The sequence below is a fragment of the Vipera berus genome (assembly GCF_964194415.1).
Source record: "Vipera berus genome assembly, chromosome: 3".
Classification (NCBI taxonomy): Eukaryota; Metazoa; Chordata; class Lepidosauria; order Squamata; family Viperidae; genus Vipera; species Vipera berus.
This window is the reverse complement of record NC_138204.1, coordinates 111383118-111527296: the sequence shown is the minus strand read 5'-3', so window position 1 is coordinate 111527296 and position 144179 is coordinate 111383118. Positions and strand designations below refer to the sequence as shown.

General features: G+C 41.0%; 4 protein-coding genes across 5 annotated transcripts in view; 2 read left to right on the top strand and 2 right to left on the bottom strand.

Moving 5' to 3' along the window:
* The window catches only part of TOR3A (torsin family 3 member A), a 17128-nt gene extending 6447 nt beyond the window's left edge, over positions 1-10681 (bottom strand). Inside the window, exons 1-5 of the mRNA XM_081322674.1 lie at positions 10297-10681; positions 8218-8319; positions 6940-7205; positions 4077-4252; positions 998-1122 (exon numbers count right to left, since the gene is read on the bottom strand). Coding sequence (XP_081178800.1) covers positions 998-1122; positions 4077-4252; positions 6940-7205; positions 8218-8319; positions 10297-10585 — 958 coding nt within the window. The 5' untranslated portion in view covers positions 10586-10681. The remainder of the gene's footprint in view (positions 1-997; positions 1123-4076; positions 4253-6939; positions 7206-8217; positions 8320-10296) is intronic.
* Positions 10682-24234: 13553 nt separating this feature from the next.
* On the top strand, positions 24235-54713 carry SOAT1 (sterol O-acyltransferase 1). 2 transcript variants are annotated; one of them, XM_081322765.1, is made up of 16 exons: positions 24235-24554; positions 29027-29167; positions 37779-37837; positions 39472-39599; positions 39691-39750; positions 40682-40789; positions 41380-41662; positions 44233-44311; positions 45065-45146; positions 46634-46679; positions 47209-47338; positions 48608-48705; positions 49933-50031; positions 50721-50856; positions 51398-51543; positions 53455-54713. In XM_081322765.1, exons 2-16 carry the CDS (start codon positions 29047-29049, stop codon positions 53509-53511), a joined length of 1632 nt encoding a protein of 543 aa, XP_081178891.1. In that variant the 5' UTR covers positions 24235-24554; positions 29027-29046; the 3' UTR covers positions 53512-54713. The 2 variants fall into 2 exon arrangements, with proteins under 2 accessions (XP_081178891.1, XP_081178890.1); XM_081322764.1 differs by having other exon boundaries at positions 39469-39599.
* A 10574-nt stretch (positions 54714-65287) lies between these two features.
* AXDND1 (axonemal dynein light chain domain containing 1) lies at positions 65288-108775 on the top strand (the record flags this gene model as incomplete). The annotated part of the gene is made up of 25 exons (XM_081325530.1): positions 65288-65306; positions 65716-65894; positions 66867-66967; positions 67634-67742; positions 68386-68471; positions 69859-69915; positions 70012-70120; positions 71676-71797; positions 72153-72293; positions 72377-72481; positions 73281-73401; positions 84382-84483; positions 85601-85767; positions 87874-87952; positions 88564-88798; positions 89670-89886; positions 92525-92618; positions 93533-93741; positions 94423-94519; positions 96331-96441; positions 97417-97572; positions 98984-99121; positions 99522-99613; positions 106868-107016; positions 108634-108775. 25 exons carry the CDS (start codon positions 65288-65290, stop codon positions 108720-108722), a joined length of 3084 nt encoding a protein of 1027 aa, XP_081181656.1. The 3' UTR covers positions 108723-108775.
* A 332-nt stretch (positions 108776-109107) lies between these two features.
* Positions 109108-141882, bottom strand: NPHS2 (NPHS2 stomatin family member, podocin; the record flags this gene model as incomplete). The annotated part of the gene is made up of 10 exons (XM_081325529.1): positions 109108-109173; positions 118804-119538; positions 122049-122231; positions 123091-123169; positions 128066-128121; positions 133497-133700; positions 135264-135346; positions 137489-137561; positions 138309-138412; positions 141600-141882. The coding sequence occupies 10 exons, from the start codon at positions 141880-141882 to the stop codon at positions 109108-109110; spliced, it is 1866 nt and encodes a 621-aa protein (XP_081181655.1).
* Between the last annotated feature and the right edge of the window lie 2297 nt (positions 141883-144179).

Sequence of the window (144179 nt, the reverse complement as noted above, 5' to 3'; positions counted from 1 at the left end):
GAAAACTTTCTAGCAGCTTTACCAATGGAGCCATTGCAGCAGAATTTAGGGATAAGTCTTACTCCGCCTCTTTCTATTTAACGCCTCTTATCTTGTAGAGCAGGGGTCTTCAAACTTGGCCCTTTTATGACTTGTGGACTTCAACTCCCAGAATTCCTCAGCCAACATGCCTGGCTGAGGAATTCTGGGAGTTGAAGTCCACAAGTCATAAAAGGACCAAGTTTGAAGACCCCTGTTGTAGAGCAAAACACACAAAGAAATGGAAATGGAATATCTAGGAAAGTCCTGTTTCCTGGGATATTTTGGGACTTCATCCCATTCCTATAGCTAGTTGAGAGTGTTAATCTTCTTCTCTCATCTCAGTTTGGAAGACCTGGCTAGCTAGAGACTAAAAACTGTTCCACTGGTCATCTGTACCTGTTGATAAAAACCCACTTTCTCCTTCTTTGAGTCAGCTAAGCTAAGGCATGAAAAAGGGGCCTATTCATTTACCAAGCTACAAGGAAGGTATCACCAGATTCAACAGACACTACGTGTTTGTAGATGGTTAGTTTTAATGTTACTGCATTTCATTTCCCTCTAAACTCAAGATTTAGGTCTCTTTCCCACTAATATCTCTGTTTACATTTGCCAGAGTAGATGAATAAGATACCTAGTTCAAAAAAAGCTTATGTCACAAAACATATTAAGATGCTGTAATATCTTCTTTTAGACTAACATGCCTTCGTATCTTTTGTGAGTGCCTATTAATCTGCAGGTGAGAAGGGAAATTTCCTACATCTGAGGAAAAATAAAACCTATTGGCTTGCCACAGTAAGTTTAACAGATCCCTCCAATTAGAATGGTGAAAATTAACATTTTTTAAAGCACTGATATTATTTGTGAATGTAACTTCACATTTGCCTTCAATTAATATCTTGCAAAAGACAAAAAGTGCATTACTACTGAAGTTAGAACTGCGGTGGTGGTAAAGCCTTAGGGACAAGCAGCAACTCACCTGGGCCATCCAGCAGGTCTCTCCGCAGGAATTGTTCTAAATGTTCCATGGTGATCTCCTCTCTAGCTTGACCAGCTTGCCAGGAATCCAGGGCCACCTTATTGATGATGTTGCCACCAGTGTTGCTGAATAAAAAAAAAAATTACAGGTAGTCCTCAAATTACAACCATTTGTTTAGTGATCATTCAAAGTTAGAACACTGAAAAATGCAGTGATTCACTTAATTGAAGCAAGAAAGGTTGTAAAATGGAGCAATATTCACTTAACTGTCTTGTTTAGCAATGAAAATATTTGGCTCAATTGTGGTCATAAGCCAAGGACTATCTGTATCTCACTGATCAACAGAATTTAGCAGTTGCAGCAAAATATAACCTTAATACATAAGCTGTCTTGTCCAGTATTCACAATAGTATCACAGGGCAACATTGTTAGTCATTGTACAAGAAAGTCCCAAGGGTGAAAGTTTCTCATTTCTACTGATAAACTAAAATCAGCTTGAATTCACTTGTATTTCCCAGAAGGGCTTGTGGCGGAATGTTAAGGATAGGCAATCTTTCTGCAATCCTATGTACATTTTAACCTCCTGTTTTCTGGAGTGAGATAAAGACGTGGAGCATGAGGACCCAGGTACCACTGTTATTTGCTTTTCGAACTCAATTATTGTTATCAGCAAGCCAGCTTTTAATAAAGGTAGGTGAGATTTTAATTAATGGTCAAAGCTTCTTTTTGGATGTGAGGCAAAGGTAAATATATCCTTTTGCTTAATAAAACTACTGTTGACTACCTGATCACAATCATGCAGTTTTTTTCGCTGTAATATGGAAACGGTTTGACAGTGCTTTCTCCTGGGCATTTTTTTGATTTCTCAATCTGACCTACAGTCCTGATAGTTTCCAAAGCATGTTCTTAACCATGGCTGACTCTGCTTAGCCCCAATAAATTCAGCCACCTACAAATTAGATTTAAATCAATATATTCAAATCTAATTGGAAAGGAGCAATTTTGAGCATAGTACAACTTTTTTCCTGAATTTCATTCTTAGTGCCCGGACCGCATGAATATTTTATACTAAATGTTATTTATTGTAACAGGGGGAGTTGATTAGAGACAGCGGTATTCTTAAGAACACGAGTCTTCCCTCTCTAAAGGGAATCCTTAAATATCAGCAACATTATAGACAGTAGAGTCAGAGAACAAAATGAACCTCTCCTGTATGTTTCTGTACTTGCACTATACAGAATTTGTAAAAGGACAGAAGCAAATCTTACTGCTTTTGCAAAGTTCAGCTTTTAAGCTAGAGCAGGGGTGTCAAACTCAATTTCACTAAGGGCTGCATCAGCATTGTGGTTGCCCTCGGTGTGTGTGTGTGTGTGTGTGTGTGTGTGTGTGTGTGTGGCTAGGGTGGGTGTGGCCTACTGGGTGGGCATAGCTCTGGTGGGTGTGACCTACTGGGTGGGCATGGCCAGCTTTACATCGCTCGCATCAAGGGTGCCTGTGTGGGCCTGGGCAGAAGTAGGGCAGATCCAAGGGTCTCTGGAACAGAGGGGTGGGACCAGGGCAAGTGCCAAGGCATGGTCCACTGGAGGAGCCTCATTGTCCCTCTCAGGCCATGCGGGAGGATTGGACAGTGGCACGGGCTGCCCGGAGCTCTGGGCAGCAGAGGTCAAACACCCAGCCTGGCCCTCAAGTTCCTGCGGCACCAAGCCCAGCCCCACTTCAAGGGGGCACCCAGCTGCACTTACCTCAAGGCTGCTGCTGCTGTGCTTGCTCTCCTTAGCCAGGATGCTCATGATGGGTACGAGTGCAAAGTCAGAGGGAGGCCCACTCCCTCTCCATGTGAGGAGACCCGGTTTTGTATCCAAAGCATCCTTACCAATAGGATGGGAGACCCCCTAGGATAGGCCAGGAGGAGGGGGCAAGGGGATGGTGAAATGGCAGCAGGGCAGGACTTCCCTCAGACCCTCCCTCCCTTCCTAAGAACAGAGTGGTGGGAAAATAATTGAGATGAGGGAGGGGAAAAAACAGGCAAGAAACGCAGCTGGGGAGGTGTCACCATTGGTGAGGAATGAAGAAATGCACCATCGCCTGGAAGTGGCCAGAAAATGGCCCTCGCCTACTTCACATATCCGGCTTGGTGGGCTCTGGAAGAGGGGACATCACGAGGAGCATGAGAGTCAACGTTACCTGTGTAAAGCCACCCAGCCCCCACCTACCTGGTTTCAGCAGGCAGCAGGGTGTTCTCACAGCACCAAGAGGTTGACCTGGGCGGTGCGAATTTGAAGAGAAGCGCAACGTCTCCCAGCCTGCCCAATTTCGGCAGGCAGCACCACACACTCCTCACAGTGGTGTTGTGCTTCTTGTCAGATTTGCACCACCTGGCTCAGCTCTTTGTGCTGTGAGGAGAGCGCCCCGCTGCCTGCTGAAACTGGATAGGCTGGGGGCTGGGCGGCATTGCACAGGTAACATCAACTCTCATGCTGCTCACTTGCATCCCCTCCCCCAGAGCCCACCAAGCCGAATATGTGAAATAGGTGAGGGCCATTTGTTGGCCACTTCCAGCAATGGTGCATTTCTTCATTCCTCACAAAGGGTGACACCTCCCCAGTGCACGTCTAGGAGGCGGGGCCAACATGGCAGGGAGCAGTCCCTCACTGTTTCCAGACAGCCTTGTGGAGCTAAGATTGAATGCGTTTCAGCATAGATGGCCACCACAAAATTGGGGCTGTTCCCTCACTGTTTCCAGGATCACTTTGTGGGCAACATGAAGCCACTTCGTGGGTCGGATCTGCCCTGTGGGCCTTGTGTTTGATATGTCTGAGCTAGACCAAATGAAAGTACAGCTCAGGATCTGTTGATGGAAGTGGCAAGAAAGTTTTTTTAGGAAGAGCTTTTGAATAAACTTGTGGAAGTCTTCATATGTTTCTAGATTTTTCTACCTCATTTTTTTTTACCCTGGATGACTGTCAGTATTAAAAGCAAAGGTCTTTTAATACTCTGAAAAGTCCCCAGAATATATGACTTAGGATTTGTTTCTTACACTCAAAACAAATTTGTTTCTTACACTCAAAACAAAATTTACCTTAGGAAAAAGAAGATGGACCGCCGGTAATGAACCTTGTCAGTGTTCCCACTGTGACCCACATATGGTTTGAGGGCCTTGAGGAGATCAGGGTGAAGCTTCTCTGCTTCATCAAAGATGAACAAGGATTGTTCACAGAGTTGGGCTGTCTCAGTGATTTGTTTTGTTAGCTGGACCTGAGTGAACAGACACGAATAACGATGAAATTAAATAAAAATGCAGCCTTGGCTAAAGGAGGTGGGTAATTTTTTTAAAAAAAGAGATTAAAATGAATTTGAGGGGCTGCCACAAAGAAGAGGGGGTCACGTTATTCACCAAAGCACCAGAGGGCAGGACAAGAAACAATGGTTGGAAACTGATCAAAAAGAGAAGCAATCTGGAATTAAGGAGAAACTTCCTGACAGTGAGGACAATTAACCAGTGGAACAGCTTGCTTTCAGAAATTGTGGGTGCTCCATCACTGGAGATTTTTTTTAAAAGGCTAGTCACTTGTCTGAGATGGTATAGGTTCTCCTGCTTGAGCAGGGGGCTTGACTAAAAGTTCTCCAAGATTCTATTCTATTCTATTCTATTCTATTCTATTCTATTCTATTCTATTCTATTCTATTCTATTCTATTCTATTCTATTCTATTCTATTCTATTCTATTCTATTCTCTATTCTCTATTCTATCCTATTCCTATTCCATTCTATTCTGTAACAAGATCAGAAATAGAGAAAAGGGTAACTGCATAGCTTTTGGTTGAGACATGATTGGTCTGTACTTAATCATTTCCAAGCAGTTTAACAATATACTACCAGCAGGTGAAATTGAAGATTGGCTAACGTCTGGCAAAATCTACCTGATAATGAAAGATCCAACAAAAGGGGCAACACCTGGCAACCACAAGCCAGTTACCGGCTTACTAACAACTTTCAAATTGTCATTGAAGATTGTCAGTCATTTAGGTATAGTTGTTGGGAAGCTGAGTCATGGCAACTGGACATTTTTTTTAGTTTGAAATGCTTAGCTACTTGGATAAGCATTGGAAGAATATTTGAGGAGAGTGAAGAAGATGCCAAGCAGAGTTCCCAACATTTTCAGCTTTATGGACTGGCGAGGGGTGGGTAGGAGAGGGGATGGTTCCAAGCAAGCGGTAGGCACATGCATAGTTCCATTTGCGCCCACCACTTGCACAAATGGAGCACACGTGCACACGCACATGTGCTCACTGATCACCTCCGCAGCCCAAGGTTCCAAACAGCTCAAGGCCTAGAGGTGAGCCACGGCCGAGGGTTGGGGACCCCTACCATAAAGTCATAATCATTCACAATCATTCATGGTATGCCATAAAGGCGTATGAAATATTGGAGAAACTAAACTGGCCCTCAAGAAAGACAACTGAACAGAGAAGAAACATGGAAAGGCAAAGGATTACAAAACCAATAAAAAACTAGCAGGCTAAGCAGATAACAGCAAGACTTGGGAGGAATATTATTAATATTATTAAACACCATCTGTCTATCCCAGATCCTTGGTCAGAAGTTGAGAAGTAGACAAAAATGCCAACTCCAATCTAAAGATCTGGCCGACTGCTGACTGCCAATCATGAAATATTAAATTTTTATGCCACCTAACTGGTTGTTCTATTAATAGGGGCCAATGATTCAGATTGCTCTACCAAACTTTTAAACTTTGACCTCTTCTTTGACCATCCTTTAGATCAATGACATTGTCCTACTATTTTGTATTCTGGGCCAAAGTAAATATCTCATGTGCTTTGATCTAGTCTTGTCAAGCTACACTATTTTGTTTGGATCTCTAAGGACAAGCCACTGCCAATATGCCCTTTCCTAGAGAGGGAGAACTCAGCAGGATTAACTCAAGCAGATCTTTCGACATAGGAAGATTCGTATGAACATAGCCAACTTTCAAGTTAATTAGCCAATCCTGGGCTTTTTAAAACCAATGGGAATGACAATCAAGGCAACTTGTACGGATATGTGGTGTAACATGTTCAAATTTCACTGATGTTGTGTTCCCTAAACATCGAGGAATTCGGAAGTTCCTTATTTTGTACATTTCTACTTGGACCGAGATGCCCTACGCACAGTCACTCATGCGCTCGTGACCTCCCGTTTAGACTACTGCAACGCTCTCTACATGGGGCTGCCCTTGAGGACCACTTGGAGGCTTCAACTGGTGCAGAATGCGGCCGCGCGAGTTGTGATGGGGGTTTCCCGATACTCCCATGTAACACCTCTACTCCGAGAGCTGCATTGGCTTCCGGTTGCCCTCCGGGTGAGATTCAAGGTGCTGGTGATGACCTATAAAGCCCTGAATGGCTTGGGTCCGGGATATTTGAGGGAACACCTGCTGCCAGCATCAAGTTCCCTTCGTCCAGTGCGCTCACACAGGGAGGGTCTTCTCAGGGTGCTGCCGGTAAAAGATTGCCGGCGGATAACACCCAGGGGGAGGGCCTTCTCTGTGGGTGCGCCTGCCCTCTGGAACCAGCTGCCCGTGGAGCTCAGGACTGCCCCTGACCTTCGTTCATTCCGCCGGGACCTGAAGACTTGGCTCTTTGAGCTCTCCGGCCCAGGCTGAAAATTTTTAACTGGGGTTTTTATTTTCAGGGATAATTTAATCTTTTTAATTGTTTTTTTAACTTTTGTGTTTTGTATTGGTTTGATTTTACACACCCTGTAAACCGCCCTGAGTCCTTCGGGAAAGGGTGGTATATAAATCTAATACAATTAAATTAAATTAAATAAAAGAATTGATTCACAGACCTTCTGCATACTTGACTCCTAAGTAACAGCCCCTTCCTAAAACTGCACTATACTTAACACCTTCCTCTCCCCCCCATATACAAATATCCTCTCACCTTGTAAAGGTCCAGGTAATTGAGATGAGGGAAATGAAGTACTGCGATGAAAATTTTAACACAATCACTTTTTAGGCCATCTCGATAAAGATGTTCTGCTATTAAACGAGCTACAAAGTTCTTGCCAGTTCCAGACCAGCCATGAAAAGAAAGAGTTAACACTTTCTCTGGCTGTGGTGTTTCCAGGAAACCCCGAACAGCTTTCAGGACAATTTCTTTTGCCAAATGTTGGCCATGGAGCCGTTGGCTCAGAACCAGTTCCAAGCCTGTGGGAAAGAAAAAGAGGATGAATCTCTTGCATATCACTTGGAAACTGTAGAATTATCAAGCATAAGGATTGTATAAAAGCACAGCAAAACCACAAGTTGTAGCATTGACTCCAAAATCCACTTGTCAAAACACTTGACTGTTCTTTCTTTATGGAAATTAGTAGTTCTTGTGGCTGTGCAAGAACATACGCTTAATGTGGGAGAGGAATCTCTAATGATCCTTCAGAAAATAAAGATTTCTGATAGTAAGTATTCTCTATGTAAATTCTTCTCTTATCTCTGATCCTTTGCTTCAGCAAGTAACTTGGAAAACATAACACAACCTGCAGAATTAATCCAGACAGAAAACAATCAATAATTTTTTTTTGAAAGTGATCAGAATATGCAAACCCAGTTTCTATTAAAGGTGACAATTGTGGTTTGAGCAAAATGGCTATTTCCTCATCTCCCAGAGCACAAAACCCACCAAAGACTGGAGAAGCAACTGTATGGAGCACTTGTGGGTGATCTCCTCTCCTCTCCTTGTCTGGAGAGGAATTATGAAGAGCCAATCTACTTGCTTTTAGTGGAGTCATCTTCAGTTCACCATTTCTTCCCAATTAATTTGATCAAATATGTATTCAATCTCAGTGTTTTAATCATTAATTTATAACTGAAAGAATTGGTCTCTACGTATGTCAAATCAAAAAGGAACTGCAACTTTAGTTTGTTGGAACTACAAGGGAAAGAATTTGTTTTTATAGCCTTGTCATCCTCCAGAAAGATATAGTATTGTACTAGAGAGATGCAGTTGGGAAAAGAGTATTGTGTGCTACAACTTATTTTTTAATAAAACAAAATCCACAGTGCCTAAGGCAGAGATGATCGGCCTTTGAGCCAAATAAAGCTGTGTAGCATTCCCAGATCACACTCCTAAATTTCAGAAGCATAAATGCTGATCTTCAGTAATGCAGTATTTTTAATATGGAGGAGGGGAGGAATTAAAATAAGAAGAAAGCCAAGTCTTTACCTGTGATATTGTTGACCACTCTGCAGTCTCCTGTTGGGCAGCACCTGCCAAAGCCACAGTACCAGGTAGAGACTAATTCAGTTACCATGGGTATCTTCCAATCTAAAATGTAAGAGAACCAGATCGGGAAAAGAAAAATTTGAATTGCTCCTAGGCAATTCGCTTGGAAAATCTTCTACTTTTTCCCTATCCTCAGTCTGTTTTCCAAATCTTGCTATTAGCTATTATATTTTCATTGCATCTGATGAACAACTATTCACTTGCCCAAAGTAACCAACACTACATGGCAACTCTTTCTCTTTTCATTTCTGCTGCAAGCGCAATAGCAGCTTTGTCTACTATACTTCTCCTACAAGTGTAATTCCACTTTTGAGGGGTTACTATTATTTTTAACACTGAACTAAACCAGCCAGCCTGGGATAGCCAACTGAAAGGACACAGGGATTTCAGCACACAGATACAAAGCTATAAGAAACCCAACAAGAAAACCAAGCCTGTTTGTTCCCTATGATCCTTTTCTGCTCTTTCACCCACAATGAAGAAATTGTAGAAGTAGACCACACATGGGCAGAGAACATCTCTGTGTTCTAGAAAAAATATTTCTCAACCTTGGCACCTTTATGAGACAATTTCAACTCCCAGAATTCCCAGCAAGGCCGGCATCTAGAAGTCCAGGCCTGTTAAAGTTGCCAAGCTGAACAACACTGTTCTAGAGAAGGAAGGAAGCGGTTAAGTCTTGGATGGATAAATTTTGCTAAAAATAAGAGGCCGCACATGGAAAGTTTCCACTACTGTAATTCAGATGAAATTGGAATTGGATTAGTGTTTCTCCCCTGGTGTCCTATTCATTGTCATGTCTTTGTTTGAGAGCTGTTTTCTATAGGGTTAGCTCACTATTAGGAGAATAAAGAATCCAATCCATTTTTCAGTAGGCTTTTGAGGATTTTTTTCATGGCCCATGGTGTCTGTTCTACCTGGTCATCATAGGATTTTACTTTTGTCATTCTGCTGCACATATAAAGTTGGTTTTGCTTTACAGAGAGCAATACTATTATTGAAAGTCAAGTCTTCATCATGGTTCATCCAAGCTGGGAATAAACATGGCAACTGCTTTGGGAAGGAGGTTGTAGTTTATTGAAGAGGAGAACCAGACAGGAAGATGGTCTGGCAGAAAAAAAGGGAGTGGGTTTTTATACGCCCTGGGGCCTTTTGTTTGGAGCTGCTTCCTGTTCCCGTTTGAGGCTATTTCCTGTGTCATGTATTCTGAGCGGAGTCTGGGTTTGCCCTTTCTGGTATTCTGATGGTGATGGGTTAATCCTATTATGTCCAAAGGTTATGTCCTGCTTCCCTGGGGCTGGGGTATGTAGATTTTAGGTGTCTTTGTCTTCTTAATCTCCAAGCTGGGGACCTCAACCTTCCTGGATTTACATCTGCATTTCTACAGAACTGCTTGGGGGAGGGAGACCTGGAGCTATCAAGAAAAACTGGGCATGCTTTCCTGCCTCTTCAAGATCCTTTGAGGAAATATATTTTTCTGCCCTTCTTAATATTTCCTTCTCTGGGGAGCTGACTTCCCACACTGTAAAGGGGCAATGGACTTGCTACTTGATTGTAAAGTTTGACATTTTACTTCTACAATTGTCTCAGAGCAATATGAAAGGTATTCCAAAATACCTAGATAAATCAGAATAAAATCATTTATTAAACCTATAAATTATACGATGTTAGTAAAACCTTGTGGGCTTTCACGGAGCATTTTTACTTTATCCTTTAATCAATTTATTTGGGCATCTCTTATAGGGAGGAAGATATATCCGACTGAATCCCCAAGCTTTAAAATAACAGTGCAAAACGGAATTAATTCTACGCCCTCTTGAGCTGTAACACCACGTTCCGAATATACTCAGAAATGGGGTTGAAGTCAGCATTAAAGAGCAGCACACTTCCTTCCTTCCGCGTCCTCTCTTCCATAGAGACCACTGGAAGAATTCTGGGAGCTAAAGGCTGCAAGTGTGAAATCGGCAGCCATTCGCGAGTGAGAAATAAAGGAAGCGCCAGGGAGGAAAAAAAAATCCCTACCGTGCTGTTCCAGGATGCCTCTGCTGCCTTCCTCTTCTTCCTCGCGCTGCGTCCTCCCTTCCTCCTCTTCCTCGCAGCCTTCCTGCCACAACTGGCAGGCCAGCAAGTGCCAGTACCGGCGGGAAACGTCCCGCACGGCCCCGAGCTGCCTCTGCAAATGCTCGTACTGCCGGGGGCTCAGGAGATCCGCGCTTCCAGCCTCTTCCCTGCGGTCCTTACTCGCCTGCGCCTGTTCGCCCACCGAGTGCAACGCTAGGCAGATATACAGCAGCGCAGTCCGGCACCCCATAGCCGTCTGTGGAAGGAGGAAGTTAGAGCTACGGCACCGGACTGTCTATAAGCCGAGACCAAGCCCAGTTCTGCAATGACTTGGGAGCTGATCTCATTTCCCTTTAGCTAGCTAGCGGGACTGTTTCCCCTCGAGGCTGAAGGCGCGATAAAAGCCTTCCGCAACCTGATTTGGAGAGAGATGTCCCCTGGCTTTTGGAACCCAGCTCGTGTAGTTTGGCGTTGCTTCCTTCAGAATAAATTGATTGAGAAAGAATAAATGAGAGTGGGCGGGGCCTTCTTGCCCGGGCTTGTTTGTTTCGTCTAGGGCAGGGGTAGACAACCTCGGCTCTTTTATGACTCATGGACTTCAACTCCCAGAATTCCTGAGCCGACTCAGGAATTCTGGGAGTTGAAGTCCATGAGTCATAAAAGAGCCGAGGTTGCCTACCCCTGGTCTAGGGGGTGTATGAAAGCCCTAATAAGCAGGCATATACATAGAATGAAGGCTACTGCTCAGCTTGTAAGCCGCCCTGAGTCTTCGGAGAAGGGCGGGATATAATTGGGATTAAAATAAAATAAAATAAAATAAAATAAAATAATAAAATAAAATAAAATAAAATAAAATAAAATAAAATAAAATAAAATAATAAAATAAAATAAAATAAAATAAAATAAAATAAAGATAGATAGATAGATAGATAGATAGATAGATAGATAGATAGATAGATAGATAGATAGATAGATAGATAGATAGATAGTCAGAAGGGGCTTTCTGACCTGCCCTATCCTGGAAAGGGGGAGAAAGGCGACCGGGCTAACTGCTAATAGCCCTGTCTGGTGTTTTCCGTGACTAAGAAGGTAGACTATGCTGGGATCATCCTCTCTTATCCAGTGGCGTAGCGTGGGTTGTCAGCACCCGGGGCGGGGCAAGGCAACCGGAAGCGGAAATAGAGGGGCGGGCGGGCGGTGACGTCATGGCACTGCTGAAAAGATGCGCCCCGCAGCGGCGTAGACTTTCCAAGAAGAGTCGCGTGCATGCGGGATGCTTCCGGGTCCCTCTCGAGGGCGGCTGGGCAGGGCTCCGACCTGCAAGAGCCGCTGCATTCAAGCTCGCACGTGAGCCCCGCTAAATAAAGCCACGCATGCGCACGAAGCTAGGCCGGCCGGCCAGCGGGTCCGTCTTCGCTCGGCCAAACCTGCCAGGGCGCCTGCGGGGCGCTTGCGGTTGGCCTGAGCCTGGGCGGAGAGTTGGCCGCTTCTATTTATTTTATTCAGTTTATGTGGCCGCCCATCTCACCTGCCGGACTCATTTCGCTTTGCAAGAAAGAGCAGCTCGAGAGCAGAGCCAAGCCAACTCTGTGCAGCCCTTGGGGCTCCCTGAGCAGCTCAGTGCGAGCGCACCCCCCCAGATGTTGCGCCTGGTGCGGCCGGCCCCCCCTGCACCCCCCACGCTACGCCACTGCTCTTATCACTTCCAAGAAGTTTTAATTTCTCATTTGGGGTGATCGCAACAAAACAACTGCCCCCCCCGTGCACTTTCTCCACTGAAGTGAAAGGAGCGGGGCGGCTTAATGAGACCTCCCGTTTCTTGCGCTGCTGAGGGGACTATTTGGGTTCACGAGGTTCCGTTCCGGCAACAACACTGCGACGTGCGCCTAGCCAGGGATCCGGTTGTCCCGCTCGCTTTCCTTACTTGCACCCTGATGGGCAGTACTCTATTCGGGCACACACGTTTAGTTGTCGTGGGATTGCATTTACTGGTGTTTTTGTTTACTTTTAAATTTCATAGGGTGGGGGAGGAATGGAATGAAGGCGGGATAATATAGGAAGCTTTCCTGTTCCTAAGAAGTGGAAAGAGTAAGAAAATGACCTGTTTGGGCAGGAAGGCTTCCCCCCCCCCTTTTCTCTTTCTGCTCTTGCTACATGCTAGGGCAGGGGTAGGCAACCTCGGCTCTTTGATGACTCATGGACTTCAACTCCCAGAATTCCTGAGTCAGCTATGCTGACTCAGGAATTCTGGGAGTTGAAGTCCATGAGTCATCAAAGAGCCGAGGTTGCCTACCCCTGTGCTAGGGAACTGAAAGGGATTCTTTTGTTTAAATTGGTGGTGTTTAAAGTGACTTGTGTTTCTGCAGATCTTGAGGGTCCAAATCCAAACAGATTAGGGGAGGTTAAGGAAGTGGGCTGCCCCAACTGAACCACAAAAGTCTGATCCACCAGACATAGAAATTCTAATGCTTTGCTACAGTTTGATAATTGTCTGCATTTAGCAGCCCGGGTCTAATAGCCTGTCTCGGAAGACCCTCAAGATCTGCAGCTTGTCAGATGCAGTCACGTGGTTTATGCATTTTGCCTGTACCCTTCCCTTTAGGAAGCAACGTTTGGAATTTTTGGTCGAGTTTTAAAGAACTATATGTCCTTATGTGTGACAGAAGAATAAAATAATAATTTAGTGTTCTCTGCAAGCAGTGATGAAGGGTATATATTTAGAAAACTGCCACAAGAGCGCACATTGACATTTTCTTTGCTAACATGATGGCCCCCAAATTATTGGATTGTAATTCTCAGAATTTCAAGTTATTTGCCAAAGAAAAAGATAAGGTGAAAACTAGGACACTTTGCAAAATACTAAATTCCACAGAGAAGTCATAATGGTGATATCTGTGGTTCGGTGACAGCCATGATCCAGCAATAGTAGTCAATAGAGAACTTTATGTCACTTCTAACTTTGAAATAACATGCAAGATGCTTACACAACCTAGCTGTGTGTATACAATTATAAACATACAGATATGTAATATGAAACATCTAAATAAATTCTAATCAACTTTCTGGACCTCAAAACCTCAAGACATACTGAAGATGAATACCCATCGCTATCAGGCAATAAAAGCAGGAAATTAAGATAGTTATTTTAACCTTCTTTATTTAATTGCTATGAATGGAAAGATTTCCTGGAGGGTATGAATGTGTCTTTCTGTTTGCAATAACAGAAGCAAGTCACAACCCCTGCTCAGGATATGAGGGATTGCAATCTCCTGTAATAAAATGTTCCCTTTATTCTCTAAAGGTTGGTACTCCTTTATGGCACGTGCAACAAATTGATTATTCTAATTAGTTTAACTTTAACTTGAAGAATCACAGGTTGTTCAGGTCTGCACCCTAAGCAGGAATGACTCAGGTATGCTAATATTGCCCTAGTTGACTATAATTGCTATCTGCAGTAAGAATTCTACAGGTCATCTACATGATGTGCAATATATATTTCTTTCACATTTCACTTTTCTTAGCTACTTAAGGAGTTACATTTACTTTATCCCATAAGTACATACTGTAAGGTAAAGGTAAAGGTAAAGGTTCCCCCGCACATGCGTGCTAGTCGTTTCCGACTCTAGGGGCCGGTGCTCATCTCCGTTTCAAAGCCGAAGAGCCAGCGTTTGTCCGAGGACGTCTCCGTGGTCATGTGGCCGGCATGACTAGACGCCAAAGGCGCACGGAACGCTGTTACCTTCCCACCGTAGTGGTCCCTATTTTTCTACTTGCATTTTTACGTGCTTTCGAACTGCTAGGTTGGCAGAAGCTGGGACGAGTAACAGGCGCTCACTGTTACGCGGCACTCGGGATTCGACCCGCCAAACTGCCGACCTTCTGATCGACAAGCTCAGCGTCCTAACCCACTGAGCCACCGCGTCCCTTAGTACATACTGTACAAAAACACTAAACAGAGGCTTCCGGTTTGCACACGGGGCACTTTCGGACGTTCAGGGAGAGCTCCCTCCCTGCCGTCCGATCCTTCTTCATTGGAGGACCCTGAAAAGGGTCGAAAGTCGCCCTGGAGGGGCGACCACCGCAAGGAGGCTCTCCTGTGATCGTGGAAGGGCGGCAGCCCTCCGCTTGAATCTGGAGCAGCTCCTTTTGGCCCGAAGAAGAAGAGACTGGCCATCAATATGGCTGATCACTAAGCCGTTCCCTGCGAAAAGCCAAAAGCACCATCTCGCACAATGAAGCAGTCTGGAGGACCTGGATGAGACCTTTCCTTTCTTATCCCCCTAACTGCTTGCCTGTGGGACTTTTCTGAAAAATTTCTCCTTTTTTGAAAAAACAGCTTTTGAATACTTGGGGGAATAACATTCTAAGTCTTTAAGTGTTGAAGAAAAAAAACACATCCGATTAAGCAAAGAAACTACCGTATTTTCCGGCGTATAAGACAATTTTTTAACCCATGAAAATCTTCTCAAAAGTTGGGGGGTCGTCTTAAACGCCCAGTCGTCTTATACGCCAGAAAATAGTACATAAATCAATCGAGTGCCCCCATTCTTGCAAAGCAACTTCAAGCCTCCTTAGTCCAGTCCCCCCTCCAACGTGACTCTCCCTTCCCACCCCCAAGATCCTCTAAGCCCCTTCCCCTCCCCCTTGCAAACACCAGACCCCGGGAGTTCTTGCATTTATTCCAAAGGGTGGGTGGAAGGAAAAGCCCCTTTCGGCTCCGGCGTGGCTGCAAGTCGGCGAGCCCGGGAAGGCACGCCCTCCCCTCTCACTGTGGAGGAAGCAGGGCAGGCTGGCGTCGGGCGGGAGCCGGCAGGGCAGTCCTGTGCACGCACACGCTCCCCGGCTGCTAAGGAGTGCTCAGGGAGCCGTGGCAGGCACCTCACGCCCTTCCCTCTCGAGGCGGCACCGGCAGAGCCGTCCGGCGTCGGGCGGGAGCCGGCAGGGCAGTCCTGTGCATGCGTGCACTCCCCGGCTGCTAAGGAGTCCTCGGGGAGCCGTGGCAGGCACCTCACGCTCTTCCCTCTTAAGGCGGCACTGGCAGAGCCGTCCGGCATTGGGCAGGAACCGGCAAGGCTTTGCACCATCTGTATCAGATGGGTCTGAATCGGGCTTGTGTCAGACACTTGGCAACTGGCATGTAAGTATTTTCCGGCGTATAAGACGAAAAATCTTGAAAATCTTCTCAAAAGTCGGGGGTCGTCTTATACGCCCAGTCGTCTTATACGCCGGAAAATACGGTAAGCAATCTCATTCCTACTTATTAAAAAGCTCCTATTTTTGTGGGGATCTACTACCCTATTTTCTGTTTAAGATGTAAACTAAGGAAAAAGAATGGACTAATTATACAAAAGCTTTATATTAATTTGGAAAAAAAAGAATTTTACAACTTATTCTTTATGCTACTGATCACATCCTGTGGCTAAACGTGGAATTGCAAGTAAACCTTTTGCTTATTCTGAGAGCTGACTGAATAACAGAGCTGTCCTTGATACTATCTTCAAAGACAAGTGTGGGAAGACCTGGCACTGAAAGCAACTTTTAGGAGCATTGGAAATGGAAAATTACTGACTCTTATTAAAATAGCCTCCATGGAAGACTTAGCTGTGAACACTAACAAAATGGATGACTATATCCCACCACTTAACTACAAATTGATATTGGACACAATCTTGGCTATAACTGAGCAAATTAAAGCCAAATTGCATAATAAACCTGACAATTCAAAGCCACCAGACCAAACTTTGACCTTAAATGATGAACTGACAACCCAAAAACAAATAGAAGAACTGGAAATTAACACTAAAATAGGAGACTTCAAAGAGCAACAAACGCAGCCTACAGAAAACTTTGAAGTCCAAACTCCAACTTCAACTACAAAATTTAACAATTAAAAAAACAACACCCGAAGAAAGCAACATTAAGAGCGAAGATATCAAAGGCCTTCAAATACAGTATGTTGAGGATTCAGCTAATCAAACGATAACATTAGTTACTACTTTCTACCTAACCCAGATGGAAATGGAACAAGAAAAAGATCAGACTGAATTAATGACAATCATATTACATCAAACATCAAAAACTGAGCTATTAAAGCAATATTTCAATGATTATAAAGGGGACACCAGCTTGGCAAAACTGACATTTGAATGGTCTCCGTAGATTCGAATAAGAGGTAGAGGAAGAAAGGGAGACACATTTGAGAATTTAAAGGCATTAAGATGGAAGCCTGATTGGCACAAAAGGAAGGCGAGAGCTAGATTTAAAGATTTAGACTTGTCTCTTTTTTGGGATTTGTAAGGACAGAACTTAAAAAATCTATTTTGATGGACTAAGGGGAATCTTAAAAAAAATATAAACTGATTTCATATTTAGCTTTTAGCTTTTTAAAGGAAAAAAAATTAAGCTTTTAGAATAAAACTTTGAGTTATACTATAGAATTTAGAATCTTATAAGATAGTATTTTAATAAGTGTTGAATGGTTAAGACAAAAAATCTTTTCTAACAATTGGAGATTTGTTAAGAGGAAAACTAGACTTTACTGCTAAATCATAAGAATGATTTGTAATAAGCTTTGTAGACAAGAGAATTATTCTTTACTGAAATAGGGAATTATAGGTTACCCAAAAAGTAAGCTCTTTTCTGCATATTATAGGCTACTTTAGAGTATTTTATTGCAATTAGGTAAAACTTAAAAACAGGATTTTGATATGCATTAGTCTAATTATATGGAAAACTTTGTTAATTGATTAGGTCATAACTAGAAATGTACTAACTTGATCACTTTGACTATGTGAAAACTAAGGGAATCAGAGAGGGAATCTTTATTGATGCAACTTGAACTATTTACAAACAACTTGTTATTTGTTACTTTTGACTACCCAACCACCATATTGCTTTACAAATGCATGTATATGTAAATATTGAAAAACCAATAAAACTTGAATAATAATAATAATAATAATAATAAAACTAAACAGGAAAAAAACCCAATGACATATTCAAGTACATTTGCTACTGTTAAAACTGCCCATTTCTCTCTTCTTGATATGATTGGGTTGATTTGCTTCAAGGTAATTACTTCCATAAATCTAAGTGATTTACTTGGCCAATAGTTTCTAAATAAGGCAAAATTAACAGTCATTATGTCTGGATATTGTTATTATGTTTATTATATATGTTAATAAATTATTTTAGATACAGATCCAGCAGATGCCTCTTTATTTACAGCTAAAACAGATACATTTTTTCCATGCATAAGGTAAAAGTTTTCGTTTACATGGGTATACCTAAAATGTATGTCTTCCTTTACATAAAGTGAGCTACATTATGTGCTAATTTGTTTCAAATGGTAAGAGTCATTTTTTATATATAAAATGGCTACTGCCAGTACAATAATTTAACATAGAACAAAACATTCCAACATTTTCCTTCCTTCCCACATTATTGCTATGATGAATTTGGTCACACCTATGTCTCCCTGTGTTGCATTTTCTTAAATACCAGGAAGAAAGTGGACACTACTGCCCGTCCTACATTAGCCCAAACTATCGTATTGTTTGGGAATTCTGAAGCACATCTGAGGTATGGAAGGTTATTCCTGTTTTTCAGTGCCCTTCCTTAGCAAAACAGGTATAACACATCTGAACTACTATGAAAGCTATATAAGCCATGGTCTTTGCAATACAAAATCATATTAATAATTTTTGTTCACATGAAATTAACAACTTGAAAGAAAAGCATGAATGCCTGCCTTTCATTTGCTAGATGGATATTATTTATTATTTTATGTATTAATTTTTTATCCCATCTTTACAAGCAATTCAAGGTAGCAAACGTATATATAATCCTTCCTCTTCTTTTTCTCCACAACAACCACACAGTGAGGTGGGTTGGGCAAGAAAGAGTAACCGGGAGTGACTCAAAAGTCATCAAGCTGCCTTTCATGCCTAAGGCAGGATTAGAACTCAAAATTGCCTGGTTTCTAGGCCAGCACTTTAATTTTAAGCTACTGTTCATCTATAGATATAATATCTGGTAATAACAATACTTGCAATCTCATGCATTCTTATCTAGAAATGATCCAAATAACATCTATCATTTTTAAATAAAAAGACTCCATTAATTTTCAAATTTCTAAAAAATGACATCAGGTGGCACTGTTTCACCAGAAAATAAATCTTTCCTTGCCTAACAGGCTCTAATCTGTGTAGCCTCTTGGCAAACCGTTAGAAAAGTAGCAACTCTTAAGAACATTATTCCTGAACAGAGACTTTATTTACTAACACAGCTAATCAATAGACCTACCTTTCCTGAAGATTTATTTCCCAATTATACATTTAGGCTAAAAATCACTTGTGGCACGTCACTCGTTTTTTTATCTGAGTCAGTAGAAAAATTATACTGTGTAGCTTTGCTGGCATCAAATATCTGCCACCCCTTGCATGTCCGTGCCTGATTTAAGAACATTTGCCAATGACTACAGGTTCCTCCCAAGCTCTGTGTGACAACCTCTTCCTTAATTTAACTGGCTTGCTGTTTTCAAAATTCTAAGAGGAATGACTGAGTCTATGAAGAACAAACATGCTAAAACGTTCTTTGCACCCCAATGGAATGTTGGAGAGAAATTACAATATGTAAAGTTGATCGGGACTCCTTAGTTTACTTGTATGTCAGCAGGATAACTTTGAAAAAACTGAGTAGAAGAGCAGCAGATTTGCTGTTTTGGAGAGAAGGTGGCAAAAAAAATGAGTTTGGGGTGGTTCTGATGTAATTGCAGCAAGTTTAGGATAATGAGTTTGTAACTGCTATAATGAAGGGCAGAAGTCACTTCTTTGACAATATTTTCCTTTTTTCCTTTAATTACATTGTTTTCTGCAGTTGATTTTTTTTCCTTTTTTTCTTTTTTTTGTAATATATTTTACTGATTTTTAAAAAAACATAAATCACTTAATAATTGGTGAACATTGTGTTGTCTGGTTTACATTTGTAAAACAATCATTAATAGTTGATTTCTATAATCCATAATCCACATAATGGTTTTAGTTGATTTACTCTTTTCCCAAAATATCCTCTTTTGCAAACATTGAGTTAATACAATTCTTATTGTTTTTATAGATAATTAAATATATAATTTTTCCCAATATTCCTAAAAATAATAATCACATCAATATAATATTTCTTTTCTATCCAATCATTCTGGTTACCTTATCATAGATCCTGTTACAGTCCTTATTTTAGTTTGTTTCTCCCACAAAATTCTAGGTATTATTACTGGTTAAGATTTTTTCAAAAATTAATTACATTTAAAAATTTAACTCTATTTTTCCATATGAACCATCTCACACTTTTACATTTCTTAAGGAATAGATAAAACAATAAAGAAAGAAAGAAAGGAGAGCAAAAGTAAAGAAACATAAAAAATAACATACTACTTAATATATATATATTCCTCCAAAGCTAATATGTATTTATTTCCTAAATTTTATTCTTTTTAACCATAATTAAAAATATGCTTAATCTTTAAACATTCCATTTAATACATCTAGTCATCTAATCCTTTAACTCTTATTCAAAATATTTTTATCCATTATAATTTTCTTAAATTCAATCACTTTTAAGTATCTAAAACATTTCCTTTATCTAAGTCATTTCAACTTTTTTATATTACTCATATCAAGAAAGAGAACAAAAAAGGGGGAAAAGCATACTATATTATTTAAGGAATTCATCCCTCTTAGAATAACATACTGTATATATTCCAAAACATTTCTATTTCTTTAACCATATTCAAACAAATATTTCTTTTAAAGTATTCTCTCTAGTAAGTCCCATCATCTGTTTTCTTGGTTTCCACTTTAGTCTTTTTCCTTTGCCCAGTATCTTTCTTAATCAATGTATTTTGCTGAATCAAAAAGTTTTTCCCATAAGTTCAAAAATGTTGCTGTAGATATAAAAAGTAAATCAGGTGAGGTGTCTTTGTACAGGGCTTCTGCCTTTCCACGTTTGTTGAAAATCTTTTTCTTTTTCTTTCTCTCTGCTTCTCTTATCATTTCCTTTCTGTCTGATGTTCCTGACATGTATACAGTCCATTTTATCCAATCTGTTTTCTTGTCCTCAGATTTATTTTGTAGTCTTAAGAGATAAGTTATTTTTTCCAATTCTTGTGAATTTTTTCCTCTAGAATTAAATCATGTTTCCTTGTTAAGTTCCATCTTTAAGTCTCTATTCTCAATTCTATATCCATTTATCTGTTTTATCTGCTCCTTCTCAGTTGCTGTTTTCTGGATATTTTTTTGTTGTAGAGTTAACTTGGAAATAGATTGATTTATATTTTCAAAGTTATTTTGGATTTCTCTGTGGTTTAAGGTCATTGTCGTTTGAATTAGTTACAGTATACTATATATCTCCTCCTGTGAAGTATTTATGTTTTCTTGATATGTTCTTTCTACATATCTCTGATCCATGATGGCCAAGAATTTGAGTTTTTCTCTTCCTTTCTTTTCTCTGCAAATAGCTTTAAAGTCCCAAGTAAACAGATATTTGTAATCCAAATAGTTCAAAAAAGATTTTTTCCCTGAAATTTATAATTGTCTTTTTTTGTCACAGTTGTTCTTTGTTGTTAAAACTTTCAAGGTCAGAAACACTAGCTTTTGCCAGGTTTTGCCAAGTCTTATATTAAAGTCAGGGACGCGGTGGCTCAGTGGGTTAGGACGCTGAGCTTGTCGATCAGAAGGTCGGCAGTTTGGTGGGTCGAATCCTGAGTGCCGCGTAGCAGAGTGAGCACCTGTTACTCGTCCCAGCTTCTGCCAACCTAGCAGTTCGAAAGCACGTAAAAATGCAAGTAGAAAAATAAGGACCACTACGGTGGGAAGGTAACAGCGTTCCGTGCGCCTTTGGAGTCTAGTCATGCCGGCCACATGACCACGGAGATGTCCTCGGACAAGCGCTGGCTCTTCGGCTTTGAAACGGAGATGAGCACCGGCCCCTAGAGTTGGAAACGACTAGCACGTCGTTTACCTTATACCTTTACCTTATATTAAAGTCATAGCTGTCATAGTCTTCATCCACCACTAGTGTCAGCAACTATTTGTTTTTCAATTTCCAAAATGAACAATTATCTTTAAAATGAGAGTCTTAACCATTCAAACCATTTTAGAGTTATCCAGATTTAAGTTTTAAATTTCAGGTTTTATATTTATTTCACTTCTATATATTTTGATCCTCCATAAAAAGATTAATTCGCAGCTTCCGTTAGTATAAGGGTGAGGCGGAAATCCCCTTCCTTCCCTTTCAGAGGTATTTTGCTTCTTGGGGATCTTTTCCAGGAAATTAAATGTAGAATAGAAAAGAGAAGATCGAATTTCTCACCCATTTTTAAGCATGCTGTTCACAGTTGTGCTGTTTAGTGCTTTTGGACTTCGGTTGCTAGTAGCTTGGACTGGTCAATGCAATATGGCCAGCCTTTCTCCTGTCGGGTTAGGGCTTTTCAACCTTTTCACCCATTGTACCACTTTTAGAATATGGCAACATCCGAGTACCACCAGTCACCTAGCAAGGTGTCAAAAACTTGATGACCAAAAAAAAGGAAAAAAGTGATGAAGTACAGGTAGTCCTCGACTTACAACAGTTCGCTTAGTGACTGTTTGAAGTTACAACGGCACTGAAAAAAGTGCCCAAGCCACAGCCGAGCAAGACACCTGCCTGCCTGCCCGGTGGCGCTCTTCCTCCTGTCCGGAGGAACAGAAGCGTGGAGCTTGGCGCTGATCCTGGCGCTTCCGCTGAGCCCTGACAACCCTGCAGCTCCTGCCATCTCTCGCTCAGGGTTGTGCGGTGCTGCCACCGGTTCAACACATTCCCTTCCCCCGCTACCACTTTTCTAGGATGGTCGCGTACCACCTACCAGGTGCCAATGTACCACAGGTGGTACCCGTACCACTGGTTGAAAAGCCCTGCTTTCCCCAAGTTGAACAGAACGGCCGCTGCTGTTCCAGAATTGCTGGAGCACCCTTCTTTCTTCGTTGCCTCTCCGGGGTGACCTAAACCCATTTAGGGTCCTCAGGCAGGGTGAAATTAGCCATGGGGATGTGGAGAATCGCTACCGGTCTTCTAGCTCAATAAAAAATTCTTAATAAAAGATACACAGAGAAAGGGAGACTAAAAATGGAGTGGATGTGGCTGGAGACTGCAGAAAGAAAAAATTCTCTAATGCAGGGGTGTCAAACTGCCGGCCCGTGGACCAGACGGATTATCGGGAAGCCACGCCCACCCCATTGCCGGCAATGGCAAAAAAGCTCTGATACGTTGCTCGACATCATGTGACATCGCGAGTTTGACATGTCTGCTCTAATGCATTCTTAGCATAAAGGAGAGGTAGCTCAGCAAATGCTGGAAAAATTAGAATGCTCCATTCTAAGCCCCTCCACCTTCCTTCAAGGTCATGTGACCCACAACAGACCTAAAATTAAGGTGCTTACTTATGTATTAGATTATTATGCCATATTTATTTTCAGTGCTTTTTTTGTAAAAAAAAAAAAGGTGCCGGAACTCACACATGTCATACAACCCGCCTTGCCTCCCCTACAAGGTTCCATCCAAAAAAGGTGCCGGAACTCCGTTCTGGGCGTTCTGTGACAAAAAAAGCCCTGTTTATTTTTTATAAATAACTCAAGGCAGCAAAATGTATCTAATAATTTTTTTCTCATGTTTGCTCCACAACCAAACTCTCTGAAGTAGGTTGGACCAAGAGAGTGACTGGTTCAAGGAAGCCCAGCTGGTTTTCAAGGCAAGACTAGAACTCACCATCTCCTGGTTCCTAATGTTGAAAGCAATTTCAGAATCTATTTTGTTACGAGTAATTAATTACAGTTTAAATTATTTGACTTGAAGCACACGTTTGTGTAAATCTTGATGAAAACAGCCCATTTTTCTTGTCAAGATTTACATTCTTGGATTCCTTAGGTGAAAAACATTGACATGAAAGATTACTCAAGGACATTGCAATACAGAATTTTCCAGAGACTGATGTTGCTGATAAGATTGCATTTGTTTGAACCAGATTTCTCAACCTAAAATGTAATAGTCATCAGAATCTGATTAGATGACATATAAACTAATACACCCCAATTATACATTTAAAATAAGCTACCACCATATAAAAGCATTTGACTGTCTTAGCTCTCTTCACCATTCCAATGTCCTCCAGTTATATTAAACTACATTACCCCATCCAGCTCAGATGCTAAGAGTTGTAATCCAGCTACTGTTATGGCTGATAGGAATTGTCATCTTGAGCTATTTTAGCCCAACATTTTGAACAAATTAGGCTGACATTGAATGACATGTGGACCCAATAAACCTGGCCAGAGTTAAGTCAACTCCACAGGCCGTGTTCACATAGTCATATTGAAATGACTAATCATGTTTTAGCCTTTAGAGGCTGAAAGAATTTGATCAGTGTTCACTTGTGTTTCAATATTTCGTGCAATTCAGACAACCGTTAAGTATCTAGGTTTGCCTTTCCTGGTCTTGTTAGAGAAGCAGGGTTGAACTTCAGCGATGGAAAGCCCTTGGGGAATTCCTGAATTTTAAACTATCTGGAAAGGCTGATTGCGCCTTTGACGTCAGACCTCAAGCTGACTCTGGGCATCTTATTTTGACATCTCTGAATAAGTCAGCAAGTCCTGGGAGCAAAACTCCGCGGGTGAGAAAGAGAAGGATGATATAATGCGCGGATGGCTTAAGCCACGTAAATCTGATGCAAACCACAAGTTGTGAGTCACCATACCAATTCATTAAGTTTCACTCGGGATACATTTGGATGGGAGCTCCGGGGCAGGGTCGCGATTGCCTCCGGGCCTGTGCTCGGAAAGAGCTTCCTTTTCCGCCACAGCATTCCCCCACAAGAGGAGGGGGGGTTTCCGACGGCAACGAAGACGCCCAGCCGCTTCCTTCGAAGGTAGTTTAGCTTGCCCGCCTCCTCGTGCTTAGGAACACCCGGACCCGGATTCAGGAGCTTCGCGCAGCCGGCCGCTTTCTGCAGCCCACAACCAATGGGCAGCGGCGACACGCGTCCTTTTCTTGAGTGGGTTTCCCCGCCCCCTCCGTGACGAAGGCAACGGAGAAGAAAATCGCGCGACGGCCGGCTGGGTCCTCCGTCGTGGTGAAAGCCGCAAAGCTGGAGGCGAAGCGGAGTCGAAAGAGGCAGGTGGCGGGTTCACAAGGTAAGAAATGGGAGAGGCGAGACTGAGGTTGCTGAACTTCCCCCTTCTTAGCCCGCGAAGGCATTGAAGAGCAAGGGGGCGAAGGGGACGGGAAGCGAGGGGGAGCTTGGGCCGCTTCCTCCCCTTGTGCTCGAGGGCTGAGACCAGTGGCATCAAACCCCGGGGAGCTTTGCAACTTTCCCCTGGCTTATTTCGGCTCCACAAGGGATTCCACTTGTTCATTTCAACGGGATTGAATCTCGGAGGAAGGCGGAGGGGCAGGATGATAGCCTCAGGAGCCCTGAGTTTTTCAGATTGCCTTGGTCCTCTAATGCAGCGTTTCCCAACCTTAGGAACTTGAAGATGCGTGGACTTCAACTCCCAGAATTCCCCAGCCAGCATAGCTGGCTGGGGAATTCTGGGAGTTGAAGTCCACGCATCTTCAAGTTCCTAAGGTTGGGAAACGCTGCTCTAATGTTCTCTTCCCCCATGTCCGATTTGTGCACATGGTTGGTGGAGGGCGGTGCAATCTTGACTCCCTCCATCAAGGATCCTGATTAGAAGGAGCTGGACTAATGGGGTCGTGGATGAAAAGAGAACAAGATGAAAGAGAAGGATCTTGTGGCTTCTCCCTTTTATTTCAGTGCATATATTTCAGCTGCCTGCAATTAGTGCAGGTTCGCATCCCACCAGGCTCAAGGTTGACTCAGCCTTCCATCCTTCCGAGGTAGGTAAAATGAGGACCCAGATTGTTGGGGGCAATTAAGCTGACTTTGTAATAATGCCGCTTGGGGGGGGTGTGAAAGCCCTAATAAGCAGGCATATACATAGAATGAAGGCTACTGCTAAGCTTGTAAGCCTCCCTGAGTCTTCGGAGAAGGGCGGGATATAAATGGAATTAAAATAAAAATAAAAAATAAAAATATATTTCAGGGATATATTCAGCCTTCCTAACAAGTGCGGGGGAGGGGAGAACGCTCTCTGTCTCTGCTGCATAGCCAGTCTGATAATCATCCTTAGACAGCCCACCTCTCTCTGCCAGCTGGGGATGATGGAACTGGCCCATCATATCTCCATGGCATTAAATTGAAGAAGGATGAAATTTGCATCTACCAAGCAAGATCTATCTGGGTAGAGAGAAATCACTTGGCAATTCCGATTTTTTCTAGCTAGATTAGGAAGAAAATTGGCAAATCACTTCTGTAATTTAAAAGCTAACTAAATGACTGTCAGGTTATCCTACCTCATAGGATTGTTTGGGGCAGGGCGGGGGGGGGGAACAGGATTCAGGAGCATTGTCTATATTGCCTTGAGCTCCTTATGATATTTAAAAGGCTCATACATTTATTATGGCATAAATGCTGAAATAGAATCTATTTCTACAAATTGGTAGGAGATAAATGAATAGAGCGAGATAAATGAATCATATGTTAGTATAAAACATAGTTTGTGACTATTAAAGTGAGGCTCTGGTTCAGTTGCCCACTATATAGTCTGATTTCACAGCTAGTTGATTTTCTTTTTCATCCTTTTTAATGGGTCTGTGGAAGTGGATTTGAGTGGAAGAAAGTTTATACCATATTAAATCTGCTTTTAAAAGTACCATTTTATACTTTGTATGGGGGCTATGCTCCCGGAAACCAATAGAAGACAGGATTTACTGTTGCACCTCAAAAATAATTCAGCTACCATGGACTAAAAAGAGTGGGACAAAGAGAAGTGTGAGTTGGGGAGTATAGAAAATCTTAGTTGAGACAGCCTGTCTGTAAATGGGATGACTGGGGGAAATTGGGTGAAATGGCGCCCCTGAAAAGAACTGGACCTAGTCAAAATGCTTTCCCGTTTCTTGGATTCATTTCTAGTGGAAATGTTATGAGATTTGCTTTTGCTGAAGAGACTATTTTCTTAAGCAATTCCAATTTAGTTATGATTTCTTACTACTGTCCCTCCTTTTTCCCCCTGTTATTAAAGAAATGGCCCTGCTGAACACTACTGATTTTTAACACTTCCATTTTAGGAGTTTGAAAACTGACTAATGATCTCTGGTAGACTAAACTTAAATTCAACATTCTCATTTCCTTTTGCATTCTGATCATGTGATCCTGTGCCTCCTAATGCACTTTGCCACACTTTCTTCTCTGTTGTTTGTCAAACATAGAGACTTCCTGAATTTGTGGTGAATGCAGTAGCTTTCTTCTCCTCTTTTTAGTTGCACAATATTTTATCTTTCATCTTCATCTTCATCCAGTGCTCTCAGCCCGTTGCCTTTCAAATGGATTGGGGAGTTTAGTTCTCACTTTGCTTGATCAGGCTAAGAGGTTTGCAGAAATATGAGGTTACTAAATCTGAAGGGGGTGCTGCAGCTAATGATTGGTTGATCACAGCACATCACCTGTATGCAAACAGAAGATGTTTCAGCTTGCATAAATATCATAAAAAAACTGAATAACGAATTAGTTTTGAAAATAAATTTTGGTATATTTTCATGTTTAAAAATTATTTGCTTTGAATAAAAGCTGAAATTGAGCAATGCATATTTAAAGTGTGACATGTGAGTTAAGAAACATTTGGAGTATACTTAATATAATATAGGTAATATACTTAGATGCAAACAGATTATTATTTTAAACCAAATGCATGTGTACAAGTATTATAGCTAAGTGCAAGGATTAGAATGCAGTACTGCAGGCTACTTCTGCTGACTCCTGGCTGCCAGCAGTTTGGGAGTTCGAGTCTCACCATCTCAAAGTTGACTCAGACTTCCATTCTTCTGAGGTTGGTAAAATGAGGACCCAGATTATTCGGGGCAATATGCTGTAAACTGCTTAGAGAGGGCTGTAAAGCACTGTGAAGCAGTATATCAGTCTAAGTGCTACTACTAAGACTGGAACAGTGTCCTTGAGCTTAATTTATAACTAATATCAATTCTTATTTTCAGTGATAAAAATAGTGATATCAAGTGACTTACCTAGTGAAGTATTATGGATACTCTGAAAATATTGAAAAATACTGTATATATTCAATTTATTAAAGGTAAAGGTTCCCCCACACATGCGTGCTAGTTGATTCCGACTCTAGGGGCCGGTGCTCATCTCCGTTTTAAAGCCAAAGAGCCAGCGCTTGTCCAAAGACGTCTCCATGGTCATGTGGCCAGCATGACTAGACACCAAAGGCGCATGGAACGCTGTTACCTTCCCACCGTAATGGTCCCTATTTTTCTACTTGCATTTTTACGTGCTTTCGAACTGCTAGGTTGGCAGAAGCTGGGACGAGTAACAGGTGCTCACTCTGTTACGTGACACTCGGGATTCGACCCGCCAAACTTCCGACCTTCTGATCGACAAGCTCAGCGTCCTAACCCACTGAGCCACCGCATCCCTATTCAATATATTAAATGGCCTTTAATATATTAGTCTCAATTCCTGGCAAATAGATGGGGAAGAAATGTAGGTAGTGACAGATTTTATTTTCCTGGGCTCCAAGATCACCGCAGACGGGGACTGCAGCCAAGAAATTAAAAGACGCTTGCTCCTGGGGCAGAAAGCCATGGCAAACCTAGACAGCACACTAAAAAGCAGAGATATCACCCTGCCAACAAAAGTGTGTATAGTCAAGGCTATGTGGTTATTGTTTTATATATCCATAAAACAAGGACAGAGGAGGATAAAATCTACGATTTCTTAAGCATAAGAACAGAAAGTGATAAACTACTGTATCTTTGCTTAATATTATTCTTCGGGACCCATAGAACAAGAATATTGGCAGAAATAAAAATCCTGTAATTTTTATTCCAAATAATGAATACAAAAATAGTAATTTTGAAGGAGAGCATATTAATATTTTGAGTCAACGCCAAGCCATAGCTCTTTGTCTAACCACACTTCTTCCGTCTCAGACAATGTTTCTAGAATCCATGAAGACTAGGAACTTATTCTAAAGAAGTAATGGAGACATTTGAGCTTCCCTGAACTTTCCTTTGTTAAGGAATATCAGGAGCTGCATGTATTTTATGCATCTGCATTTAGTTTTAGCAGAAGTTCCAGAAGTGAAGTTTGTTAAATAAGTAAATAAGCTTCTAGTGCAGGGGTGTCAAACTGCCGGCCCGTGAGCCAGTTGCATTATGTGGAGGCCACGCCCACCCCAGCTCGGGTAATGCAAAAAAAGTCATGATACGTTGTGACACTTCACGTGACTTAGTGAGTTTGACACCCATATTCTAGTGGTGCTAAGAATCTAGCTCTCTCTGTGTGTATGTCCCAAGATTTGAATTTCTTTTTCCCATCCATCTATTGTAAGAAATCATTTGCTGTTCCTTTCTTACTCTGATTCGTCAGTGGCACCTGGCCTGCCTTAAGTGGTTCCAGACTCCTCATTTTGCATCTCACTAGTTTCATCTCTCAGTGCCTTGAAATATAATAATAAAAGTAATTGCTCAGTCACAGAAAGGTGATACATTTTATATTAGCTAATTGTCCCTTTCCCCCCTCTCTCAGTGTCTTAGTTTTTTGTAACCATGGTGGGAGAAGACAATATATCTCTAAGAAATCGCCGAGCTACATACAGCACTGCAGAAGAGAAAGATGACTTACCAAGCAGGCTGGAAGAGGACTGGACATTCTCTAAATCAAGTAATGGTAAGATTTCCTGATTAACTGCATGATATACAGCTTCTTCTTCCTTGTTTAATGGTGTATTTCTATGAGTTATTAAATTTTCAGGTATTTGTAAGATGAAGAGGCATTTCTTTTCTGTTTTTAAGTTTTACACATATGTCATCAGCTGTTGGCTCAATTCTACCCCTTGTCAAACCTGGGCTTATATCCGATGGCTACACTTTCCAGTTATTTTGGATCTCACTCTCTCTTAGCTTTGACCAGCAGGACTAATGGCAAGGGATTGTGGCAGCTGTACTTTGAAATGTCTGGCAGGTGACTGCCGACTGATACTAATTCCCAACTGATATTAAAACTTTAATTTTTGTGTTGAAGAAATTATACTTGAAAGCTGGTTTGGCTTTCTCACAGCATTTGACTTTATACGATCCTAAATGCTTTTAACTAGGTTGATGACCATTATTTTGGTTTGCCAATTGTTATTTACTTATAGGATTTATATGCCGCCCAACTCAAACATGAGGCTGAACAGCCTACAAAAAAAGAACAAACAGTGCAAAACAAATATAATCCACTGCTTACATTCTGAAAAACTATTCGTAGATTCATTTTGTTCAAGCATGAAAAGTATGTGCAGCGCAGTTCTTGCCTTACATGGGAAGTAGTCCAGTGGGCTTTGGGTGAGGCCAGGAGGGGGAGAAAACCTCTTTGCCATCCAGACCCCTGCAGCCTCTGAACATTGGACAGAACCTTAACACGGTCACTTAGATGGCCAGGGGCAGAGATGTACAATTGATGACACTGCATCTGTGTCAGTGAATGGCTTTCCCCAGCAGTTTCCTGTGGATATTAAAGAGGAGAAGGAAGAGCTCTGTGGCACCCAGTAATGCAAGGACCTAGGAGTAAACCTCTCCTCCCCCCGAACCCTGACTGTAACCGCCCATAGAGAAAGGACAAGAACCATCACAAATAGTGCCCTCCGCTCCCATCCCCCAAAGGGGTCAAGGAGGACCAGGTTGGATACACTGGTTCAATCCCAGGTTTGCCTGCTAGAGGTCATCCATAAGTGCAATGATCTTTTAGGAAAGCTGTTCAGACTACATCTTTCCCCAGGCCATGTAAGTAGGAGTCCTCTTGTGATTGTTTTCTTAATGCTTGGTCACCATATTGTATTTAGTATTTATTGTATTACAGATAGTCCTTGACTTACAATCCCAAAGGAGCCCAAAATTTCTGTTAATAGACATTTAAGTGAGTTTTCCCCATTTTACGACCTTTCTTACCACAGTTGTTAAGTGAATCATTGTAGTTGATAAGTTAGTAATCTGGTTGTTAAATGAATCTGATTTCCCCATCGACTTTGCTTGTCAGAAGGTCAGAAAAGGTGATCACATGACCTTGGGACACAGCAACCGTCATAAATATAAACCAGTTGCCAAGCATTTGAATGTTGATCACATAACTATGGGAATGCTACAAAGTTTGTAACTGAAAAACAGCCGTAAGTTACTTTTTTCAGTGCCATTGTAACTTTGAACGATCACTAAATGAATTATTGTAAATTGAGGACTACACATATTTATTGCTGTGTTTTTTTGCCCTTTTTTAATGCGTACACCACCTATAGTACACCACCTATAGTCACAATACCTGAATTAGGCGGCCTTATACATCTTATAAATAAATAAAACATCCAATGCTATCTCAGTACTGTACTGTATTTCTGACTGAAAGAGGTACCAGATAATCTGCTTTCCGGAGCATCTTGGAGTTATAGGTCAACTAATTTCTCAAAAGGGAAGGTTGGAGACTGGATGCATTGCTGGGATCCAGCAATGGTTTCTTGAGAAACCATTTTCTCAATACCTCTTTTGCAACCAGTGGAATCACCTACACTTTCAAGCAAGAATTAACCACTGCATGAATCCATCCACACAACCTCTCCCAGTAATACAGGCCAGGTGATTGGCATGAGAAAAAAATATTTACACATTCTTAACTACTCCTATTTGATGAGCCAAAATCAGTGGAGGCTCTTTGTATTTTTAGCAAAAGGGGATCTGTTTTTTATTGTTGTGATTATTTTTCAAAAAGTGCTTTTCTTTTTAACTGAGGAAAAACAAACACACTCCAGCTCAATTGTATTCAGTCTGGATGGATAAGATTTGGGCTAATTTATCGCTCAGAATCACATGCAAAGTCATGCTTGGATATTTCCCAGAAATTTTTTTCCTTGAACTGTTTTTACCTTCTAAACAACCTTGGATCATAATCAAATGAGTAATTTGCCTTGAGGAAAGCATGTGAGAGGTCTTGCTTCTGTAGCCCTGGACTTATAAGATAGAGATCAGTCATTCTGTAACTGAGGCTACCTTTGCTCATTTTTAAAAATTGTATACATCAATGCCATGTTAATTAATATCTCTGAGTAAGGGGAAAAGGAGTGCAAAGTTGGTTTTTCTTTCCAAGTTTCTCTCTTTTTTTCTTTGATTCTGCATTCATTCATTTGCCATGAATGAATGCAGAATCTATGCAATTTTATCCTCTGTTTCAGGCAGCAGTCTCCCAAAGAAGTTTACACCAACCATATAATTAAATATGAATGTAATTATATAGCATTCAGTTAATTACAGCCAGAAATGGGTGGAAGTACACCAAAAGACGATGTGTGTTGACTGCTTAACTTAGTCATAAATGAGAGCTCCCATTCTCTTTCCAAAAACCTTTTGAGTATTGGCCAGTGTACAATTTACAGGAAAGACCTTTTTTGAGTGTGACAATAACTTACCAGAGCGCAAGTGGCTTTTGCACTAGGCACATAATAAGGAGTACAAAATAATATCTGCTTTGTTTATCACATCAGAATAAAGCACATCTTGTCACTCCAGAGAGTAAGCTCAAGGAGGATCATGAATTTCTATTGACCAGTAGCCCTGCAATTGTAGGCTTCATTAGCTGCTGGCCTATGTAGTCTGTTTTGTAAATACATTTTGTGCCTCTGAAAATGTGTTTGTTTGGAACATTGTAATTTTTTTAAAAAGAAACTATCCTTTCTTGACCCCACACTGTCCCAAGGAAACAGAGGTTGTGATTTCTCTTCCTTTTCTTTGGCAAGTAGTCTGATCTTTTGCCAGCGAACCCAGTACTCATTATTTCCAGTAAGAATAACAGTGCTTACCAGTAGTCTCCTCTCAACTGGGGTATAGCGCTGAATGGGTCTACCTTACATACCTATATTCTCTTTAGAGCGAACAAGCCTGTAATTCCAAATGAATTTTCAGCTTGTGCCTACTATCTTAGTACAAGTGTTTCAATATTAATATATTTAATTTAATTTCAATATTAAATGTTCAAAGTAATTTGTCCCAATCATTTGGTTTCATTTATCTATGCTGATTTGGTGGGAACTACCAATATTAGCTTCTTTGCAAAATCTGGTGTGGGGAAGGAAGCTTGGTTATTCAAATATACTGTAGCTTCGTGGAATAAAATATTGCCTAGCTTTCCCCCCCCCCCCCTTTCCTGCTAGTTTCTCCAAGCACCTAATCAGGGAAAATTTCCAGATGCTTCTACCTGAGATTCTTTGAAGAGCAACATTGACTCTTTATCATATTTAATTGTTCAGGTGTAATTAAGTTTAAAGTTCTAGGAGAACCTCATACTATCAACACAAGGCTGATGGTCATAAATCTCTTTCTTGAGAACAACAAGGACTCAGCAAGGATAATCTGCAATAAAGCAAGGTCCTTCACTGATGATTCCTCTCTAAATTTTCCTCAGTTGTGCCCCTTTTTAATATAACAAATGCTGCTCTGGCATCCCTGACCCACAACTTTTCTCTCTTTTTGTTTTAGATCATATTAGAAACAGTTGTTTTCTCTCACTCCTTTGTAACAGAAGAATAATGATTCACAGGCGTGGATGTTTCTCAGTTACCAAAGCAAGTTTAAGCTGTTCAATGTAACAATAACATGCTTTTAATAGAGTGATCCAGCATATTTGGAGAGCACCAGAATAGTAGCCTAGTGCATATTTCTTTCCTAATTCCAATGAAAAATGTGCAAATTAGAGAATTCTCTATGGTTGCATTAGAGGCTAGTTGTTCTCATCCAAGACATTCATAAATAAATAAACCTTTATTGTCAAAGTACAACATGTGTACATTGAGATTAGCTGAGCCTCCCCCCCCCGTGCTCTCTCCCCCCAACACACAGTGACAACAAACCCTCCATCCCACCACACTATGTGAACCAACTACACCACACACCGGCCTCCCAAGTCAATTCTGCATAAGTCAAATGTCATGATGAGATCACATCTTTTTAACTACATTTAAAATTGGATGATAGTTATGTTTGGAATATAGGGACGCGGTGGCTCAGTGGGTTAAGACGCTGAGCTTGTTGATCAGAAGGTCGGCAGTTTGGCGGGTCGAATCCCGAGTGTCGCGTAACAGAGTGAGCGCCTGTTACTCATCCCAGCTTCTGCCAACCTAGCAGTTCGAAAGCACGTAAAAATGCAAGTAGAAAAATAGGGACCACTACGGTGGGAAGGTAACAGCGTTCCGTGCGCCTTTGGCGTCTAGTCATGCCGGCCACATGACCATGGAGATGTCCTCGGACAAGCGCTGGCTCTTTGGCTTTGAAATGGAGATGAGCACCGGCCCCTAGAGTCAGAAACGACTAGCACGCATGTGCGGGGGAACCTTTACCTTTTTATGTTTGGAAAAGGGAGGAAGTACAAGCAAAAACAAACTAGTACAGGAAAAAATAAGTAGACTGAATAAATTATCTGTTTTTTATTTTTGGTGAAATTGCCACCTTTATTAGAGCAGTAAAATATCACAATATATATTCTGGGCTCCAGTATTAATTTCCAAAGTAGCTGGTAACTGCAAGGCAATTCATAAAGAGCAATTTCTTACTAGTGAGAAATAGATAATACTTGGAACTATCTAAGAATTTTGGTGGACTAAAAAGAGGAATGCCCTTAATTTGAGAACACATGGGAATGGAGTCATCTTTGAATAGAGTACAAATAGTTTGCATTCATCCCCTCCTTTCACATCTATAGCTAAAAGAATTTCATCATTGTTCAATTGGGTATTGCTGATCAGAGTAAGCACTAGTTCCTGTAGAATTAGAGCTCAAGCGGTACTCACATTTTAAGTATGAGTGGAAAATGGTTGTATACGTCCCATTAACAGAAATGTAGAAGTTATTACCTGATCACACTTGTACAGTATAGCCTAGATTCATGATACATATACCAAGGCATATTCCCGCTTTGAATAAAGAGAAATGTGACTTGGAGTCACTGAATAATTTTAGCCTATATAGCTTTGTAGAAGGTTTTTGAAAGAAACTCATATCCATTTAATACAAATTATCGAAAACAATAATTTGGCTTCCATTTCAGCTCCTTAACTTCTCTGTCAGCCCTGAATGTTAGGGATCAATCCTGTTGCCTTCTGGGCTTTACAGTATGGAGGAGAAAAAAGAGGATTCCCTGTCACTATTTCTTCTTGATTCAGTAGAAAAGGTGCTCACACTTCTGGGTTGTCCTCCCAAGATTCCAGTTCACTGGAAAGGATTGAATTCTGGATTCTATATGTTCAGTTTCAATAGAGAAGATACGCTGTTCCTTATTTGTCTCAGTCAGTGACCACTCAGCGTTCTGCTTTCTTGCTCTTATGACAAGCTGACCCATCCTATTTCACAGGTGTGTAACCAAGGCAGAGAGAAGCCATTTCATTGCTGAGATTGAATTTGAACCCACATCCATGTGTTCTGTATATTTTTTTTCTTCTTCTTATGCTCTTTGCTTCATGACTGAAGTTTGCAACTTCACAAAGTTTGCTTCAAGAATACTCCTACTGGCGAGCACATTTCAGGCTTTTTAAACAAAGGCCTTGTTACCAGAGGTCAATGCTCCAGTAGACAGATTCATGAATCATATGGGAGGAAGGTCACATGTTTCTTGTAAGTGATGACTTAGGCAAAAGACTGTGTGTTCTAAAGTTTCTGGCTTAGTGATTCATTTCTGGTGGACCTTGAACAATTAGGCAGACCAAGCCCCTTTCTCTTATTTTTTCTTCTTCTAACCCTGTCAGTTTAACACAAAGTTATTTTGCAGTATGTCCTATCAGTACTAATACTAAACAAGCGCTCATAAATCTGTGCAAACAAGATAAGCACTGATACATTATCATAGCACATCTTTTCCTACATCTCTCTCTCCTTCCCTTATGCAGAGAGAAAGAATGAGGGAAAGAGTATGTGGAGTGAACCGAGTTTCCAGAGTATTTTTTCCCTTTCAAATTCAACTGCAATATCTTAAAGTAATGGGTACATATATTTTCCTCTGTAATTTATATAATAACATTTTAAATAATTTTAGTGTCCCATTAATAATCAACAGTTACAAAGATTACATTGGGCTGAGTAATATAATATAAGGCTTGAAGCTGATTTCCTATCCTAGTTAATGGGAAATCTAATTGATCTCAAAGCTGTTAAATGTGTTTCATGTGTTCTTTAATTTTTGTCTGGAATTATGTCTGCTGCTTTAAAAATAAACTTGCATGCTGGCAGGTCAAAATGTTTGCTAAGAGTCTTATTCCTGAAATCTGTAAAAATTACATAAATAATGGCATGGTTTTATATTATATTATTTTGTAGCAGCTCATGTAGAAATTATACTAAATTATGTATTATCAGGAGTTATTCAGTCTTAAATATTTTCTTAAATATAGGCATATACATGCACATGTGTATTTTATGAGCTTGTAAATTGAATGGAATAAATTGTCACATGAGCAAAAATATACTTGCACAATAGGATACTCAATTTCCATTTGCAGCTTCTCCACTTCCTTAGGAGATTTGTTTAATTAATTCTATACAATCATACACATACAGACTCACAGTCTGTCTCATATAAAAACACTTTCAAGTTTAGAAAGTGTTTTCCCTGCCCAATGCTATAGCTTGCTCATTTCTGCATTTTTGTGGAATTATAGTATATATGCTATGTGTCCTTAAGAGAACCACAATCACTGAGGTAAAGGTGGGGAGAGATAGTAAGATTCCTCTGTAACTGCTATCTGTTAAGAAGTCTCCCCAGTTATAGTTGTGCTGACCATTTTAGATTGCCAATTTAATGAATGGATCCAGGTCACCTTAGCTGTATATACCATATTATGCAGATATGAGGGAAGGCTCCTAAAGCTAAAGCAGCTAAATATCTTGCTAAGCATGTATAGAATATACTGTGTAGTATTATATTGGTGGGAATATAATAGCAGTAAGGTGGCTTAATTTGTCATGAATTGTATCGCAGCAGAAATTTAGATCATCTGTGCCCTTTTCAGGATTGGTGTAATATGGAGACCTTGGAAAATATGAAAGAGTTGCAAATGGAGCAACCATTTCCAAGATTTGATATGCTATCACTTGTTCGTTTCTTAACACTCAAGGTCATGTGAATAAATTCCAAGAATAGTTAGAAACTAACTATTGACCAAGAACTACAATCTTCCTACCTAGAAACGCAATTGTTAAGTAGCTAGAAATATTTATGTATTACATGCTGACTTTGTTGGGAATTATTGTGCTTTGAGTATTAATATGACTTGGCTTAGAACTCTTACAGAGTGTATGGAAAAGTAGTATCAGTTATATTTAAATTTAATTATGCAAGTTAAATATAAAAGATAAACATAGCTACCTTATATTTAATACATTCACCTGCCTTGTTCAGGATACAAACCTCAGGTATGTTGATTTGGAAACCAAAATATTCTATTTCCTTGGCTGTTTTAGAGGAATGGGATCTGGAATTATTTTCATAGAATTAAAAAAATGGAATAGCCAGATTAATGGCTTTCCAGAAAAAATGCTTCAATTGCAATTTCATTCTTGCTGAACAATGTTCTAATAACATGCTTATGTCCAGCAGTATGGTGGGCTTTTGGGGGTGGAACAAATAACATTTTATACAGTTTTTACAATATTATGTTTTAAATGAGCAATAAGTGAAGATTGGATCCTATTTTTTAAAAGCTATTTTATGCATATCATAGCTTTGAGACATTTGAAGTTCATAAGAAAATGACCTCTTGGGCATTGTTCTTATTGACATAATATAAATATATTTTATCTATACAGTACTACTTGAACCTATGAAAGTGGGATCTATATACTTAAAAATAAAAACAGTTATTTCCTTGCCACATACAAAACCAGAATGTCAGGGAGAAAAGTAGGCTAAAATCCTACTTTTTGATATATTTAATTCTTTTTCATTAAATGTCCTGAGTAGTTCTTCAAAATTTTCTGTGCCAGTTACCTTCATTTGTTAAGCATACGAATAGCTATTTGAGGCAGGGAACATTTTGACTTTGGAAAGGTTATTTTTCTGATAGTTAACAAAAGAATAAAATCGCCATGCTTATACAGGTGAGTGCATAATTTTGGGGAGCCTCAATTTCCTGGGTGGATTTTAACATAGTACACTTTTAGATATAGGTTTTTTTCCTGCATGGATATTATATTTGTGTTTTCAAGATATGTAGTAAAGTACAGTATGGTTACAGTTTGAAGACGACAAAGCATGGTTTGTTTTTCTTTAGGTCGAATTGATGTTGACCATGCAATAACAAGAAAGATGCGACTCTTAACAGAAGCAGAGGTAAATAAATGTTACTAACAAGCTTTTGGGTATTATATGTGGCTATGTCTATCAGTTTATAAGCAAGTTAGCCTGTGGTCAGATTCCCCAATCTGTGCTCTAAGATCTATTAACTACACTTCTCAGAATTTCCATTGACCATGTTACATAGAAATTCTGGATACTGGGGAAATTATATTGCTACTAGAGAGTGCTGTACAGGTAAAGGTAAAGGTAAAGTGTGCTAGTCGTTTCCAACTCTAGGGGCCGGTGCTCATCTCCATTTCAAAGCCGAAGAGCCAGTACTTGTCCGAGGACGTCTCCGTGGTCATGTGGCCGGCATGACTAGACGCCAAAGGCGCACGGAGCGCTGTTACCTTCCCACCGTAGTGGTCCCTATTTTTCTACTTGCATTTTTACGTCCTTTCGAACTGCTAGGTTGGCAGAAGCTGGGACAAGTAACAGGCGCTCACTCTGTTACGCGGCACTCGGGATTCGATCTGCCAAACTGCCGACCTTCTGATCGACAAGCTCAGCGTCCTAACCATAATTGAGCCCAAAACCTATGTTGGTAAATGAGACATTTGTTAAGTGAGTTTTGTCCCATTTTACAACTTTTCTTGCCGTAATGTTAAGTGAATCATTGCATTTGTTAAGTTAGTAACCCTGTTGTTGAGTGAATCTGGCTTCCCCATTGACTTTGCTTGTCAGAAGGTCACAAAAGTTGATCACATGACCCTGGAACACTGCAACCATTATAAATATGAAGCAGTTGCCAAGTGTCTGAATTTTTATCACATGGCCATAGGGATATGCTGCAAAGGTCTTAAGTGTGAAAAACAAACATAAGTCATTTTTTTCAATGCCGTTGTAACTTTGAATGGTCAGTAAATGAACTGTTGTAAGTCAAGGACTACCTGAATTAGAAATAGCCACTTTTTATTGAAAAAAGGCTATTTGACTTTTTGATACATAAAAAAGTGGCTCATGTTTTTATTGTTTTATGCTGTGAGTTAGCAGCAGTTGATCAAACAAAAAACTATTTTAAAAAAGACCTGCCTTTTGTGAACCTACTGCACTTGAAAGTTCCTGATTTGTTTGTTTTTGGCAGGTTACAAACCAAAGCTAAACATTAACCATCTTTCTTTTTGTTTTAGACTAAGGGTGCTGACTTTTCTTCTTCTGTTAACAAAATAATACTGCATCAGAACAAAATTAGTGCCATAGTTCTATAAATGCATGAAAATTCTAAATGAAATATTTTGATTCCTTAAATCTTAAATTCAAAAGGTTAAAGCATTAAAAGTCACAATAGTATAGGCATCTGACTCCTCAAAGAAATCAATGAGGCTTAATTTATAGATTTTGATACGTATGTGTGAAATATGGAAGTATGGAAGAGAACTAATTATATACCGGTACTAATGCTAATTATATTCTAGAAGATCTCTCAGCTAATAATTTTAATTGAGAAAAGTTTTCACAAGAGCTCCTTCTGAATGTTTTGTCTCAGTCACAGTTTTGTACTGTGGCTATATTTCCTTATTGAGAATGTTTCATGAATGCTGCTTGGGCAAGCAGTTGTTTGGATGTGATGTTGCTTTAAGTAATTGTGATTTTTTTCTTCTATTCTTTCTCTCAAATTTTACCAGCAGTTGAAGCCAGCATTCATGAAGGGTGTGGACAAGCATTTTACTGAAGTTATCAATAGTTTGATTGCAAACTCTATGCTGCTGGAATCTTCCCCGGCTGCTTTTCCAGAGAAAGACGGTCTCAAAATCAAGTATGACGGTTCTTCATTCAGTAGGCTTGATTTCTTACTTGATTTCTTTACTTTTGTCTTTTTTTAATAATGCCTGTTCCTTTTTTCACAGGGGAACAAGAGCACCTCCAGAACATGGAAAAGTTTTCATTCCCAGAAAATCTCTCTTGGAGTGAGTATCTTTAATGGGTTTGTAGATTACAGTAGTACTAATGATAAAATTACTATTGCTTTATTCCCCTTTGGAAATGCGATTAAAGCACTCCAGTTTCTATGATCCATAATATCGGGATGTAAGGTCATTTGTCTCATTTTTATCATCCTTTACATCATTTTTTTCATTATCCATATTGGTTGAACCTGGGCATTTGGTTAGCCATGGTGTATCTAGAGTTCCTATCAGAGCTGACCACAGCTTATATTCACCACTTTTTCCCTTTTCTCCTTAAAGTTGATCTCCTGTCTAGATGTATGTATCGTTCAAAATGACTCCTAGTAGATGGCTAGATGCTCTGATAAAATTTACACCACCTAAATAAAGAATTTACAGTTAGGGAGGAAATGTGTTAACTAGACTCAAGAACATATTTTGTATAGGTCAGATTCTTTTAGTCCATTATTGTCACCTCTTGAATAGAATAGACCTTGAAGGGGCCTTGGAGGTCTTCTAGTCCAGCCCCCTGCTCTAGCAGGAGAACTATGCCATGTCAGACAAGTGACTGTCTAGCCTCTTCTTAAAAATCTCCAGTGTGGAGAGGCCACAATTTCTGGAGGCAAGCTGTTCCACTGGTTAATTGTCCTCACTGCCAGGAAGTTTCTCCTTAATGGTCTGTGGAGCACAATCTACTTTGAAAGTTTGCTCAAGTTCCTTTAAAATGTGAGCAGTCTGGTAGGGAGTGGAGTGGGTAGCACTCATTCATTCATTCATTGTTTGTATGACACTTATTCAAGTGGCTAACAATCATGAATATTATGAGGGAAGGGAACCAACTAGAAAACCTGGACGTGCAATAATATTTTTAAAGATTATAATGGCTAATATTTTGCCCCTTTTTCTACAAATTTCCTAATTTTATTTTGTTCCATTGAACTTCTTTTCATAGTGAGTTATTTGAAGTGAATCATATCCGGACCATCTACCACATGTTTATTGCTCTCCTCGTTTTGTTCATCCTCAGCACACTTGTGGTGGACTACATTGATGAGGGAAGGTAAGGACATCTTGAAAAGGTCAGCTGAAGGCAGGCTTGGTGCTACATTTTGGTATTTGACCACTGGACTACTGGCACCTCTTCTTTATTAAGGGAGGAATGATTACCCATCCAACTCTTTTTTGTAGAGGAGGAAAGCTGCAAAGAATCCCATGATTATATTTCACAAGATTGTCACAACAAAGGCACTTAGCCAAGGATGTGTCCTTGCCAAGGTTCTGTAACCTGTCCTTGAATTCCTTGTGTACATCTGGATGATACTATGTTTGTTTGATATTTTATAGCAGCTTTTCTCAGTGTGGCATCTACTAGATGTGTTGGCTAGGTCTAATAGAAATTGTAGGCCAACATATATGGTCCACACTGAAGTAATGAAGACTGCTTAACATTATTAGATATATCTTAACATTTCTGCCTACTTATGAGTCTTGTATTTTTTTTAAAAAAAAATCAGATGTAAAATTATCAGTCTTGATTTTACTAGCATTTAATCCCTCTCCCCCACCCCCAATCACACCCCAAATACTGTATTTTTACCTAGTGAATGAAGTTCCATTAACCTTTTTGTTTTCTTTGATTTTTTTTTCAAGGCTTGTACTAGAATTTGATTTCCTCGTTTACTCTTTTGGCAAAATGTCTATCGTTGCTCCAACTTGGATTTGCATGTTCTTCTCCACGTTATTTGTGCCCTACGTCCTCTTTGTCCGGTGGGCCCAGTGGTTCCATAGCTCCTCCCACAAGATCATCTGTTCCACTTTATTTGGGGCACTGTTTGTGATTTTCCAAACAGTCTGTCTTGGATTTGGACCAATTTACATTGTATTGGTTTATGATCTACCGCCAGCCTCTCGTTTTATAATTATACTTGAACAGGTGAGTTTCATTATTTGCAAAGTGGATCTTAATAAGGCATAAATCTTTTTTTCCACAGAAATATGTAGATTATTTAAGAAAAAACAAGTTTGAATTCTCCTTTTGTAGGTGGGCGGAATGCTGTTTTTCTTCCATTTCAAAAGATTTCTCCTTAATATATGGATTATGACTTTACTAATCTTTCATTGTACTTGTCAAAATCAAGATAGTTTTTAAACAAGCAAAAAAATTAGTTGGGCATTAAATCTCAGGAATCAAAAAGTAAAGTAGGAACACCACTGTAATCCTTAAATGGTAACAGGTAACTCTACTCTCCACATATTGTACTTCAGAAATAGTGGACTTTTGATTATGGTATAGCAGATTGTTTCTCTTGCTGCTTAAAAATGCTAGGGGAAATGATGGTGCCCACAAGTTCATTAGGAAGCTGTGCTATATAAGTGTGGCAATCTTGGAAAAGAATTCTACTTTAGCTAGTTTAAATGTTATATTTCCCAATAGGCACAACATTTTAGCATTCAGTTTATTGTTCTTTCTCTAACATAAAGGTGAATCAGCTGCCCAACTTTTAAAATATTTATTTGTAAAGAATAATAGCAAGATATCGATCAAAATAGCTTATTTGTAATCAGGGTTATTGGGGAAAATCAAGCATTTAGCAGAAAATCCCAGTGTTCATCTCAATAGTACCATATGACAAATATGTGAAGTTCAAAAGGAATAGTTACAAAATTTTGTCTCTGAAAGATGTCAGTATGTCAACCATAAAAGTAAGATGATACCTTACTTGTATGGTTAAAACCGAATGAGTTAATGGAGAAAATAAAAGTAAAGGTAAATATTACTAAAATATTTCTATAGTTGGAGGGATAAAAATATTTTTATGGAAATGACAATTGTCTAGATTTTATTTATCTCTTTAAAAAAATAGAAAAAGCAAAAAAGATATGCAAATACATAGAAAAACTATGCATAGAAAGCCAACAATTTGTGTTGATTTTCCAATTTGGGGAACTTTGGAATCTACATATAGAACACCTTTGGTTGGATGGACAGTATTAGGGTCTAAATACACTAGAGCAAAGGTCCCCAACCCCTGGTCCGTGGACTGGCACAGGTCTGCAGCATGTTAGAAACCAGTCTGCACAAACAAGCAAAGCCCCATCTGCGGTATGCAGCAGCACACAAAATCATACCCCTTCCAGTCCACGGGAAAACCTCTCTCCACGGAACGGGTCCCTGGTGCCCAAAAGGTTGGGGAACCCTGCACTAGAGCTCAGGTATTCAATGGGCAAATGGTGTTTAAAGCCCTACATGGCAGGGGTCCGGAGTACCTTAGGGAACACCTGCTGCCGGCGTCAACTTCCCTCCGCCCTGTGCGTTCCCACAGAGAGGGACTCCTCAGGGTGCCACCGGTCAGAGAATGTAGATTGGTGGCCCCCAGGGGGAGATCTTTCTCTGTGGGCGCCCCGGAGCTATGGAACCAGTTACCGGTTGAGCTCCGGACGGCGCCCGATCTTCGCTCCTTTTGCCGCGATCTGAAAACATACCTGTTCGAACAAGCCGGCCTGGCCTGAGGGGGGATTGGTGGGGTTTTTTACTATCATTTTATTGGGGTTTTTATTAATGTACCAACTGTTTTTATGGGCATGTATTTAATTATCTTTTAATTTTTGTAACTCTGTGTTTTATTCTTGCCCTGTACACCGCCCTGAGTCCTTCGGGAGAAGGGCGGTATAGAAATATTAATAAATTAAATTAAATTAAATTTACATTATAACACTCCCCTAGATTTTTTTAAATTTAAATTTATTTTATTTTATAGTTGCATACCATTGGGGAGTTAACTTCTTGATCTTCAGCTTTATCATTGGATAGACAGTGTTATTGTTTGTGTGTGCATATACATATCTTTTATTTATCTACATAATTCAAGTAATTCCAGAAACCATTATAAACACAATTGCAAAGTTAGTCTCTGATGCTTTGATATCATGTCAGGGGATTGATGACTATTTTAGTCTACGGGATTTCCTGCATTAAAAACTGGAGCATGTTGGAACATTTAGAAGATGTTGGAATGGGACTATAAATTTGATCTGTACTTGAGAGTAATTCTAGTTTGGAAATGAGGATTGTCAGTCTTGTTAGGGTAGAAGGAGGAGAAGACACTTATAGTCAGGATTTTCCCCACTGTCATTCCTTTTCAGTATAATAGCTGTAGTTTTATTAACGTTGTTTGGGCAAGAATGATACATTTTAAAGATATGAAGATTGTTCTGACATGTTTCAAACATTTGGAATGTATCTATATATATGAACTCTCGATTTATTAAGAGTGCAGCAAAAAAGTACCGTACTCTTTTGTGGAAAGACAAAGATGCTGAATTTATACTCTTGGACGGATAGCATTTTTCCCTTGTGATCATGGCTTCCTATTATGTTTAAAAATTGAAAAATTTGATATAGTATGTATTTTTCTCTTATGTCATTTTCTCTTGCATAGTTGTCCTTTTCCTCCCATTTTGTTATTTTTTTGAAACAGATCTTACCTGTCATTTTATTTATAGGTACGCCTTGTGATGAAAGCTCACTCTTTTGTCAGAGAGAATGTTCCACGAATAGTCTCTGCTACTCCTCAAAGCTCAAGTGAGTAATTGTGCCTTGCACTAATTCTATACTGGTAGCCCTGAACTTTGCAACCATTCATTTAGTGGCTACCAAGTTACAATGGCATTGAAAAAAATGACTTAAGACCAGTCCTCGTATTTACAACCGACACAGCATACCCACAGTCATGTGATCAAAATTTGGCTGCTTGGCATCTGGCATGTTGTTAGGACAGTTACAGCATCCCGGGGTCATGTCATGACTATGTGCAAACTTTCCAGCCTGTTTCTGACAAAAGCAAAGTCAACGGGGGGTGGGGGGTGCAACCAGACTTAATGACTGCATGATTCAGTTAACAACTGCAGTAATTGACTTAACCGTAGCAAAAAATATCATAAAACCAGGTACGACCTTGATTAGCAATGAAAATTCTGATGCCAATTGTGGTCATAAGTCAAGGACTACTGGTAGCAGGTGTGAGGATAAAACCTTCGTGTCCTTTTTGCTGTTCTGGGAGTAGCACTCTATTAGGTGGCACTGGTTTACAGGCCCGTGTTTCTCAACCTCAACAACTTTAAGCTGAATTCTGGGAATTAAACGTCTACACAGCTGACTTTGAGAAACACTGATATAGGCTTGTCCAGTCAGGCAGAACTGTAGGAACTTACGAGAAGCATCGTTGTACTTGGAATTAATAAGCCAGGAACAAGGTAGAAAACAGGAGTTTACTTTTTGTGTGTGTGTTATATGTGCTAGTACCAAACTACTTTTCTGGGTTTTTTTCCCCTCCAGATTCTTTTCATCCTCCTAAAGTTTCCCAGTACCTGTATTTCCTTTTTGCTCCCACTCTTATTTACCGAGATGAATATCCCAGGTAATGAATAACTTTGCATGTGGCAATTTCATTTCTGTTGTGAAGGGATTGGCATTATATGTATTTGCTTGTAGTATTGCTAATTTTTAGCCAGGATGCAACTAGGGAGCCAGTTTGGTCTAGTGGTTACGGCACCAGTCTAGAAAGCAGGAGAGTTCTAGTCCAATCTTAGCCATGAAAGCCAACTAGGTGACTTTCAGCCATTCACTCCCTCTCAGCTCAACCCACCTCACAGGGTTCTTGTTTTGGGGAAAATAGGAGGAGGAAAGAGTGTTGAATATGTGTCACTGCTTTGAGTTATTTGTAAAAAAAATTAAAAGCGGGATACAAATAAAAAAAGTTAGCTTCTAAGTGCTAGAGATTAATTCCTATAATATCATTGTACCCTCATTGTGTTGATTTTCTTCTTTAGATGTAATTTTTACTAAGAATTATAATTGCAGTAATAAAAACTAATACAAGCTAAACCTACAGAAAGAGAATAGTATGTAGAAAAAGTACAAGAAAAAAAGAAAAATGTGATAAGAAAATATGTAAAGAACTGACTTTCAAACTGCACCACAACTATAAACAAATTTAGAAACCCTTCACCCACTACAAAGTTACAAACCAAATACTCTTCATCCCATGTCTCATCCCTTAACCTATAAACAAATCTATACAACTTCAACTTTTTAACTCCAATGTCTGCAAATACATAGTCCTTAAAGGGTTGCCACAACTTTGCAAATAAAGGTCTTACTTTAAGCTTAAATAAACCAGCTTTATATTCTTTTTGCTTCTAACAATCCTAATCTTTAATTCTATGGAATATTGTTGTAGGATTTGAATTCTCTTTGCTTGTTTATCCCATTGAATATTAAAGAGCTGCAGACAAATCAAATATAGGTAGTCCTCGACTCGTGACCAGAATGGAGCCTGCCCATTACGGTCGCAAGTTGTGATGGTCATTAAGTGAAGTAACCATGTGATCACCTCACTTAATGTCCACCATCTCTGCTCTCTTTGATGCAGTCATTAAGCAGAGAATGGAGTACATTTGGGGTGGGGGAAGCCTTGGGGCAACAAGCAGCAGGCCCAGGACTGCTTGCCCCAGACCTCCCAGGGCTTCCACCACCCCCTGAGATACCCCATGTTATACTTCCCACCCCTCGGGGTCCCCACAGGCCTTGGGCCTACTTTCGCCTCCATGGGTGTCTTGGGCTAAGCGACTGGTCGTAAGTCAAGGACTACCTTTAATATTCTTATCATAACTTTTGAATTAAATACATTGTGCAATTGCATTAGCAAACATACTTTTTATGAGCAGAGTGAAATTGCTCCACATTTTCTATTTCCTTTGTTCCACCCATGCTTTCAATTGCTTGCAATTGAATTTATATTGTGTTTACTACAGTCAATATCTAGGTCATGCACTTAATTATACTTGCTAAAAATATGATGTGAAAACCATTTGAGAACTGAATAATGTAATATATTCTTTTCAGAACACCCACAATAAGATGGAGCTATCTGGCTACCAAGATTGCACAGGTTAGTGACTTTACGGTACTTTATCTGTCATTTACCTGATGGAAAACAGTCCTTGGACCTAAAAGCACTTAGTAGCTGCCTTGCTTGTGTATCTCCACTAGAAGCGCAGCCAGTTTAGCTGCTTTCAGTATTAAGGCCTAATGGGAACCTTGTACATATTCCTGTCTTTGTAAAACGTTATAATCTTAATTCTTAAACCATGGTCAAAGCATCCTTCAACAGTTAGATATTGCAGAAAATAGTTGCAGGCTAGGAATAGTAATCACTTATATCTCATTGTGAAATGCCCTGTCTCTACTATTAAAAAATAGTATAGAGTTAAATGGAGTGGAAGTGGCATCCAGCTCAAATGTACTAATTTCAGCAAGTGATCCTGTGCATTGTTTTTTTTTCTGATTCAGAATTTAAAAATAAATGAAGGTCACTTGAGGGAGATGAATGGTCGGTCGACAGTTTTTTTTAATTTGCCCTGTGATTCCTTCCAGATTTCTCTGATTATTAACTGATTTTGGTTTTCCCTCTTGTGTAGATTCTTGGTTCATTGTTCTATGGTTACTACATATTTGTAAGACTCTGTATTCCAATGTATCGGAATTATAGCCTGGGACACTTCAGTCTACGAGGACTAGTTCTTTGCATCTTCAACTCTATTCTTCCAGGTGAGCTCCTGTGAATCAGCCTGTAGATCTTTCCTTCAAAGCTTTTGAATGCAATGCAATTACAAATGTGCTATAGCTAACAGATAGACAAATGAGGCATGCTAGATATGTGTTAGCAAATGATCTCTCTGGGATTAGAGAACATAAAAGAAGACAAGCATCATTTCTTTCATAGGCATTTTGTACCAGAAGAAGATTAGTTATGGGCAGCCCTATACTTTTCTAAAATAACATAAACACAAATAAGCTTCTGCATTTTATGCTCCTATCATTTTCTCAGGCAAAGGAGCTCCGCCTTTAATTTAAAACACTTTAAACATATAAACACTGCTTCTGGATATACCATACTATGGCACATCCAATTCTGCACCATTTTATGAAGCAGTTGGTGACCCGAGATTTTACATAGAGTGAACTTCTATTTCAAGTTGTATTTTGATTATATTTCTTTCCCATAAACGTTTTACAGTATTCCTTTTTTCATATCTTGACTTTCATCCTAATTCCACCATTCTTTCTCCTGCTTTTATACTGACTTCTTCCTATAACAGCTTCCTTCTTAACAGTTTTTGCTACCCCCTGATTGTTCCTGAGTTACTATAAACTCCTTTCTTGCCATTTTTCTACACCGGGACAGACATTCTTTTGTTTCAAATATTCCCAGCCACTAGATTTCCTACTGCTTGGCCTATAGACACACCTACATACAGTAGGTGGTAGTGCTGTGTGGATGTTCTACGGAGAAGGTGGCTGTCACCGTGGTCAGAAAACGTAACAACTGGAAATAGTTCTTCTTGACCGCTAAGTAATCCTCTACTTACAGAAAGGATACCACTTGTTGAAATGAACACTCTTCAAAGTAGATGTTTTAAAAATATATAACTCATCCTTTTTTCTTATTGTTAAACTTGGTTCCAGATGCCTAGTGCTCTACTTGTTCTGCCTGTTTCCTTTTTACCCTTTCTTTCATTTTGCACAGTACAGTCTTGCCCTCATACAAAATCCCACTTTTCAACATGCAATCACACTAAGATGTTGCTGAAATCTATTCACTCAAATGCTGCCCCAGAAGGTAACTTCTTAAAAGTAATCCTTAAAAAATGACAAGCCATACTTGTTGTTTTCATAGGTATCATTAGGATACCTAAACCACTGAACAGGCTGAAGGTGCAGCCTGTTTTCAACTTTAACTTGCAGATATTAGCAACTTATATTTAATCATAATAAATTAAATTAACCTCCTTTTATTTCCTTCCTTTTATTTCCTAGGTGTATTGATTCTGTTCCTGACCTTCTTTGCATTCCTTCATTGCTGGCTTAATGCTTTTGCTGAGGCGCTCCGCTTTGCTGACAGAATGTTTTATAAGGTACCGTAATTGAGGCCCAAAGTTCATAGTCTTGCCAGCCTTTTCTGAAGGATTCACTACGACTGTGCAGTTGTACCAAATAATTGGCAAGAGGCAAGAAGGGAAAGGTACCCATTTAGACAAAAAATATATGTAGTTGTGCTATGTGTACAGTACATATGCACAGGTATGTACATGCATGTGCATAGGGACAAAGAGTTACTGAGGATGCTCTCCACAATATTGCTATCCTTGAAATACTTTAGGCAGAGATTTCATCAGACTTTTAGTGAACAGAAGGTACCATGCCTATGGATGTTACTGTTGGATTTCATGTTCACTTACACTAAGTTACATTTATTTATTTATTTAGACTGACTGACTGACAGAAAGAGAAATAATTGCCATGTGTGCATTTGCGAATTAAAACAACTTCGTTGGTGGTTTGGCATGGTTTTGTCCAGGAAGAAAAATGCTTTTTTAGTCTTGGCAATTGCTGAAGTCTTTGAATGGCAGATGATCTTACAGTAGCTTGTTCTGAATCTGCTATGTTTTCTTTAAGCTTGTAACAGTTTCTTGTGCAGCCTCAAAAACAATGATAAAAATATTTTTGGAGCCATAGCAAATCTACTTTATAGTATTTTTCCTAGAAAGATCTAATATTCTTCTAAGGGACAAGCCCTAAAGAATCTGGTAAGATCTTCTGAAATATGAGTTCCTTATACTCCAAGTGAGTTTTATGGGGTCTTCCATATGCTTTGGGATCACACCGTATCTTATTTCTGTTCACTGACTATTGCAACAAAATCTGATGGGTCTGGAAACATCGTTGAATGCTTCCATTCTAAAGTGTTTCAGTAAGTTATAAATTTAAGTTGCAACTTTTTTTCTTTTCTTTTCTGTCTTTCTTTGAGTTAGTCTTAATTCCTGTGACTACCTAGACTAGTCCCTGCAGCATTCTTGGCAAGGAATTTTTGGAAGAGGTTTGCCCTTGCCTCCTTCTTAAAGCTGAGAGAATGACTGATAACCAAGATAACCCAGCTGGCTTTGTGCCTAAGGTGGAACTAGAACTCACAGGATCCCAGTTTTGGGCTTAGTGCCTTAGCCACTGCACTAAACTGGTGTAAAGTTGCAACATCTGAAGATTATATTTTAGATGCTATTGAAATATTTGAGTAGCAGCAGATCCTTGATATAATGGTCCTCAATTCGGAACTTCATTCTCTATTCTTTTTTACACCTTTTTAGGACTGGTGGAATTCTACATCTTTTTCAAACTATTACCGAACCTGGAATATCGTAGTACATGATTGGCTGTATTACTATGCCTACAGAGATTTCCTTTGGGTAAGCAGCAGACTTATAAGTAATTGACTAATTATGTCGATGCCAATTCTAAGTAACCACTTTAGGTAGATTTTCTCCAAGATTTTTTATCCATGGGGTTTTCTTGAAAAAATGCAGAAGTGGTTTACCATTGCCTCCTTCTGCATAGAATGAAATGACACCTTTGCTATTGTCTCTAAAGTGACTGCCTACTTCAGCTTCTTCCTATATCCCTCCTGCACAATATAGGTGCCTACTTGCTTTAGCTGGCAGGGATGATAGTCGTGCTTTGGATGACTCTGCTGGTAGTATGTAGTCTTGGCAAACATTCCCAACCTTCTTCACTCATCACCCCCTGCCATATGGAGGCAGTACATCAGTACATTTTGAGTGTAATCATTTTCTTTTTGTGTGTTTTTCTTCAATACACACTTACATTTAAGTTAAGTACAAAGCTTAATGGGAACTCTTTCTTCAGATAAATATCACATATTTATTTATTCTGTGCTATGTTTATACCACTATTTCTTCTAAAGGTAGCCCATATTGCTATACATCCTGATTGAAAAGAAAATATAAAGAAAAATCTTCATTTATAAATTTCTGTACAAAGTGCTAACAGGACGTTTTGGGTGATTGCCAGAAGCTGCACAAATATTTTTTTTTAAACATTGGATATTGTCTCTCTCTTGTTTGTCTGTCAACCTCAGTTCTTTGGGAAAAAATTCAAAGCAGTTGCTATGCTGTCAGTTTTCACGGTTTCTGCTGCAGTACATGAATATATCCTGGCCGTTTGTTTGGGTTATCTGTATCCAGTCATGTTCTTCTTGTTCCTGTGCTTTGGAGGTAAGTAATAAATATACCCTACAGCAGTATAGCAAAATGTTGAGAATTTTTTTTTAATAATAAATGGCTAATTTGCAAAATGTAATCTTGTGAGGTTCCAGTATGGCTATCATTTGTAAACTCTGATCCAGAAGCCATCTGTGATCTCAGATCACATCCACTCTTTTCCGGAGCCAGTTCTGAAGTTGATGGCAGAGTTGCTTAGTGGGAATATCTTAGGTATAGAGTCCTATTGGAGCACAGGTGAGTGAAACCTGCCTCTGATTTGCTGGGGAACATTGTGAGAGTAGAAGGAGAAAAACAGAATAGAGTGAAAGATTCTCTGTCCCTCCTCTTAATAGCTGTGTGTTATGCCTTTGATTTTCCCATTTTAGAGTATAAAATCCAAATTACATCTTGACCAGCATTACTTTTCAATCTGATAGACTAGCCTTGTAATTTTATTAAAACGTGTTTTATCATTGCAACATTGTTCTAATGCATTTGGGAGTAGTGTGGGGAATAGAATTTAGAGTCTAAATGGTTGTTTTTTTTCCTTCAGTGGTTTTCAACTTCATTCTCCATGACCGGCGGAAAAACCCCATTTTTAACATCTTCATGTGGACGTCCCTCTTCCTTGGCCAAGGTGTCCTTATTTGCCTTTATGGGCAAGAGTTATATGCCCGTCAGTATTGTCCCAGAGAAAATGTGAGTAATCTGTTTGTAATAACAATAGGTTCAGAGCCATGAATTTAGAGACAAGAACTACGAAAAAACCATTCATAATTTATAAACATTGCATTTAAGTTGCAGCACTCTGCGTAGTTGAAAAACTACATGAATAAGAGTTGTTTGAATGTTGAGTGGCATAAAAGTTAAGTACATTAAAAATTAAAGCTTGGGAAACTGAAAAATATGATTATAAAAGTGCAGTCCAGCTCAATAGCACTGAAAAGGAAAAACAAGAAAACCAAGAAAAAGCAGCATCGTTGAATAAAGAACTCTCTGACCAACTGAAGGATAAAAAGGATAAGTACAAAAACAGAAAGAGGGACACATAACCAAGGCAGAATACCAACAAATACAACAAATGTTGTATATAGTATGTGTGTTATGTATGTGTACACTTTGAGAGCAAGCAACTAAATTTCATTTTTAATGTGTGCCATTGTGCCCACAATAAAAAATGACAATAAAAGTTATCTATCTAACAAATAGCCCTAACCTGCAAAGATGAAGTCAGGAAAGCTAAGGCTCAAAACAAAGTAACACTTGCAACAAATGTCAAAAACAATTTAAAAAAGGTTTCTTTCAACACATAAAAAACAAAAAAGTCAAAGAAACAACTGGTCCACTAATGGGAGAAAATGGCAAGGAAGTAATGGGCGGTAGAGAGAAAACAGGATTGCATAATTCATTCTTTGTATTTGTTTTTACGCAAAAAAAAAATACAATCCAACTTACCAAAAACAAAACTGTAAAAGATAGTCTAGGAATGCAAATTAAAATAAGCAAAGATAAGGTAAGAGAACACCTGTCAGCTCTAGACAGATTCAAATTAGTGGGCGCCGATGGGTTACATCCCAGAGTTCTGGCAGATGTGATTTCAGAACCATTGAACCACATCTTTCAAAGTTCTTGGAGCACAGGGAAACTACCTGAGGACTGGATAAGAGCTGATGTGATCCCCATCTTCAAAAAAAAGGGGGGGGGAACAGATCTAGGAAATTACAGACCAATCAGTACCTGGGAAAAATCTTGGAAAAGATAATAAACAAATCTGCAAATACCTAGAAGCAAACAAAGTTATAACCAAAAGCCAACATGGGTTCATCAAAAACAGATCATGCCAAACAAATTGTATTTCATTCTTTAACAAAGTGGCCAAATTAGTGGATCAGCGAAATGCTGTGGACATAGTATACTTAGATTTCAATAAGGCATTTGACAAAGTAGACCACAACCTATTACATGGTAAGCTAGAAAAATGTGGGATAGATAGCATCACCACCAGATGGATTTGTAACTGGCTGACAAATAATTTATCAATGTGTCATCCTCAATGGAGGTACATCCACATGGAGGAACGTAAGTAATGGGATACCCCAAGGTTCCGTTTTAGGCCTAGTACTCTTTAATATCTTCATTAAAAATCTAAATGACAGAATAGAAGGGGAACTCATCAAATTTGCAGATGACACTAAGTTGGCAGAAATAGCCAACAACCCAGAAGACAGACTCAAAATCCAAAAGGATCTTGACAGACTTGAACACTTGGCCCTATCTAACAAAATGAAATTTAGTGTTGATAAAAGCAAGGTTTTACACTTAGGCAAGAAAAACCAACTGTACAGGTACAGAATAAGTAAAACTTGGCTCAAGGCCAGTAACTGTGTGAGGGATCTTGGAGTCTGTCTCGACATTTATTAGCAAGAAGGAGAGTCTTGTAGATTTGGGAGAATCCTAGGTTCCTCTATAAATTCTTTGCATTTCCTGGTTACCAAATGAAAATATATCTGGGTTATTGTGTGATTAAATATGCTTTATTGGATGGTGCTGGACAAGACAAATTATTCTATACTTTTTGCCTAACATTCCTGTTTCTCTTGTATCTTCTAGCCAACTTTTCTGGATTACGTGAAACCACGTTCTTGGTCTTGCCCTCTTAAGATATGAAGACCTCTGAGAATTATCTTTAGAACCAATATCAGAAGATTCTCTTTAGTCAAACAATAACAAAGTGGGTCCAGTGATATAAATGAGTTGAGTCTTCTTTTAAAGGAAATTGTATGTATTTCTGGAAAATGATGGCATTTTGGCACATGAGGCAGCTAAACTTGTACAAGGCTCAATAGGTGTTTCTCATTCCAAGCTCATTCCAATATGAGCCATTTCCATGCTGGTCATGAAATTTGCTAGAAAGTTAGTGAAGAAATTTCTAGTTAAATTTTGCCTATTGCAAATAGTTTTCTATGTATTATTCCTTTTACCTACTATTTCCTTAAAAAGTAGTTTTCTGTGATCTGGATAATAGTGACCATTTGCATAAGTCTTCGGTCAGAATTACACTTGAAATGGGATACTTGAACAGTATTTGTACTGCAGAATGAAGAAGCCAGCTGCTGCTTTTGTGCAGAACCTGAGAAAAAAAACATTCATGTCTACTCACATTGGGCTTAGGGAAAAAATGAGGAAAAATTAAGATACCTTTGTAATTTTTTGTTATTTCTTAAACCATATTGTAAAGGATTGCTGAGATATGTTGCTGAGGGCCCTCTTGGGTGGTGAGTCAAAGACATCCTGCCCTTGTAAGTGAATGTATTGATGCCTGGTTTAGATCACCTGCAACATGTGGGCTTTTCCTGTAATAGTAATTATATAAATATGTCATTTCGACCGATGCAGCCATGCAACGAATATTTGTAGAAATTGTAATTTGGCCTAGGGTATATAAAAGTTGGGCATGATCCAACACTGCTTTGAAGGGTAAAATTACTGCCTGTATGAATAATGTATTGTGAAAAATATGTCTAATGTTCTGCTTTGACATCTTTCAGTATTTTTTTTCAAATTAAAGAAAGCCTAGTGTTATTGGCTGTACCGTGTAGTACTTCCTTTGATGCTTAGTTTCTTAATAATCTGGCAACACAGAGTGGCCTCTTGCTACCATGTTCATTTATCTTTTAATTTTTGAACTGTTAACAGAAGAACATGTTAAATACTAAATATGTTTTAAATTACATTACAGGCTTATAGCAGAGTTATTAGGGATAGCCTTGGAGCTTCCATTAACATTCAGACTAGGACCAGTTTCTGTATTAATGACACGTTCTGCTGAAGATCAGAGAATTTAAAACAAAATGTGTTTAAAGCTTTCCTTCCCTCTTTAGGTTAAGGCCAATTTAAATGTGATATTATTAACCCAGTTAACAACTGTATGAGACTTTTTTAAAAAAAGAGCTTGCCATGAAAGGTAGATTTTATTACAGCCTCTCTTACTTGTTATGATCTCAGTTTGAAGACTTTGTAAGTGAAGCCCTCTTTATTTACAATCATAGGCAGTTTTCCCCTCTATCAGTAAAAATTCAGACAGCCCTCAGATATAGTTTCATGCATTAGGTTCCTGTGAGCTAGTCTGTCTCAGTTATGAGCCTACTATCTTCAATATTGAATCTTTTACAAACATCTTTAATATGTGGTCATATGTCCATTATTTTTACATTCTTTATTGATTGTCGCTACAGTGATACAGAACATAATTAATATTGAAGAACTGAGAAAAAGCGTTGCATTGAAAAGCTTCAGTGTTCCACTTAAAACAGCAGTTTCCTCAGTAAGAGTCCTTTAAAATAATAAGGGGGTGGATTAGGTATGGAATACCCTGAGACATAATTCTGCCAATGTGACACATAATCACTATATTGATAGCTGACAGTTAATATCCTACAGAGCTGATAGAGCCTGGAGATAAGTATTAGAGAACTCTGGTTCTCTAGTCAGTGTGAACAATTCACAAGGCATTGGGCTGTGATTCAGAGTAAATAAAATAAAAAGTTGGAGATGGGGAAAATAAATACAGTTTATATATATTTGAGGTCTTGCCTTAATTGATTCATGGTTTGCTAGTGCATTATAGATGCTGGTTGTTCTCTTGTTTTGTCTAATTTTGTCAAACTGAACTCATATAGCACTTGTTTTCTGTAGTATAACTTTAATTACTTAACTAAAGTGATTTAATCTAACTAGAGAACACCAGACTCAACTCTTTCAGGATAAAAGCAGCTTAATAATATTAAAAGGGCAACTGGTAGATTTTCATTCTGCAAAAATATTTTAATTATCCTTTATTTTCTTAAAATTCAACAGACAGATTTCAATATTCCGTTTAAAAAAAATTCTTAGAAGATGACAAACTGAAAGAAACGTTGGAACATTTGATACAAGATTTACACGGTTGATATAAATTAAACCATTAAATCACCTCATTTTAATAGAAAGTTTCACGCTGAAAGTTTTCACACTGAAACCAGCTTTTCCTAAAAAAAATATTGTATATATTTCAAGAATTGCTGGGATGCTTGTATTTATATTTGGTAAATATGTTATGGACAAATCGAATAACATTTACAGAAAGAATACTGAATTTGTTATTTTGAAATAAAACCTGTGTTCTTCTAAATTTGTTCTGAAGTAAAAGTTTTGCCTCTCTCTTTAATCTGTTATTTCTTTAAAAGACCCAAACTCAATTTTCTGTTTCCATCCTAAAGTCAAACTATAGTTAAATAGGATCTGCAGTTAAAGAATCCAGGATGAAGACAGATGGCAGATGAGAGATGAAGTGCCTTTGTTTATAGTAATGACTGAGAAATGTATCAAAACCTGCTAACAAAATATTCCAGCCCACAAGCATAAACATCTAGTGCAAGATGTAATGACATCATAAGTCATGACATTACATATGACATGCTGGAGGTGATTCTTCTCCATTCCCCTTGCAAACAGATGCTCATGTATGCCAGCCCAGCATTTGCAAGCAGGATTACTAAAGCTATATACTGTAAATTGTGTTTAAGAAAACACTGGATTTTGTGACAAAGTCTCTACATGAAATGTTCAGTTAACTAGAACACATAACTAGAAGGTCTTTGAATAATAAAAAACATTATTTGGTATTATCATGAAAAGAATCAAGTGCAATATTAACTTCACTATTCATTTGCAAATTCACTCAAAATAATCAGAAAAAGAATAAGGAAGGAACTTGTATTAAATCAACTTTTAATAATATCTTTCTCTCCCAATCATTATAACAACAAACATGTTGAGTTCTCACAATATGTCAGTTGGCATTTGTTTGTTATTTGGTGTGGCCTGTTACTCGTCCCAGCTTCTGCCAACCTAGCAGTTTGAAAGCACGTAAAAATGCAAGTAGAAAAATAGGGACCACTACGGTGGGAAGGTAACAGTGTTCCGTGTACCTCTGGCATCTAGTCATGCCAGCCACATGACCAGAGATGTCCTCGGACAAGCGCTGGCTCTTCGGCTTTGAAACGAGATGAGCACTGGCCCCTAGAGTTGGAAACGACTAGCACGCATGTGCGGGGGAACCTTTACCTTTACTATACTTTTAATAACCATGATTCAACTGAATGAAAAAGGACAAAGACCATATCTGACTTAGTCTGGTGCATGAACTTAAGACTTTTTCCAAAATATACTATTATTCAACTGTAGTAGTGGTTTCTACACAAAGGTATGAATATAAATTCAAAATGCCTGAATAATTGTGAATGGCATAAAAGGTTTTGTTCCTAAAACAAGAACTTTCCATTCTTTAAGAATTTTGGGGTTGTATGAGCCTTGCCATTGATACAAAAACAGCATTTATAAGTTTTATTGTAATCTAACCAAGGAAAGCTATTTGTGTGTTTGTTTGAAGAAAACATGTAATGTCCTTAGATAAAAATTTTGTTTTCTTCCAAAGACATGTAATGTCCTTAGATAAAAAAATTGTTTTCTTCCAAAGACATGTAATGTCCTTAGATAAAAATTTTGTTTTCTTCCAAAGGTACACATAGTATCCTAAACAACTTCATTTTTATAGCTTCACAATCTTTTAGATTGAGTAGGAACTGGTAAAATTGAAGAATTTATTGTTCAAGCAAGGTGGTTCAGACTTCCCCCTTGGAAGCAATGAAAAGGATTATACCTTTGCTAGGGATAAGAGGAAATGTGATTCAGTTTTCATCCATTGGATGAGTCAAAGACCATGATTTTGAAGCAACTAATTTTATTGACCGATTAAAAAATGTTGGTTAATTGTAAAAAGTATTGAACTATATGTATGATCTTTGTGTCATGGAAAAAATTATACTGTACTACAGAAACTTAAATATACTTTGCTATCTGTGAAACATGTCATTCATATACAACATACTTCATCCTGACAAACTTCATTCAAGCCTCAAAGTGTGTGATCACCAAAAATGTGCTAAAAAGTAGGTGGCATTAACTGTAACATTTATTTGCAGGGTCAAAAGTGGCACCTTCAATAACACTATCTGGCTAGTGGCCCTTGTAGGCATTCAACACACTTACATTTTTTTTTCTCCTGCAGTGCCTGGTCATATGATATGTGAGGTTTTATTGGTATTGTGAATCTCTTAATAAAAATGTTCACAGCTAGAATAAAAACAAAGGAAAATCAAATTAGGTAAATTATTTAATAATTGGGATTATCCAGTTAGGTATTAGGTAAATGTGTGTATTACTATAAATCCTTATAAAACACCTTTTGGTTTTCAGCAAGTTGCTTGATTTTATCCTGTATTAGGTTGCACACATGCAGAAGGAACACTCAGCTGAACTTTTCTGAGACTAAGGTTGATTGGATTAGTACTTTGAGAGACAGTTGGGGGATTCCAGATTTGTAGCCTAAACTAGGAAGATAATATTAAACCACTTTCATATCATACTGTCTCACAAGACTGTGTCAAATAATCACCAGGATCTGAGTACTTCAAGAGATGCTTATGTTGTGGTTCTCCTATTTAATTTGGAAGTTAACTGTTCAAGCCCAACTATATTAAGTTACACAATACCCCAATTGATCTCAATAGAAGAGAATATCTATAGCTTGAATAGGTTGCTCTCTGGGCTTGATTGATTATAAACATTTCATTACCCAATTATCTAACGATCAGTGTCTGTTGCCCCAGTGATTTACCTAGTTGGGTAATGAAACGTCTGCAAGCAAGCAAACAAACTCAGAGAGTACCAAGAACTCCACACCTCGATCGATTTCAATGACAACTATGAACTCAAGCCTTGGAACATCAAAATGCATACAAGTATTCTATCGAGAACCTTAAAGACACTACTGTAAACGCAACAGTGCGTTAACGTTTCTGGATTTAGATTCTTGTAGAAGTTTCCAAATCGGCGCCATTAAGTACTCTTAGCACTAGCTCCTGCCGTTCCTTGTTCCTGGTGCTGGCTGTATTTCTAAGGCGCCTTACAGGCATCAAACAAGCAAAGCGACTTTCTCTTGGCTTCCAAGTGCGGGAGTGAGGGGGGAGTTCCTGGGCAGGGCGTTTTTTGGCTTCGCGAAGGGCCACGCAAAGAGCGTCCTAGCTTCCCATAGCAACAGCGGCCGTCCGGAAGCCGGAAGAAGTAAGTAAAGAAATAACTTGTCTTCCCTCAGCTCGCTGCCAAATTGTCTTCTCTTGCGCGGTATTGCGGTTTTGCCCTTCGAGATTGAGGCCACGATGATTAGTCTCGCGCTGACGCCTCTAGCCCTCATGGAGCAATCGCTTGGAAGCTCATTGGTTATTTCGGACAGAGTTGTGGATAATGTTAAGTTTTGGAGGTGGGGAATGCAGTAGTTTTCTGATAATTCATAAAATGGCTCCTTGAATGGTTCTAGTTTTGGCTTTTTGAAAACGGCCAGATGGTTAAATTGCTATAGGCTTCTCCCTTCGTTAAAAGCAATGGCATTTCAAAGCTATTGAGATAACATGGATATATATATACATATATATATACATACATACATACATACATACATACATACATATATATATATATATATATATATATATATATATATACGTACACACACACACACACACACACACACACACACACACACACACACATATATATATATATATATATATATATATATATATATATATATATATATATATATATATATATATATATATATATATATTCAAAATTTTAAGAATCTGAGAACCAATCTGAACATCCAACCCCGACAATACAGGAGACCAATAGATGTGTTCACATTTGGTCTCCTGTATTGTCGGGGTTGGATGTTCAGATTGGTTCTCAGATTCTTAAAATTTTGAATGTGTTATTTCCAGAAATCCAAACTGAAAATTGCTTTGGGTTCAAACCAGAAACATAATTTAAGAATACATTCTCGATGGAGAGTAAAATGGTGGCATACTTATTAACTAAGGTTATTTCCTAAGTTAGATCAATTGATAGTCACTCAGTAAATAAAGTTTACATCTGTGACTATTGCTGTTTATCAACTGCCCCAAAACAATTACTGCAGATAGGTAGAAATAGTATTCCTAATAACAAATCCCTTTAACTAGGGCTGATTCATTCTAATAGGTATTAGGTTTGTGCAACAGCCTAAATATACTGGATCAGCCCATTGGAACAGGGAAGGTTTTACAAATGCTTCATAAGAGGAAGTTTTATAGACTTATAGTAGGCTTATATAACTTCAAGGCATTTAATTCCTGCTATTTACAAACATGGCAGCATTAAGAAAATAGAGTTGTTGGGTTTTTTGCCATCTTCCAAGATTTTGTCCCCCAATTTCCTAGTCAGGCAACTATCCTAGAATTTTGGGTCATTATCTGCCACATATGGGAGACATCATGTTGGGAAGACTGCTGTAGATAATTCCTTTCTAACCACAAGTGATAACTGAGTGTATTTTGTAGACTTACCCCATGAGTATTAATGTAAAATGCATGCTCTCTGTGTGTATAGGTACTGTAGACTGAATCCTTAAGTACAGAATTTGAAGCTGAATACTATCATTTTCAGTCATACCATCTATTCTTATTTTATCTATATATCTTGTAGATAACTTGCTTTTGCAAACAAGTCTCTTGATGAGAAAACCACCCCAAATCAATATTTTATCATGTCTGATCAGAGGGAGCAAGTTCCAGCATTGCCTTCTACTTCAAAACAAGAGAGCAAACAAGTCAAAGATATTAACTCTTTAGTACTTATTAGCGACAGCAGTAAAGGTAAATCTCATAAGTATTATATAATGCCATTTTTTATTATCTGATACACTACATTTGTTGCTGATTTGGTTTTTTATGATTGGAATGTATTATTAATTTTTTAAGTGCCATAAGTTATTGCTTACAGCTGTGGTTTTAATCCTTTTACAAAGCTCAGAATCACTGTTGTAGATAGGTGGTCATATAAATTTAAATAAAATGTGTTAAGTAGTGGGTTCAGGACCACGTGGAGACAACAGAGCCAGGTTCAGCAGTAACAACCTTTATTGAGTACAGGACGAAGGTAACAAAGAACACCCCCCCTGCGTCCTTTAAATACCCCGCTTGGTCCACTCAGAACGTTGAATTTTCCCACCGTGGAGTGGCCAGCTAATCAGGACACTTACAGGTGCCACCTGGTGTCATCAGTGGCTACCTGCAACATGATAGCCCAACTATATACATAACACCCTTTCCCCCATGACAAGAACTAATAAACAACATATGGCCGCTCGACAAGTTGTTGTGAATATGTGCCCGCGCCTTTGACCTCACGGCCTCACATAGTCCTCCAGGAATGGCGGGGACTTCCGAGACCTGGCAGAGCGCCTCGGGCTGTAATTGCTGGCCTGGATCACCAACAGGTGGTTGACCCTGATGCTCCAACTCCCTATTGCCAATGAGCACAATATCTGGTTGTTGCTCAGGCCGCTCACGTAACCCTGGCCCGCGTTCAGTGTCTGTGGCAAACTCCAGCCAACCCAGAACATCTGCCAAAGGTTGCTGCTGAGAACTGACTGGATGTCCTGTTGGCACTTGACACGTAGGCATTGGCAATTGAAGCGTAGGAGTTGATGCAGGGTTTGATGCTGGAATTGATGGCAGTGCCGGCTGAGCCTGTATTGTCGATGCAGGGTTTGATGCAGGGTTTGATGGCAGTGCCTGCTGGGCCTGTATCGTTTGTTGTTTTTCGGGGGCCCTCTTCCTCAGTTGATCAGTGTGCCTTCTGACTTGACCCCCTTCCCCCTCAACAATATAAGACAGCAGCCCCGTTCTGTCAGCCACCACCCCTTGCATCCACATGTCTCCAGACCCATAGCGTCTGGCCCACACTAGTTCACCGATACCTAATTCCCTGGCGGAGCTGGGTTGCTCTGGCTCTGCAGCCACTCTGTCCGGGTGAAGTCTGTCCAGCTTTGTGACACCTAAATCTAATGAAATAAATAATCAAACAAACAGTTTGGGTGAGTTTGTAGGTCTCCAGTAGATAGGTGTGATGAGGTAGGTGGAAAATACTTGGGAACCCAGTTAAGTGACCCCTTGTTTATAAAAACATTGTTGTTTGCAGAGTGTTCCAGCCGAGAGTGATATTATCTCTGTATCTTAATCCGTACCTAAAATATAGGTTAATGTACAAACCAAATTTTTAAAGTAGTTTTCCAGACCCCCAAAATGCATATCTAATATATCCCTAGGGGTAGAAACTTGCCAAGTGAGGACTGAAGTTAAAACTTGGTTATGTGTTTTGAACATTCATTTCCTCTTTTAGAGATTATTATGTTCAAATCCTTGGTGTTTGCATGGATAGTTGAATTTTGTTTGTCTATGTTTGCTTTGTCTGGCCACTGACCAAAATAAACACATGATCTCTTTTATTTAATTGTTAAGAGGCAAGCAAGAATGATTAACCATACAGTCTGCAGTTTATTGTGCCTCTCAGCATAGATGTGGAGAAATGTGCAGTACATGTAGAAAACTATCTCAGCTGGCTAAATACCAGCTATAGTTATCTGTTTGTGCTAAGGGAAAAAGGGTGTCCGTCACTACTACTTATTGCCTTTGTGGTGCCAATATAGAAGAATCCAGTTCACTTGGAGGTAATACAGTATCACGTAGAACTTCGTGTTCCTCCTCAGGCTTCACAAACATCTCAGGTAACCTCACAAGTGAAGACGTCATTCACCTGTAGAGACTGGACTTGTCCAGTTGACATCTAACCTCTAGTGAATTTCATAATCTCATAATTCAACAATAGTACCTTCCAAATGTCCTGCCCATTGCTTGCAGTACCCCAGTAACTGCTGTTCCAGTCTATCCTTCCACAATAGGAACCATGTGACCTTAAAATAGGATGGCAAATTGCAAGAGTGAAGCATTGCCCTTTTGCCACTATGGTGTAGACTTGAACCTGAGTTCTTACCATGTCTGGACAGCCTTAGTTTTTTATTTTTGTTGGGGGCACTGCAGACATCTCTTTCTTTCTTAGAAGGGGAGAAGTAGATTTATCTACTGACAAAATATTGAATGCTTGAGTATATGTAATCTCCATAGCAGAAGTACAATTTTGTGTGTGGGTGGGGGAATCAGAATCACAGACAACAAAGAAACAGTATATTCTTTTATTATAAATTGTTAAACTTAGAAAGCATTCAATCTTTAGCTATCCACTTTCACAAATTAATTTCTTGCTTATTTCTGTTTTAATTGGAAATATTTTTTTTCAAAATTATCTTTTCCGGTCTAGTCTGTATTTTAGATTTTCTTGGAAATCTAAATATTGGAATTTCCTATGTTTTAACCCATACTGGGATAATATATAGCATTCAATGTACGCTTTCAATCTTACTTATATAGTAGTTGTATAATTGGGCCCACCATTTCACAAAATGTGGGGTACATTGCACTATCCATAGAAAAACAGAATAAAAAACTTAATTTTCCTCTCCAAAACAGAGAAAGATAAAAGGGAAGAAAAAAAGAAAGGGAGAAAGTATGAGGTACAAGGGGGGAAAAAAAGCTTTTGACTTCCAACTCTTTTTAGCACAGTATAAGATAACATTACAACCTCAACTTTTTACTTTTATGCATTAGTATATAACTAGCCATTTCTATAACAACAAATCTATCTAATCAGCAAAAACAAAGTTAAAGCTTCATTTTCTTTTCATCACAAGCACAAAATCCAGAAGTGATATCCAAATAAAAAACATATTCTCTTTGAATAGAACGACCAATTTCACCATTATTGCTTTATCTTCCTTGCTGTTGAAATAAGATGTATTTCTATTTGCACTTAATATAAATGGTGATAGTTTATAAAGATTATTAACAAAATTCACTGAGTTTTTTTAGATTCTTTAACCTTAAAGGGAAAAATATTTTTTTCATCCATTTCAAAATGCTAAGCTTTTCTTTAAAAACACTTCTAAAATCGAAACATTCTAATACATCCTTTTTTTAAAACTTCTTCTTAGCAGACATACTTTAACGTTCACTTTCAGACCAATAAAATTCCAACTAACTCCAATTAATTCATTAAATTTAGGTCACTCCCTCCAAGTTACTCTCCTATTTTTTTCTTCTTCTTTTTGCCATTGCCGGCAATGGGGTGGGTGTGGTTTCCCGGTGGTGCGTCCGGCTGTGGGCCGGCAGTTTAACACCTCTGAACTTAAACAGCAACTTTCTGCCCTTATATTTCTCCATCATTTTTTTTAAAGATAGTCCACACTTCCTTATTCTAGCTTCCCTTAGCAGCCTTCTTCCTTGTTTAACAAAAAGAAATCCCCCAAATGGTTCAGATCTTCAAAAAGGAATAGCAGGCTGTAGCTTAATTAAGATTAATAGTCCTTAAAAATGATTAAGAAGTGAAAGGCACAACTTAACTGTCAGTTTGAAAAATAAATGCCAAAATGGCTGCTTCTTCAACCAGAATTGATTGCAACTCCACTCCCCAGCTTTCCGCATGGAAACTGCTTTGAAGTACAACTTCTGAAGCTACTTGCAGATCTATTGCTACATTGGAGGCTCTTAAGGGGTAATTCTAGGATTTTCCCTAATCCAGTTGAAGAAGCTACAGTCTGTCTAGGGCAGGGGTAGGCAACCTTGGCTCTTTTATGACTCATGGACTTCAACTCCCAGAATTCCTGAGCCAGCATGGCTCAGCTTGGAAACCTCTCCCTTTCCCCTCAGCATGGCTAGCTCAGGAATTCTGGGAGTTGAAGTCCACGAGTCATAAAGCGGGCTAGGCCTAGGCCAGGGGTAGGCAACCTTGGCTCTTTTATGACTCCTGGACTTCAACTCCCAGAATTCCTGAGCCAGCATGGCTCAGCTTGGAAACCTCTCCCTTTCCCCTCAGCATGGCTAGCTCAGGAATTCTGGGAGTTGAAGTCCACGAGTCATAAAGCGGCCTAAGCCTAGGCCAGGGGTAGGCAACCTTGGCTCTTTTATGACTCCTGGACTTCAACTCCCAGAATTCCTGAGCCAGCATGGCTTAGCTTGGAAACCTCTCCCTTTCCCCACAGCATGGGTGACTGAGGAATTCTGGGAGTTGAAGTCCACCAGTCATAAAAGAGCCAAGGTTGCCTACCCCTGGTCTAGGGAAAAACCCTCAGAGATCCTTCCCTGGGCATGTAGTCAGTTTTCCATCTTCACCAGAAGTCCTAAAATCTCCTATCTGTGATTTCTATTGACTTGAAATATGGAGGATAAGGAATGAAAAATGTTTCTTCTCAGGTCTACCAAAATTTCCCAATCCAGTCTGCACAAAAGGGAACGGAAGGAGAAACAGGCTCTTTCTCTCTATTAGAATAATAAACCTACCTGCATTTAGCTGTAGCAGTATAATTTTTGTGCAAATAGAATAATACATGAAACCTGTTAGGTCTTGTCTTAGCATGGCCACCTCAATGTATGGTAACTTGAGAGGAAACACCACATGTCCAATTATGCACAACACCTGGTTCTTTGCTGAAAAGAATGGGAGACTGACAAAGTGATGCCTGGTGCCTTAGAATCTACAGTATCTCATAGTACTATTCCCTACTCATATTCCTGGTGCACTTCTGGGTGGCCTTCTCCCATCCTTGCTTTTGTCCCTCCCCCTTTTACTCTCTTCCCAATACTGGTAGTTCTGCTTACAGCTTTCAAGGACTGAATAAGGTTTCAAAGAGCTCCCAGCCCAAGATTGAATTGCCTGCCTGTGTGAGTAGATCTGTGCCTGTATAAGAGAGAGAACAATAGCAATTATACTTTAGATGGGGAAAAGGAAATCTTCCAGCAAATTATAAACAGAGTGTTTCTATGTCTCTCCTGCTCTTTCTAGAATTCCCCGAGTTAAGAAACAAAGCAAGTGTGGAAGTTCACTCCAAACTTCATTCAAAACCCTTGCAACGTGACTTCATCCCAGAAGAGATATTTGTTGCTCTGACTTCTGCTGCCAATTCAGTCCAATACCCTCCTTTTTTAAGACCACCCAAGAAAACAAAAAGTTTTGACTTTCAGGTCTGCAAGTTCATTTTCACTAGTAGAGTATTTGCTGCTTGAATATGAAATCTACACAGCACCTAACTGGTTAATGGTCTGCTGTAGTTCTGAATAATACCAACCATTGGGTCTTTCTTGCCAGGCTTGTATTAGCACAGGCAACCCTGGGTAGTTATTAGAGATACATGTATTCCCTTCTCCATCTTAGCCACAAGAGGAGACCTAGATATTTTCTGTCTCTTCCCAGACTGGAAGTAGTATTACAGGATAAGAGACCACTAAGCATAGTAAATGCAAAGTGACCTGTGAGAAATGAGTGGAAGAAACAAAAGACTTTCATTTTGGACATAGCAAATTAAACTAGAATTTTGAGATCATGTTTTGTAGAAAAAGTTCTAGTGGAGGGGTTCTTAACACTATACAGAGCCAAAAAAACAGATAAGCTGTATTGTAGCCCTTGTCAGCAGCATGAGATCAAGTATGCTTAACCTGTTAGTATTCCTAGTAAGTCCCAATTAAACCATGATAGTTTAGGTAATGTTAATTTCCTGCAGACTTCCACACAGTCTGCCTTTGTTTATGAGGATATCTTCAGAGAGGAGAACTTTTGCATGTAAGGCTATGTATACACTGTTTTCTATAAGTTCCAGCTTTTATCTAGTTGAAGACTCTTCTACAGTTGACAAATAAAAATCCTATTAAGAGCATAGAAATGCACCATATGCATGATAAATATGTACTGTGCATATCTATAGGAGGCTGATATCATTGAGAGGCATCAGTGAGAAAGAAGCGGGGATTAAAAGTGGTGCTTATTTAGTGAACTTCCAATGTTATAAAGCCTGAATAGAATTATTTATGACTGAAGCACACTAGTGTGCCTCTTTATGTCGTGTATAGTTCAGTTATGGTATTAGAGGCTTAAAATATCATGGGTACCCTAGGACTATCCAGAACTTTTTAAGTATGAATTGATCTTCTCTTCTTCAGGGTTGCATCCGTACAGCTGATGGAGTCTGGCAACATCCTATTCGTAGAAATAAATTTCGATACCTGATACAGCATCCTATCTGCTTGACTGGAGCTGGAAGGTAATAAGATAGAACACTAGAAAACCTTCAAATAAAGTTATTGACATATCAGCTGTCAGATTGTAAAACTTCCATAGCGTTCAGAATGCTGAAAAAACTGCAAAGCATGTTGTACTACTATAAATAAGGGAGGCAAATCTGCAGAATGGATTCAGTGATGTCATTAAACCAAAAGCTACATTATCTGGGTTTGCACAACATATTGCTGTTAACCATATTTTAATATGCTATGCAAATCTAATAGTTGCATAATGTACTGTGCATATCTAGTCAAAGTGTTTGAGACCATGAAATGATGAAGTTTTCAACCGAGAATAGGAAAGTAGAGAGCTGAACATCTGAGATAATGGGCAAATAAAGATGAAGATAATGGGAGATAATTAACAGTTCATTCTGAAAGGTGTAATAAGGCAAGAAAATGATTGGGGCAAACATTGTTACAATAAACAAAGCTACTTTGGGTGGAATGGGGACCTATTAACAGACAGGTTGGCAAGCAGGCAAAACTTTTGACTGAGAATACCTGGAAATTAGCATGGTATTTGCAGTCTGTGTGGTTAAATGATTGTATGTTAGTACTCTTCTCAGTTTTGGAGGAGAAAGAGTAGTCCAGCGAGTTCTGTAGCAGTTTCCCAATTAAACTTTTTTTTCATTCTGTTTGTTAAGGGATGTCTCTTTTCTGTATGATATCATCTCTCAAAAAGGATCAAGGGGTCCTTCCTCAGGTGCTGTACCTCATAAAAGTTTGAAGCAGGACGAAAGTGCAGCTAAGCCTGTGAGTCTGCCTCTTTGCCAAAACATTGATAGTATTAAGCACAGGGTGAAGATTTGACAACATTTCACAACTCTCAGAACTCAGAGAGGTATGATAGAATTTGGACTGAGCACTAAGCATTTACAGGACCAGGAGAGCATGTACTTGAAACAGCAGGGCAGGTTGTCATAAGCAATAATTGTGTGAAGTAGGGTAGGCTGAGAAAAATGGAATGGCTCATACTCACCCAGTGAACCTCTGTGGCTGAGGACAGACTAGCTGGGTTTTCCTACACATAAGTCTATTACACCATGCTGGCAAGCAGAGGGCTTGCTTGTTAGTGAAAACCATGATTTCAGGTAGACAAGATTTATCAATTGATTTTAAAAAATCTGGATTAAACAAACTGTCATTAAGGCAATTTCCCTGCTTCCCCAAGCTGTTTCCCTGTAAGAAGACACACAATCAGATTTTACTAATGTCTCCTGGTATATACTTTTGTAAAAAAGTTGTTTTTCCCCCCGTAAGTTTGAAAATGTAAGTAACACACTAAAAATGTCAGGAAGCATTTTTATGCATATCAATAAAAATCCTATCTTTGGGGGAGCTTGTGAACGTTTATTGTCTGCCTCATGTACACTCTTTTAATTTGTTCTGTTTTTAGAGAGCAAATGTAGCAGACACCCTTGTTCCAGAGGAATTTCATATTGTGAAGAACAGAGGTGTCCTGGGTTTGGAATATTATGATGAGTGAGTACTATTATATGCTTTTGTACCTAGTGGGATAAAATCAAGAGCATCTGAAGCTAGGTAAAAATACATGGTTAACTACTGGCTTTGCTCAAACCTCTTCATTCCTTTGCTATCTAATTCATGGGTTGCCACATCCACAGTTTCCAAAGTCATTCAGAATTTGAAAATAAAATTGAATCCTTCATTAATGGTTAGACAGTATAATGAAATTGGTGTAAATTAGCCCACAGATGGGCAACATTTTAGTGGCTGGAGAACCCATGCCTGCAGTGACCAAGGCAATGATGCAGAATGGGTGAGGTGATGATGATGATGATGATGATGATGATAACTTTATTGTCACTTTGAATGTACACCAATCGGCATACATCAAAATAAAATTTCATTGCATACAGCTCTCAAAGGGTCACCACCTCCGATATATACTCCTTGTTCGGGGCCCGCTCAAATTTCACATTGTCCATTTTAGTCTCTAGAGAGTGAACGATGGCAAACAGGACAGATGGAAATGGGGCTCCATGTGGATTAGCCCTCAAATTCGCTTGTATTCTGACAACCTCGCCTTCTTTCCTTTTTCTGATCCTGACTCTTCCACCTTTTCCTTTAAGAGGCGTAATCATGAATAGTGACAGGGACACAAGATTTGGAGAGATGCTTGGATTTTTTCCGCCAAACAAATGTTGCATTTATTTTAAGTCTTATTTTTGTATATATCCTGCCTCTCACTATCAGAAAATTGCACCAATTAAGTTTGGTAGCATAATAGAGAGGTCTTCTAAGGATAGAATAGGGAAGTCTTTGAAACATGTGGCTTCTTTCCGATATCAGAGTTAAACTGGGATAAAGATATAGTTGGAGAAGTAAGACAGAAAGTGTTCAGCATTCCTTTCCCAAATAACCCTTTCATATTAAATTAGACCTCAGCTGTCATCAGGTGCATCCAGTGCTCCATCACTGGAGATTTTTAAGAAGAGACTGGACAACCTTTTGTCTCAAATCATATAGGGTTTCCTGCCTGAGCAGGTGTTAGACTAGAAGACCTCCAAGGTCCCTTCTGACTCTGTTATTCTGTTATTTCATTATTTTTGTTTTGTTTTCAGTTCATTTTTGATATCCTGGAGAATATTATCGTACTACTTTCAAAATATGGGGAAAAGAATGATTTTTTGCATGGATATATGTTCTTAGTTCTGTACTAGCCTCCTTGCAAATGGGTGGGCTTTTAATATACGTCTGGGACAAATTGTGCTACAAATGCATTCAACTTCCTTTATAATAATGTTCTAGTTATATAAAGTATCAAAAATATTTAAAATAAACATACTATTAATCCTGCAATAAAAACCTTCATCAAGCAGTTTCACTGATTTTTTACTTCCTGCAGTAAATATACAACTCTGCTTGAAGATGAGGAAAACAGGCTGCGGGTTTTTCCATCTATGTAAGTAGCACTTATACACTGTACTGACATTCAAGATTCTTCAGTTTTGTGTGATATAAAAATTATTGGGCAATTTCTTCTCCTCTGTTTTATTAGGAAGCCCGCTGGGAGGCTGGAAGTTCTCCAGCTGATGAAAGTGATGGATACTCTGCTGGAAAAGGCTGGAACAAATGATGAGAATGTTGGTGGAACAGGGCTTTCACAGGTAATTATTTTCCCGAGACTTCTGCAGCTGTAGTTAGACTTGTGACCATTCATTAAGCAACTGTTTGAAATGACAACCGCACTGAAAATGTGACTTATGACCGGTCCTCATGTTTACGATCATTGCATTGTCCCTGTGGTCACTTGGTTACTTGGTTTGGGCATTTGGAAACCATCATATATTTATGAAGGAACAGCATGCCATGGTCACGTGATCACCATTTGCGACTTTCCCACCTTGCTTGCGACAATTATGCAATAGGGAACACATCAGGGAAGATCGCAAGTTGCAGTAATTTGGCGCCTTACTTAGAAGCTGTAGCAAAAAAGGTTGTGAAACTGGGTGCAGTCCTGTGTTGCCTCACCTAATGACCGTGCCACTTGGTCCCGTGGTCCCTGTTGTGGTTGTAAGTCAAGGACTACCTGTATAAACTTTTTCTTTCTTTTGATGTGATTAGTATAAAAGTTTATCTAGGCTGGAAGGAAATCTGCAAATAATGGTAGAGCAGGTGTTCTGTACTTAAATAGGTTGTGTTAGTAGGTCAACTTTTAAAGGCAAAATCCTAATCTTGCAGTGTTAGTTTGATATGCCATATCTCACTGCATTGTTCAGTTATGAATTCATAGTGGTGGTGATACATTGCATTTCATACATTTCAATAGAAAAATAGAATAAACTATTAATAATAAATGCCAAAGATTGTCAAGGGTTTTTGATGTGTAAGAGGCCTGACCCCTTGTCTAGTCTAAAGAATATTTCACAAATTCTAACTCCTTAAGCAAAGGAAACTGACTTCCATAATTGTTTTATAATCCCAGAGAAGTGTTCGTGGTACTCAATTTTATTTAGCTATGCATAAATTTGTATTGTCCCTATCTTATTATCATTTTAAATTAGCAGCATGATTAAATAACAATATCTAAATAACATGTCCCTATATTTTTTTCTGCAATTAATCATATTTTGGGGATTCATTAGGTTAATGAAGATTGCTCTTCTAGTTGCTGGTTTTAACAGAAAAATCAAAGAATGTTATTGATAGATGAAAATATAGCATGTTAATGTATGCTGTGTTTGGAAGAACAACTATCTTAGCATTTTTTAAATAAAGTACAGTATGCAATACCTTTCATTAAAATTAAAGGTCAAAAACTCTTTTTAAAAATTTCAGATGTAGTTCTTTAGGATATTCTGACTATTCAGCCATAACATTGAATAGTTGAGAGTGGCGCTATCAGTAGGATCTCTTCTATGAGTAATTCAACAATTATCCAACTAGAATAAAAATGATATTAAAATGTTAAATATATGTCAGAGTTTTTATTTTCTTTCTCCTAACCCAGGGATGTCAAATTGCTGGCCCATGGGCCGGATGCGTCACGACGAAATCGCGCCCACCCCATTGCCGGCAATGGGGGAAAAGTTCTGATACGTCGCGCGACATCATGTGACGTCGCGAGTTTGACGTGTCTGTCCTAACCCATTTAAAGGGTAGATACCCATTTTATACCTAGTTCTGCAAAAATCTTCATGGTTTCCACATATCTTTCCCAAGATGCACAATGTCCTGGAGGTGATAAAGGTGGAACAGAACATCTACAATATTGTGTTTCATGAAATCATTCGACAAGTCAGTGTGGATTGTGCAGAGCGAGGAGAACTCCTCTCTAAACTTAGGTATGGAGCTGTATAATCCAAAATCTTAAAATTATTCACAGCCAAATATAACAGTTTTATAAGTCTTCTGATTATTGGTATAGGATTAATTCTGAAGTGTGTAAGGTAAAGCCTACAACTATACCCTTTCTAGTTATCAATGGGGAGGAATGTCATAAAAGATACATGTTCCATTGTATCATCTAAATTTCTCTTGATTTTTAATAACCTAGTTCTGTCCAGTTTTATGTACAAATGTTCCATCTCTATTAGTAATTTCCCAGTCTTTGTAAAAATAAGCCTCCTTTTAAATTATATGCAAATATGGTCAAGAAAAGTAGATATTTTTCTCCTTTTACTTGTTTCTATCTTACAGGCAAAGATATGTGGAATTGCTAGAACGAATTCCTAGACAGATGAGGAATCTCTACAAAGAAATGATGGCACAGAGAGTAATGGATAAACACATTACTGATGAGTTATTCCATTTCAAGCAAGCTATAGGACAGCTGACAAGGTCTGGATCATTGCTTCGGTTTCATTTTGTGAACAAAAACTGTGATTGTTGAAAGCCTATGAATATATCTGTCCTTACTACAGGGAACTAAATACTATCCGAGAACATGACCACAAAACCACCTTTGAAGCCGAAAAAGCCTACGAGGACCTGGCAAAAGCAGTAAAGGAGTCAGAGATGAATGCGAAGTGAGTCTCTGATTATGTTGATGGCAATGTTAATCATTGTAGAATTTGAGTCTGGGGATCAGTATTTCTGAGTGAAAAGTGGGATAATATAATTTGGAAAACATTCAGAAATCTGCAAACTGTGCAAGAGCAATAAAAAGTGGACTTTGAAAGATCAGTAACTGTTTTCAAACTTCTTCAGTGGCCCCTCTTGGTGTCAAGGCTACACTTCTACAACTAATATTAAGGATTCCTAAGCTAACATCCAGTCAGTTCTTGGGAAAGGGTTAGAAATGTTTGATTTCTTTATATTATACAGCAGGAGTAAAATATATACTTGGCCAATGCAGCTTTTGTTTCAGTCTTCAGACTTTTTCTGGTTCTGATTTGTGAAAGTAAATACAAATCTTTTCTTGGATGTCTCTCGGTTAGATGATTCTTTCAGAATTGTGAAAATCTCACTAAAACTCATTATTTAGCAAATAATGATTGCAAATACAGCAAATAATGATTTTTATTATGTTCATTGTTTGTGTCTTTTACTTCATGATCTGATCAGGTTTTAAATCTGGTCTGTCATTCTAGCCATCTTTTTTTTTAACATATTGCCATTTATTAGTTTTATTGTAATTTCTATGTTTTGATTGTTCTGAAACCCTCAGAGTCATTAAGAGTGAGGTGGAACACAAGTTCAGTAAAATTATTTATTATTCTTAGATTACATAAAAATAATTGTTTTGAATATTCTGTAAATAATAAATAGTACATTAATGAGGTGAATTGTAGAGTGTGTTTTATATCATTTTCTCATGTCCTTTAGTCTTTTAGATGAATATCGTGAGCTGTACGAATTGCAGAGGGCAAGACTGGAGGCTCAGATTCATCAGTTAACGCTAGAAAAAGAACTGTGGAGCAGTGCCACATATGATATAGCCTTAAAGGTACCTGCTGAAACAGATAAAAGTGAACTAGCATATGATAAAGTACAGTAATTTCTTCTTAATGCAATTCCCTTTTAGTATTTTTGCCTGCAAATTCTTGAAATCTAATTAGTAGCTTTTCTCATTTATTCTTTTTTTATTTATGATGTCAAAGGTCCCAAACCCAGACCTGAGCACAACAGAAAAACAGTCACCTTTGGATCAAGGAAAACCTAGTTTAGTCAGGCTGGGAAAATAAAGGCACACTTTGGCTTACAAAGCATTAACCAGCAATCGCAAAAACAAAGTCAGTGCTGGGAGCTACTGCCTCCCAGCGCTCTAAATAGATGGCTACCGTGCCCCGCTCTGACTTGCTCACTTAACCACCATCCGGAGCAACGATCATGAGCACCCAACCCACAGAGTCGTTCCTCTTCCTCCAGCAAGCAGCCTATTCAGGGCTCAGTTCTGTGGCAGCAAGGCAAGGCAAGGGCTGTAGCCATTTCAAATCCCCTGCCATTTTTCTCACCGATCAGCTGTTCTCATATTTGACATTGAAATAACCATCCAGTTGCCATTTTTTAAAGAGGGCTAGCAGATCCTGCAGGTCTTTTCCTTGTCTTTCCATTTCCTGAACTGTTTATATTCTCTTCCATCTGTTTTTCTTTTAGATCCTCAGGCTCCTTCTGCTTTAAATAGGAAGTCTTTACCTGTTTCCCTTTTGTCAACTTCTTTTCTGTATTGTCTGTATTTGTTGAGCAGTTGAGTCTTCTGTCATGATATTTAATTGTTCCACTTTTTCTGTAGTATCCTGCATAAATTCTTTAGTTATAGTCATAACTTGCTTTTACATATCCAGGCTGTCTTGTTTTTTTCTGTAGCTTCATATTTCATCACCAGCTGTAATTAAGGTTTGAAGAATCTCTTTCAACTGACAAAGGGTTTGGTCCTGCTCTTCTTCCATAAGGAAGATCCATTTCTGATCTTCCATAATAGTACGTTTAAGCTGAAAGACTTTACATTCAAGAAATCCACTCAGTAAACAGCACAGTTGAGCTTCTCAAGGTTACATGTATCTTATCTATTTTCTGAGCTGTCAGCCAAGTCTCTTTTACACAATAACAGATTGCAATATCAAGTTTAGCCACAAGATGTCTCTCCAAAGTTATTTTGATCTTTTCAGTTTTTTCTTCTATTTTAAAAGAAAAAACCCAGATCTTCCATAAAAATAGGGAATAAAAATTGAAGAAAAATAGGAAATAGAAAATAGTCTTTTAATCCACAAATTCTAAGAAATAGATTCCCAATTAGGATCCAGTTATTTTTTCAACGTTTTAAACTCCCCTGGGTAGTCAGTCGCCGCTGTGTCTGGAGGGAGACCTGAAATCTCCCTTCCCTCTCCATAGGGGGGAAAGTACTTTAGCAGCTTGTGTAGGTACAGAAAGCAATTATGATTTAAGAGAGTAGATCTCACCCAGTCCTTTCCACACTGCTTTGAAGTTGCCAGATGGTGAGTGTGACTTCGGCTGTCTGGAGCCTAGTGACGAGCCATATTTCTATGGCCAGTCTTTCGTCCGCCAGTTTGAAGGGATTTGCCGGCTCCTTTGAGAGAGCTACCGCTCTCCTGTGATCCAGCGAGGGCCCCTCCTTGCTAGTCGTCTCTACAGGGCAACTTTCGACCCTTTTCAGGATCCCCCAGTGATGTGAAACTGGACGGGAGAGACAGAGCTCGTCTCCTAGGCATCCATGGCGGCCTAGTGGCAAACCAGAAGTTTGCTCACCGCCTTTAACTCTCTTCTTCCCTAGTTTTTCTGGGGTCTTTACTTTATGGCTCTTCCCAATCGGGATCAACATTTTTAGGTCCAAAAGGAAAAGGAAAAAGAACAGGTTCACCCAGTTTCAGCATGCTGTTGATAATCAGTTGTTTAGCGGAGCATTGCAGCTCCTCACTTTTCTTCTAGCTGGCAATGACTTGGGCTGTCTGGGCTTACCAGACAGCCTTTCCTCTGTCCTTTTAGAGGGTTTCTTCAGTCTGGACCGACTGCCATCTAGTCTGGACACCTGAGGCATCCCTCCTTCTTTGTTGCCCCTCCAAGGCAACTTTCTGACCCCTTGGGGTCACCGGGCAGAACAAAATTGGGCTAATAAGCCAGAGCCCTGGCTTCTTCCACCCGTCTCGTCGAATGCCAAATGGAAGAATCCATGATCCTTGCTCATTCACCTGCAGCAAAACAGCTCCAACCGCTACATCACTAGCATCGGCCTGGACGATGAATGGCTGGTCAGGATTGGGATGTTTCAGGACAGGCTCTTTTGCGAAGAGAGCCTTCAGGTCCTCAAAAGCTCATTGGCAGTCTAATGTCCATGCCAATGGCTGATCAGGACGTGGCTTCACCGCTGAGTGTTTCGTCTTTAACAGGTTAGTTAAAAGCAGAGCCACTCTTGTGAACGAGGGGATAAATTGCCTATAAAAGTTAGCAAACCCCAGGGAGTTCTATAATTGATGGCAGGTCCATGGTGCCTGCCACTCCAGTATGGCTCTGACTTTGGCAGGATCCATCTCCACACCTGCACCAGTTATACGGTAACCCAGATAGTCTAGTCAGGTTTGGTGAAACTCACACTTAGAAAGCTTCATTTATAGCTGCGCCTTCAGCAGTTTTTCCAATACTTGTTGAACCAGTTGAGTGTGTTCTGCCATGTCGGTGATGTAAATAAGTATGTTGTCTAAGTATACAAGAACCTCGCGGTACAGATGCTCATGCAATACCTCATTAATCAGTTGCATGAACACCGCAGGGGCTCCCTGTAACCCGAATGGCATTACTCAGAATTGGTAATTCCACAATGGGCAGTTAAATGCTGTTTTCCACTCATCTCCATGTTTTACTCGGACTCTATAATATGCCTCCTGTAGGTCTAAATTGGTGAAAACCCTACCCTTCGCTAGGTGGGCTAACATGTCTTTCATCAGTGGCAGGGAGTACATGTTTTCTACACAAACCCCGTTGATGCCACAAAAATCCACACACAGACGCAGGGTCCCGTCTTCTCAAATAGAACGGGAGCCGCAACCCGTGACTGTGCAGGCTGTATAAACCTCCAAGCCAGGTTCTTGTTGACGTAGCTCTGCAACTCCTCCATCTCCTTGGGCATCATCGCATACAACTTAGGCTTTGGGAATTCAGCACCCGGTATGATTTCAATTGCGCAATTGGTAGGACGATGGGGTGTGTGTGTAAAACATTGCATTCCCATTGACTAAAGACTTCAGCAAGATTGGAATACACTGAAAGAAAAGGGGGTCTGGATACCGCTCTCCCCTCTCCATGCTCCCCCTCCTCCTTGCTATCAACACCTTTCCGAGCCTGCTCGTGGGGAGGTGACCGAGGACCAATTCCTATCCACAGCTTCCTACCCACCAGATTGTAGGGCCCCACTTATCCAACTATGCCAATCCAAGAATAACGGCCTCGGTCATAGTTGGTACCACTGTGAACCGGAGTACCTCCCAATGGGCCCCCATTTCCAGCCATACTGGCTCCGTGACATGGGTTGCAGGGGCCCCTCCCAACAAGGAGCCATCAACCTGCTCAAATTTCATGGGAGTAGTTAGTCCCCTCACCCGTATCCCCAACTCAGCGACCACGTCCCTACTGAGGAGACACTGGATGCAACCAGAATTGATCAGAGCCCCATACTCCCCCCCTATGACCTGTCTGTGGTCCCATTAGAGCAACAGGGATCACAAAGGGACGTATGGATTCACTCACCATTGGATCCTCTGCTGCGTCATCCCTGCTATCATACACGACCAGCTGGTACCATGTCGCTGTCGTCGCCTCATCCTCCTTAGGGCCACCCCAGAGAGCAGGAGTCTCCACCTGGTGCATGGCTTGTGATTTCTCCGGGGGTTTCCTGGGTATGGTTCCCCCTTTTCAAGGAGTCCCTGCTTTATCCTGGGGAACAGGAACTGGACACTTGGCTACACAGTGTCCCGGCTGATTGCATCTGAAGCACCGGAGCGAGGGACGAGCAGTTCCAGTGGTAGGACCCACAACAGGGGCCAGAGTTGTCCGGCCTTTGCCTCTTGGCTTCTCCACAGGCCATCAAGGGCCTGGGGCCCCATTCCCTTTTAGGATGAAACTCACGCAGTCCCACATCCAGGTCAACCACTGCCTGGAACCATTTGTGTAACTGGCCTGGGATACCGTGGTATACGCAAGCTTGGCATAAGTCATGGTCCAAGCCCACCTGGAACTGGTGGATCAGCAGGCATTCTGGCCAGGTCTGCCACCTACTAGCTACTCGCCAGAATTCCCGTACATAGTCGACCACCAACCAGCTCCGTTGCTTCATCACCAGTAACTCTTCTTCCGCTCATTGGGCACGGGACCTGTCCTTGAAATGAGCACATAGAGCTTCCAGGAAGAGACCTGCATCTGCCAACTCCCTTGCGTGTTCACGGTGCAGGTCTGCCACCCACTCCGCAGCTTCACCCTGCAGCATCACAATCACTGCCACCACCGTAGCCCATTGTGAAGGGTAGAACCAGGCGTATTGGTCCAGGTGGCTGATGACCTGGCTGAGAAACAGTTCTAGGCCGTCTGGATCCCCATCAAACGTCGCCTGCAAGGACGGAAGACCCCAGAACACACCCTGGGGCCAAAGTCCCACATGTAGGGAGTGGGTTTTTATACCCTCTGGGGCTCTTGAGGTTGTTTCCTGTTCCTGTTTGAGGCTTTGTATTTCCTGTGACATGTATTTTGACCTGAGGCTGGGTGTGCCCTTTGGCATCTGTGGGTTAATCCTATTATGTCCTGTCTTAGAGTTTGGGTGGGGTATGTAGATTTCAGGTATCTTTGTCTTCCTAGGCTTCTAGCTGGGGGCCTCCAACCTTCCTGGATTTATATCTGCATTTCTACAGAGCTGGTTTCTGCTTGGGGGAGGGAGACTCGGGGCTATTAAGAAAACTGGGCATGCTTTTCTGCCTCTTTAAGATCCTTTGAGGAAATGACTTCCGGTGGCTGCGCGGCGCCGGAGACAGCCTTCCTGGGCTGCCCGCGGCTCAGCTGAGTGATTTTCGCCCGAAACAGCGCTGATCAGCTGTTCGGGCGAATTTGAAGCCCCCTCCTCGGGAGAAGAGGAGGGGGTGAGGCCCCAGGTAGGGGTTGAGTTCTCCGGGGCCGCCTGAGCTTAAAGCTTGGGCGGCTGAAGGATCGAACTCCCCCGTAGCCTGGGTGGCTCCCAGCTGGTCAGCGTCTCTGCTCCGGACTTCATGGAGCAGAGCCAGGCGTCTGCGACCACCCCTGCCTGAAGGAAGGACTATGGAATAAAAGGAGCAGGCAGAGCGGTACAAGAGGAAAAGGTGAAGAGGATTATTATATTCTACTCTCTAGCTTGATGGACTTTTTAAACTTAAAGTGAAAGTGCGTCACAAGTGAAAATGATGGCGGCTAAACCTCCCTCAAAAACTCTTCGGAGTGCTGGAACTTCTCCGGTACAACAATCATCATTGCAGGCGTTGCACCTTTCTGATGTATTGACATCGAAGGATTTACAAGATGCTCTTGAAAAACATGCCCAGGTAATTCTGGAATCAATGGGTGATAAATTTGCACAGATGGAGGCGAAATTGGAGAAATTGGAGGAGAGAATGGAAGAGAGGATGGAACAGAAGTTCAGGGTGATGAAGGTAGACATTTTGTCCTCAGTGTATAAAGTGGCTGAATGTGTGGAAGAATTGGAGGAAAAAGTGGAAGATTTGACTCAAAAGAATGCCATATTAGAAGCAAAAGTACTGGAGAATGAAGATTTAAGAGACAAAATGGACAGAGAATTGAGTCTTGCTCAATATTACCAGATGCAGTTTGCTGTTAGAATTAGAGGTTTAAAAGAGAATATTAAGGAAGATCTAAAGCAGCTGATTTCTGAGGCTCTGGAAGTGGTATTGAATCAGCCAGCATCTGAAATAAAGGGAGGCATGGATAAAGTGTTTCGTGTGAATTCATGGATTGCAAGACAGAGAAAGCTGCCTAGAGATGTGGTGGTTTATTTTACTAAGAGGGAAATTAGAGATGAAGTTATACAAGTTGCCTATGATTCTAAAGTGGTGATTGCTGATCAAGAAGTTTTGGTTTTAAAAGAAATTCCTCCAAAGATTTTAAGGAGAAGGAAGGATTTCATATTCCTCGTGCAAGAGCTCAAGCAACGAGATATAAGGTTCAGATGGGAGATTCCAGTTGGGTTGATGGTGATGTATGAAGGTAAAAGGTACCGTCTGATTACTGTGATGCAGGCGCGAGATTTTTATAATAACGTTTTAAAAGCAACCTCATTATCACTTCTGGAAGCTGCAAAGGGATCTGGAGAAGGAGAACATCAAGAGACTGAGGATGGACAGATAGAGGAGAATGGTGCTGGAGGAGATCAAGCTACAATTTCTTTGGATGATCCTGGAGAGCGGAGGGTGACGCGTGCTGCTTTAAAACGATCAAAAAGAAAATAATAAAAGAGCAAGACCAGCAGAAGTCTATGGAACTTCCACAACGAACATCTAGGAAGTTATCGCAATGGACACGTGGGAAAAGATTTGGGTTAGGAACGTAAAGAGAGAACTTTTATAAAATGCTTTATAGATGGCATTTAGATCCTAAAAAGTTTGCAAGTATGTATCCGGACTATCAGCCAAAATGTTGGAGATGTGGAGATCAAGGCTTTTTGGATAAAAATTTGGTGGAATATGTAGAAGATTTTTAAGCAAAGGATAAAGTTTTGTTCGCAAATTTTTTGTTTTTGTTTTTGTTTTCTTTGTTGGGGATAATTGCGGACGTTACGGTTGTGGACACTAATTATGTGAAATTTAATTACGGCAGCAAGACTTTTGATAGCTCAGTAATGGAAGAAAGAGGAACTGCCGATTATAGGAGAGTGACTTCAAAGATTTTTGACCTGGCAGAGATGGTGTAGATTTTGGCCTAAGATTTTTCGCAAGAACGTTATATTATGGAATGGAGAAAATGGATTTATAGGGTTAAGAAGTTTCATGTAGCATTTGAATAAGTCTTCTTTCTTTTCTTCTTCTTTTTTCCTATTTTTGTTTTTCTATATATATTTAATATATATATATATATATATATTATCCTATATAAGCTAGAGAGTGATGGATTTTAGAGTTTATGGATCTTAGTATATGGTTGTTTATGATTGTTTTTTTTTATATACCTTGTACTTAGCTCTGGGAAGTTGGGGGGGGAGGGGGGGAGGGGGGAGAGGTAGGGGGGAGGGAGAAGGGAGGGGGAGGGGGGATTTTTAAAGGAAAAATTGTATGTTAAAACTTTTTAATTAAAAAAAAAAGATCCTTTGAGGAAATATATAGTTTTCTGCCCTTTAAAATTTCCTTCTCTGGGGGGATGACTTCCCACAGATGGAAGGAATCACATTTGCTTTGGAGCAAACAGAGTTCCCCCCCCCCCATTTAGTTAGCCTTTTCTTGTGGCTTGAAATGCAATGTGTCTGTGATGGTATCTTTTACTTCTGGGGATTTTGAAAGAATGGCATAGGTAGACAGTTGATGGTTTAATTGGTTGGTTACGTTGAATAGGTTTTTGTCCCACTCTAGAAAGCTATATCCTTTCTTGCCTCAAATGCTTTCATAACAGAACAGTTAACTTTGCTGACTGCAGAACTCATGTGATGGTTTAAGTGGCAGAAACCGCAGAAGAGTTCAGTATTTTTCCTTTCTTTTCTTATCATTTGAGTCTGTAGCCAAACTATACAGTATATGTGACAATTACCCAATATTTGGATAGTATTAGATATTTTGTAACCACTTCTCCTATCCCTAATTTTTTGATCTGTAGCATAAGACATGATAGAACAAACACATGGGGATTGACATATATTAATCTGTAAATAATGAGAACAGGCAAAGAACATATGTTTCCCCTCAGAGTCCCTCTGTGAGGGAGATAGGCAGTGCTTAAATATGACAAATAAATTACTTTGGAGCTGAGTTTGAAAAATAATATGGTGTAATTTGTGAGATGAGAAAGATAGTTAATCCCAAATGAAATAACATGGCTTCAAAAGGCATCTCAGTCATTTCAGGGGGCTAGATAAACAGGTCTGTTGCCTCAGGCAGCTAGTATCCAATTCAGAGCGAAGAAGAATACTTTTTTGGATGCATGTACGTTGGTTCTTTCTGAGTATTTAATTTTTTTATAAGTTTATCAAAATGTAAAATACAAACAAAAATGAAAATAATTTCAAAGTAAGGGAGAAAAAAGGGAAGAAAAAAGTGTAGAGGAAAATGAAAGAAAAGCAATGACTTTCTACTCTTTTTAGTGCAGTAAAACAAGGTAATAACATACTACCTCAACTTTTTGCTTTTACATACTAGTCATTTCTGCAACAACAAAGCTATCATCAGCAAAATCCAACTTCAAAATTTCCTTTTTTCCCCACTTCAAGCCACCAAGTCCAGAAGCGATTTCCAAGTAGAAACAATGTTAGCTGAATTCTTTTCTTTAATTAAAGCAGTCAGTTTAGCCATCTCTGCTAATTCCATCAGCTTTTGCAGCCAGTCATCCACTGTGTGAATTAAAGCATCTTTCCATTTTGTGCATTTCTTGCTGCTGTGTGTTGGTTTTTTCCAAGAAAAGGACAACTGTCACAAAGTGAAAATTGACTGAAAGGTATCAGAGTAGAGTGGGTTCTGGAACTAAAGAGATATGAATGGACTTGCTAGCCATTCTGTTCAAAGATCCTTTGCCTTTCCGTCTGGCATGAAGGACAACTGAATAAACCAGTTAAGGTTGGAGGAAAGCAGTAGATTATTTGACTGAAACCCGAATTCCAAGTCTGAACGGATTTTCATTTAGCCACATTAGAGCAGATGGCTTGAGCTTGCACCATTCTGAAGGCGGGCCTTCATGACATTATGCTCCCAACCTGTTTCTCTGTAGTTGTGGCACATTGCAGATAGCATTAATGCAATATATGCAGCTCTTTTATGACTCATGGACCTCAACTCCCAGAATTCCTGAGCCAGCTTGGCTGGCTCAGGAATTCTGGGAGTTGAAGTCCATGAGTCATAAAAGAGCCGAGGTTGCCTACCCCTGTACTAGGGAAAGGAAAGAAGGGAAACATTGTATTATTTGATTTACAGGTCAGCCTTCACATCTGAGATTCCAATACCATTCATGGAGAGATCTTGGAAGAAAGATACATTCTAGTCCTTTTGTCATTTCACCTTCAGTCTTTCACGAATGTTACTGTGATGAAATTTTATGATTGGTGTTAGCTAAATGATTAGTTCAATGATTGGTTTATTGTATAGAAAAGAGTCAGCCTGAAATACTGACATAAACATATTGAAGAGAAAGTGGACTCTAGACAAAACTGTGCAAGTCCAAAAACGTGTTGAGATTATATCATTTGAATAAAATAATGTCTCACTGAGAGGAACTTTTTCATTGTTGTCACTGCAGCCAAAAGTAATGCAAACAGCTACTGAATCTCAAGGTGCTTTTCCTGGCTGTCATCATTCCTAATAGCAATCTTGAATCCTGCAGATAGAAGAGAGAACAGAAATAATTTTAAAATGTTGGCTAAAAATTGGTTGCAGCAGATAGGATATTCCTGTACAAAGTGACAGAATGCCATTGCAAAGAGAGTAGATGCACTTTATGGTTCTTTAACTAAGAAATTTGTTGCCAAACTTTATTGCTACCAACCTACTTTTTGGAAAGCTTAAAGTGCAATAGACAGCATCACCATCAGATGGATTTTTAACTGGCTAACAAATCACACTCAAAGAGTAGTTCTTAATGGTACTATGTCTACATGGAGGGAAGTAAGCAGTGGGGTACCACAAGGTTCTGTCCTAGGCCCAGTACTCTTCAACATCTTCATAAATGACCTAGATGAGGGAATAGAAGGGGAACTCAACAAATTTGCAGATGACAGGAATAGCCAATACCCTAGGCTCAACATCCAGAGGGATCTTGACAGACTTGAACACTGGGTCCTATCTAACAAAATGAAATTAAACGTAGAAAAAGGTAAAGTCTTACACTTAGGCAAGAAAAACCAAAAGTACACATAGATTGGGTGAAACCAGGCTTAATAGCAGCAACTGTGAGAGGGATCTTGAAGTTTTAGTGGACAATCAATTAAATATGAGCCAACAGTGTGCGGCAGCAGCTGAAAAATCCAATGCAATCCTAAATTGCTTTAACAGAGGGATTCAATGAGGATAATGTGAGGTACTAATACCACTCTATAAAGCCTTAGTAAGACCACACCTAGAATACTGCAACAAATTTGTTGCAACAAAGATGTTGAGACTCTAGAAAAAGTGCAGAGAAGAGTAACAAAGATAATTAGGGAACTGGAGGCTAAAATATATGAAGAACGGTTACAGGAAATGGACATGGCTAGTCTAGTGAAGAGAAGGACAAGGGAGACATGATAGCAGTGTTCCAATATTTGAGGGGCTGTCACAGAGAGGAGGGGGTCAACCTATTTTCCAAAGCACTTGAAGGCCAGACGAGGAATAATGGATGGAAACTGATCAAGGAGAGATTCAACCTAGAACTAAGGAGAAATTTTCTGACAGTGAGAACAACCAACCAATGGAACAGACTGCCTTCAGATGTTGTTGGTGCTTCATCACTGGAGGCTTTCAAGAAGAGACTGGACTGCCACCTGTCAGAAATGGTGTAGGGACTCCTGTTGGGTAGGGGGTTGGACTAGATGACCTACAAGGTCCCTTCCTATTCTGTTATTCTATTCTAAAACTGATCTGATTCAGTTAATCTATGATAATTGAGTAAGCACTATAAATATGCTATTTAACTAAGTTGCTGTCTTCGGCATACCTGCTTGGAATGTCCCTTTTGAACTTCTGATCAAAAAAACATGCTGTTGACTATGTAGGTATAATATCATCTTCATCTAATTTTTCTCCTTCCAATCTCTTATAATATGTATTTTCAGGTAGTTGAAAAAAACAAGCTGATACTGGCTCGGAGAATGTATGACAGTGAAAAGGCTTGGATCAAAGGGATGAGGCACTTCATAATGCTATTGGCATCACAGGTACAGCCACTTGAGGATGTATTATCCATTAATGGGGGAAATGATGTAACTTATGATGAATCAAATATAATTAAGGTTCATGAATAAAGTCTCTGTTTGTTAGCTTCCTTGCCTACACTCAGTTTCCTGATTAGAGCAGCATACACATCTGAATAAGATTTACATCAAGTTGCATATTGGTTTTTGCATACAGGATAAGCTTTTTGACAGCTCCATATGTGGTATACCCTCTACTCTCTGTTAGTCAGGAATATCCCCATTTATTTACTGTAAAATGCCATTTGATGAGATCGGGATAGTGAACTGATGGTATCAGCTTTAAGAAGTGATATTGTGCTTATGCTCTCCAATCTATATAGCTTATTATACTAGAAGAAAATGGTACTGTATATTCAGCACCTTTCGTAGTACAGTATTAACTGATGAAAATTCAAACATTAGAAAGGGGAAAGCAATTTGCACTTTTGTCTCTCTGATACCAAAAAATAACTAAATTTGATAAAACCACATCAAATTATCTGCATTGTAAGCCAATCGAGCTACATCACTTCTAGCATAATTATCAGAGTAGATAAATGAATCAAATATTATTTAAGGGTTAAATAATAAGTATCAGTAAGTATAAAGTGCTACTGTGACTTGTATACATCTAGTATCTAATATCTGTAGACTAGAAAGTGTTTCAGTTGCTGGGTAGTCCAATTAATATTGTTTCTTAACTCTCTCATTTTATTTTGTTCAAGCAACCTTTTTCTTGAATATGTCACCTCACATACATTGCATAGATAAATTACATAATAAAATGGCAAAATAGCTAGAAATGGAAGACTGATGATAATGATTGTTTGTCCATATTTGAGCTATTATGAGCCAAAATTCTGTCCAATTTACTCCCGGATCATAGTGGGATGAACTGTGAGATTATGAAGATTTTGAAGTGACTTTTGAGTTGAGTGACAAAATCAAATCAAATCAATAATACATAAATAAATAATCTGTTCACAATGTAGTTGTAAATCATAAAAATGGCTTTTTAAATGATTGCTTTGACATTTATGGCTTAATAATATGATTTTCTCATGATACTCTTTCTCTTCTTTTCTTCCAACATACTTAGGATTCTATTGATCTTTCTAATCTACAGCGTTGGACACAGGAATTCCGGGAGCTTTTGAGAGATATTGATGTACAGGTGGAGCAGGTTGAAGAAACTACAAAAGAAAGGGCAAGAAGTATTCAGAATGGTTTGGCGGGTTGGCTCAATTACTTCCAAAAACATGTTCTGTGAGTTTGATCAATGTTTCTTTCATTCTTTACTTTATGGCCTGACAATTATAATTCCAATCTTTAAGAAGGGAAAGAGAGATGAGAGATCAGCCTGTTCAACATAATCAGCAAACCTCATGCTAAGAACTTCCACAATAAACTTAAGGATTGGCAGGATCGGGGAAATATGATAGTAGAAGAGCAGATTGGTTTTAGAGAAAGTGGGGACAGGTGCAGTAGACCAAACATCAATGATGGTTCTACTGCACTTGTTCAAAAAAAATTCAACCAACAATGTGTTATCATTTCATGCTGCCTTCATGGATCTTAAAGCAACTTTGGATTCTGCATCCAGGATCAAATTATGGTAGAAGCAGAAAGCCCTATCAGTTGACCATAGGCTTTTCCATTGATGCCCTGCACGCCAATACCACTCTTAAAGTCAAGTGCAATACGCAAAGGTTTCTCTCAAAGCCATTTAAAACTGAAAAGGAGGTAAAACAGGGATTTATTTCCCCTCCTTCTCTTCAATGCTTATATCAATGTTATGGTGAGATGTCCTAAACAGACATGTCAAACTCGCGACGTCACGTGACATCATGCAATGTATCAGGACGGTTTTGCCATTGCCGGCAATGGGGTGGGTGCGGCTTCCACGTGACGCATCCGGCCCATGGGCCAGCAGTTTGGCATCCCTATCCTAAACAATCAAAATTTCATTCTCTCTGAACTAGGGGATCTCTGCACTGTCCTGATGTTCTGTATAGACAATGCTGAGCTCTTTCCAGAACACCAATAAGCCTTAAAAGAGCTCTGTGAATGTTGATCCATTACTGCCAAAAACCAAGATTATGGCTTTTGCCAAAAAGGCTGAAGTTCCATATTTATTAATGGAAGCATTAATGGCCTTAAAATAGAACAAGCTTTAAATATTTAAAAAGGTGCCTGCCGTATACATTGTGTGACTCACAGAGGTTACAACAGCAAAGTATTAAAAACTAAATTGTAACAAAATCCATACAATAAAGTAATAGTATGAATAATTAAAGTAAATGACAAGAACCATTGCAAATACCCAGTGGCATTAACCCGACACTGAGCAATGTTAACTTTAGAAAGCCCTATGTATTAATTCTGTCCTGACTGCTGTACCAAAGAATATGAGAATTGGTGTCAGACCAATTGGGAGAAATTATTTCAAAACATGGAGGGCACTCCCTCTAAAAAATATTACTTTCAGGAACCGATGGACAGGCTATTTTTGCCTGGAAAAGACATTTCTGCATAAGCCAAGATGTGTAGATGTCTATCAACTAAAGTTTCTAAGAGTTTTGAAGTTAACACCATGTGGAGCACATTGTAATATTCTGTCCAAATAATGCTAAAACTGTGAGTTATTCCTAATAGGGCCTCCTTCTCCAGATATGAAAATGCTTCCTGTTCATCAAATGTGTGTACGTGTGAATGATGCAGGTGTAAGAGAGATTAGGGTAGTTCTAGACATGAACACTGTTTACATAAAACCCAAAGGAATTTGAATTGAAGGTGTTGATGAAATTTGTCCGCCTTTATGTTAGAACTTTTAAGATGTATGGACTTCAAGTCCCAGAATTCTGTCAGCTTTGCTTTGCTGACTGGAAAATTCTGAAAGTTGAAGTCCATACCTCTTAACATTGCCAAAGTTGAGAAACCTGAACTATAAACTACCAAATGCACTTTAGCCAGAATTTTGGGTGATACTAACTTGCATGTCCGGCAATCCCAGAAAATCAGGATACAGTTAGAAATTGCAATTGCCACTGGTAACTAGGTCATTAAATGAAGTGGTTACTAAGTGAAACTGCTACTGTACTTATGATCTTACTTCAGCTTTGCTTTGCTTAGAGACCTATGAAGATTGTAAATGCAAGGATTGGTCACAAAGTAACATCACCATTGTAACTGCAAATGGTCACTAAATGAGGAATATGTGTAGTTAAATAAACCATGATTCAGTTAACTACTGTGAAGTGAGCAATGTAAATACAATGCAGACTGCATGACACACATAAAGGTTTAGATACATTTCAGAGTGATTTGTATTTTTGGCTACACATTTCCAACTTTCTATTCTTGCTTTTCCAGTGGAAAAGGAACTTACAGTTTTGAAAAGGGAGCTATTTTGCTAGAACAAATCCTTGTGGATCTCAAGGTTTGGGAAAAGGTAAGGATCTTCTTCCTTCATGTATTTAATTATAGGTTTCCCCTTAAGCAGGACTGCAATAAATAGAATCCCATTTATTAAAACTATTCCCATTAATTTCTTACAGTGCAAGGGGTCCTTCCGCAATGAGCTGCAGTGAGTCTGGGTAGTGAGGACAATCTCTGGGATTGAACTAAAAATGAGTTATTGTATTTTCATTTGTCAGGTCTCACAGCCCTTCAACTTTTCTCTACTTTTCCACCCCTGGGGTTGTTTTATTTTAGCTATCAATAAGGGAAGGTTGCATTTTAATGAGGATTAGGTATCTGGCAGATATTGGGTGCCTCCTACAACAAAAGAGGAAAATACTTGTCTAATTAGAGTAAGAGCAGAAAGTTCTGTATCTCACAATTTGCAAAGAGTAAGTAGGAAAAGTGAGCTTGTGTAAGCAGCTATGAATTTAAAAAATGTAGTTCAATCACAGGACAACCATAGAGTTAAAAGTGTACCATATGATAGCTAATACTAAGCTATCCTAAGGTTATCAATTCAGGGAAGGAGAAAGCTGTAGTATCTTTTTTTTTATGAAAAATCTTTCAGGCAACAAACACATTTATTGCTTTTTCTTTCAGATATTAAATGATGAATTGACTCAGTATGGGGGTGATATGCTTCTTTTGAGACAAGAGCCCCTCAAGACAGCAACCAAATTGCAGAAGCAGTGGGTTGATCTGGGGGTTGCTTTGCATGGCCGTCACAAAGATCTCCATGGCAGGAGGCCAGTTGAGTCAAAAATGCTGGAAGAAATCAATAAAAACTGCCAACGTCTCAATGAACAGTACTGTACAAGAATTAATGGGGAAAATGGTAAGAAATGGTCAGTATTTTTTAAAAGACTTTTTCAGACCTCGATACATTGTGCAGATGAGGATTTATTTAAAATTAAATCTAAAGATCAATATACAGCACAATTGACATGTAAAACCTTTTGAGTGAAACAAACCCAAAGCCATATAAATAAATAATAAAAAAAACATTTGTGGCAATAGATGTTGGTAGCAGGTCTTTATGGAACACAAAGGTTGGATTGTTGGTTCCTATTCACTTGCTTGTTTGAAAAATATCCTCCAGGAAAAGCTAATTATTGATAAGAGTGTGTTGTTTCATGCCTTTTTGTCATTTGCTTGATTCATCCAAAAGAATATAACTAACTATAAAACTGAAGTTTAAAAATATGATACACTTTATGAATCTGGCTGCTACGAGAGACAAAATATATTTAACCCAGGACTTGGGTTTGGCTAGTCTAAAGAAAAGAAGAAATAGGGGAGAGATGATAGCAGTATTCCAGTACTTGAGGGGCTGCCACAAAGAAGAGGGGGTCACGTTATTCTCCAAAGCACCAGAGGGAAGGACGAGAAACAATGGTTGGAAACTGATCAAAGAGAGAAGCAACCTGAAATTAAGGAGAAACTTCCTGACAGTGAGGACAATTAACCAGGGAAATAGCTTGCCTCCAGAAATCGTGGGCACTCCATCTCTGGAGACTTTTAAGAAGAGACTAGACAGTCACTTGTCTGAGATAATATAAGTTCTCCTGCTTGAGCAGGGGGCTGGACTAGAAGACCTCCAAGGTCTTCTAGTCCATTCTATTATATTCTAAAATATTTTAGGAGGTAATTGCCTCTGTCCTGCTGCATTTCTTTATAGAGGTAAAGATATAATTTCTTTTCTACAGGATCTGCCAAAATCGTAATAACTTTAGTGAACAGTTTGGAAGAATGGACATTCAAATTGTTATCCAGCAAGCAGAAGAAAGGATTGTATGAAGCTGACTGGTTAATTTTTTTCCAAGCTGTTTCTAATTGGCAGGTCCAGTTGGAAGATCTGCTGAAAATTACTGGTACTTCTGAGACTCTTCAAGAACAAAAGCTTAGGACATTTGCACCTTGCCAGTAAGCTACCATAACTTTTAGAGTTGTTTGTTTTTCTTCTCTTAGAGCATTTTTGTGACTGGCTGAATGTATTATTTTGATGAGTAACCTCATGAATTGTATATTTTGATACACATTTTATATGTTGTTTCTGTGAATTTTATGCACTACACTACATAAAACTCTGAAAATTTTATGCACTATGCTGCATAAGAAGAGCTGTGATGGTGCAGTGATTAGAATGCAGTATTGCAGGCTAATTCTGCTGACTGCCAGAGGTTAATTTACACTGGCTCAAGGTTGACTCAGCCTTCCATCCTTCCAAGGTCAGTAAAATGAGGACCCAGATTGTTGGGGGCAATATGCTGACTCTGTAAACCTCTTAGAGAAGACTGTAAAGCGGTATATAAGTCTAAGTGCTATTGCTATTTTCCTACACATAAGAAATAATAAAGACTTAATGCTTCGATTATTACAATATATTTTTTGTCAAGCAACTCTTGAAAATGTTCCAGAAATTGCAGCTGAAGTGTAATGGAAATATAAGCGATAAGCAGCAAATGCTGTTTTTAATGCTATGATACCTCTTTACTGAAATAGCAGCACTAGTTACTGGCTTCTTTCTGGGCCCAGTTCAAGGTGGTCATTATGGTATATAATGCCTTTCATGACTTAACCTCAGTGTCAGAATCCAATTATATCACATTTCATAAATGTATGGTTAGAATACTGGGCCTATCTTAGGGATTCTGCCATCTCTCCGAGGGGGGGGGGAGAGGATGTTTATCCAGATGGCTGTAGGCTGTTTTCAAAGACCAGGAAAGCTTTTGATCTGGGGGGAACAGAGGGGGAGAGAGAGATCTGGTTCGCATCTCCATTTGAAACTGAAAGGAAGAAGACAATAAACGCAAGAAGTTTTCCCTTTCCCACGAAAGGGCCTGACACCTAAGTAACTGACCAAATGGACTGGTGGGGGGGTTTGAAACGGGAATGCTTTATATAGTATTGAAATGTAACTCAATGTCAGATCCCGTCTTGTATTGCCACAACCGATCTCATCCTAGTAAACTTTTCCTTTTGGACAAACTTGGATCCAGGAGTTCTTATTTCCTAAGATGTGGATTGGGGTGGGTCTGAGTCCTTCAGGAGAAGGGCGGTATACAAATTTAATAAAAGTAAAGTAAAGTAAAAGTAAAGTGGGTCCTGACACTCAGATTACTTTCCAGCTTCCACTCTCATAGACTCAACCACACCCATACATCCATACCCTTAGAGAGCTTTTAAGCAGGACACCTTTTACGAATCAGTTCATAGATACTTTAATTTCAATAGATAATTTTTGTTGTTCCATAGTGGGACTACACTATAGGTACTACGCTATTGCTATCCGAGCTAAGGATCTCCGTCCTTTCTTGTTACCGTTTAAAACTCTCTTCTGTCCAGAATGTGAAAGAATAAATACACGTCAAGGAAGCCCTCAGAATTTGGGGCTATCTGAACTGAGTCTTCATCAAATCCACAAAAAGATCTAGCAGGAGCTCCTTCATGACAGACAAAGAAGAGAATAATGAACGGAGCAACATTGTCATTCCATATCTTGCAGGAATATCTGAAAAGCTCAGGAGGATTTCCAACCAACTCAACCTGCGTGCACACTTAAAGCCCAGGAGTACGTTAAGACCGAAGCTTTTCCACCCCAAGGACAAAACATCCAGACACAAACAGAGCAATGTGGTATATGCAGTGCAATGCAGCAAGACATCTGCAGACCTGTACCTTGGGGAAAACAAAACAACCACTTCACAAATGCATGGTACAACACAGGAAAACCAAGTCATCAGGACAGGATTCAGCAGTCCATTTTGTATCTGGAAGAGAAGAGTCATTCATTTGAAGACAGCAAAATTCACATTCTGGAAAAGAGAGGACCACTGGTTTGAAAAGGGGCCAAAGAGACCCTCTATATTAAAACTGAACAGCCCTCTCTCAACACAAAGGGAGTGAGTGGTACAACACTTCCTATCTCCTGTTTACAATGTAGTCCTTTCAGCAGTCCTAAGTAGATTCCACACCCATTTACACTCATTCAGGTAATCCTGCAGATACAGATAAACCTCCAAGTGCCCTCAATCATCCTCAGAGAGCTAATGACCTGATGACCGCAAAGAATATAAATCCATCCATTCCCCACCATTCAGTCATAACTGAAGAAGCTTCTTGGATGGGAAGCAAAATGTTTTCCAAAAAAAAACACCAACCAAACAAGAAAGCCCAGTTGGAAAAAGCACCTTTGGGACAAGAATAATGATAATAGGCATATTAGCAGTACAATTATTTGTGAAGTCAGCAGTTGTCTTGCTGCAATTTTATGGTAAAGAAGTAATTCAGATAAATTAGCATTGATAGCAAAGGAAAGATTATTGTCAAGCTCGCTCCTTTTCCATCCTTCTGCTCTCCAAATTGGATTTTACATATATTTGTTCCTTGGAGATTATAACTTCAGTTTAAAGCGTGGGTGGTATTTTCTGCTTGGCACAGAATTAGGGGTGGTGGTGGTTTAGCCCACTTTGAATATTATTTTTGAAGATAGAAATATTTGGACTAAAAAGTGAAAGCTGACCTGATATCTTAATTTGGTATCTCACTTGCTTCCATTAAGGGTGACACCTGCCGATGTCTTCAAGAAGATTCAGAATTGGCTCCTGACAACTACTAATAGTTCTAAAAGAGAAAATGCTCAGCTTTCTCTGGAGGTATGCCTGTTTATCAGGGGAAATGTTAACAACTGCCTATTCTTATTTCTCCCTTTGTCTCTTCCTGCCTGTCACTGCGTGTTTTCTTAGTTTTTAGTTTTTAGTTTTGCCAGCTTCGCTCATTTCTAATTGTACATCTCTTTCTGCTCTGCACCTGTGTTATTATCTTATCATGTAACCATAGTGAATCCAGCTATGTCCAGCTATGTTATGGTTTCAGACTGTTTAATGACTGTTTCTCATTAAAAGTTTTACATAGAATATGCCTTGGATTTCCTTTCTTTGATATTCACCATGCAAATAAACCACGGTCCATCCTCCTCTGGTCGGAATGTTAATTGTTCCGCAACACTGCCATCCTGATGGATGCTGAGGCTGTTGACCTCTGTTTCCCCTCCTTCTCTTCCTATGTTTCTTGCCTATTGTGGTGGTATGAGATGATTGGCTCTCCAAGGAGACTGGCATTGAAATTGGGTGACCAAAGAGCATGTGTTGGGTGGGCATGTCTTCAGTGGGTGGCTTATAGCAGCAGGGCACATCCTGCCCTGCCCCCAAAATTGCTTCAAAGCACTTTGGGATGGACTGAATATTTAGCACAGCTTGTGCGGGCAGTATTAGTAAAAGCTTCTGAAATGGAACATGGGAAAGCAGGCAGAGGCTGCCTTTATAAAGCCTCAGATTAGGGTCAAAAGTTAATAGTTAATAACTTTGCATCAGACGAAAAAGGACATGTGAGTTAGCTGTGTCTATATTTTGCCTTGCTTATATGATCGTTAACCTCCACTACCCCCAGGGTTCATTGATAGGAAGTAAATCAGTGGGAATTATTCACATGTAGATGAGCATGCCGGCCTGGTGACACTGTCACTAAATGTTTGTGTAACTTGAATCCTCATCAATTTATACTTTTGCAGTTGACTGATTTCCACAATGTTCTGAGCAAATGGATGGTCAACCTGCTGATGCACATGGTGCCAGAGCACACCTGTTCTGATACTATCCCTTTGAGTGACATTGAAGTATCAATGCAAGCAGAACGCAAGATGCTGAATATTTTGAAGCTTGAAAAAGAAGTAATGGGTCTGGTTGCTCAGATGAGCCAGTTTTCCTCTTATCTAGTCAGGTACTATAAATTCTCCTCAGATTTATAGCATCTACTTCCATGAAGGAATAGCAGTATGAGGCCTGTGATAGATATACAGTAAGTGTGTGCTACACTTCTTGCTATCTTTGGCAATAGTAGTACCTGCCTCTCAAATCTGCCAGAGGATGAGTGCAGCTACATTATATTTTGTATAGATCAGGAGCCAGCAGTCTTTTTGTAATTTTTTTAAAATTACATTTACAATGATCAAATTTCAGGATCTTTAGTTAGGAATGAGTGGTGGTACTTTTAATATTAACCCATGTATTAGGCAAATTGTATTAGTGGTGTAACAAAATTGTTTCATTTTGTGCTGAAGGTTGATGGGAAATTTTGCTTCTATGCTCAATTTTAGAGATCATAAATGCACAGCCACAGTTTCCTATAGTTCATAGGACCTTTTCTGGCTCTCATTTATTGCACCATCACTTCCTACCTTAAGAGTTGAGACCCAGTATAGCTAAAAGAAATCCTATTTGAATTCCATTTTTTGAATTACGCAAGATGGAAATTTTTCTTGTGCAGAACTTTCAGAGCCTTAATTTAGTTCAATATCCTGATCCCTGGATCTAGACTAATTAGATTCTTCCTTAATTAGTGTGGTATTTTTATGGTGATTTAAAACACTCTTATAAGTTAGGTAATGTTATCCATTTCTAGTTGCTGCAAAGAAATGGTTTCAGTTACAACTCGTAAGAAACTGGCTACTTCTGACCCTGATGCAGAATATGAATTGCAACAGTTAGAGAAGATCAAGGTAAAAACAACAACAACTATGCTGTGTTTCCTTGGTTCAGTCCTATCCTTGATCTCCATGAATTTTTTAGTCCTAGAGTTCTGTATGGTTTCTCTTATATTTGTGCTCTCCATTTTAGAAGAGATCATTAGTTCATATCTAGAAGTCTTAAGAATATTTATTTAAGTCTTGGGCCTTGGTGGAGCAGTGGGCTAATGCCTCCTTAAGTAACACCAGCTGCCTGCAATTAGTGAAGGTTCGAGTCCCACCAGGCTCAAGGTTGACTCAGCCTTCCATCCTTCCGAGGTAGGTAAAATGAGGACCCAGATTGTTGGGGGCAATAAGCTGACTTTGTAATAATGCCGCTTGGGGTGTGTGTGAAAGCCCTAATAAGCAGGCATATACATAGAATGGAGGCTACTGCTAAGCTTGTAAGCCGCCCTGAGTCTTCGGAGAAGGGCGGGATATAAATGGAATTAAAAAAAATTTAAAAAATTTTTCAATAATTTTACTGAGAATTATATCAAACAAGTAGAATTAATGCAACCCATTACAAAAATATATTGAAATAAAAATGATGAAAAATTGTTATTTTTAACGTATTTAAAAATATAAAATTAAGAAGTGCAGATAAAAAGAAAAAGCAAAGGGAAAAAGGAAGAAAACAGAAAAAGAAAATAATTCAGTTCACTCTTTTGATTTATTTCTGTACTGTATATCTTTTTAAAAATTTAAACCACCTTCCAATTGTATTTTTAAATCCAGTATTTCCATCTCTTTCTTGTGGGTTGTAGTTTTTAAATCTGCCATAAAGTTGATTTCACTTTAATTCAATGGGGTTTATTCCTCTTCAATAGTACCTTCTGATCCCATTATAGTCCTAAATAACTGGAAAATCTGTTGGATCCCAAAATCAAATATCTGGTGCCATTATAGTGTCCAACCTTGAATTTTTTTTCAGTCAGAATGTAAAGAAAAGATTTTTTCCCCGTAAAAAAGGATCATTTAAATTCATTTCAAAGTCTTTCTTTAATTTAAACTCATTTGAATCCTTTCATTTAATTTTTTTCCAAAATCAGCACTATAATCTCCCTTTTGCTATATATTGATAAAAAAGAAAATTCATATAAAACTTCAACCACGTAACTTCCTTTTAAAAGGATTGAAGAGAAATTCACCCACTGAGTATCAAACCTGCAGTTCTGAAGGTTTTTCAGCCTTTAATTAATCTTTGATTAAATCAATCTTTTTCAATCCTTAACAAACTACAAAGTAATTAAACTATGAGGTTTGAGCAAACTATGAGTTGATAAAAGGTTTTATTAACAACACATGGCTATTACAAGCAACTGCAAAAAATACTATCAGTTGTGCAATCTACTCACAAAAAACAGCCCTCCCAAATATATATGGGTATTTTCAAAACCTCTCCTTAATCCAGAGACAATTTTGACTGTTTGGATCCAGCATCCAACTACCTGTTCAATTATAATGTCTCCTGCAATTCCACAGACTACAATTATTCCTTATTTATTCTCAAATTTCTAGAAAACTGACACTCAAATTAATGGGCCATCAATAAATCAATGGATTGGAACCAATATACCACCCAGTCAGGTGCTTCATTCAAATTATACACAGTAAGCAGATAAAGTAGACAAATCAAAATGTACAACATAATTTTCAACAATTAATTGCTATAACTGACAACTTCTCAGGAATTTCCTGAGGGGGATCCTGGATGTCCCAAAGAGAAATAGAGGGTACCAAATGACTTTTGTTTGAATTGTCTTGAAAATCACCAAAATATATTCTTTCTTTCTTTTTTTCAGACAGAGTGTCTGGATTGGATTGATACATGCAACCTTCTTTTATCTGAAATGAAGTATTCTCCCACCAAGTTAATTGGCCAAGAGCAGCTCATACATTACTTTGGATCAGAGGTAGTGAAATATGCAAATGAGAGAAAAAGAGTTAAATTTGCAATTTACTTTTTAATTGCAACACTGTTATCTTTCTTTAAGATGGGACGACCATATTTTTAGCTACAAGGGTGAGGACATTTCCAAATTAGGGGCCATCAATACACCCATCCATCTTACAACATACTCTATGTTCTATACAGTACATCCGCAAATACTCCTCCTTGGAGTATATATAGTTGATTACCATCAGCAGGGAATAGCAGAATAAATATAACTATGCATGCAGTAAAACTACCCAGGAACAACTCAGTGTCAGAACCCACCCCAATCCACATCTTAGGAAAGAAGAACTCTTGAAGACAGGATTGTCCAAACAGGAACTTTTACTAAAACGTGGTTGACAGTGGATAATCTAGACAGGATCTGGAAGCTGTCTCACAGATCGATACTTTTAAAGTGTCCCCGAGTAAAACCCCTCCCCTCAGTCCATTTGGTCAGTACCGGATCAGTCAAGTTTCAGGTATCAAAACTCCTCGTGGGAAAAGAGAGCCCCAGTACATTTGCAACATTATTACTTCCTCCCCTTCACATTCCCCTCAGAGATACAAACCAGAATCCCCCCCCCTTCTTTGTTCTTCTTAGTTCAGAAGGTTTCCTGTGATGGCCTCCAGGCAGGCTGAATAAACAACCCTTGTGTCTAAAGGGATAGAGATGGCCAATTAACATCCTGTCTTCTTTTCCTCTCCTTGGGAGTGGCAGAATCCAGTAAGGGGGTGAGATTTAGGTTTGCCCAGATAAGGAGTTAGGAATGAAATATAACTAGATTGTGACACTCAGTAAGGCACTGGCCAGGAACATTGTTTCTGAAAAGTTTTACATTAACCAAAGGATGTCCTTCAAGAACCTGAGAAAACCGAAATCTAGAAAAGTACCAATGAGAACAAAATCTCTGAATGGATTTTCTGGTTACCAGCCTTTCTCTGCTACCTTAAGGTTTTTCAACCAAAACGAAAACTTCCCCCTCACCCTGAGCATACCCTGGAGAGCACTTCTTCGACTCAAGCAGAAGAAACTCTTGTTGAAATCAAGAAAGTGGAGGAAGCAGGTTCTGAGCAAAGCCCAGAAAAGGAGCCCATACTGGAAATACAGGTGACTAGTTCCACTGGAATGTTAGCGCAACTTTTTTTTAAAAGCAAAGTTCTTTTTCTTAGCCAGATTGGAATATAATTAAATAACGGAAGTAAAGCCTGCCAGATAACTTGTGTTTAATGACCTAAGGCGGTATCGATTTTAAAATTTATCTAAAATCCATAAAAAAATTATCTGCTTTTCAAAGTAGATGAAACGTGCTGCTCTGCATTTCATGATGGAAGCAAAGTTATATATCTGATAAGAATTCATCGCTCAGAGAAGCTTGGGAAACTCAGGTTCCATTGAGAGATGTAAAAGTAGTTGACACTAATAGCAGTTCTAAAACTTCATATTGCTGCTGCTGACATATGAACAAGGCTGATTGTATGTCACATAAGCATTTCCTATATGATCATTTTCCTGTAAATACAATCAGATTCTAAGATGCAGTTACATTGCCATTAATATCACTGTGTTAATACTTTGCACAGCTCAGTGATTTTTCTGTGGCTAATCTAAATGTTAATTTGGATGTGTTCGCAATCCAAAACTGTTGCTTGTCATTTCTTTGAGAAAACTTGCAAAAGTTTTTGAAAAGCCTAAGAGAGGGAAAGAGGTGTTTTAAATATAGTTTGGAATAGTCTTGAATAAGCAAGGCCATATATTATACAGTAAGTTGTAGCTTTATTGTGAGTATTCAAAAAAGAAAACCCCTTTCATCAAGTATATGGGCAGAGTTCCTGCTTTAGGGGGAAAAAAATCATCACTGTATTGCATTGTCATCCAGATTTGATTTTAAATGGCATAACTTGCTCAGAGTGGGAATAGTAAGTAATAGCCTAGTAAGGAGCTCTTTTTTCATAGGTGGATAATTGTTTTCAAAGGCAAATTGGTAACCTAAATAAGATTGAAAACATAAATCCCAAATCTTAGGCTACTTCTTTAGGAGCATAATTTTCCCCCCAAATTACAGTACTTTTGATTCTCCTAAAATTATCCTAATAATCTCCTAATTATTATTTATTTTTTTATTTTTATTTTAATTCCATTTATATCCCGCCCTTCTCCGAAGACTCAGGGCGGCTTACAAGCTTAGCAGTAGCCTTCATTCTATGTATATGCCTGCTTATCAGGGCTTTCATACACCCCCCAAGCGGCATTATTACAAAGTCAGCTTAATTGCCCCCAACAATCTGGGTCCTCATTTTACCTACCTCGGAAGGATGGAAGGCTGAGTCAACCTTGAGCCTGGTGGGACGCGAACCTGCACTAATTGCAGGCAGCTGGTGTTACTTAAGGAGGCATTAGCCCACTGCTCCACCAAGGCTATTATGATTTTTGTATACAAAATCTGACCTTCTATGAAGAGTTTGGCTTTCCAAGAAAGAGACAAATATTACACTGCCTGTTTTTTCCTTTTTCTGCGCAGAAAAAGCCATCTGTACCTGGCACTAGCAGTGAAATTCCAGATGAAAGCCCTGAGACTGATCATCAAATGAGATACATTGCCCACGATGCTAATGTGCATTGCAAAACCTTGACCACCGAAAAAATTACAGTTTCAGGGGTATGTATTTATGACTCTCTGCTATGCAAGTTCTTTAAGGATATTAACATGTGAAATGAGCATCTGGATCTAACCCAATTGGAAGATTTTCTGCACAGCCCCCGCTGAAAGTAATGGAAACTATATGAAATCACGGTGGTGCTCTTGTGCAGCTTCTAATCTTTTAAACTGGATTTCTACATGAGAAATGACATGGAGAGTGTTAATGAGACCAGCTTCTTTAGAACTTTTCTGCCTTAGGCAACTAAATTTTTTGATCACAGGTGGACAATAGTTAACGTCGCTAACTTCATACTTGCTCTTTTATTTCAGTGGTCCTAACACTCCATGTAATCTTTGTGCCAAGGCAGTATGTCACTTTCTTTTGCTTGTCATAAAGTACTTGTTCTTTTAATTCTAGAGAGAATTGTATGCCAGCCAGCCAACCACTGAATTCTCTAAAAAGGAATTTCAGATATTAGCTTCATTAGAAATTCTGGAGGAACGGCTCATGTAAGTACAAAAAGGTGATCAAGGGAGATATAGACTTGCCCAGGCTTACTGTTGCCATAGAAATGTTTGATAAAGCTGAGAATCAGACACTTCAAGGTTGCCTTTCTCTACATGTCTATTAATACACATTCCTCCTACGTTTCCTATTCTGCTATCACACTCCCATTGCTCTGAGAATTTACTTTTCTCGCAGATTTAAACCTGTTTGGTGGTTGATATAACATCCAGCTCTGAGGTCTATAGACTTGACAGTTGTGAATTTTCAGAGTACTAATTGCTACATAGATTTGGGATGGTAAGAATCTGAAATCTCTGGTATGTTTTAAGTCAGCCCTTTAGAACATTATGGGAAGAACGGTGGGGGGAGGGCTGCCTTCAAGTCAGTCTGGACAAAACCCTGCAGTTTTCTTGGCAAAGTTTTTAGGAAGGGTTTTGCCTGCTTCCTAGGGCTGAGAAAAAGTGACGGGCTGAAACTCACCCAGCTGGCTTTGTGCCTAAGACAGGGCTAGAATTCACAAGTTTCCCAACTTCTAGCCTTAACCACTACAACAAACTGGTTTTCCAACATAGTGGAGATTTTCCAATATATTTTCCAACATAGTGCCTTCCTTATGTATTAACACAGAATTCTAGGAGTTGAGGAAAATTTCAGGAAATGTCCTCCTGAAGTCTTTCCAAAGGTTCATCATTGTGGCAACACAAAACTAATGGAAGGAGGATAAAGAAACATTAATTCCAAACAATATAAATGTACCATGGAAGAGCTATAAGCTGGATGCTAATACTCTAGAGCCCGTGGGCCAGTTGTATCATACAAAGTTCGCGCCCACCCCAGCGCCGGCAATGCAAAAACAGTCGTGATATGTCACGAGTCACGTGATGTGGAGAGTTTGACACCCGTGCTCTAGAGGAGATAGGGAAGATTGATTGTAGATATTGCAACTGCACTAGATTCACACAGAAAAGAAATGGTTATAATAACTTTACAGCTGGGGAGCAGGGCATTGTGGGCATCCCCCCTGGAATACAATCACCCCAGTAAGCTACAGGAGAAATAGAGATTCCTGATCTGATCGTGAGTCTTGTCCATTTCCAAGATATTTTTTTTCTTTTCTAAGAGAAATTACCGTATATACTTGAGTATAAGCCGACTCGAGTATAAGCCGAGACCCCCAATTTCACCCCCAAAAACTGGGAAAAGTTGTTGACTCGAGTATAAGCCGATCCGCCGTTCTGCAAGCCTCCGCCGCCGGCGGAGGCTGGATCCGCGCTCTGCAAGCCTCTGCCGCCAGCAGAGGCTCGATCCGCCATTTTGCAAGCCTGAATACACAGGAATACCCTGTGTGGCCGCGGCTCTCGGGGAAGCCCTGGCTGTCCGCTTCCTCGCTCCACGCTGCCATTCGGGGCCCGCGCGTTCCCCGGGCAAATCGCGGCGCCCAGCAGGCGAGGAAACACGCCCGCTCCAGTCGCCCCCCCTTCCCTCAGGAGACGCGAAGCAAGTGACCGCCCGGAGCTTACCGAGGACTTGCGCGCGGCCGAGGCTTCGGTGCTTCCAGGATCGCGCGCACCTCTCCCAAGCCGCCGCCGTCCGGAGACCTGCCGAAGTTTGGGGAGGTGCGCGCGCACCTCCCCAAACCTCCCCAAACGTCGGCAGGTCTCCGTTCCTCCGCGCAGACCTGCCGACGTTTGGGGAGGTTTGGGCGCCTCCCCAAACCTCCCCAAACGTCGGCAGGTCTCCGTTCCTCCTGCCGACGTTTGGGGAGGTTTGGGAGCCTCCCCAAACCTCCCCAGGTCTCCGTTCCTCCGCGCAGACCTGCCGACGTTTGGGGAGGTTTGGGCGCCTCCCCAAACCTCCCCAAACGTCGGCAGGTCTCCGTTCCTCCGCGCAGACCTGCCGACGTTTGGGGAGGTTTGGGCGCCTCCCCAAACCTCCCCAAACGTCGGCAGGTCTCCGTTCCTCCTGCCGACGTTTGGGGAGGTTTGGGCGCCTCCCCAAACCTCCCCAGGTCTCCGTTCCTCCGCGCAGACCTGCCGACGTTTGGGGAGGTTTGGGCGCCTCCCCAAACCTCCCCAGGTCTCCGTTCCTCCGCGCAGACCTGCCGATGTTTGGGGAGGTTTGGGCGCCTCCCCAAACCTCCCCAGGTCTCCGTTCCTCCGCGCAGACCTGCCGACGTTTGGGGAGGTTTGGGCGCCTCCCCAAACCTCCCCAGGTCTCCGTTCCTCCTGCCGACGTTTGGGGAGGTTTGGGCACCTCCCCAGGTCTCCGTTCCTCCACGCAGACCTGCCGACGTTTGGGGAGGTTTGGGCGCCTCCCCAAACCTCCCCAGGTCTCCGTTCCTCCGCGCAGACCTGCCGACGTTTGGGAAGGTTTGGGCGCCTCCCCAAACCTCCCCAGGTCTCCGTTCCTCCTGCTGACGTTTGGGGAGGTTTGGGCACCTCCCCAAACCTCCCCAGGTCTCCGTTCCTCCGCGCAGACCTGCCGACGTTTGGGGAGGTTTGGGCGCCTCCCCAAACCTCCCCAGGTCTCCGTTCCTCCGCGCAGACCTGCCGACGTTTGGGGAGGTTTGGGCGCCTCCCCAAACCTCCCCAGGTCTCCGTTCCTCCGCGCAGACCTGCCAACGTTTGGGAAGGTTTGGGCGCCTCCCCAAACGTCGGCAGGTCTGCGCGAGGTTTGGGGAGGTGCCCAAACCTTCCCAAACGTCGGCAGGTCTGCGCGAGGTTTGGGGAGGTGCCCAAACCTTCCCAAACGTCGGCAGGTCTGCGCGGAGGAACGGAGACCTGGGGAGGTTTGGGGAGGCGCCCAAACCTCCCCAAACGTCAGCAGGTCTGCGCGGAGGAACGGAGACCTGGGGAGGTTTGGGGAGGCGCCCAAACCTCCCCAAACGTCGGCAGGAGGAACGGAGACCTGGGGAGGTTTGGGGAGGCGCCCAAACGTCGGCAGGTCTGCGCGGAGGAACGGAGACCTGGGGAGGTTTGGGGAGGCGCCCAAACCTCCCCAAACGTCGGCAGGTCTGCGCGGAGGAACGGAGACCTGGGGAGGTTTGGGGAGGTGCCCAATCCTCCCCAAACGTCGGCAGGAGGAACGGAGACCTGGGGAGGTTTGGGGAGGCGCCCAAACCTCCCCAAATGTCGGCAGGTCTGCGCGGAGGAACAGAGACCTGGGGAGGTTTGGGGAGGTGCCCAATCCTCCCCAAACGTCGGCAGGAGGAACAGAGACCTGGGGAGGTTTGGGGAGGCGCCCAAACCTCCCCAAACGTCGGCAGGTCTGCACGGAGGAACGGAGACCTGGGGAGGTTTGGGGAGGTGCCCAAACCTTCCCAAACGTCGGCAGGAGGAACGGAGACCTGCCGACGTTTGGGGAGGCGCCCAAACCTCCCCAAACGTCGGCAGGTCTGCGCGGAGGAACGGAGACCTGGGGAGGTTTGGGGAGGCGCCCAAACCTCCCCAAACGTCGGCAGGAGGAACGGAGACCTGGGGAGGTTTGGGGAGGCGCCCAAACCTCCCCAAACGTCGGCAGGTCTGCGCGGAGGAACGGAGACCTGGGGAGGTTTGGGGAGGCGCCCAAACCTCCCCAAACGTCGGCAGGAGGAACGGAGACCTGCCGAGGTTTGGGGAGGCGCCCAAACCTCCCCAAATGTCGGCAGGTCTCCGTTCCTCCGCGCCCTGCCTGCCTGCTTCTTTCCGCTGCGGAAAGAAGCAGGCAGGCAGGGCGCGGAGGAACGGAGACCTGCCGTTTGGGGAGGTGCGCGCGCACCTCCCCAAACCTCCCCAAACTTCGGCAGGTCTCGGACGGCGGTGGCTTGGGAGAGGTGCGCGCGATCCCGGAAGCACCAAAGCCTCGGCCGCGCACAAGTCCTCGGTAAGTTTTTTTGTTGACTGGAGTATAAGCCGAAGTGGAATTTTTCAGCCCAAAAAGTGGGCTGAAAAATTCGGCTTATACTCAAGTATATACGGTATATGAGAAGAATGTTTATAAATCAAAATGCCTTTTGCATTACTGCATGCAATCTGCATTAGAAAGGGCCCGCACCTCCCCAAACCTCCCCAAACGTCGGCAGGTCTCCGTTCCTCCGCGCAGACCTGCCGACGTTTGGGGAGGTTTGGGCGCCTCCCCAAACCTCCCCAAACGTCGGCAGGTCTCCGTTCCTCCTGCCGACGTTTGGGGAGGTTTGGGAGCCTCCCCAAACCTCCCCAGGTCTCCGTTCCTCCGCGCAGACCTGCCGACGTTTGGGGAGGTTTGGGCGCCTCCCCAAACCTCCCCAAACGTCGGCAGGTCTCCGTTCCTCCGCGCAGACCTGCCGACGTTTGGGGAGGTTTGGGCGCCTCCCCAAACCTCCCCAAACGTCGGCAGGTCTCCGTTCCTCCTGCCGACGTTTGGGGAGGTTTGGGCGCCTCCCCAAACCTCCCCAGGTCTCCGTTCCTCCACGCAGACCTGCCGACGTTTGGGGAGGTTTGGGCGCCTCCCCAAACCTCCCCAGGTCTCCGTTCCTCCGCGCAGACCTGCCGATGTTTGGGGAGGTTTGGGCGCCTCCCCAAACCTCCCCAGGTCTCCGTTCCTCCGCGCAGACCTGCCGACGTTTGGGGAGGTTTGGGCGCCTCCCCAAACCTCCCCAGGTCTCCGTTCCTCCTGCCGACGTTTGGGGAGGTTTGGGCACCTCCCCAGGTCTCCGTTCCTCCACGCAGACCTGCCGACGTTTGGGGAGGTTTGGGCGCCTCCCCAAACCTCCCCAGGTCTCCGTTCCTCCGCGCAGACCTGCCGACGTTTGGGAAGGTTTGGGCGCCTCCCCAAACCTCCCCAGGTCTCCGTTCCTCCTGCTGACGTTTGGGGAGGTTTGGGCACCTCCCCAAACCTCCCCAGGTCTCCGTTCCTCCGCGCAGACCTGCCGACGTTTGGGGAGGTTTGGGCGCCTCCCCAAACCTCCCCAGGTCTCCGTTCCTCCGCGCAGACCTGCCGACGTTTGGGGAGGTTTGGGCGCCTCCCCAAACCTCCCCAGGTCTCCGTTCCTCCGCGCAGACCTGCCAACGTTTGGGAAGGTTTGGGCGCCTCCCCAAACGTCGGCAGGTCTGCGCGAGGTTTGGGGAGGTGCCCAAACCTTCCCAAACGTCGGCAGGTCTGCGCGAGGTTTGGGGAGGTGCCCAAACCTTCCCAAACGTCGGCAGGTCTGCGCGGAGGAACGGAGACCTGGGGAGGTTTGGGGAGGCGCCCAAACCTCCCCAAACGTCGGCAGGTCTGCGCGGAGGAACGGAGACCTGGGGAGGTTTGGGGAGGTGCCCAATCCTCCCCAAACGTCGGCAGGAGGAACGGAGACCTGGGGAGGTTTGGGGAGGCGCCCAAACCTCCCCAAACGTCGGCAGGTCTGCGCGGAGGAACGGAGACCTGGGGAGGTTTGGGGAGGCGCCCAAACCTCCCCAAACGTCGGCAGGAGGAACGGAGACCTGGGGAGGTTTGGGGAGGCGCCCAAATGTCGGCAGGTCTGCGCGGAGGAACGGAGACCTGGGGAGGTTTGGGGAGGCGCCCAAACCTCCCCAAACGTCGGCAGGTCTGCGCGGAGGAACGGAGACCTGGGGAGGTTTGGGGAGGTGCCCAATCCTCCCCAAACGTCGGCAGGAGGAACAGAGACCTGGGGAGGTTTGGGGAGGCGCCCAAACCTCCCCAAATGTCGGCAGGTCTGCGCGGAGGAACGGAGACCTGGGGAGGTTTGGGGAGGTGCCCAATCCTCCCCAAACGTCGGCAGGAGGAACAGAGACCTGGGGAGGTTTGGGGAGGCGCCCAAACCTCCCCAAACGTCGGCAGGTCTGCGCGGAGGAACGGAGACCTGGGGAGGTTTGGGGAGGTGCCCAAACCTTCCCAAACGTCGGCAGGAGGAACGGAGACCTGCCGACGTTTGGGGAGGCGCCCAAACCTCCCCAAACGTCGGCAGGTCTGCGCGGAGGAACGGAGACCTGGGGAGGTTTGGGGAGGCGCCCAAACCTCCCCAAACGTCGGCAGGAGGAACGGAGACATGCTGACGTTTGGGGAGGTTTGGGGAGGCGCCCAAACCTCCCCAAACTTCGGCAGGTCTGCGTGGAGGAACGGAGACCTGGGGAGGTTTGGGGAGGCGCCCAAACCTCCCCAAACGTCGGCAGGAGGAACGGAGACCTGGGGAGGTTTGGGGAGGCGCCCAAACCTCCCCAAACGTCGGCAGGTCTGCGCGGAGGAACGGAGACCTGGGGAGGTTTGGGGAGGCGCCCAAACCTCCCCAAACGTCGGCAGGAGGAACGGAGACCTGCCGAGGTTTGGGGAGGCGCCCAAACCTCCCCAAACGTCGGCAGGTCTCCGTTCCTCCGCGCCCTGCCTGCCTGCTTCTTTCCGCTGCGGAAAGAAGCAGGCAGGCAGGGCGTGGAGGAACGGAGACCTGCCGTTTGGGGAGGTGCGCGCGCACCTCCCCAAACCTCCCCAAACTTCGGCAGGTCTCGGACGGCGGTGGCTTGGGAGAGGTGCGCGCGATCCCGGAAGCACCAAAGCCTCGGCCGCGCACAAGTCCTCGGTAAGTTTTTTTGTTGACTGGAGTATAAGCCGAAGTGGAATTTTTCAGCCCAAAAAGTGGGCTGAAAAATTCGGCTTATACTCAAGTATATACGGTATATGAGAAGAATGTTTATAAATCAAAATGCCTTTTGCATTACTGCATGCAATCTGCATTAGAAAGGGCCCGCCCCCAGCTGACAAAAAAGACATCTGAAAATCCTCATAATGTCTCTTGAATATTCTACAGCACAACGCACTGAAATAAGTTTCAGTTAGATTTACATGCAAAAATGTTCTTAGAGTTTCTATAAATTAGATTAGCAATGCATGATAATCATGTACATCTTAAATCCATCTTTGCCTCTGTCAGATATGAACTGGGCTAGGCAGGAGAAGGTAGGAAAATTCTACTCAGTTTATCTCTTTAAGCCATTTTTCCTCAGCCTACTTTGTTACTTGAAATGAGCTGGAGAGAGAGAAAACTTTTAAATAAAGTAAGGAGAGGAGGTTATGCCATTTTATCCACATTCATCTTTGTGAGAAGCAGGCTTCCATTATTCTCATCCACATGGCAAATACATGCTTAAGGGTATGTTCATGTCTTGTTTGGCCATTTTTCAGACAAAAAAAATGTCTTGGACTGGCCTTGATGCCTCCCATTCTGATTGAGTTTCCATTAATTTTACCTAGTTGGTCTTTATACTTGGTATATTAACTCCTTGCTATCTTGGCTTCTTTTCTTTTAGAGATGCTGAGAAACGAGCCCAGGAGGCTGAGGAAAAATCAGAAGCCCTTCATGAGGAGTTGGAGGAAGCTCTGAGGAAACTCCAGGATATGGAAGATGAGGAACCAGATGTTAAAGATTTTGGCAAAAAGGCAGAAAAATCTGAAGCAGGTACGATTAAAACCTCAAAGATGGCATTTTAAATTTCTAAAAGAAATACAAACCATTTAATACATTCCTCTTTTAGGCCTTCAAAACTTCTGAGGTTTGTGGCCAAATACATCTGTAAGGCAATAGCTTGGAGATGGCATAATGAGTTATTGTGATAATTTCTGGTGTATATACTTTTATGATGTATATGGAAGGACTCACTGGAGAAGAGCCTAATGCTGGGAAAAATTGAGGGCAATAGAAGAAGGGCAAGACAGAGAATGAGGTGGCTGGATGGAGTCACTGAAGCAGTAGGCGTGAGCTTAAATGGACTCCAGAAGATGATAGAGGACAGGAAGGCCTGGAGGAACGTCATCCATGGGGTCACGATGGGTCGGACACGACTTTGCAACTAACAACAAATTTTAGAATTGAGATTCAACTGAAATAGATTGCATGAAATAGTTTTAAAAGCTAATATGAGAATATCGAAAATGTTTTATTTTTACTCCCATCTTTTTGGATATATTACGTTGTTTGTTTTAGCCATAGTTTGCTGAATAATGATTAGAATCACACACAATTGCAGAGCTCTGTGACATGGCCTACAATTCAAATAACTGTCAGACAACATTATGGGAAAACATGATGGGTTAGAGTGATAAGTGAATCTTGTGTCTCTATGTTCCCCATCAAATAAGGCCTCTTTGAAGGGCTGGAATAATTTTACAGGCTTAAGTAGAAAAAAAAGAACATCAGCTACATTTCTTCCTACTTCTGTTTTTGCTTTGTCCTGGGCTTGTGCTTTTTTTTTAAATTTCTCCTCCCCTCACAGCCAAGCTTTCAGGCAGTGAGACTGGATGTACTTCTATTCTGGGGATAAAGCTTACTCCTAAGGAGGCAGGTGTTTTCTGTTCACCATTCATGTTTTACACCAACACCAATAACAACCACATTATTCAGCAAAAAACGAAGAGGTATGTTCATTCCACAAGATGCTTTCGACCTCTCCTTCCCAAATCATGTGCTCCGTTTTAGAATACCTTCAGCCCATTTCATCTGGTTATACTGTACTGTCAGATGTAACTTGTAAATGTTACCTAATGTATGGAGAAAGGAGTAAAGATGTACTGGTGACGCACCCCATAAAAAGCTTCAGGCAAATCACGGAGACAAAATAATCTTTTGAGTATATCGATATTAAACATCTAAATCAATAAAGGGCTCACAGCCACTGGCTCTTACAGTGATTTATTGGTAGTCCTTGATTTTTTACCTCAGTTGGGACCAGGATTTGTTGCTAAGCAAGATGGTGAGTGACGGTTGATTTTACAAACTTTTTTTGCCACATTTAAGCGAATCAATGCAGTTGTTAAACGAATCCAGCTTCCTTCATTGACTTTGTGGGAAGCTGGATGGGAAGGTGGAAAATTGTGACCAAAGGATCCTTGCCTCTGCCTCCTTTTTTTTCAATTGACTTTTTTTTTAAAAAAAAAAACTTTTGGGGACTGCGGGTATGCCACCCTTGTGCACTTTTATAGCTCAGAGATCTGCGCAGATGGACAGCTATGGACTATCCAATCTTTTTTTCCCCTGCTATAAGGATTATTTAATACTTCCAATTATCTTCTATTGCAGAAATCTCTCACAAGAAATCATCTGATAAAGCTGGTCATTCTAAAGCATCCACTCCCCGACCTAAGAAATCCCCTAAACCCAAGCGCTGAAGAAGAGTGTGGCTGCAAGAAATCCTTTGGCTCCTGATAGTTGTTACAGTATAATTTTGGCCACAGTGTGAGCACTGCCCATCCCTGAAATAAAAAAAAATTACAATTGCAATTCTTCTGGTTGTATTAATAAGCTACAGGGACAGGAGTTAAATGAAGATTCTGAAATTGTTTCTCATCTTTATTTATTTAGAAAATCATCAACATCTAATTTAGCCTTGTTCTGTCATTTTTAGATGCATGCCTACAGAAAGTGCAGATTGGGTTAAGAATATCTTCTGGGCAGCTTTTATTATGCCCGGTTTGCATTATATAATAGATGTTTTGTAGTATCTTATAGCATGCAGGATGCAGTATCATGTTTTGCACAATCTCTTTGCCTTTCTCAAAGCCTCTTGAGAGTGAGGGGTATCAGCACTGCATCCCACCAGCCTTGTTTTGGGAAGATGGCCTTGAAAAATTAGGGGAAATGAGGCTTTTTAGGAAAAGAAAAAAAAGGAAAGCATTCATTCACGAGCCAGAAAACTGTCATTTCCATTCTGCCAAAGAGAAAAGTTTTATATATCTTGTTTTGAGTGATATACTTTCAGACCCCTGAGGTATTACTTCATGGGTTTAAAAGTATTTTGATTTTTTTTAACTAACTGGTGTTGCTTCACATGTAACTAGTACAGTAACTTTTGGGCACAAATAACACCTACAGAGTCATACATTAGTGAATTATCTCCCATATTAATCAATAGTAGAGTGAACATGACAAGATCCAGGCTAGCCCCAGTCAGGGACAGTCAATCTTTTTCAGCCCAGCCTGACTAGCAACATCATGAAAGGGAGTCCACAGATGGATCCAACCGGGTAGAAAATTTTCCTTACAAGTACAAATCCACCATTTGGCTTGAAAAACTGAATTATATGCCAGTGGTGATAATTCCTCCCCACTAAACTGCTAAAGCACATGGGGACTGATCGATTCCACATACTGTTTGGATGAAATGGATTTCCCAGAGTCTCCTCAGTTAAAATTTAGATCTGGTCTTGCATCAAAGCATCATTTCAAAGGGATAGGGCAGGAATTCTCTTAGAACTCTCAGTGGTTTTCAGTAAGTTCTTAACTTACCAATGGACCTTCTGAAGAAATTTTTAAATCCAGTATGGGTTTACAGATATCCATTTTCCTTTCTAGCAGAAAAAAAGGCTTGGGGAAGCTGAGGCTTGGGGAAGCTGCTTTGCTTTATTTGTGTCAGCAGGCATGTACCTCTGTTTGAGATGCAAATGTATATTCACGTATCTCAGCTGCCAGTTGCTGTCTGGTGTGAGGAGCTGGCAGGCAGGCTGTGACGTTGAATGTAGAAGTGGGAACTTTTCTGTCTTATTCGCTGTAAGTGTGGTATACAAGACTGATAAATAAATGAATGAACATGGGACTAATTTAGAAACTGACCTGAAAACTGAAAGATAGCCTGCCATTGAATGAGAAGGCTCCATTTCAGCTTAGTTGAGACACAGAAATCCCTTTATTAATGAAACTCAATCAGGACATATTTGAAGGAAAAGAACACGTGTACAGTATGTTTGCTCTTACAAGCACCTTTGGTGAGCTCTTCTCTTGTAATGCTTCAACTCCTCTCAGGAAGCAAAGCTGGAGAAATTATCACCCAGCATAGTCTATGCTGATTTTAGCTTTCTTTTTAAAGTCAAAAGGGAAAGGCAGGTTTCAAATTAGTTTAACTGACTGTCTCTCCCTCTCTCCAGATGTATCTTCTCTAACCTTTTAAAATTAAATTAGAAAAGAAAGACTAAATCACAAAACAATGGAATCACCTGACAACCTGTTGGAATGTCTCTCATCCTGCTGATGCTGTCAGATCCAGTTGTCTCAATAAAGCAATGAAAAGACGGACAGGGATGTCCAACTTTGGCAACTTTTAAGAAGGGACGTCCAACCTTGGCAATTTTAAGACTTTATGAAGTTCATAAGTCTTAAAATTGCCAAGGTTGGACATCCCTTGTCTAGAATAAGCCTTGAGAAATCATTATACTAAAGAATCTCCTTATTTCCCCTTCTCTGAGCCTACTATGGAGAAGGAAACCAACTTCCTCCTTTTCTTCTTTCAGCCTGACACCTTAATAATGAGTTCCTAAACAAGTCATCCTGAACTGAGGAATTGGTTTAGTTTTTAGATTGCTTTTATTTTCCAAAGAAGAGAGAAAAAGATGCTCATTGGTATCCTAGTTTGGAGAGAAGGAAAGACTCTTGCCAGTCAGGAGGCACACTCGCCCTTGCTGTTCAACTGTGCCATTTTACCCAACCTTTGTCTTTCATTCCATCTCTTCCTTTTGTTAAATGAACTAAGATGACTTCTGTTAGGTTCGAATAGACGATCGACACCGTGAGGTTTAGTGCAAGAACGTTTATTAACACATGCATAAGTCAACTGCCGATTAACCGTTTAACTTCCCCTTATATAGTCTGCTACATTCAACAGTGGCCAATCCCCAGCCCGGAAACTCCCGCCTAAATTGCATCAACCAATAATTGCACTCAGAGTTTCCCGCTTCTAGGAAGGCCCATTTAATTAATCTACAGACACAACACCCCTTCCCCCCCACTAATGTTATTTATTAACATAGTCTTTCAAATATAATGGTGGCTTGTGAACCCTGGTAGGGTATCTATTACTCTTGTTGGCAACCGTCTCATTTGCTGTCTGGCCATTGGCAATTGTCCCAGGTGTTTGGGCCATCGGCTCTGATAGCACAATATTAGTGTTTTGTTGTTGTTGTGTTTTGTTTTGTTGTTGTTGAGTTTGTTGTTGTGCTGGACCTCTATGAGATACACTAGAGCTACCCACTGGAAACAACTCCCAATCCTCATTGCCCTGCTGAGGCACTGCGCTTGGTAGCCTGGGTTGCGTTTCTACTCCTACCTCTCCGTCCCCAGTAGTTGTAAAGCTAGGGAGGTCAGGATTGAATGTGACATCCCGGGACTGTGTGAATTGGCCCACATCATTTTGCACAATTTCTGGGGCCCTTTTCCTTAATTGGTCGATATGTCTCTTAATTACTCTATTCCCTTCCCCCTCAATAGTGTAAGATAACGGCCCCGTGACGTCAATGACCACTCCCGGTACCCATTTGTCTCCCGGACCATAGTTCCTGGCCCAAACTAAGTCCCCGATGTTGAGAGACCGGGTTGGTATAGCCGCCTCAACTTCTGTAGGTAGTCTATCTGGGTGAAGTCTGTCCAGCTTTGTTGTTAATCTTCTTCCTCACCTCATCTCAGCCGGGCTCTTCCCTGTAGCTGTGCACGGTGTAGTATGCTGTGACAGAAGGAATTGTGCCAATCTCTGTTGCCAGTTGCCGCGGATGATTCGTTTCAGAGCGTCTTTTGTTGTTCGGACGTTGCGTTCAGCCAAGCCATTGGTGGACGGGTGAAAGGGTGCCGAAGTCGAGTGCCTAATCCAATTGGCCTTGAGGAAATCCTGAAATTCAGCAGAGGTGAATTGGGGCCCATTGTCAGAGACAATCACGTCAGGTAACCCATGGGTGGCAAAGAGGCCCCTTAAACCCTGAATTGTTTTAGCTGAAGACATGGATTTAACAGGCACAACCTCCAACCACCGGGAAAAGCTGTCTACCACAACTAGGAATGTTAGGCCTTGAAATGGCCCAGCAAAATCAATATGAATGCGTGACCAAGGATTCCTAGCTGCCTCCCACTTGTGAGTTGTTGTGTGAGCCAGTTCCGGCCTAGATCGTTGACATAGATAACACCCAGCTACGCACTCTTCAATTGCTGTGTCTAACCCAGGCCACCACAAATGGCTTCTAGCTAGAGCCTTCATGCGTACGATACCCGGGTGACCTTCGTGTAATTCAGCTAATACTGACTTCCTATGAGTTTCAGGGATTACCACTCGGCTGCCCCACAACAAGCATCCTAAATGAGATGATAATTCATCTTTTCTCCTAAAATAAGGTGTGAATTTAGGGTCTGGATTTTTGGTGGGCCAACCCCCTTGAACCCAGGCTGAAATTCTGTTAAGTATTAGATCTTTCTTAGTGGCCGCTGCAATGTCCTTTGCAGTTAATGGGCATTCAGGTATTTCATGTAATGACAAAATCTGGCCCGCTGGTGCAGGATCCCCCTCAGTGTCAGTTAGGGGCAATCTGCTTAAGGCATCAGCATGGCCCATTTCTTTGCCTGGTCTATGTTTTAGGGAGAACGAGTATGCTGACAGGAATATAGACCACCTAAGCATCCTAGGGGACATGATCTGAGGTGTCTGCTTATCCGTAGTAAACAATCCCAACAAGGGTTTATGGTCAGTGTAAATGGTAAAGTTCCTACCATAAAGGTAATCATGAAACTTTTTTACACCTGCCACTATTGCTAAGGCTTCCCTATCAATTTGGGCATAATTCCTTTCAGCTTTTGTAAGCGTCCTGGAATAATATGCAATTGGCTTTTGTTGACCCTTGTCATCCATATGGCTGATGACAGCCCCGACACCATAAGGTGAAGCATCACACGCTAAATAAATTGGCTCATTTTCAATAAAGTGTGTAACAGTGGAATGGCTAGACAAAATGTCCTTTAACGTTTGAAAACTGATTCTATGTTTTTCCTGCCATTGCCAAGGGTTTTTTTTTTGTCTAAAAGCCTATGTAATGGTTCAGCAATTGCAGCTTTATGTGGTAAAAATGTATGATAAAAATTAACTAATCCTAAAAAGGCTTGTAACTCCGCCTTGTTCTTTGGTTCAGGTGCCAATTTAATTGCTTTAATTTTTTCAGCTGTTGGGTGAATGCCCTTCTTATCAATTCTAAATCCCAAAAATTCTGTTGATTTAACTCCAATAAAACATTTTTCCCTTTTTAATTTAAGTCCTGCAGCTCTAATTTTCCCCAATACCTGTTCCAACCGGTCAGCTAAGATCTCTTCAGTTTTTCCAGCAATCAGGACATCATCAAAGTAAGGGCATACACCAGGTATGCCCTTTAAGGTCCTCTCCATCACCTCCTGAAAGATGCCTGGAGCTGCTGCAATTCCAAATTGAAGCCTGTGAACTCGAAACGCCCCCTTGTGGGTAACAATCGTTTGGGCCTCGGCGGCTTCCTTAGACACGGTAAGCTGTAAATACGCCTGCGCCAAGTCGAGCTTGGCAAAGATGGCGCCGTCCTGGATCATCGCGAGGACCTGCTTCACCGTTGGGACGGGGTAAGCGTGTTTTTTCATTCCTAAATTTAGAGTGGCTTTATAATCGGCACAAATCCTCACATCCCCATTAGGTTTAAGGGGTGTGACGATTGGTGTCTCCCACAGGCCTCCCTCGACCGGTTCTAGCACGCCTTGGCCTACAAGCTTATCAAGCTCGGCCTCGATTTTTTGTTTAAGGGCAAAAGGTACCCTCCGGGCCTTCAATCTAATGGGTTTTACTGCTGGGTCCAAATTAAAATTAATGGGGGGGCCTTTGTATTTACCTAAAGATCCATCAAATACGTCTGCGAATTCATCGCAAACAGATTTAATTTTAATTTTAATTTAATTTATTATCATTTCTATACCGCCCTTCTCCCGAAGGACTCAGGGCGGGGTACAGGGCAAGAATAAAACACAGAAATTTACAAAAATTAAAAGATAATTAAATACATGCCCGATTAAAATACAATAGATACATAGTAAAAACCCCAATAAGAATGATAAAAAACCCCACCAATCCCCCCTCAGGCCAGGCCGGCTTGCTCGAACAAGTATGTTTTCAGATCGCGGCGAAAGGAGCGCAGATCGGGCGCCGTCCGGAGCTCAACCGGTAACTGGTTCCATAGCTCCAGGGCGCCCACAGAGAAGGATCTCCCCCTGGGGGCCACCAGACGGCATTCTCTGACCGGTGGCACCCTGAGGAGGCCCTCTCTGTGGGAACGCACAGGGCGCAGGGAGCTTGATGCCGGCAGCAGATGTTCCCTGAGGTACTCCGGCCCCATGCCATGGAGGGCTTTGAACACCATTACTAGCACCTTGAATCTCACCCGGAAGACAACTGGCAACCAATGCAGCTCACGGAGCAGAGGTGTCACGTGGGAGTATCGGGAAACTCCCAACACAACTCTCGCGGCTGCATTCTGTACCAGTTGGAGCCTCCGGGTGGTCCTCAAGGGAAGCCCCATGTAGAGGGCGTTGCAGTAGTCTAGACGAGAGGTCACGAGCGCGTGAGTGACCGTGCATAAATCATCCCGGCTTAGATAGGGCCGCAACTGGCGCACCAGGCGAACCTGGGCGAAAGCCCCCCTAGTCACGGCCACCATGTGATCTTCCAAGGTAAGCCGCGAATCTAGGAGGACTCCCAAGTTGCGAGCCCTATCTACGGGGGGTAATAATTCACCCCCCATAGAAAGAGATGGAATATCCGAATAGACCCGGGATGAAGGTATGCAAAGCCACTCGGTCTTGTCGGGGTTGAGTTGAAGTCTGTTCCTCCCCATCCAGACCCGAACCGCCTCCAGGCAACGGGACATCACGTTGAGGGCATCACTGGGGTGGTTTGGGGTAGAAAGAAAAAGCTGGGTATCATCAGCGTACTGATGATACCCAACTCCAAAGCCACGAATGATCTCACCCAGCGGTTTCATATAGATGTTGAACAGGAGAGGCGAGAGGACCGACCCCTGAGGAACTCCACAAACGAGAGACCTCGCGGTCGACCTCTGCCCTCCTGTCAACACCGACTGCGAGCGTCCCTGGAGATAGGAGGAGAACCACTGTAAAACCGTGCCTCCCACTCCCAATCCCCTGAGACGCCGCAGCAGGATACCATGGTCGATGGTATCGAAAGCCGCTGAGAGGTCCAATAGGACTAGAACAGAGGAATGACCCCTGTCCCGAGCCCTCCAGAGATCATTCACCAGCGCGACCAATGCCGTCTCCGTGCTGTGCCCGGGCCTGAAACCCGATTGGTACGGGTCTAGATAATCCGCTTCATCCAGGACCAAAGGGAGCTGATGCGCCACCACACTCTCAACAACCTTCGCAAGAAAGCGAAGGTTGGAGACCGGACGAAAGTTGTTCAATACAGCTGGGTCCAAGGCAGGCTTCTTGAGGAGGGGCCTCACCACCGCCTCTTTCAAGACGGCAGGGAAGCTACCCTCACTCAAAGAAGCTGATATAACTGCCTGGAACCAGCTGCGTGTCCTCTCCCGGGCTGCATAAATCAGCCAGGAAGGGCACGGGTCCAATAAACATGTGGTGGAGCTCAGTCTCCCCATAATCCTGTCCACTTCCTCCGGAGTCACAGAATCAAACTCCTCCCAAGTGATATCAACAAGACCACCCGCGTCCTGATCGCCAGACTCTGCCCAGTCGGAGTCCAGACCGGTCCGAATCCGAGTGATTTTGTCCGACAGATAATTGTTAAACTCCTCGGCACGACCCTGCAAGGGTTCCTCCCTCACCTCCTGATTAAGGAGGGAGCGAGTCACCCTAAACAGAGCGGCCGGGCGATTATCTGCGGACGCGATAAGGGTAGCGAAGTGATTAGACCTCGCCACCCTTATCGCAGCGAGATAAGACCTAATATGGGTTCTTAGTCGCAATCGGTCGGATTCGGATCGGCTGGACCTCCAACCGCTCTCTAGGCCCCGTCTCCGGCGCTTCATCTCCCGGAGCTCCGCGGAGAACCATGGAGCTCGACGGGATCTGCATCGGGTCAGGGGCCGCAAGGGTACAACTCGGTCAAGAGCCTCAGTGGCTGCCCTTTCCCAAGCTTCCACTAAGGCATCTGCCGAGCTGTGAGTGGGGGAGGCAGGTGGGGACCCCAGCGCTGCCTGGAATCTCGCGGAATCCATTAAGCGTCTGGGGCGGTACCATCTAACTGGTTCCACACACCCACGGCGGGGGGTGGCAAAACGGAAGACCAGCCGCAGGAGATGATGATCGGTCCATGACAGGGGCATAATAATTGGGGAGCCCCCACCAAGATCATCTAACCACCGCCCAAATAAGAAAACTAGGTCAAGGGTGTGGCCTCCCTCATGAGTCGGCCCTGAAATTACTTGCGTCAGGTCCATGGCCGTCATGGAAGCCATGAACTCCCGAGCCAACTCAGATGATCCTCCCAGAGATGGTAGATTGAGGTCCCCCAAAACTATAAGTTTCGGGAACTCAACCACCAACCCAGAGAGGACATCGAGAAGCTCAGGCAGGGCTGCTGCTGCGTGACTAGGCGAAAGGTACACCAGCAGCAAGCCCAACTGCGCACCAGGGCCGCATCTCAAAAAGAGAGACTCACAACCGACTATCTGCGGAACGGTGGCCTCCCGCGGAGCTAAGGTCTCCCTCATAACAACAGCCACTCCCCCACCCCTACCCTGAGCCCGAGGCCGGTGTAGCACCCGGAAACCTGGTGGGCAGAGATCAGCCAGAGGAATACCGCCCTCTGGGCCCAACCAAGTCTCCGTGATGCAAGCCAGGTCCGCCTGCTCACCCTCGACCAAGTCACGGACGAGAGGAGCTTTATTAACGACAGACCTGGCATTCAGGTACACCAGCCGGAGCTCAGGAGGCTGCACATCCTCACTCCCGGGACCTCGGGGTAGAACAAGAGGGTCGGAACGCCTCACCGCTTGCAAGTAGCGGAGAGGCCTTCCCTGGAGTCGATACGGCCCTCTGTTCCTGCACCTGCTGCCATTCCCTAACGTCGTGGGAATAGGCATTCCCACGACTTGCCCTGGAGCCCCGGGGGCGACCGACCTCCGCTCCTCCCCTCCGCGATCAATCCCGGCCCTGGCCTGAACAGTGGTTGCTGGACTGCCCCCCATATCCGAACAACCAAAAGAAGTTCCCACCCCCCTCCCTAACCTCCTAAAAAATTTAACCAAAAAACTAACCAGGGGCCTCCTATTTGGCTTATATCGGAGGCCCCTACCCATGCCCAGCCATCTCTCAGGGTCCCAACACTCGGGCCCTTCATCAAGAGGAGGTGTAAAAAGTAAGGCGGGTCGCTCCCAGGATGGGGGGGCCCCCCTGAGAGCGTATAAGGTCGTGCTCGAATAAGTCAGACGCATGATCTTAACAAGTCCGACAAAAAAAACAGCAAGGCAGACCAGATCAACTCAACATGGGAGGATCTCAAAATAAATAAATCGAAGGCAAGTGTCCAGAGAGCCAGCCCAGCTCCACTGCCACTGGAGCTGGGAAATCCCGGGATAGATCGAATCCCGCCCTCTCACGGCGGTCAAAGCCGGGGGGCAACCTGGTACATACAAACCGGGGGAGCAATACCCCCCAGAGCTCTCACCTCTGGGAGGCAGCAGATGTAAAAACTTAACCACTCTCCCACAGTGGTTACAACCCGGGCCTTCTATTATAGGGGAGGGGGGAGAAGGGGAGGGAGTTAGAGCAAAGAATCTATGAAATATATCAGGATTAATAAGCCGGCATGGTCACAAAATGGTAGGAGGGATTCTGGTTACATAAGTCACTTCCATGTTGCAAAAAAGACTGGATGATAGTCAGTCAAGGAGGGAAACCACAACATGGTCCAATGATTTTCTGGCGGCGCAGAAATTAAGTTTTGCCTCACAAATGTCCGAGGCAACAGCGTCCGCGTTCCAGATTTGAGGGTCTTACTTTGAATTGTATTTATTCCCCCTACCCAAATTCCTAAAGCAGGGAACCAATTAAGGCCTACCAAGCTAGTTCTTTGGCCCTCGGTCACTAACAGGTCCAATGACCCATTGAACCCCTTATAAGTAACCCTAATGGTGATTTTACCCTTAATGGTTATGGGGGATCTTTGAAAATCGGCTAACTGGATTCCTGTCGGTTTAAGTGGAATTTTGTGACCGCTTTTCCGTTCAATGTACTTCAAGGTTCCGCATGAAATTATTGATACTGAGGCCCCAGAATCTACCTCCATTTTGCAGGGTATTCCTTGCAATTGGACTACGATTTTTAATTTAGGCCTCAGTATGTGATTTATTTTTTGTTGTCCTATGTGGTTGACTCGCGCCCCCACCCCGCGGTTGGATTGTCGTGCCCTAGGTCTAAGGGTCTCTATGCCACGATCCCAGGGGCTTACCTTACCTTCGGCCCAGACGTCCATTTCGTGGATTCGGTTGTCTCGCGTCCGGTTGCGGCAGATGGCCTGGATGTGGCCGGTCTTTCCGCACGATCTGCATTTTGCCATGCGGAATCTGCAAGTTGATCTGGGGTGGTTACCCCCACAGCTACCACATCTATTGTCCAAGTCTCTCGGTCTGGGTTGGCTGTCCCGTGGTGATCTTTGCGCAGCTTGCGGCTGTTGTCTTCGGGCCTGGTCTGGTACTTCGGTACGCGGTGGTCTGGTAGCCATTTTTCCAAATCGTCTGGAGATTTCAGCGATGTCGGCCTCCCATTGTTGGTCCACCTCCCCGCTGTCCACATGGCTTTCAAGATTGATTTCGGCTGCAGAGCCCATGCTATTTCGGGGGGGTCTCGCGTTCCCGTTGATTCGTAAGTCAATAACTCGTCGAGGACTTCCTGCAGGTCTCCCGTGGGCTTAGCGATGATTCGATTTTGTAAATTCTCGTCCCGCAAGCCGAGCACCACTCGATCTCGGACCCTTATTTCGAGGTTGTCATATTTGCACCTCAAAGCCGCCTCTCTCACCACTGCCATGAACTGTGTAATCGATTCGCCAGGTCTTTGATTCCTTTTCTCAAAAATCCGTCTCCAAAATAACTCAGACCTTTTTGGCGTGAAGTGAACCTTCAATTTTGCCAATAAGTCTGCATACGAGACGCTGGACACCGGCAGTGGTTGACACAGGCCGACGGCAATCTGATACACAGGCGTACCGCTAATGGTCAAAAGAGCCGCGGCTTTCTTTCTGTCGTCCGTAATGCCGTTTACTAACAGGAACCCTTCAACCTGGCCAACATATTCTTCCCAGTCTTCTGGAAATCGCGGATCAAACTCTTTCAGCGAGCCGACTTGAGCCATTATTAGGTCTTTTCGGTAGCGACGTACTTGGTTGACTGCGATCAAATTTTTTCCGCCTTGCGCACAGCTGATTTTGCCGTTCCTTCACTGATCCGCCGTCTATCCCACCTTCGTCGCCAATTGTTAGGTTCGAATAGACGATCGACACCGTGAGGTTTAGTGCAAGAACGTTTATTAACACATGCATAAGTCAACTGCCGATTAACCGTTTAACTTCCCCTTATATAGTCTGCTACATTCAACAGTGGCCAATCCCCAGCCCGGAAACTCCCGCCTAAATTGCATCAACCAATAATTGCACTCAGAGTTTCCCGCTTCTAGGAAGGCCCATTTAATTAATCTACAGACACAACACCTTCCATCACACCCAAGGTAGCAAAACAAGGATAGGTGTGTTTTTTACTATTTTTTCTTATTCGTCTGATACTGTGATAACACAGAAATGAGATCAGAACACTGGATTTTGTCCTTATATTCACCTTCCTATCTTCCCTATTCTTGTTGGCGGCAAGTACCTAAATCAGTTTACACCATTTGTCCTGTCCCAATCAGAGACACCTATAGCTGGTCTGTACAGTAAGTCAATTTCCTCTTTCCTATGTTTTTCATGGGTTTTCATTTTGAATTCAGTCTTACTCCACCTCAATTCTTCCTATTCTTTTTTGGATGATCCCTAGCTTCCTTTTTTCCATCTTTATTAGTTGACTTTTTACAAATGCTAACATCACAGAACTGCAAAGCTTTTTCTTGTTTTACATAATTCCTCTGAAGTGTGTTTTACTTTAGTTCTGCAATAAACAACTGACTACATTTCAGATCTTTTGTGATCTTTGCAGGTAACTGAGATTTTCTTTACACAATCATGCTTTAACGTGGCAGTATCCTGTAGGTATGTGGGGTTTATCAGTTTATATGTATGTAACATGCATGTATGTTTGTAAATGAGCATACTTCATAACAAGAACTCATGACATATTATGCCAATTCTATACCAGTTTTACTGGATCTTAAGATGGCGGTGCCTGGAATGGCTGCGGCTGTATTGGCTCTTGAAGGTGAATAGTTTTGGAAGGGATATTAAGGGATATAGTCCACACGATCGGGAAGGTTTTAATGTGTTTGAGCAACATGGTGGAACTAAGGTAACATACAACCGACGATCTTTGCTGGCATGGCGAGTTTCTAGCTGTTTTGGAACTTTTGGTGAGACTGTTAAAAGTCGTTGGTGCTGTTTGAATTTGTTCTGCCAGCAGCAAGACCTGACTGCTGGCCTAGTGATGGATTCTATTGCAAATAAGGGCTGTTTCCAAAGGAGGTAGAGGAGGAGAGGTCCCGGGGCTTATGGAGTGAAGGAACTGGATGAGGCTGTTGGCAAGCCCAGAGGAAGAGAGAGAGGCTTTTGGAGCAGTTGGTGGCAGTGTCAGCGTGCTCCAGGGGCAAAAAGAAGCAAGGAAAAGGTGGAAGAGACAGGATCAGAAAAAGAAAAGGAGAAGAGGTTGTCATGCAGGAATACAAGCTAATTTCAGGGCTTGTCCACATGGAGCTCTGTTTCCAACTGTCCTGTTTGCCATCGTTCGCTCCCTAGAGACTAAAATGGATGATCTGAAACCTGAGCTGGCCACGAACAAGGAGTGTATATCAGAGGTGGTGACCCTCTGAGAGCTGTATGTAACAAAATTTCATTTTGATGTATGCCAATTGGTGTACATTCAAAGTGACAATAAAGTTGTTGTTGTTATTATTTCTTTCTTGGTCGCAAATCAAAATGCTGTTGTTAATTTATCAAGATCTAGAAACTATAATGTTTGACATAACAACTGTATTGTACATGTTATGATATTGCCCAAATGCTAAAATCATTCGTGAATACTATGTTCTGGTTGCTGTCCCATGTCAAGATATGGCATCATGGTTTTTTTTATGTGATTGCTAAGAATAGTTCTTAGTAATAATAATAATAATTTTTTTAAAAAATAAGTAAATGTAACAGATTTTACAAACATACAACTAAAAATTTTAAACTCCACGTTAAAAATGATGTATCTATTAGTCAAATACATAGAGTCTCAAGAGGTAAATTCATAAGTCAGCATTTACAGCACCCTGTCATTTGTGTCCTGAGCAGGTGAGATCTGAGTTTGATAACTTTTTATTTGATTGCTATTAGTATTTGAATTTTAAACAGAAGGCTTAGCTGCCAATCATGTGATGAACTGTATCAGCGACAGCTTGAAATCATGATCCCTTGAATGCTACAATTTCTATAACATGGGAGAGTCCTTGCCCTTTGAAGTTTCTGGATTATTGTGGCAACTTGAAGGGTTGTAGCCAGTGGAGGTTTGATTTACTGCAACCGAAAGGCTCAGGGGGTCAAAGGGTAAAGACAGAACAATGGTTGGAGGTTTTTCAGAAGACAGGTTCTGCAGAGTGTGAAGATAACGGAGCTGGATAGCAGCTGGTGTACGGGACAATATCTCAGCTGCTGTTTTCAGAGATTCAGAAGCAGCTTTTTCACCTTCAGCAGCGATCACCTACAACACAAAAGCCATTTGAGAATTGTTCTGTTATTTCTATAACCATATTACTGAGATACTGCCTTTCCTTAGCCTAAATCAGAAAAAGTACGGTCTACCCTCTATACCAGGGGTGTCAAACTGCCGGCCCGCAGGCCGGACGCGTCACATACAAACCGCGCCCACCCCATTGCCGGCAATGGGGAAAAAGTTCTGATACGTCGCGCGACGTCACGTGACATTGCGGGTTTGACATGTCTGCTCTATACTGTGCGATGCTGTATTACTTTGTCCAAGAATCTTCTGCGATGTTTAGCTTGGTCCCAATTTTGTCCAGCGTTCAATAAAAAAAGTCTTAAGAACTGTTCCTATACATAGCACATATTCTTTTAGTTCTTCCCCTTCAGCAGTTTACAAGTTAACTTCTATTCCCGTGGATGCAGATTATTTATTGCCCTACATATTTATTTATTTATTTTTGTTTCATAGCAAAATAAGCAAGCACTTTCTCAGGAAACCTGGCGATTAAATTCACCCAAAAAAGTAGGGAGATGAAGCAGAATGTGCAAAAGGGCAGAATGTGCTGTCTTGCAAGTTATGAAAAGCTCTAAGGTCCATAGTAATCTGAATTTGGAAAGTAAGCCATGAATCATGGAGACTAGTCTATGGGAGGTTACTAACACTTTCCATCCTGCCTCTCTGCTTATTTACTTGCAATTAATATTATTGTATGGGCTGTCGGCCTCCTCAAAAGCAGGTTTCTTTTCCTTTGCCCTGCCACTCCCACTGAAACCAAGGCCACCAGAGGAAAAGCATTTTTTCCTCCCTCCTGCAATCTCCTGTAATAAAAATGTACATGCGGAGGCTGCTGACTTACCCTCACTTTCGCATGACACTGGGCTTCTGCTTGTGCAGATAGTGACCCCTGAAGCTCAGCTGGCAGCCGAATGTCTTGACTGAAATAAAAATAGGAAACTGAAAGAAAGGCTACTCTCCAGGCCTAGAAACAATAGAAGACGCTTGACATCTTGAGAATATATGTACTTTTGGTTACTATTTTTTCTTCTTCTCGTGGACAATGATAAGCCATCTGATTTAATTACACCAACTTAATTCAGCTTTTTACTTCCGAGACAAATCTTCGGCTGACAGGCTAGTTGGATATTTGTCCCAGGAGCTGCCTATAAATCAGCTCATTTGGAGTTTCACTACCATTATCTTAACCACATTGCCTGCTTCGGGAATCAGATTGGGGTTCTAGGAAAAGCCTGCCTGCCCTGGGTTGATCCATGGATAATTTGTTTTGACTTCTATCAGGTTTAGAAGTGAGATCCATTCTCATAAGAGATCCACTCTGTATTACTTACACATACACATTTTCTTCAAAGATAAACTTTCATTCATTAATAAAGAAAATAACATTGTAGCTAGGCTGTCTTTTTATTTCTTTTGCTCTGACTAACAACAGTCCAAAATCTCTCTCAATAAATTCTGTATAGGGAGGTTTGACCAAGACTCCAGAACTGTGTCCTTCCATGGCTACTTGGGACTATATCCCTTCCCACCACTATCCCCAGTTAGATTAAGGAGGCTATCATTTTGGAGAGCTGATATTCTTCTCCTAAGCCCTATCTTGGCAGTCTCCTAGTTATCTTTTTTGGCAACACTAAACGGGATATACCCCACGGGACCACAATTTTTTGAATTTTATGGGACCCTGACAGACATATACTCCAATCACTTTATGCCAAATCTCTAAAGCTCAAATGCAATTTGAGTGAGATTTGTCACATCCACTCTCTCCAAAATCTCTCTGGTCAGTCTTTGGAGGTTCTGTCCTATGATCTCATTCACTCTGATCTCACTTGAAAAAGCTGAGGATAGGGGACCAAGGGTGGCCTTATTCTCTTTCTGAGTTGAAAATAGACTTGCAAGGCCTTGAATTCATTGCTCTTGCTCCCTTTTGCTCCCTCTTAGCATTTTACACAAAAAAGCTGGCTGGAAAATTCTGGGAGTTGAAGTCTGCATATCTTAATGTTGCTGAAGTTGAGAAACTCTGCTCCAGAGACTGAAAGCAGCTTCCAGTTTGCATAGACAAAGGGAAGGGAACATAAAACTAATTAATGTATTTCACAGACACCTTCACTGATTAGTTAGTTCATTCATTCACTCATTCAAGCAATCTTGGTCAAGGGATGGTCCTAGTATTCTGAGTGTCTTATTTCTAGTAAAAGTTGTTAGTTGTAGTTTTTCTGGCCACTCACTTTCAATTCTAGATAGAGATGTCAGCCAATCTGTCACTGCTCTTAAGACTGCACAGAGATTGAAAACAGATTACAACAAACTTGCAGTCCTTTTTTTAAAATCAAGTTTAATTAAAAACCCTTAAACAATTGCATAACTTTTTCAGTATTGCAGAAACACTTCATATCTTAAACACTTGTTACAAGCATCAGTTCTTATATTGCTGGTTGTACTCATAAACACTATACAATGGAGACTCATCTAGAATTAGTTCATGCCTAGACTTGCAATACAACAAGGACCAACTAAAAGAATATGCAAGCTTTGGAATTCCTCAGTACTCTTCATTGGAGATGTTAACAAAAATAATACAAAAACAGAATGGAGAAAAGTCCAGAAAATCTATAGCCAAGTATAGGTGTTTCAGTTATGAGGTCTGGAATTCAAAGCCAGGGTAAATATGAAGGCAGACTGAATGTCAATGGAATATAATAGTAGTAGTAGTAGTAGTAGTAGTAGTAGTAGTAGTAATACTGATGATGATGATGATGATGATGGAAGGTACCTTGGAGGTCATCTAGTCCTGCTCAGGCAGGAAACCCTATATCATTTCGAACAAATGGCTGTCCAGTCTCTTCTTAAAGACTTCCAGTGATGGAGCATTCTTCTGGAGGCAGGTTGTTCCACTGGTTAATTGTTCTAACTGTCAGGAAGTTTCTCCTTAGTTCTAGATTGCTTCTCTCCTTGATTAGTTTCCATCCATTGCTTCTTCTCTTGCCTTCAGGTGCTTTGGAAAATAGCTTGACTCCCTCTTCTTTGTGGCAACCCCTGAGATATTGGAACACTGCTATCATGTCCCCACTCATCCTCCTCTTCATTAAACTAGACATACCCAATTCTAGAAACCGTTCCTTGTATGTTTTAGCCTCCAGTCTCCTAATCCAGGGTGTCAAACTGCTGGTTTGTGGGCTGGACATGTCATCCGGAAGCCACGCCCACCCCATTGCCAGCAATGGCAAAACCGTCCTGATACATTGCATGATGTCACGTGACATCGTGAGTTTTACATGTTTGCCCTAATAATCTTTGTTGCTCTTCTCTCTATTCTTTCTAGAGTTTCAACATCTTTTTTACATTGTTGTGACCAAAACTGGATGCAATATTCCAAGTGTGGCTTTACCAAGGCATTGTAAAGTGGTATTAACACTTGACGTGATCTTGATTCTATCCCTCTGTTAATGCAGCCTAGCACTGTGTTGGCTTTTTTGGCAGCTGCAGCACACTGCTGGCTCATATTTAAGTGATTGTCCACTAGGACTCCGAGATCCCTCTCACAGTTACAGGACGCATCATGACGAATCCACACCCACCCCATTGCCGCATGACGTCATGTGACTTGCGAGTTTGACATCTCTGTCCTAAACTATACCTGTGCATTTGGTTTTTCTTGCCTAAATGTAGAACCTTACTTTTTTCACCTTTGAATTTCATTTTATTAAATAATGCCCAATGTTCAATTCTGTCAAGATCCTTCTGTATCTTAAGCCTGTCTTCTGGAGTGTTGGCTATTCCTGCCAGCTTAGTGTCGTCTGCAAATTTGATGAGTTCCCCATCTATCCTCTCATCCAAATCATTGATGAAGATGTTGAAGATCACTGGGCCCAGAACAGAGCCCTGGGGCACCCCACTACTCACTTCCCTCCATGTAAATGCAGTTCCATTGAGGACTACATGCTGAGTGTGGCCGGTCAGCCAGCTACAAATCCATCTGGTGATGATGCTGTCTAACCCACATTTTTCTATCTTATCAAGTAGAGTAGGTTGTGATCTACTTTATCAAATGCCTTACTGAAGTCCAAATAAATTATATGCACAGCATTCCTCTGGTCCACTAATTTTGTCACTTGGTGAAAGAATGTGATAAGATTTGTCTGGCACGATCTGTTTTTGACAAACCCATGTTGGCTTTTGGTAATGACTTTGTTTGCCTCTAGGTGTTCGCTGATTCGTTCTTTGATTATCTTTTCCAGAATCTTCCCAGGTATTGATGTCAGGCTGATAGCTTTGTAATTTCCTGGATCCATTTTTTCTCCTTTTTTGAAGATGGGAACTACATCAGCTTTTTTCCGGTGCTCCAGTAGTTCCCCAGTGCTCCAGGATCTTTGAAAGATATAGTTCAGTGGTTCTGAGATCACATGTGCCAGTTTGTTGAGAAACTTGGGGTGTAATCCATCTGATCCTGATGATTTGAACTCGTCTAGGCTGGACAGGTGGTCACTTACCATTTTCTTGCCTATCTTAACTTGTGTTTCTAATCTGTTTTTTACGGTACTGTTTTTAATAGGTTGGGCTGTTTTTTCCCTTTGTGTAAGGACATATGCAAAAAACGAGTTAAATAGTTCTGCTTTCTCCCAGTTGCTTGTCACCTTCTTGCCACTTTCTCCCACTAATGAGCCAATCATTTCCTTGACTTTTTTCTTGTTTTTTACATGTTGAAAGAAGCTTTTTTTTGTTATTTTTGACTTTTGTTGCAAGCCTTAGTTCATTTTGAGTCTTAGCTTTCCTCACTTCATCTTTGCAGGCACGGGCTATTTGCTGATATTCTGCCTTAGTTATGTGCCTCTCTTTCCACTTGTTATACTTGTCATTTTTGTCTTTCAGTTTATCAGAGAGTTCTTTATGCAGCCATGCTGGTTTCGTTTGAGAGCTGTTATTTTTGTTCTTGGTTGGTATTGTGCTAGACTGGGCTTTTATTATCTCACTTTTCAAAATTTCCCAAGCTTCTTGAGTTGTTTTCCTCTTGAGGATTCTCATCCATGGAATCCTTCCCAAGTTCTCTCTAAATTTATTGAAATTAGCTCTCTTGAATACCAAGACTCTATTTTGACTGTGTTCTATTGCTTATGCTTGCATAATATTGAATTCCAATATTGCATGATAATCCCCCCCCAAGGTTCCTGTGGCTTCAACTCCTTCTATCATTTCATCCCTGTTAGTGAGAATTAGGTCCAATATGGCTAATCCCCTAGTTCCCTTCTCTACTTTTTGGGAGAGAAAGTTGTCTGCTAGGTTTGACAGGAATCTGATCTTCCACTTGGTGCAGAGTTTGTCTCCCAGGTGATGACAGGGTAATTAAAGTCCCCCATTGCGATGTGCTTCCTACATATCTTAGTTAACAGACTAGCAAAAAGTTCATCTATTTCCTCTGTTTGGTTGGGTGGCCTGTAGTATACACCTATGGCAATGTCATTTTCCCCCCTTTTATATTGACCCAAATGCATTATTACCACTAATGATTATAATATTCCTGTCTGTTTTCATCATGGGTAAAGCTCAAAGGCTGTGGGTTTGAGCTTTTCTCTTGCCTAATGAGGATTCTGGAAAATGCAACTCTCAAACCATTATGTCATTTTTGTTGATCAGTGGATTTTAGATTTCTTCATGGACTGGCTTAATCATAACTATTAATTATAGGCCAATATAGAAAGGATATATAATACTTGAATGGAAAGTTACAAATTATAGTTCATCAGTAAATATTTCATTCTTTTCCTCACCTGATATTTATACATTTTTTTTATTTTACACTGTACAGATTTCATACCTACATTTCTGTCAGCTCCACTTTGATCCCCCACTGACAAGTAATGGCATCCACAGCCACCTGCATAAAAAGAAAAAAGGAGGTGGTATTTCTATGGCTGCCAAAACTCTTTAAATAAACATATACAATATTATCATAGACCCAGGAAACTACAGACCAATCAGTCTAACATGAATACTTGGGAAGATCCTGGAAAAGATAGTCAAAAAACAGATCTGCGAACAACTAGAAGCAAAGTTATAACCAGTAGCCTGCACGGGTTTGTCAAAAACAGATCATGCCAAACCAATCTCATTTCATTCTTTGATAAAGTGACTAAATTAGTAGACCAGCAAAAAGCTGTGGGCATAGTATACTTAGACTTCAGTAAGGCATTTGACAAAGTAGACCACAACCTGCTGCTTAGTAAGCTAGAAAAAGGTGGGATAGACAACACCACCATCAGATGGATCTGTAGCTGGCTGACAAACCGTACTCAGCAAGTCATGCTCAATGATATTACATCCACATGGAGAGAAGTAAACAGTGGGGTACCACAAGGCTCTGTCTTAGGCCCAGTATTCTTCAATAAATTCATTAATGAGTTAGATGAGGAAATAGAGGGGGGGCTCATTAAATTTCCAGATGACACTAAACTGGCAGCAATAGCCAACACCCCAGAAGACAAGCTCAGGATCCAAAAAGATCTTGACAAACTTGAACAATGGGCCCTATCCAACAAAATGAGTTTTAATGTGGAGAAAAGCAAAGTTTTACATTTAGGCAGGAAACATCAAAGTTTTAAATACAGATTAGGTGAGACTTGGTTCAAAAACAGCAACTGTGAGAGGGGCCTTGGAGTCCTAGTGGACGATCACTTGACTATGAGCCAGCAGTGTGTAGCAGCAGCCAAAAAAGCTAATACAATCCTGGGTTGTATAAACAGAGGCATAGAATCAAGATCACGCGAAGTACTAGTGCCACTTTATAAAACCCTAGTAAGACCACACCTGGAATACTGCAGCCAATTTGGTCACCATACTACAAAAAAGATGTTGAGACCTTAGAAAAATTCAGAGAAGAGCAACTAAAATGATCAAAGGTCTGGAGACTAAAACATATGAAGTACGGCTGCAGGACTTGGGTTTGGCTAGTCTAAAGAAAAGAAGAAACAGGCAACATGATAGCAAAGTTCCAGTATTTGAGGGGCTGCCGTAAAAAAGAGGGGGTCAAACTATTCTCCAAAGCAGCAGAGGGCAGGACAAGAAAAAATGGTTGGAAACTGACCAAAGAGAGAAGCAACCTGGAATTAAGGAGAAACTTCCTAACAGTAGGGACAATTGCCTTCACTGGAGATCTTTAAGAAGAGGCTAGACAGTCACTTGTCTGAGATGGTATAGGTTCTCCTGCTCGAGCAGGGGGCTGGACTAGAAGACCCCCAAGGTCCCATCCAGCTCTATTCTATCTTAATCTCCAACAAAATTGGTTTAAGTAAAGTGTTAATTGAGGCTATATCTGAGTTAAACGTTTTGTGACTCTGACTGCCAAGGCAAAGCATCTTGTGTCCACTCTCCATCCAAGAGCAGGTGGTAGAAAGTTGGAGTTGTAAAGAGAGTTTACAGGCTCATCAGTTAATGGGTTGCCTTTGCAATTTTTATTCTTGTGAGTATGGCATGGGCAAGGCAAATTTTGACAAACCTAAAATTGGGATCAGTGTTTAAGCAAACAGGAGTACCTTATATTATATAAGCTATGTTATGGCTTAACGTGGTATTAAAATTTGATCCTTCAGTTGAAAGCAGAATTCTGCCTTCTAGGCCAGTGATGGCAAACCTTTTATTTTATTTATTTATTTTATTTTAATTCCATTTATATCCCGCCCTTCTCCGAAGACTCAGGGCGGCTTACAAGCTTAGCAGTAGCCTTCATTCTATGTATATGCCTGCTTATTAGGGCTTTCACACCCACCCCAAGCGGCATTATTACAAAGTCAGCTTAATTGCCCCCAACAATCTGGGTCCTCATTTTACCTACCTCGGAAGGATGGAAGGCTGAGTCAACCTTGAGCCTGGTGGGATGCAAACCTGCACTAATTGCAGACAGCTGGTGTTACTTAAGGAGGCATTAGCCCACTGCTCCACCAAGGCTCTTTTAGAGACTGAGTGCCCAAACTGCAACCCAAAACCCACTTATTTATAACAAAGTGCCAGGGCTGCATCAGCATTGTGGTGCCCTCGGGGGGGGGGCATGGCCCACTGGGTGGGCGTGACTGCAGTGGTCATGGCAGACTAGGTGAGCGTGGCCAGGGCCAGTCCCTCGCCATCTCCAGGGCATCCTCGGGGGGCCAACACCGCTTGCTCGCTTACTTCCTGCCCTGTTTCATCCAAACGCCACGTGCTCACTACTCTGGAGAACTTTGCTGAGGCAATGGCGCGCGTGCCCACAGAGAGGGCTCTGAGTGCCACCCCTGGCACGCGTGCCATAGGTTTGCCACCACTGTTCTAGGCTGTCCCTGAAAATAGAGAAGCATAAACCGAAAGGAAACTGGCAGTTGAAAGGGGGGGGGGAAACTGATAAAAGTCTTAGCTCCCATTTCCAGTTTCCTCTCTTGTTCAGGGAACACAAGGCATAATTTTTTCCATTTTTTATTTTAAAAAATGAGTCAATAGAGCAACTTAATAGCATTCTTTATCTAGGTGTAGTTTTCTCTGGGACTGAATCTTGGCTCCCTCATCATCAAAGGAGCTCACTTAGAGCAAGGGCATGAGTGAATTTACTGCTTAAATGTTAAAAAAAAAGCTAACCAGCTTCCTTAGCCTTAAGTAGTAAACTATTTAAGGCCAAAGTTATACCCATGCTCTTATGTGGAGCTGAAATTTGGGGCTTAAATATATATCACTATCACTACTAGAAAACTATAATCACAATTTCTTAAAGGCATCTTGTTGCAATCAGAGTTGAATTATGAATTTATACAAATTGCCCTTTGCCTAAAATCATGAATATAATTATTGATGTAGAATTAATGCTATGGAAACTGACAGACAAAATTAAAACAGAAAATTCCAATTAAAGACTTCTTGGATTGTATAATTGACAAATTATACCAGGAGCTATGGCCTCCCTGTCTCTTCTGCAATTGGAAAACAAGGTAAAAGATTGCTGCACAAAGAATTTTGGACATAGAAGCAGAGAAAGATATAGCCATCCTCAGACTGGCACATTGAAATGAATGACAATATAGGGAGTCCTCAACCTATGACCAGAACTGAGTCCAAAATTTATGTTGCTAATGAGACAGTTGTTAAGTGAGTTTTGCCCCATTTTACGACCTTTCTTGACAAAGTTGTTAAGTGAATCACTGCAGTTGTTAACACAGTTGCTAAGTGAATATGGCTTCCCCACTGACTTTGCTTGTCAGAAAAGGTGATTCCATGACCCCAGGACAACTGTCATAAATATGAACCAGTTGCCAAGCATCTAAATTTTGATCACATGACCCTGGGGATGCTGCAACAGTCATATGTGTGAAAAACATAAATCAGTTTTTTCAGTGCTGTTGTAACTTTGAACTATCACTAAGCAAATGGTTGTAAGTTTAATTTTAATTTAATTTAATTTATTAATATTTCTATACCGCCCTTCTCCCGAAGGACTCAGGGTGGTGTACAGGGCAAGAATAAAACACAGAATTACAAAAGTTAAAAAGTAATTAAATACATGCCCATTAAAAAACAGTTAATACATAATAAAAACCCCAATAAAATGACAGTAAAAACCCCACCAATCCCCCCTCAGGCCAGGCCGGCTTGTTCGAACAAGTATGTTTTTAGATCGCGGCGAAAGGAGCGAAGATTGGGCGCCGTCCGGAGCTCAACCGGTAACTGGTTCCATAGTTCCGGGGCGCCCACAGAGAAGGATCTCCCCCTGGGGGCCACCAATCGACATTCTCTGACCGGTGGCACCCTCAGGAGGCCCTCTCTGTGGGAACGCACAGGGCGGAGGGAAGTTGATGCCGGCAGCAAGTGTTCCCTAAGGTACTCCGGACCCCTGCCATGTAGGGCTTTAAACACCATTACTAGTACCTTGAATCTCACCCGGAAGACAACTGGTAACCAATGCAGCTCACGGAGCAGAGGTGTGACATGGGAGTATCGGGAGACTCCCAACACAACTCTCGCGGCTGCATTCTGTACCAGTTGGAGCCTCCGGGTGGTCCTCAAGGGAAGCCCCATGTAGAGAGCGTTGCAGTAGTCTAGACGAGAGGTCACGAGCGCGTGAGTGACCGTGCATAGATCATCCCGGCTTAGATAGGGCCGCAACTGGCGCACCAGGCGAACCTGGGTGAAAGCCCCCCTAGTCAGTTGAGGATTACCTGTATAAATGTATCTTCAAATTTCCAATTACCGATAGTCCTCGACTTACGACCACAACTGAGCCCAAAATTTATGTTGCTTTGGTAAGTGAGAAATTTGTTAAGTGAGTTTTGCCCCATTTTATGACTTTTCTTGCCACATTGGTTAAGTGAATCGATGCAGTTGTTAAATGTTGTAAGTCGAGGACTGCCTGTATTTAAACACAGCTATTCCTAAACATTTTAGGGTGGTATTTGCTCCAGCAAGATTTGAGCAATTGGATGCAATGGTTATATATGGAAGAGTTAACCAAGCCCGCTAGAGTGAACATATGTGCATTTGCAGAGCTTCAGAGACAGCAGATATAATGCATATATCATTTGAACGTCACTTGTATAAAAAACAGAGAGATCGGTATCTTGGACTGCACACTAGAGGAATGATCTAGTAAATAAATAAATAAAATATTAAACAACATATTTCATTTGCAGATAGAATTTTCTTTTTCAATTTCATTTGTTTCTTTTAGTCTATTTTTTATATGGTTTTACTAATGTTCTGTGTTTTATATTCTGTATTGTGATATGGCCTAGTGGCTAATCAACAATAAACTATTGTTATCACTTTTGCTTTCTATTAAAAGCTTCTTGCTAATTTGTTTTGGTATTCATTTAAATAATTTATTTGGCTGCTTGTCTTGCTACTGTGATCTGATTAGCTTAGAGTGATTGAAACAAAAAAAGTATAATTCAAAATAATTTTAAAAAGAAGTTACAACAACATTCTTGTTTGTTATAAAGTGGGGTTGCAATAAATGACTCTGGGAAATTATTCAAAGTAAAAGCCCACAATTATTGGCCTATTTGTGGTATCTAGCTTGGCAGGTATTGAAAACAAAAGCTGGGTTAAATATATATTGGTCAGACTTAGCAATGCAGTTCTTACAAATTTGCATCTTTTGAAATATCTTGCAAGAAAGAGAAACTGCCCAATAACAAGGGAATATTATTTTACTAATGTCAGTTCATTTATTACAATATAAATATTTGTGATGGTTTTTCCCATCATGCAGGGTTATCACAAAATCCTCTTCTTGCCCACCTTTATTTCCTGACTGATATTCTTTCTCTCCAGCAGAATGTCATTGAAAGTCCGATGTGCCAGCAAGCGCTTTGTGATAGTCTGTACTAGTATCTGAACTGCATTAGAACGATTAGCGAGGGTGGTCATCAGGAGAGTAACATTCTCCAATCGATAGTAGCACACGGTGTTTAATTCTAAAACAGCCATGTCATTGGTGATCACCTACAACAAACAGAAGGCATTAGAGGTGATCTTCAATGTAATAAGATGAAGAATGGGTATGGTAGTAATTTTGTCTGTCACTGGAAAGAAAGAGGAAATCCAGGACCTACAAAAATTGGGCAGTATTGTTACTGTAGTACCTGGGCTGGTAAAATTACAAAAATCTCACAAGATAGGTTAATAACATCTGCATGGCATATGTTTTTGTATGGAGAATTGGTAAGGCACAACCATGACGAAGTTTCTTAAACTTATGTAATTAGTTCATCTTATAGTCGAGGTATCAGCTATAAACTTTTGATTGCCAACAATGGATTGATTGATTTGATAGAATTGAGAATCATATTACTCTGAGTATTTTATAATTGAGGAAAAGAACCTGTGCACCTGAACAAAACACAGATTGCCTTACAAAAAACTCATCATGGTCTCAACAAACAACCTAGTTTCAGGCCAGGGAGCCCAGACACATTTTTAAAGATTTGTCAAACTTTTGTAGGGTAGGAGCTGAATCTCACTGGTCAGGCAGAATCATGGACACATGTGGTCCTTCAAAGAACCAGGTCCTATGCCAGGTGACAATCAGTACCTTGAATTGCACCCAGAAGAAGACTGGCAATCAGTGCAGGTTATGAACCATTAATACACATGGGCGTATCAAGTGTGGCCATCGCTGCATTTTTGGACTACTTGTAGCTTTCAGGTGGTCTTCAAGAGCAGTCAAATTGCAATATTCCATTATGAGGTGACCAAAACATAAAAGTGACAGTCTGGAGGGCTTCCCATTCTAGGAGTAAAGCACACAAAATGGACCTGTGCAGAGATCACCCTAGCCACAGCTGCCACCTACTCTTGGAGGAGTAGTTGTGAGTCTATGGTGGTTCCCAAGTTATGCACTGGTCTGAAATAGGGAAGTGCCACCCCATCTAAGACTAAAGGTGGAAAAAAAAGAGATCCAGGGGCCCAGCTTCAGGACTGAAGCTGAGTCTTTCCATCCAGACCTGAACAACATTGGGTTAGGACGCTGACATTGGGAAAGCAAGGGTTGAGATGTACAATTGAGTATCACCTGCATCCAGATGATACCAGACCCAATCTGATGGGTGACTTCACCAAGCAATTTTATGTAGATATTAAACAGCAGAGGCAAGAGCATGGAACCCTGTAACACTCCAGAAGCAAGGAGGTTGGACATAACCTCTCTTTCTCTGTTAATACCGACTAGAACTGACCACTAGGGAAGGAGAACCACTGCAATATAATACCACTCATTCCTCAATCCCCCCCCCCCCCAGTTTGTCCATAAGGATACTATGGTAGAAGGTACTCAAAACTGCTGAGAAATCAAGATGGCCATAGTACCACATCCCGGCTTGCCAAATATCATCCAAAAGTATAATCAATAGAGAATCTATGTAACTTGCTATAAAGTATGAGAACCCTTCTGAATGGAGATTCTATGTAACTTCTTTGCAACTGTCTCATTTCTTGATTAATCCATGTGTTTTTTCTCCAGTAGGTGAGCTAGAAGAGGATGAATAAGCTATAACTAAACTCACTTACCTCACAGAAAGGAATCTCTAAAGTTTTGAGCCGAATGTCTATTTTGTGGTAAGTATCCAGACAGGGAAGGAGAAAAAACAAGCCTTTTAGGAGAAACAGAACAGCATGGAAATTACATTATAGGAATTAAGAGCATGCTTTTTGATGCTCATTTTATCAAGTTATCATACTGGGATTTTACATATAGAAAAATTGATAGTTGATCATCAGACACATTCTAACCAGTGATTTATGCATGTATTTGTGTGCATGTGTGTATTTCACCCAACATCAAATGACTTAAGAAATTAAGGTCAACTCATATTTGAGGAATAGTGGCCATTTAGGTTGCTATCACAGTCTCCTTTGTAGTGACCATGCATACCCTCCCTTTTAATAAAAGTAATAGTAACCTGATGGAGATTGGAATCATTTCCCACTAAATATTAAAAAAATATTTGTGGATTTATGGAAAAACCAAAAAGAGATAAAAAGTTGTTACAGCCAAAATACCCCCATTAAAAGTCTGCTTTAACCTTCTGATTCCATGCCTAGTGACAAAAAGGAGAGTTAATCTCAAGGTAACCATCTTAAAAGAAATCTTACAAGAAACCAAAGCTAAAAATGAGGTTCAGAAATTACTTTTATCACAATTTGATTGGACTTAATATTCCTATGTTTTCCTGTGTATGTTTATACTACAGAACTATCAACCATATTTTAACCAAATGTGTACTTGTTAGATTATGATTATTTGTCATGCAGACTCAGAAAACTGAGTTAAATAAGTCATGATTTACTTATTTAACTAGGGGTAGTTGCATGATTGTTAGATCTTCCAGTAACCTACCTTACCATGTCAGGGAATAGTTTGATTTGCAGAAATGACTGTAATCTTTTTGTCCAGCTGATATTTTTGTCAAAATATTTCTAAAGATTTATGAAATGCTTTAAAATCTTGAACAGAAACAATAGTGGATTGGAGTAGTGGCCATCACATCTTTTGCCTTAACATTTTAATGCATTTTTGTCAGCTTCCAAACTTCTTTTATTCCATGCTGAGGTTCTTGAGACACCCTCTCATTTTGTCTGTTGCATTTTCAGTTGATTAATATGCCTAGGAAAAATTCTCAGAATTTCTATCTGTTGCAGATGCAGTGCCACATAGATTGGCAGATCTAGTGTGAAATGTGTAATTAAGCCAAAAAGAGATAGTGACCTTAATGCTGTTGTATGTATGTATGTACCTTAATGCTGTTCCACTTAGCAGTGGAATTCTGATCCCAATTATCATTTGTAAACAAGTATACCTGGAGGATACTTACCACAGAGGACACCACCATCACATCTAACTGCAAAAAGGAAAACTTTTTAAAAATGAGGGGACTAAGAAAAATAAACTGAAAGGAAAAGTGTAGAGAAGTTATTTAAAACCACAGTAACTGAAACTCCACAGAACTGTACTCTGCAATTCCAAGAAAAGGTCTGCAAAACTTTCTTATAGCATCTAGAAAGATGCCAGGTTTTCTTTTGTTCACAGGCAGAGCAAAAAATCTGTCAAAATAATCTAAAGTGATGATAAAGAATACAAACCCTTCTAACAAAATCGGAAAAGAGTTTATGGAGCAGATGGCAAAAACATTAATGGAGACAATAAAAAATTATTTTAAAATGTTTGCTGTCTACCAAATCTGGGTCTGCAAAAATCCAGGTGATTACAGATGGCAGCAAAAAGGCAATGTTTTTCTGTATTTTGTTGCTCTGCACATTATAGGAAAAGATGGGGCCCTACACCTCCAAGATATATGTAAATGTATATGTAAAGAAATGTGTAACAATATGAATTTGGAAACCGTGTTAGTTGCACACACAATCCTACATACTATCTTAACCTATCAGCCCTCTCAATTCAGGTAGTATAGAAAAATATATGGGGATCACCCCATGGTAATGAACCTGGTTTAAGTTTCTATCACAAATGAATTTGCCAACATTGTACCATTTTATTTACTGCCCTATTGATTAGATAATTCAACAGTGAGAATTAGCAGGGTGATTTTTTTCACATGATGTTCACTATTTTAGCACAACCCTAGTTGTACCATTGTTTCTCAAGAAGGTTGACACTGGAATTTTCTTTTACATCATCAGTGATGCCAACAGTTCAGTCTATATAGATGTCATAGCAAGCAGAGTTATATCTAACTTATAGTCCTGCAAAAATCTAATAATCTTTGTATACATACCAGGCCCTCTTGGCCTTCCATGAAGAATACGACCAAATCGGAATAAAACAGCTCTTTCATATTCTCGTACAATCTGTCATATAAAAATGGAGATGAGTAACAGAATTTGGGAGGAAGAAAAAAATGGAAGCAGATAGTGTAAACAATTTAGCTTCGAGTTCTGCGCCTTGTGGCATGTGGCCACAACCACAGAAGAACTCAGGCAGCAGCACAACAGGTGTCAGGGTATGGGAGACTTAGCTGCGGTGGTCCTAAGGTAAGCGGGTAAAACATTCCCCCGAAAATTAGACCTGGTGCCTTTTTGGAGGCAAAAAAAAAATAAGATCAGGTCTTATTTTTGGGGAAACACGGAGGTAGAGATTAGGGCTAATCTGCTTTTCTGTCTCACACTTGGTAATAAAAATGTGACTCAGACATTGCACCTCAGTCAGGGCTTATTTTTATCTTTACCTCAGAATAATTACTCTTGCTCAATGGCCACTTTACATTTTTATGGGAATATCTTATTCCATTGACTTACGCTTACATAACTTGTTTGGTTTACAAAATAAAAAAATACGGGAATTAAAATTTGCCTCTGTCATCAATACATGAAATGTATTTAATATGTACTGTAGGTATGTTTATGTGTGAAAGAACTATCCTTATCAAATACGACCTCTTTGGCAGGCATAATAATACGGTCTAATTCATGATCTTTTTCTGTGAGTGTGAGTTGAATGCAAGGCTTGGTGCTGTACCCAATAGCATTTGGATGCATGGACTTTACTGATTGCTGTCTCTCACATGTATCAACTTCAGTCTCTAGAAATACTCTTACCTTCATACAGAACCAGATGGAAATGGGAAATGTGATTATGATGAGAAGGTGTGAGAGGATGACAAGAAGCCACTCACAGATGCCTAAACCTGGAGACTTTAAGCCTGCGGAAGAATAGATACAAGATATAGGATTTTCCTGCTTTCTTTAAATCTGCATGTGTTATTGGAAAAAAAAATATGTATCTGCTGACCCACATTATTTTGGGAATTAAGGAGATTATAGGAAGATGAAACATAGAACTGAGATAATATGCTCAAATTTCATCTGCAGATGAAAATAGGGACTCTTTTATATTCTAATTCAGAGTAAAGTTCCAGCATGCATTTGCTTTATGGGAAATTTTTCTCTGCTACCTGCATATATTTTGGGTCTTTTTTAACCAACTTGCTTCCAGTTGACACTGATGAGGAATTTCAGCTAGTTAACTTGGCTATGAGTTTAATCCTATTATAACTGGAGGGCACCAGGTTGAGGAGGCTGGTAAGTTCCTTTACAATTATGCTGAAGGCAGTGGCGTAGCGTGGGTTGTCAGCACCCGGGGCAATTTGCGCCCCCTAACCCGGTGACGTCATGGCACCGCCGAAAAGACGCGCCCCGCAGCGGCGTAGACTTTCCAAGAAGAGTCGCGCGCATGCGGGATGCTTCCGGGTCCCTCTCGAGGGCGGCTGGGCGGGGCTCCGACCTGCAAGAGCCGCTACATTCAAGCTTGCACGTGAGCCCCGCTAAATAAAGCCACTCATGCGCACAAAGCTAGGCCAGCCGGCCGGCGGGTCCGTCTTCGCTCGGCCAAGCCTGCCGGGGCGCCTGCGGGGCGCTTGCGGTTGGCCTGAGCCTGGGCGGAGAGTTGGGCGCTTCTATTTATTTTATTCAGTTTATGTGGCCGCCCATCTCACCTGCCGGACTCGTTTCGCTTTGCAAGAAAGAGCAGCTCGAGAGCGGAGCCAAGCCGACTCTGTGCAGCCCTTGGGGCTCCCTGAGCAGCTCAGTGCGAGCGCGCCCCCCCCAGATGTTGCGCCCGGTGCGGCCCGCCCCCCCTGCACCCCCCACGCTACGCCACTGGCTGAAGGACATTTATGACTGTTAAGATTAATAATTTCTGTTTATAACTCATGCACACAAGCATCATCCAAAAACATGATGCAAAAATGAGAACACCAGAGTGGAGCTGACAGCTGCTTTGTCCAGTCCTTTATCCTGAGATTCTCCATAAAGCTGTTTATTTTTTAAAAGAAAAAAATAATCTAAAATTCTTCCGAGAACAAGCAACTCCATGCAATAGTAGTTCCGAGAATGTGTGAAATAATCTATGGGTCTCTGGATGCCGATATCACTCTTAGTATTCTTCCTCCTTCATTCTTTCTTACATTCAAGATTTGCTTGAAACTTTATCTTGATGGACATCAGAGTTCAGGAAAAGGAAAGCAGAAAGTATGAAAGACGTGAAAAATAAAGCTTGCAGGCAGGCAGACCTAGAGCTGTACCTCTGTCTTCTATAACCAGCACAATTTTGTATCAAAAAGCCAAATAAAACTAACAAGGATTTTCCCCCTAAGAGTTCTTCTCAGAGGTGAAGCCTAATCAGTTAAAAATGAATCCCCTTTTATAAGCTCAAAATTAGGAATATACCATGTTTATCATTTGAGGCCCTCTTGGCCATTTTTATCAACTATCATGAATTTCACATATTCTGGTAAAAGCAAGTACTGTGGAAATTGTAAACCAAAATATACGGGTGTTGCTTGTCTGTGCTCTAAATAAATATTTCATATCATTTGACAATACAGTCACAGCATAACTGCCTTATCTAAGGAAAGGCTGTAATGCTATAGTAGAGTCCATGCTGTGGATACAGTGCTGGATATCCAGTTCAAACTCTGCCATGCCCAGCAGTGCTAAGAAAGAACTTTTATAACTGTTCCAATCATAAACGAAGCTGAGTTAGAAGGAACAGTGAGATGGTTTGGTATAAGGTGTTTTTTTTTTGAGAGTGATGCTTGTAGATTCTGCAGAGTGGAATCTTGATGTAGATAAGTGTCTGTTTAGTGCTCTGCTAAGCTAAATTCATTTTAAAATCAGAAATCAATGGCAGGTTGCCAGGACCCAATCTACTTAACGTAGGTCCTTCATTATGCAGGGGGGAAAAAAGCCACAGTTTCAGCAGGGAACCTGTTGATATTAAATGATTTGGAATGACAGCAGGGAATTCCTGGAAGCTTGGCATTCTAACAAATCAACCATTAACATACAGGTAAATCCTACTTACATACCATTTAAAACTGATTCAGACTGGTAACACAGAGGGAGACAGATAAACAACCAGCAAACCACACTCTTCCACATGCTGATGAGGCTACCTATCTTAATAATGAAACATCTGCAGAAATACAACCAAAGTCAGAAAACACCAATAACCTAATTATTAGACTTCATCTGAATTTCCAGTGAATGTCTAATAGCTAGATCTCACTGATGTCTAATTTCCCCAAGAAAAAGATTACAGAAGAAAAATTAAAATAGAAGCTGAGACCTACCAACCTGAAGCTTTGCACGAAGTTCTCTCAATGGAAGAAAAAACATATCAAAGATCAAATGAGTATCACTTGAATTTGAATCAAATTTGAAGTCTGAATCCTTCATGCCCCATTTTAAACACACCTAAACACACTAAATTTTGCATTCACTGAAATTACTGTTCAGAATTTCTGCATATGCTGTATACTGCACTGATATTTGCCCCTTAACATTGCTAGATAGCTTTCATATTTTCTCAGTAAACTGTTTGTTTTGAGGATGCTCATCTTAATAACTCTGCAATAATTTTGTTGATTTCTTTTGGTCATGTTGTCTTGAAACCCAAAGCAACTAGGAAGTGTTGAGGTTTACTACAAGATCTCCTCCCTTGTTAAATTTCATGACATATTACAGAAGTCAGTCCTTTTGCATTTTACCACTAGCCAAGCTGGTTGCTATCTGCAAAGGAGAGGACAGATAAATTCAATGTATTTCTATCATAGTTTTGTCTTTAATTAAACATGACTTACAGGGTAGGTCTACCAGATCAGAAAGCATTCAAGAGATAGACAACATTTTAATTCCTTGCTGTCTTCTAGTGTTTCCTGGATTTTAACAGCCCAGATTTGTGTGCTTGTCTTTGTACCCTTTTCCTCAAAAATGATAGTGTGGATTTCAAGGATTGCAGATCTAAGATCTCTCACAAGAGGTTCTCTTCAGGGGATGGACCTGTCCAGGGGATGATTTACTGGTGTTGTACCCCATTTCTTCCCTTACCTTCCTCCTGCTTCTCACTTTCAAGCAAGGCCATCACCTCCATTTCTTCATCAAATGACACCACATCATCCACATCAACCACTGTGGAAGTATAGATTTGGTTGCCTGCTTGAAGGGTGCTTTTGGTATCCTTTTTAAATTTCTTCTGATTGGATTGCTGCCTCTTGTTGCTGGTTTTCTGTCTGTGTGCTATCTTCTCTTTTTTGTTCCCTGGAGATGACTTCTCTCTGCTTCTCCCATGGTTCTCCCTAGAAGGGCTCCGAGACCTTTTTTCATCAGTCATTGTTGTCTGCACTGTAGAAAGCACCTCTACATGAGAAGGCGGGAGACTGTGCTGCCTAGAAATTTATGTTGCCAGAAGGGAGGGAGAGAGGGAGGGAAAGTACAATGCAAGAGAAGAATCGTCATTCTCAGGCAGAGAACTACTGGACAGTAACACCAGACTTGAATTTCAGAAAGTATGGTGAGAATGGAAAGGTAGGTTGCAGCATGATATGGAGCAAACTGGGAATGCAAGCTTACTATTGCAAGGAAAAAACATGGGCAAATTACTCTCCCCTTACTTGTATCCAGGACATCCAGATCTTACAAGATGAGGATATAATAGAACCAAAATTCTCTATGAAGAGCTGCTGGCCAGATCTCCTTCTACACTTAGAACAATTCCCAAATCGATGGATGCTAATGTTGCTAGTATAATGTATAGAATCTAGAATATACTTTAGGAAATGAACTAACTGTAAGTTTCAGAATGTACTCACAGGCTGCATATCCCCTTCCCTCCAAGGGAATGCAATATCACTTAAGAGTTAGGTAAACACCTTTCCTTTTTTTATCAGTTAGGCTGTTATCTCTTTCATGTATGGCTTTAGGACTTCTACTGCTATACCAGTGATATAGTAAATAAGGTCCCTGGAAAATAATAGCAGTTACCTCTTGCAAATATCCTGATTTGATGGTTCTTCATGTTAATACCTGTATCAGGTAATACCTGACTCACAACTGTAATGGAGCCTGCCCATCATGGTCATTAAGTCATGATGGTTGTAAAATGGATCCCCACATAATTGATCCAGTTTTACTATCTTTTTCTTGTGGCCACTTCACGAGTGTGGCAGTCATAAAGTGGCAGCTGTGGTCATGAAGCTATAGTTTGCAATGGGCCAGTTTTGCTAAAAACTGGAAGTAAACACTGGTTTTCAGTAAAAGCTTTGTAAAACAGTCACATCAGTGACAGGCACTGCAGATGGCCATAAATGTGGACTGGTTGTTGAGTATCCAACATGTGATCATGTGAACATGGGGTGAGAGTGGCAGCCACTGCTGGAACTTTGGAACCAAGTTGTGAATATTCTAGGGAGGACCATCGTAACTTTGAACAGTCACTAAGCAACTGTTTTTAAGTTCAGGACTACCTGTAATGTCCCAAATGACAGTTCCACCATTGTATAGATGGAAAACCAAAAGTTTTACACTTGTTTTCACAGCAGTGCTGCTGTGAAGTCACTTCTTGCTTGCTTGCTGTGTGCTAAATTTATGTTATCTAAAATAGCTTTAATATATTGGTTTTGCAATGTATATTTAATTAAAGCTCTGATACCTGAGAGAACTATTAAAGTGCAGTCTTTTGTATATTATTTGCAAGTAAATCTCCCTATTATGGGATTCAATATGATAATCTAGTGTACATAAACACACTAAGTCTTCTCTGTTCTTGACACCAGATATGTGTCTCAGGTAATAATATACTAAAAATGGTAAGAAAATATGCTACAAATTGCTGAATAGTAACTCCCAGAAGTCCCAGTCAGTATGACCATTGAGGGATGATGTTGGGAGCAGCAGTCCTGTGCAAAATATTTGAGGGGGATGAAGTCTGTCTGTTCAGGATTAGAACTATTATTCATTCATTCTTGCTATTTCCATTAAATTGAGATTCCACTGTCTATGTGTAACATTAGGTTTTTTAAAAATTAGTGTTGTTAGTATTACTCATTCTGAAATGCTGATGGTGAGAAGGAAGAAAAAGTGAATTTAAGGAGGCAATAATCCATGTTTTTCTTCCTTACTGGGATTCCTTTGTAATTAGAAATCTGTGTCACTAGGCTATTGTAAGCATAAGCATAAACAATTCATTTTTAACTCCCCAAGTACTTTGTTTAAAAGCAAGTAAAAAGGTACTGTTTTGCTGATTTTTTTAAAAAAAATGTTGGTAAACAATTCAACTGGCACTCATTTCATAATTTAATCAGAGTATCTATTTAAATGGACTAAAGAATTATTTACAAATACAGGAAAGTGTAGCTGGGAGCTGAGTTATTATGATATCATGGGTTGTCCATAAATAGTCTAATTTACTGTCCAGCAAAGGATATATAATAGCTTCATATGAGATTAAAGATGTATAAGAATTCTCCGTTGGAGCTCTTTCTCTTTTGATGACTATTACATCAATTATTACTATTATAATAATTTTAAAGGAATGTTGAGCTCTTGTTACATTTTCATTTTGTTGCCCATTTATGTAGCAGGAATTTGAGTTGTTTACTTTCACAACACCTGTGATCAAAAACATCCCAA

Coding starts and splice junctions, on each gene's coding strand:
- SOAT1 (XM_081322764.1), top strand. CDS start 29,047: ATGGTGGGAGAAGACAATATATCTCTAAGAAATCGCCGAGCTACATAC. Junction 29,168..37,778: donor ATTCTCTAAATCAAGTAATG/GTAAGATTTCCT, acceptor GTTTTTCTTTAG/GTCGAATTGATGTTGACCAT. Junction 45,147..46,633: donor TACCGAGATGAATATCCCAG/GTAATGAATAAC, acceptor TATTCTTTTCAG/AACACCCACAATAAGATGGA.